Below are 143,528 nucleotides of genomic sequence, written 5' to 3'. Positions count from 1 at the left end.
TGGTTCAACCATGTACATCTTTCACATAACTTCCTCAGTTGGTGGGTGATCAGTAAAATTGCCCAAGCAAGAAAGAGCCCAAGACAAAAAAAGAAAGAAAAGAAAAATTGGGAACCCCAGCCTTCGAGAAAACAGCGCTGCTCTGTCTACCCTGAGTGCAACAGGGCAGCAGCTTCAGTGGAGGCCAGGCAGGGCCTCCAGAGGCAGAACCCGGGTGTCCCTCCACGAGTCCCCAGGGCGGCTGTGGTCAGCCCTGCCCCAGGCCTCCTGAGGTCACTCCGAGGGAACAAGTTCTGGCCTAATGTCCCCCGGCTGCTCCTCTCCTGGGAATGGAAGATAGCCTGCATCTGTCTGGTCATTACCGCTTTTTTAGGTAGCAAAACAACGTAAAGGTGTAAGTTTTTTAAGACTGTAAATGTTGGCATCTCCTCTGCAGGCTCCCCAGGCACAGTGGCCAGCCCTTTCGGGCCCCAGCCAGCTTTTTAGCTGGTTTCGCAGAGCCCAACCTTAGCTGAAATTCTGAGAGAACAGGACCTCCCTGTGGGTGGCAGAGCCCGGGTGCCAAGCCCACACCTCTGCCCTCCTTTCTTCCAGCTTTTCTTTTAGACCTGACGGCCTGGTAGGGAGCATCCCAGAGCATGAGGGCTCTGCCAGCAGAAGGCATTTGGATTTAATTCTCGTGAAGGGCCCGGGGGCCAGCGTCCCTGTGTCTGTGTAGGCCCCCAGGACTCTTGGAGGCCCGGTAGGCCCACCCAGCAGGGACACAAGCCCCAGAGAGTCCCCAGAGAGGCTGAGGTGTGAGGACCCCCGGAACTGCTGGACGGGAGGCAAGAGGAGACCTCACAGCCAGAAGAGGGGGGGCTGCCCCTGCCCGCCCTGCCCTGCCCTGCCCGACTCACCCAGCGAGATGCCACATCGGACTGAAATGTCATTAGAGTGTAATGCAAGCCAGGACGCGCGGAGACTCTTAATTGAAAATTCCATTTCCAGGCCCATCACAGCTCAAAGCGCCGATGCTATCAGAGATAGACACGGCCAGCACCCGCAGCGCAGCCCCACACAGCCCACCCGGCCAGCACCACCCCGCCACTACCCCCCACTTCGTGCTGCAGGGCCTGCGCTAGGCCAGGTCAGGGACATTTCTCGGGGGAGGCCCAGAGGGGCGTGTTGAGGAGGGGTCTTAGCTGAGACTGCCCTGAGTCTCCAACGCTCCCCCAGGTCACCTGCCTCCCAGTCTCTGCAGTCACGTGGGGCGCCTGAGCTGGGGAAACACGCACGGGGTGGGGGAACACGCTGAGCCAAGCCTGGCCCCTCCACACACATTCTCCTCCCCATGCATCCTCTCGGGTGGTTTATGGTTTTCAAATGTGCATTCTACAGGTGACAGAGCAGTGGCTCTGAAGCTCACACCTCCCCCACCCTGTCACCCAGCTGCTGTTTGAGTGCAGGAGAGTCCCTTTCAAAGCAGGCGTTCTTGTAACTGCTCTGATGCCGCCCAGGCTGCATCTTCTGTAGGGCACACTTCTTGGGGCAGAGTGGGGGCACCGCCTGCAATGGGCAGCTCCCCAGCCACCACGATTGATCCAGAAGACGCCAGAAGCAAGCGGGTCAACGCAAGGCTCCCTCACTCAAACAGGACTTTCGAAAGGACTGAGGCAGAAGCTGGGAGACGCTGCAGCAGTGGTCTGGGTTCCACCACCACCACCCGTGACGCCAAGGACTTGGCCCTCCTGCCTTCCTTTGCTGCTGTGGAACACTCCATCAGCCTTCCAACGGATGTGGGGACCTGGGAAGGTTGGGGAGGTAGTGTTTGTTCATTTGGTTGCCTCACTTAGCGTGGGTTTTCGTTGCTTGCAACCAAAGAACCTTAGATAATTAAATCTAAAGAGGTCTGAAAAGGTGTAGAGACAGGGCTTTGTCATTCCAGCTCCATCCCGTGACTTAGAACTTATCCTTGCATCTCCAATGCTCACCCCACTCAGGCTCCACCACTCAGACCTGTGGCCCTGGAGGTTCCTCTGCATAAGCACCCTCCCCACCCCAAGCCCCACCTTGCCACCAATCAGAGAAATTCTGCCCATCCTCCAAAGACTCCCTTCAACCACCTCAGCATACTGTGGTCCACCACAATACAGCAATCCAAAATAATAACCAAACCCAGCATGTGGCTTCGTACCGCTATTTCCCTGGCTAATAAGGCCTTTGATCACAGAAATCGCAGAGCCTCTTGTCACCGCACAACACAGATGGTCTAGCACAGGCTGGGAACAGAGCAGATGTACCGATTTGCTTGAGAAGGAGTCCTGGTGGAGACGGCTACGTCCTGACCAAGAACCTGTTTCACTTTACAGCTCCACTCCACAGCCCAGACTCCCGTGCATGGAGGCTTGCAACCAAAGATCTTTAGGTCCTTAAATTCTGTAGGGCTGTGCTCTAACCCGTGGAAAGTGAGCCAGCCCACAGCTCTTGAGAAGCAGGTGTGCCCACCCACACCTTCTTTCCCTTCCCTTTGGTTAGATGCAGACAACAAGGAGACCCCAGGTGATGGTAGGGGCCAAATTCTAAATCGTTGTGTGATGGAAAGTCTCCAGCAACTAAGAACACCTGCTTCAGACAATGACCTAAGTGAGAAATAGACTTCTGTTGTGTCTGAGTCCTTTGACATTTTGTGGTCCTTTTGTCAGAGCAGTTAGTACTACCCAACTTCTGCAGATGCTGATCGCAACAATGCAGGAGCTGGCGATGGGGTCTGTAGCAGAGATATTTGTGAAGACAGCCACAGTGGTTATGGGGCCGGGGTCATAGTAAGTGTGGCAGGAATGGTGGCAGGGATGGTGGTAGTGGTCACCTTAATAATGAGGTGGCCAGTATTGTTAATGACTGTGAGGTTAACTACAGTGATAATGACACCGCTGAAAAATACTTTCCCTGTTACCACAGAAATGCCAACCAGACCCAAAGCTAAAGAAAAGAATCACTAAGTTCTCCCTATTTAAAACAGGATTACCAACATTTCAGGGCAGGCACTCCCTCAGAGACCGGTAAGGGTTGGGAGAACAGGTCTCAGCCCTGTCCTGGTGGAGCACCCACCGGTCTGTGGAAACGGAGGGCTGGGAGGTGACAGGTTGCTCCTTCCTGGCTTCCCCGCCCAAAGCCAAGATTGGAAGGCAGTGGCGGGATGGCCTAGATGTCCTGAAACAAGGAAGGCTGCATCTCATTCTCCCATTGAACACCTGCCCTGGGATATGAGGTGGCCCTGCCGGGCCCTCCAGAGAGCTCATAGTCCCTCAGTGTGGGATTCTTGTGTGTCCCATAGAGAGCCAAGGTGTGGACATCTGCCAAACAGGGCATCTGTGTCCATTAGTGCAGTGACAGCCACTCAAGAGGGGACTGCAATAGCAGCTGGTTAAGTAAAAATTTAAACATGTGTGTCACCCTACTCCTTCCTCACTCTCAACATGGGGGTGGACAGGACTTCCAGAGGGGAGGGAAGGGGTGTAAGACTATGCCTCCTCCCCTTCGAGAAGTCACAAGCTGAGACTGCACTTGGGAGGAGGGAGGAGAGGATATTTCATTTGCATGAGAGCGGGGTTTTAAATCAGAGGGGTTTGCACCAACAGAAAAAAAAACACACATCACATTGTAATGAAAATTGTCCTTGATATTCTCAAGGGATGGGAAGGGGAGGATGTACAGAGCCCAGGTAAGGCACTTACAGGGGAAATGGAGCCTTTCGTTAAAGTAATGCCCCACCAATTTGAGAGTTAATAGACTGGTTACATCAAGAACAGGAATAATGATGGTGATTTCATTAATGTTTTTCACGAAATATACACTGTGAGGCTGCCAAGTTGCAGGCCATGAGCTGCTGGGAACAATGCTGGCAGTGGCCACCATGGTGGAAATGGCCATGGTTCTGGATGCTGGGGGCGGGGGCAGTCTCTGCTCCCTCAGCCCCTACAGCAGCCTGGGCCCCCTCCCACTGTCATCAGGAATGTTTGTTAGGATACTGGTGCTCACTGTAATTGAGACTCAATTTCACGAAGATTAAGCAAGATTGAAGTTTGTTTCTCACCCATGAAAACATCCAGGGAGTTGGGGCTGACGAGGCAGCTTCCCTCACCAGTGGCCCAGTTTCCATCTGCCATGCTTTGCTGTCCTCAACATGTGGCTTCATCTCAAGCACAGCCCCCCACCATCAGGCCACCTCCAGCCAGGCACCAGGACAAGGGAAGAACAAGATGCACTGCACTTCCCTTGATGGGCTTGGCCAGAAATTGCAGCTGTCATTTCCAGTCACATCCCATTGGCTGGAACTTTGTTGCGTGGCCATACCCACTACAAGGGAGACTTGGAATGTCCATGTCATCTTTAGCTGGGTGGCCATGTAACCAGCTAAAAAAAACTCCATCATTGTGTAAGGAGAAACGGATACTGGAGAATAACTAGCGGCCTTGGCCACATGGCGGCATCTCCATTCACCAAAGTAATCTTTTAAAAAATATTAAAATCTTTCTATTCTCTTTGAATAAAATCCAGTTCCCCGTGGTGGCCCATGAGGCCCTGAAAGACCTGACACCTGCCCTCGCTTAAACCCCACCTTGTACCTTGTTCTGCCTTACTCATGGTTTTCTAACCACACTGGTAGAGTCTTGAGAGCGCCATGACATCCAATTCCTTGCCATCCTGGGGACTTGGGACTTGCTGTCCTCTCGCAAAAATGCCCTCCCCCAAGTCTTCCTCATCTTGCAGGTTCAGATTGGCTTGATCCCCTTAAACAGGCCTTCCTGGACAGACCCCCAACCACCCATCCAGTTACTCTCTATTGAGTCACTTTATGTCTTTGTTTCTAGGGACTTATCGGCACCCGTAATATCTTGTTTATTTATTAGTTCTCTTACTGCACTTCTCCCCACTAAAATGTAAGCTCCATGAGGGCAAGACCCTCCTTGTCTGGTATATTCACTGTAGAGCCTCTGCACTTAGCCTAGGTAGGGTCTCATTTGCTAAATAACACTAAGGTGTTCCAAGACTGCCTCCTTCCTTTCCAAGGGGACCACGTGGCTTCATATTTATTCTCCATCACGTATAAAGAAAGTTAAGTCAGTAATTTGGCCCCAAGAAGATCCTCAAATCTACTTACCCAACTAGCTGCTTGATTGAGAATGTCTGGCCCACCCCATCAGGGTGGTGGGCCAGACATTCTCAATCAAGGCACCACACAGAGTGAAAGAGAAAAACTACACGTGGCTCATGATAGGTTTCCCAGCATGGAAGTCAGATCACCAGTAAGCATGGCCCAGTGACTGCCTCAAACTCTTCTCTTAGGGAGGAGTTCATAAAAAAGTAAGAGCACAAAGAGAGAAGGTCTGCTGTGAAGAGGTTTCAGAGCGCACTCCGTAAGGCTAGAGATTTGTGCAGATTAGAAAAGATGAAAACTAAGGCCAGAAATGAAGTAGGGAGGTACCTGCCCACAGAAAGCCGTTGGCTTTGGTTGCGGAAGTCAGAGCTGCCGGTCTCAGCCCCACCCTCAGTCACCACACGAACGAGGATAAGTCATGCCACCTTACTGGGCAGCCGCCTCTCCATCTGTTTAATAAGAAAGTTATGCTGGGCGCGGTGGCTCAAGCCTGTAATCCCAGCACTTTGGGAGGCCGAGACGGGCGGATCACGAGGTCAGGAGATCGAGATCATCCTGGCTAACACGGTGAAACCCCGTCTCTAATAAAAAAAAAAAAAGAAAAGAGAGTTACTACGTTATCTCTAGGGTCCCTTAAAGTCCTGGCAGTCCACGGGAAGAAAGGGTTTCCTTCGTTAGCACCAAAGCCCCCCAAGCTCTGCACTGAACGGGGTCCCCTCCAAGCGCCTCCTGTCTCCATCACTACATGGATCCTCTTCTAAACACACTGCTGTTTACTGCACCTCTGAGTCATCAAACATGGCAACGGAATCTGAAGAGGGTTCACTTGACAGTCCAGCAAGCTGGTGTCTGAAGCAGCTGGGAGTGGCTTTTTAACATCTGTGGATCCTTTGCCATAGGAAGGCAAACTTACTAGCACCCTGTCCCATGCAGCATGCTGGCAAGGGGCCACAAACTGCTGGCTCAATAGCGAGGAAGTTCCTAACAGGTTTGGAAATCTTTTATATCAACATCCTTTATGGGTGCTGAGTGAGCCTGGAGTAGCATCCTTTCTGTCTTAGGGGCTTAGGGGAAAACAAAACTCCAAACTATTTATAAGGATATCTTCCGGAAAAAAAAAAAAAGAGAGAGAGAGAAATTCCACCATGAGTGGGGGACAAAAATGTTGAGTATATATTTTACCCCCATCCCTAGACTAGATGCTTTGAGGAGTGAGGTCCAGGTTGGAGTGACAGCTTTAAGCTAATGCCTTCCCACCTCCTAAGTTCCAGGAAATGGTGGGACAGTGCAGGATGGGAAGGGACCTGGGAGGATGATGTGTAGGTCAGTTCGTTTTAGAACTGTAAAAAATGAACACATTTCTAGAAAAACATGACACAGAAAAATAGAAAATCTGAGCACCAGGTGCAGTGGCTCATGCCTGTAATCCCAGCACTTTGGGAGGCCAAGGCGGGCAGATCACCTGAGGTCAGGAGTTCGAGACCAGCCTGGCCAATATAGCAAAAACCCTGTGTCTACTGAAAATACAAAAATTAGCCAGACGTGGTTGTGGCCGCCTGTAATCCCAGCTGCTTGGGAGGCTGAGGCAGGAGAGCTGCCTGTAATCCCAGCTGCTCGAGAGGCGGAGGTTGCAGTGAGCTGAGATCACACCATTGCACTCCAGCCTGGGCAACATAGGGAAACTCTGCCTCAAAAAAGAAAAGAAAAAAAATGAAAATAGAAAATCTGAATAATTCTATAATGATTTAAAAAATTAAAACTATAAATTAAACAAAAAACTTCCCACAAGCAAAGCATCAGGCCAAGACGGCTAGCCCAGAAATCTGGAGCTAACATTTAAAGAAGAAATAAAACCAATATTACACACAGCCTTCCAGAGATACAAAAAAGGAAATGTCACCTTAACCACTGAGGCTAGTTTAACATGCAAAATCAACTGATATCATTCCCCACATTAATGGAATAAAGGAGAAAAACCATATGAGTATTTCAAGAGATGCTGAAATGATGCATGTAAATAAATTTCGAGGCCTGTTTATAATAAAACCCTCAGCAAACCTAGAATGAAAGGGAACTTCCTGAATCTGACAGAGTACAGTTTACATCACACTTAACAGTGACAAAATGATCATTTTCACCCTGCGGTCAGGAAGAACACAAAGATGGCCATTCTCACCGCTGCTGTTCAACATTATACTGGAGGTCTTAGCCAGGCAAAGAAAAAGAAGTCAAAGGCATAAAGTCAGGAAAGGAAGAAATAACACTCCTTATTTATAAGTGGCGTGAGTATATGTGCTGACAATACCAAGGGGAAGAAAAAACAATAGTTGAATTTTGCAGGAACACAGGACACATACTCGATAGTAAAAATATATTGTATTTCTATACACTAGCAACAGACACTTGAAATGAAATTGAAGAGATAACACCATTTACAATACCATCAAAAAATATCAAAGATAAAGGAAGTCATCCACGCTGTGCTGGAGTTAGCTCATGCCAGTTCATGAGAGCCAACTAAGCATACTTGTGTTGGTTTTCTATTGTAGCATAACACCATGTACTTTGTGGCTTAAAACAACACTAATTTATTGCACATTCTGTAGGTCTGAGTCCTGCGGGACATAGTTGACTTCTCTGCTCATGGTACCAAAGGCTGCCATCAAGGTGTTAGTTGAGTTCTCATCTGGAAGCATTGGAGAAAAATCCACTGTCAACCTCATTTTATTGTTGGCAGAAATCAGTTCCTTGCAGTGGTAGAACTGAAGTCTCCAATTCCTTGCAGGCCACATTCAGGAGGCCACTCTCAGCTCCTCAAGGATCCCTGCATTCCTCGTCACATGGCCCCTTCAGCAACAAAGAATTTCTTGCACATCAAATTCACCAGATCTTTTCCCTCATGTTCAGTGACCAGCCAGACAACACTCAGCTCTTAAAGAACTTATGTGGTGAGGTGGAAATCACCCAGGTCATTTTCCAATCTAAGGTCAAAGGTTCCACAGTCAGTAACATAATCATGGGAGCAAAATTCATCATCTTTGTCATTTTGGGGATTATGCAAGGTGCATAAACACCTTGAAGAGGTGTTTACCTCTCAAAGAAAAGGTTCATTTTGGGGAAGATTTCCCGATCTTGCTCAGCACAGTCTGAACCCCAAATATTTACATCTCTCCCAAATGCAAAAATACATTTACCTCTTTCAAGATTGGCAAGGGTCTCATCCGATTAAAGCATCAGTTCAAAGTCAAAATTCTCATATAAATCTCATCATATAAAATACCTAAATCAGGTGTGGATGAGCCTCTTAGGTGTAATCCATTAGGTATGGACTCTGGGGCACACTTTCTCTCCATCCATGGATCTGTGACATTAGAGATGGTTATCTGCCCAAAACACCCCTTTCATACAATTGTGGGACAGGTATAGGATAATAGCTATAAGCATTCTGGTTCTTAGGTCTGATGCCAAAAAGAGAAAAATGATAAACTGGATTTCACCAAAATCTAAAACTTTTGCCCTGTGAAAGATTCTGTTAGATTAAAATAAGGGAGAAAATATTTGCAAACCACATATCTGGCAAAGCACTAGTATCTAAACTACATAAAGAATTTTCAAAACTCAACAGCAAACCAAGAATCCAGTTAGAAAATGGACAAAGGTCATGAACAGATTTTTCGCCAAGCAGATACACGCATGGCAAACAAGCATCTGTAAAGATGTTCAACGTGCATTAACAAACACAAATTATGACTGCAGTGAGATACCACTACACACCTATCAGAACAGCTAAAATAAAAAATAGCCACAACACTCACTGCTGGCAAGGATGCAAAGAAACTGAATCACTCATGTATTGCATGTGAGAATGAAAAACGGGACAGCCACCCTAGAAAACAGTTCAGCAGTGTCTTAGGAAAAAAAAAAAAAAAAAAACACGTAACTACCATTCAACCCAGCAATTGCACTCTTGGATATTTACGTCAGAGAAATAAAAACTTACATTCACACGGAAACTTTGCACGAATATTCACAGTAGCTAGCCAACACCTGGAAACAACCCAGATGTTCTTCAAGTGGTGAATGATTAAACAAACTTCGGTGCCTCCATACCACGGAACACTATTCAGCAGTGAAAAGGACCAAACAACCTGTGCATGCAACTACTTGGACAGATGTTCATGGATTACGCCAAGTGAAAAGGGGCCTATCTCAAAGTGTTACACACTGCATGATTCCATTTATGTAATATTCTTGAAACAAAATTATAGAAATTGAGAACAGACCAGTGGTTGCCAGGGACCAAGGAAGAGCGAGCTGGATGTGGGTATAAAAAGGCAACATGCGATCGTTTTGCTAATGGAACTGCTACGCATCTTGGTAACCTACAGGCCACATTTGTCCAGCTTCCAAATTAACCCCCTGGAGAAGGTCTGATGATTCATGGCTTACATCCCATCCTGAGTAAAGAAACTTGAGTCCCTCAAATCTTAATCAGTTCCTCAAACTGATTAATACATAACCTACTAACATTGAAAAAGACACTCTTTTGTTTCTGAACCGGTTTTTTCAACTTTTATTTTAGAATCAGTGGGTAGATGTGCAGGTTTGTACATAGGTATATTGTGTGATACTGAGGTTTGAAGTGGAAATGAATCCATCACCCAATAGGTCGTTTCTCGCATTTCTTTTTTTTTTTTTTTCTTTTTTTAATATTTATTTATTTATTTATTTTGAGACAGAGTCTTGTTCTGTTGCCCAGACTGGAATGCAGTGGTACAATCTCGACTCACTGCAATCTTCGCCTCCCCGGTTCAAGCAATTCTGCCTCAGTCTCCCTAGTGCTGGGATTATAGGTGTGTGCTAATTTTTGTATATTTAGTAGAGACAAGGTTTTACCATGTTGGCCAGGCTGGTCTCAAACTCCTGACCTCAAGTGATCCACCCGCCTTGGCCTCCCGAAGTGCTGGGATTACAGGTGTGAGCCACCGCACCTGGCCGGTAGATTTTATCAACCCTTCCCTCCCTCCCCACTCTGGTATTCCCCGCTGTCTATTGTTCCCCTTTTTATGTCCATGTGAACCCAGTGTTTAGCTCCCACTTATAAGTGAGAACAGGAATCATAAATCATAAAGTTTGCTAAATGCCTTGCATGTAGAACTTTTTAGCTGGTGTGTTGTCATCTGTAGCCAAAGCCTGTAACTTCTGTATTGCACTCTCCAGTGAAAACGACAGCTCTAATAAGAGGTTCCTATCTTCTCCTAAGCTTTCCCATAGAAACGCTCTAACTTAGAACACACTCTGGAACACATTGAATTTTGTTGGTGTATCTGCCCAGGTCAGTCCTCACATTTGGCTTCCAATAAACTTTCATCAAATCAGTTTGGTCGACAACCTTGACTGTATTATGTCAATATTGGGTTGTGATATTTCATAAGAGATAACCATTGAGGGAAACTGGGTAAAGACACACGGAATCTCTTTGTAATATTTCTTGCATGTGAATTTTCAATAATATCTAAAGAAAAAGTTTAAATAGAAACATTGAGTTGGCATTGGAATTGGACAGTTGGTAGAGGCTGACAGAATTTTGAAAGACAAGATAGGAAAAAACCCTTGATCGCTCTGATCAAACTAGTAGAAACATGGACATTATAGACTTTGTTAGTAAGTGCTCAGAAGGTGTAAGGAGCATAATAAAGAAATCCTAAATTGCCTTAGAAAACGACTACATCTCTGTGAGTAGACGGTTAACAGAAATCTGGAATTTAAGAACACTTTTGGACAGAACTCAGAATTAAGTAGGGAGCATATTATTGGAGAAAGATATATCCTTGTTAAGTGGTGAAAGAAATCTTAACAAATTGTATCCCACAGTCCTGTGGAAAGCAGTACTTGTGAGAAACTTGCTTACATGGCCAAGGAAATTTCAAAGCAAAGTGCTGAAGGTACTCCCTGGTTCCTCCTTGCTGCTTGTAGTTAAATGAAAGAGGAGAGAGAAATTGAGGAGAACAGCTAACAAAAGGAACCAGAGCGGGATGGCTTTGAAAACTGTCACCTTCTCCAGATGGCAAAAGATGTTAAATGTCATAAATAGCGGCTGAAAATTTGCTTAGAGAAAACGCTGCATGTGTGACTGGACAACACTCTGCTGAAAGTCTGGAAAGGTTTAAGGAAAACAAAAAAAGGGGCAGAGTGTTCAGGCACAAACAATCCCAGGGCTTAAGGGTGTGAGTATTTTCTCATCAAAGTTGAGGGCTTCTAGGAAGCTAGAAGTTTCCTAGTTGAAGGCTTTCCAGCCTTCTAGGTTTGCTCCTCAGCCACTGAGAAAGAAGAAGTCAAAGATGGAGAAGGCAGTAACTCGAAATAACCTGGGAATGCAACTGTTGCTAATGGAAACAGAACATGCTGCAAACCCATGCTCCCTTCCACGAAGTAGGAAGGCTGCCTCCGAGGGTGGAGCCAGAAGCCACACAGGCCAATTCCCAGGCCGTGAAACCTGATCAAGGATCTCTGGCTACCATTTGCCTGGCTGGATTTCCAAACCGCTTTGGACTGCTGATCACTTTTTAACCTTCCATTTCTTCCTGTTTTGAACCAGAATACTTATAGTTATTACCCTATACCTGTTTCATGATTGTAGGATGAGAGTTTGGGGGCTGATAATTGTGTCTCTGGTGTCACAGGTCCAGAGATGGAGCAGAAGTGTGCCCAGGAGTTGCACCTAATGAATTACACCCAGAAGCCACATCCACACCTGATTTCAATTTTGTTTTTGTTTTTTTTTGTTTTGTTTTGTTTTTGAGACAAGGTCTTGCTCTGTCATTCAGGCTGGAATGCAGTGGTGCAACCACAGCTGCTGCAGCATTGACCTCCTAGGCTCCAGTGATCGGTTTCCCCAGTAGCTGGGACTACAAGCACACATGTACCTCCAAGCCCAGCTATTTTTTTTTTTTTTTATTCTTTGTAGACAAAATTTCCCTGTGTTGGTCAGACTGCTCTTGAGCTCCTGGACTCAAGTGATCCTCCTGCCTCAGCCTCCCAAGTAGTGGGGTCTACAGACATGCACTACCACATTCAGCTTATTTTTAAATTTTTTGTAGAGTGTGGGTCTTGCTATGTTGCCTAGGCAGGTCTCAAACTCCTGGCCTCAGGTGATCCTCCTGCCTCAGCCACACAAAATGCTTGGATTATAGGCATGAGCCACCATAGCCTGCGTGATTTAGATAGTTTACATGAAGAGATTTTGGATTTTTGGACTGATGGGATTTATATGAGATTTTGGACTTTGAATTCATGCTCTAGTGGAATGAGACCCTTGCTAACCTTGGAAGAAGGTGGATGCATCTTTGCATTTGGGAGGGATGTAAATATTTGGGGGCCAGAGGATGGACTGTGCTGGGCAGGATTGGAAATAATCCCCAAGATTAACCTCTCCCTATTTACACACCTTGCACATCCCCAGGAACTTAAAGATGACGAATGTTACTCCCGTGATTAGGTTACTGACTATGGTCCTTTTGCCTTAGATTGGGAGATGACCTGGGTGGACCTGATCTTGCCACACAAGCTTGTTAAAAGCAGAGTTTTCTCTGGCTGGTCACTGAACAGGAGTCAAAGCTCTGTGGTGATATCCCATTTCATTTCTGATATTGACAATCTTCTCTTTTTATCTTCATCGGGCTTGCTAAAGCTTTATTGTTTTATTAATATTTTTCTGCTGGGCGGTGGCTCACACTTGTAATCCCAGCATTTTGGGAGGCTGAGGTGGATCACTTGAGGCCAGTCAGGAATTTGAAACCAGCCTGGCCAAAATGGCAAAAACCTGTATCTACTAAAAATACAAAAAAGCCAGACGTGGTGGCAAACACCTGTAATCCCAGCTACTCAAGAAGCTGAGGCATGAGAACTGCTTGAACCTGGAAGGTGGAGGTTGCAGTGAGCTGAGATCACACCACTGCACTCCAGCCTGCATGACAGAGTGAGACTCTGTCTCAAAAAAAATGCATTTTTTTCCCCAAAGATCTAGCTTTTGTTTCATTGATTTTCTCTATTGATTTCCTGGGGGTTTTTCTGCCCTTATCTTTATTATTTTTTCTGCAAAGTTTACATTTATTTTGCTCTTCTTTTTCTAGTTTCTTGAGGTAGATATTTGAATTATTGATTTAAGACTGTTCCTCTATTCTTATGTAAACATTTAGTGCTATAAATTTTCCTCTCAGCTGTGTTCCACGTATTTTGATATGTTGTATTTTCATTTAAATATAGTTTTTGTATTTATTTCTGTGAAAATTATTCTTTGACTTATGTATTTTTTAGAGGAATGATTTTGATTTCCAAGTGTTTAGAGATTTTTCTGTTGTCTTTTTACTATCGATCTGTAATTTGATTCCATTATGGTCAAAAAACATAATCTGCATGATTTCAATTACTTTATATTGTTGAGGTTTGTTTTATGACCCAGGATATGGTCTACATTGGTGAATCTTCCATGGGTGCAAAAAAAAAAAAAAGAAAAGAAACATGGCCAGGAGCAGTGGCTCATGCCTATAATCCCAACACTTTGAGAGCCCGAGGCGGGCAGATCACTTGAAGTCAGGAGTTCAAGGGAGACCAGCCTAGCCAACATGGTGAAACTCCGTCTCTACTAAATATACAAAAGTTCGCCTGGTGTGGTGATGAGGCCCTATAGTCCCAGCTACTTGGGAGACTGAGGCAGGAGAGTCGCTTGAACCTGGGAGGCAGAGGTTGCGGTGAGCCGAGATTATGCCACTGCACTCTACCCTGGGCGACAGAGCTAGACTCTGTCTCAAAAGGAAAAAAAAAAAACAAAAAACACAGACCAACTGCAGTGGCCCACACCTATAATCCTAGCACTTTGGGAGGCTAAGGCAGGCAGATCACCCAAGGTCAGGAGTTCGAGACCAGCCTGGCCAACATAGCAAAACCCCGTCTCTACCAAAAATACAAAAATCAACCAGTGTGGTGGCACATGCCTGTAGTCCCAGCTACTCAGGAGGCTGAGACAGGAGAATCACTTGAACCCTGGAGGTGGAGGTTGCAGTGAGCTGAGATTATGCCACTGAACTCCAGCCTAAAGGACAAAGTGAGACTCTGTCCAAAAAAAAAAAAAGAAAAGAAAACCAGCAATATGCTCTCTGCTATTGAGAGTAAGTGGACAGTTCTGTAGGTGTCTGTCAGGTCTAGCTGGTTTATAGCATTCATTGTTCAAATCTTCTATTTCCTCCAGTTTTCTGATTCTATCTTCTGCCTTTTTTACTCTACTCTTGAGCCCATCCAGTGAGGTTTTTTTATGTCAGTTAGTGTATTTTTTAGTTCTATAATTTCCATTTTTCTCCTCCTTATAACTTCTTTTACATTGCTGAGATTTTCTACTTTTTCATTTGTTTCCAGAGAATTCACAGTTGTTTGTTGAAGCCTTTGTATGACGGCCACTGTAAAATCCATGCCAGATGATCCAACACCCGATCTCGCTCCGTGCTGTCACCTGTTGATTGCTTGTTCTCATTCCTGCTGTGGTTTTCTTGTTTCTTGATCTGGCGCATGGTTGTCCATTGTAATCTGGACATATGGGACATTATATTGTGAGAACTCTAGATTCTGCCTAGCTTTCCCCCTTTTAAGGGGCACAGTTGAGGCATAGCACAAGGGCTGGGGTACATATGGTCAGCTTTGTCTTAATTTAATTTAATTTAATTTAGGAGAGCTAAATAGTTAAACATGAGGCCAAAGTACACAAGAAAGCGGCAGCCTTTTATTGCAAATATGCACACACTCTCGGGGAGGTTCTCCGGTCCACAAGTAGGAGGGGCCAAAGAAGTCAGGCCGGGTCCTGCCGGCGGCAGACTTTTATGCATTGTTACGGGAAGGGGGAGGGCAGTGGGCGGGATAAGGGCGTGATAGGGGCGTCTCCGTGGGCGTGGCCGGGTAAGTTTGATGTCTTCGGAGTGACGTCACCTGGCGCATGCTCGGTTGTCCTCCACTTTCCCGGGCGCTGGAAAGTTGGTGATGAAGAACCCGGAAGCAATCGGGACTGTGCCATCTTGTTCACCTTCCTCCATTTTGTCCCTTCTCCCTCACCCAAACAAGCTTCACACTGAACTTACTCACAGCAGCCCTACAGAAGTAGGACCGTGACTCACACTGATCCTTGCGGGTGAGTGAGGTGGAAGTGTAGCTCCTCCGTGTCCATGAACAGTTTCCTGCAGCACCAACTTGTACAGGCTCATCGCTTCCAAGTGGGGGTGTGAGATCAGCTGCCTGTGGGACCCCACTGCCAGCACGGGAAAACAGAGAGGAAGGTGACTCACACTGCTTTGCCACTGCAAGTTGGAGTCAGGAGCCCAGGTGTGCCTGCTGAAACCAGGGAAGAGACAGGAAAGCTGAGCCCCAGCCAGCCCTGTTCCCCACCACCTTTTCCACCACCTTGGTGCCAGGTGAGGGTGGAAACTAATCCCATTCCCACTACCTTAGAAAGTTTTGTAGGGGAGGAGAAAACTCTCTCTCTGCTTTCTTGGGTTCAGCAGCTAAGGCGTGCAAATCAAACTGATTTTTAAAAATCAACAGAAGCAAAAGAAAGCAATTTATTTATGCTTGCAACACATACACGTGGGGGTGCAAAGTGTAAGTAACTCAACGAGATGGTTAGAATCTGGGGCTTAGGAAACCATCTTAACAAAGGGAAATAAATCTTCAGAGAAGTGACAAGAGGAAGGAAAAAGGATTTGGGTTTCTGGGGGCAGTGAAGGTAAATATCTGGGAGAAGCCAGGGCAGATAAGGATCATGTTAATGGGGATTGTTTGTGCAGACCCAACCCAGGTCACTGTCTGTCTCCATTGATAATGGTTGTTTTGTCCTTCTGGTATGGGAAAGGGGAGGGAGATACCATCACAAAGGGAAATTTATGCCCTGCCTTTAGGCAGAAATTGAGGGGGTGGAGGGTAGAGAGCTTTTCCTGCCTCTGCTGTTTCTCAATTGCCTTCAGCTCAAAATAATCTCTATGCCCTTCGGGGCAGCATATTCCAATGCCCTTCAGCTCCATTGCTGCTGGGTGGAGGGGGAGCTCAGCTTGCCCCTGGGCCGTCTTAACACCTCCCTGGCAGGGGAGCTGGAGCATCACTGGCTTCACCGGTCAGCACCACTGCAACGTGGAGGGTTGTTTTCACTGGTGTTTGGCTGGAGTAGGAAAGGTATTGCCAAGAAAATTTCTGTTCTTAGGCCACCCTTTCCCCAGCCCTTTGGGTAGGAGGTATCTCCTGGAGCCTGTTGGTCTCAGCCTGTTGGAGGCTCTGCAGTGCACTACAAGGATGTCAAGGATGTGTGGGAGGCAAGAGGGAAGCCAGGGCTCATCGCTGGGTCCATCCCGTGCCCTGAAGTCCCAAAGCCTGCCTTCTTCTTTCCACCTTTCTGAGACCTCTGTGGTCATTTGTTGTTTTATGTCCAAGGACTTTTAGTTGTAAGGGAGAGGACAAGGGAGAAACAGGGCTACTCCACCTTCCTGGAAACTGGGAGCTCCCTTCCACACACATGTTTGTTTGTTTGTTTTGAGACGGAGTCTCGCTCTGTTGCCCAGTCTGGAAAGCAGTGGCACGATCTCAGTTCAGTGCAAACTCCACCTACCCGATTCAAGCGATTCTCCTGCCTCAGCCTCCCAAGTAGCTGGGACTACAGGTGCGTGCCACCACACCCAGCTAATTTTTTGTATTTTTAGTAGTGACGGGGTTTCACCATGTTAGCCAGGATGATCTCGATCTCTTGACCTCTCCACACACTCATTTTACGCGCTTGTTACAGCAGTCCCACTCGCTCGGGACCAAAATCTGTATTAGTTTGCTATTGCTACATGCCAGTTATCACAAACTTGGTGGCTTCACACAGCAATGTACTACTACACAGTTTCTGCAGGTGAGAAGTCCAGGCATGGAATGGCTGGATTCTCTGCTTGGGTCTCACTGGAGCTTCTGTTCTCTCTGGGACTCAGGGTTACCTTCCACACTCACTGGTTGTTGGCCCCAGTCGCCTACTTGCTGTTGTGGGGCCGAGGTCCCCATGCGCTTGCTAGCTGTGGGCCAGGGACCACTCTCACTTCCTAAGGGCACTCTCCGGTCCCCGCCATGCGGCCCTTCCATCTCAGCAGCAAGGAACCTCCCCCAAGTCAAGTACTTCTCATGCTCGGAATCTCTCTTACTTCCTCTTCTGCAACCAGCCAGAGAAGAATTCCTGCTTCTAGGGGTTCATGTGATTTGGTGAGGCCCACTTGTAATATCCTTGTCTTAAGGCCAACTATGCCATATGTCAGCCTAATTGCAGGAGTAAAATCCATCGTCTTCCCAGCCCAGGACTCGTACAGGATGTGTACAGCAGGGGACAGGAAAGCTCGAGGGCCACGTTGGGGGTCCTGCACCTCTCTTCAACCACACGTTCACAGACATCACATCGTTAGCTTGAAATCAAGCACGTTGGGTCTTTTTCCACCAGAGAACTCAACAAATGCTAAAAGTTTGGGCTTCTTTCCCCAAGACAGGTCTACCAGCACACTAACTGAATAAATATAGTGGAATATATCAAGTCCTCCAACACTGAACACTGCAAAGCATTGTTAGGAAAAATAAAGATGGCCTAAATAAACAGACCAGCTGTACCAGGTCCATGGGTGGGGAGGACTCGATGTTGTTAAAAGATCAGTTCTCCACAAACGATCGACAGAGACAAGCCAGTCTCCACCAAAATCCCATCCATTATGTGCGTGTGCATATGTATAAATTGGTATGTGATTCAAAGCTTCATGTGGAAATGCAAAGACCTTTGATAGCTCTAACAATTTTGAAGTAGAAGAAAAAAGTGAAAGATATGCACTGTAAGATGTCAAGGCTTGCTCTAAAATTGCAGTAATAAAATCAGCGTAGTAGTAACATAAGGATAGAGATAGAGACCAGTGGAACAGAATTTTATAAATCCCAGAAACAGACCCACACATATACAGTCATTTCATGTATGACAAATGTGTGACTGCAACTCAGTGTGGGGAAGAGTGATCCTTTCAAGAAATGATGCTAGAGAAATTACATACTCAGATGGGAAAAAAATAAACCTTGACCCCTCTCCTACAAAAAAGAATTTGTGATAGATCATAAACTTTAACATCAAAGGTGAAATGCTAAAGTTCCTAGAGGAAAATTCAGGAGAATATCTTTATGAACTTAGGGTAAGCAAAGGTTTCTTAAATGGAACACACACGGTCAGACGCGGTGGTGGCTCACACCTGTAATCCCAACACTTTGAGAGGCCAAGGTGGGGGGATCACGAGGTCAGGAGTTCAAGACCAGCCTGATCAACATGTGAAACTCCATCTCTACTAAAAATACAAAACTCTGCCAGGTGTGGCAGGGCACACCTGTAATCCCAGCTACTCAGGAGGCTGAGGCAGGAGAATTGCTTGAACCCAGGAGGCAGAGGTTGCGGTGAGCCAAGATCCTGCCACTGCACTCCAGCCTGGACAACAGAGTGAGACTCCATCTCAAAAAATTAAAAAAATAAAAAAATAAATGGAACACACACACAAAAGGAAAATAAATTTAGACTTTACTAAAATTGAGAGCTTCTGTTCACCAAAGGCTTCATTAAAACAACGCAAAGATGTAAAAAAAAAAAAAAAAGAAAGGAAGGAAAACTTTTACCTCTACCCTTTTAGGGTTTTTCAGCTGAGTCTGAGAATTAAATTGACATAATACAGATCAACAGGAAAAAGCATACAAATTCACTTAATACAAGTCTTACATGGCACGGGAGCCTTCATCAGAAAGTAAAAACCCAAAGATGCAGTTAGAGGTGAGCGCTTACGTACTGAGTTAGACCAAGAGTAATAAGTTATGAAAATGTGACCAGGCAAAGGCTTGGGGAAAGGGAGTTAACTGGTGGAGAACTGGCTGAGAGGATGACGGTTAGTCTAGCAAGGTTTGTTTCTGCAGATTTCCCTGAGTCTCAACTTCCTGTCCCCAAAGATAAGACTGATGCTGTCCTTCTGGTGTCGGCAGAATGCCTTTCACAGGGGAACTTCATCTCCTGCTCTTCAGAGACAGAAGGAAGGTCAGAGTGATCTTGCACCTCCTGTTTTCAAGTGCCTTTAACTCAAAATAGTCACTATGCCAGAGTGTCATATTTTTATCTCCTTCAGAGATAAGCCACAGACTAGAAGTCATTTGCATTACATAAATCTAGCATGAGACTCATACCCAGAATATATAAAGAACTCCTACAAACTGATTAATTTTAAAAACAGTCAATCCCATGGGGAAAAAAATAGCAAAAGATTTATGCTTTATAAAAAAGGATATCTAGATGGCTAGTGAGTACCTGAAAAGGTGGCCAACATCATTATTCCTAAGAAAGATGAAAATGAAAACCGTCACAACATACCACTATATCCCCAGTCAAGGTGGAATTAAAGGAACTGACAATACCAAATTTTAGCAAAGACATGATGTAACTGAAACTCTTATATACTGCTGACAGGAATATCAATTAGGATAATCACATATGCCTTATGACCCGCAATTCCACTTCAGAGTTTGTTCACTAATGGTAATGTAAAAGACCCTTCAGGCCAGGCGTGGTGGCTCATGCCAGTAATCCCAGCACTTTGGGAGGCCAAGGCAGGCGGATTACCTAAGGTCAGGAGTTTGAGACCAGCATGGCCAACATGGCGAAACTCCGTCCCTACTAAAAATACAAAAATTAGCCGAGCATGGTGGTGGGTGCCTGTAATTCCAGCTACTCTGGAGGCTAAGGCAGGAGAATTGCTTGAACCCGGGAGGCAGAGTCTGCGGTGAGCTGATATCACACCACTTTACTCCAGTCTGGGCGACATAGTGAGACTCAAAAAAAAAAAAAAAAAAAAAAAGAAGAAGAAAAGGAAAAGAAAAAGAAAAAGAAAAAAGGCCCTTCATAGAAATTTTATTCATAAATGGGAGACAAGCCAATTATCCACTGGGACAGAGCAGGAACCCCTCTTAGATGTCTTCCAGGCCCCCGAAGCATGGAAATTAAAGAAAACTCTTGAGTCCCTGCCAGGGAAATTCCAGGCTCCCCTCTCCTGCTCATGTCTGGCTATCTGCCTGCTCTAACATGACCACCACCACCAGTCTTTGTTCTAAACTTCGTCCGGAGGAGCCTGGAAAGAATCATTCTCACAGACCAAACTTTAACATTCCTTTCTGCTGACCTCAAGTTTTAGACAAAGCCTCACTTCCTTAACCAATTGCAAATTAAAGAATCTAAGTCTCCGCTTCAAGATAGCTGGCCTTTGGGGCCAAACCAATGCATGGCCTCCATGTGTTGACTTATGACTTTGCCTGTAACCTATCTCTCCCTGCCTTTAAAAACCCTTACATACAAGCCTTCTGGAAGCTCAGGTCTTAAGCATTAGCTGCCCAACTCTCTTTGCTTGGCATCCTACAGTAAATACCTTTCTTTCTGTCACTGCAAATCTGTGTCAATGTTTGGCTTGCTGCACCAGGCAAGTGGACCCAAGTTCAGTTTAGTAACACCATCAACAGTAGATGAGGCCAGGTGCAGTGGCTCACACCTGTAACTTCAGCAATTTGGGAGGCAGAGGACCTCAAGTAGGCAGATGTTGAAGTTAGGAATTCGAGACCAGCCTGGCCAACATGGCGAAAGCCCATCTCTACTAAAAATGCAAAAAAAAATATTAACCAGGTGTGGTGGTGCATGCCTGTAATGCCAGGAGGGATTGTAAACTCAGGAGGCTGAGGCACAAGAATTGCTTGAACCCGGCAGGCAGAGGTTGCAGTAAGCCAAGATCGCACCACTGTGTGGCGGGCCAGGTCTCACTAACGCAGGCCTCCATAATAACTGTTTCAGTACTGAGTGGTTAAGTTAAATATTAAAAGGCAGTGCTCCGGGAACAGAAAACCAAGCACTGCATGTTCTCACTCATAAGTGGGAGTTGAACAATGAGAACACATGGACACAGGGAGGGGAACATCACACACTGGGGCCTGTCGCGGGGAGGGGGCCAAGGGGAGGGAGAGTGTTAGGACAAATACCTAATGCATGCAGGGCTTAAAACCTAGATGACAGGTTAATGGGTGCAGGAAACCACCATGGCACATGTATACCTATGTAATAAACACGCACATTCTGCACGTGTATCCTACAACTTACAGTATAATAAATAAAGCCAGTGCTCTTACACAAAGGCTGGGATGTAACAACAGCCCATTAAGAGTTTGCCTAGGCCTTTCCTGGGCCCTAAAGCATAACAAAATAATAAAGGAATTCTTAACAGAACCCATTTAGGATTAAACAAGTTTTAGTGGGGGTCTGAAGAAACTCCCCAGGCCTCCACAAACAAGCTTACTGAGGGTCTGAAGGAACTCCCCAAACCTCTGTGATTTAGCAGGAGACAAGATACGGGGAATCACCCCAGCACCTGGACCCATTCGGATGAAGTAAATTTACTGAGGCTCCAGAGGAAGGTCTTCAGGACTCAGACCTTAGTTGTAGATTAGAAGAAGTTAATCACTTATGGCTTTAGATGAATGCACACTTAACACGTAGACACAGAGCTTAAAAGGTATACAAGCTCTGGAAAACTGTAATTTTGAGTTGATCTGGTGATAATTTCCAGGCCTTCTCCCTGTAACCGGTTGCAGAAATAAAAGTTTTCTTCCTCCCCAGTTTATCTGCATCTCATTATTGGGTCGTGAGAAATAGCAGCCCAACCCTCAGTTTGGTCCGGGAACAAAATTTGGCGTGCCAGCCGGGAGAAACTAGGACAGTGCTGCATTCAGCAGGCCAGTGGCTTGCCATGAGACAGTCTTCAGGAGGATCCCAGCATCTGCACAAAATTGCACATCCCTTTCACTGCTGGGGAAGAACTGAGATCAGGAGCAGACACGCTCCAAGGGTGAGTTAATTGGATCTTATGCCAAGATCCTATTGTTTTCCTATCTGGGCTTGTTAAGCCATTTGTCTAGTACCACGAAGGGAAGCAATAGGGCTCGCTCACACACCTACCTTGCATTTTGGTTGAGACTGGGTTTGGAATTGGTTTTAAGTCTGTTTTGCCTGACTGCACTCCCCCTTGTCCAACACTTGTCTCCACTTGTGTATCTGTCTTATTCCTTTTGACACCATGTAAACTTGAAAATGGGATTTATTGGGTCCATTCCTGCTGAGAGACCTCTGGGAAGGAAAAATTTTTTTTAGGAGTTCAGTGGTTAAAAGTCAGCTTAATTAAAAGCTAACATCCAAGTTGTGTATATTAATGTGTGCCTGTTTGTATTTAAAAGGCCTTCATGTTTTTGTTTTTGTTTCTCTCCTAGGACCTTGTTGTTGTTGTTGTTGTTGCTATTGTTACAGCGTTTCACTCTGTCACCAAGGCTGGAATGATGCAGTGGTGTGATCTTGACTCACTGCAACCTCCGCCTCCCAGGTATAAGCGATTCTCTTGCCTCAGCCTCCCGAGCATCTGGGATTACAGGCGCCCACCACCACGCCCGGCTAATTTTTGTATTTTTAGCAGAGACAGCGTTTCACCACATTGCCCAGGGTGATCTCAAACTCCTGACATCAGGTGATCCACCCACCTTGGCCTCCCAAAGTGCTGGGATTACAGATATGAGACACCACACCCGGCCTAGGACCTTGTCTTTTTAAGCAAAAGTTTTTTCTTCTCGGTTGACTGAATTCTGTTTTCTTCATTAATAGTTATTACAACAGAAGCTACTCTGGAGTTTTTAAGAAAAGGTGTAATTTAGACACTTAGAAATGTCTTTGGAAAAAAAATTTAAGTGTGTTATAAAACCATCACATGGTCTAGCCTCATAATAATTCTCCCTTTTTGAAAACACAGGATTCAGTGTGGGCTCTGCCCAGAGCTCAAAGATCCAGTTAAAAGATAGGTAGTCAATATCCAAATAAACTTAGTCTCCTTATACAGTCCTATAATAAATTGCTATAATTTTAAGTTTGATCTGGCATTCATCTTTAATCTCCCTCTAGCGCCACCCCGGCTTTTTCTCTGTGTCACTTAAGAGTTGTTTCCTCTAATATGCAGATTTTGGGATATTTAGCTGACAACTGCCAGAGTAATAAAGTAGGTTATCAAGAGTTTGCAAGTCTAAGAGAGGAAAAAGGAGGTCTTATGAATGTATAAAAATGTATATAAAACTATACCTATAAAATGAATATAAAACTTCTATTGGTATGCCTAATACATCTACATATTTATGTCTTGTGTACACCATGTTTTACTGCTGAAAATATATAAAAGAGTTCTAATTAATTAGCTCAAAGAAAAATAAAAGCACTTAACTACTTTAACAGAAAAAAAGGAAAAACTGGTCAAAAGCTTTTTAAAGTTTATGTAACAAGTAAAACTTTAATAAATAAGCTAGCTTTAAAAATTATTGGTAAAGTAATATTAGAAATGTTGCCAGCATACATTTTTGTTTGCATTTATTGATCAAGCAATTTCATACTTATCTCTGCCAAATGCTATAAGGTGTCAAAATTTGGCATAGAGGCTACAAAACTATAACTCAGCCCCAAACAGAATGATCTTTGCTGGCATAATCTTTAATAAATGAAACGTTAATATTGGTTTAATGAAGATAGCTATATCTTGAATTATTTAGTACGATACCAGAACTTCTAATCTTGTGGCCTTAAGCAGTCGAGTCCACAGACATGAAGGAAGTTTGTTCTGGAGAAGGACTGTTATCATCTTTGTTTCAAAGCTCAATTATAAACTAAGTTAATGAACAAGAATAGCTTGGAGGTTAGAAGCAAGATGGAATCAGTTAGGTCAGATCATTTTCACTGTCTCAGTTACAATTTTGCAATGACAGTGTCATAATTTTAAATGATGACTATCGCAGTTTTCATAAATAATTAGATAAGTGTAATGGGGTAAATACTCATAAACAAACATCATAATTTAGAATCTAAAGTTAAATAACAAATATTTCATTATTTGGGTATTTTCCAATAAAAATATATTGTAGGAAAAGATTCTTTCTAAAAATTGTGTCCTTTTTCAAGGGTAAATAATTTTTGTCTAATTCAAAGTTTATTTAAAGGTTGTATATAAAATAAGCTGAAAGAAACCAGGAAATAAGAGAGATATAAATAAAGTTATAAAAAATAAAAGGAGATTAAAGATTATTGGCAAAATAAAAATATCTTCAAAAATGTAAACATTTGGTCTAAATTATGCAGGTCAAATATTAGGTTTGCTAAATGCTGTAGGTCATAAACTGCTTCTTTGACTTAAAAATTGTTCAATTTATTTTGGAGTGTTAAATTCTAGATAAGGCCTGGGGACATATGAAATTAGCCATGCCCCTAGCTATACAAAAGGTATTAAAGAAAAGATTTTATATAAAAAAAGATCTTGTATGGTAAATTCTCTTCCTAAAGTAAAATAACTGGTTGCTTAAAAAGAGGGATGTTTAGGACAAGTCAGAAAGTTGAGACATGTTATAGCTTGTCTGTGTAAGTTGTGAAAAAATTTATAAAAGGGAATTTATGTAAGAAATGTTGTACAATTTAAAAGTAATTAGGCTTCCTAACTGCTTTATGACTCTTAGCTGTACAACTTGCCTGCTTTACAGCTAGGTAAGGTCTGGGACACATGGAGTTAAATGATGGAGTAAGTCAGACCTTATCTGCACTTCTGTCTAGGTCCTAGGATCCACACCTAGTACATAATTAAAATCCCAAACTTATCAAGGTTTTCACCAAAAGTAAAGGTTGCTAAGAGTTAATGGTGTAACATGTATTTAAGACGATTGAAGAAACAGTTTTACATGTAAAGTGTGTAAGGAAAGTAAAATATAATAATTCTGGTAAAAAGATTATAAGAAGGCATTAGAATGTGAATCTTTGCCTAGATTAAAAGGCTAAAGGATTGTTTTAAGTTGGATAAAATAAAGATGAAGGTTTACGCAAGTTGTGGAAGGTTGATTGTAAAGGAAATTCCATGTCTAAATATATTGGCTAAAGTTAAAGTGGTATCATCCAGTTTTCCTGTAAATTAAGAAATAAAATAAAAGCTCAATGGGTTTCTCTTAGAGCACTAACATGCTCTTTAACAAAAATTGTAAAGGGTTATAAAAGATCTATAAAAATCTTACCTTATGATCAAACATTAAAATTGGGTAAATAGGTCTATAAGGTTTTATTAAGAATTGGGTTTAACATTAATAGTACACTAATGTAAAGGTGAAATTTGGCTTATTTGGTATAAAAATTATACAGGAAGCATTATCAAATATGAAATGGTGTTTCACTTTCTTTGGGTTATATTTGTATAAATATTTTATTGGTATGTGTTCCAAAGTTAAGGAAGACTCCTACAGTTCTAATATATCTTAGTGTAAGTTATCAGTAATAATTATAATTGTTATGTTAAATTATTGCATGCCACAGAGGTAACAGATATCCTTGTCAATTGTGTCTTTTAACTATGGCTACCCTAAAACTTTTTGTCATCCATAAACAATTGTTGTCTTGTTTTGGGCCTCTTTAGAAGATGGTTTTGTAATCAACTATAAAGCTCTAACAGGTGCTCTTGAATGCAGGTTTCTGATAACTGTGGAGATTGTAACATCAGAATAGAGGGAAAACATTCAGGATTCTTAAAGAGCTAAAATGTTCATTAATATCAAGCAGGAGAGGAATTAACTTCATGAATCGAACTAACAGGAAACTGGAGTGATCTTTTTGACATTTTGCTTAAAACATTGCTAATCCTTTGTTTTGCTTTTCAGAGTCAAGGAAACTTTTCTTTTGAGCTATTGACAGCTTTTAACAATTTAGTATACTCCCGTGAACAAAATTTGGAGCATATTTGTTTCTCTCTACCTGATTTCTCCAGAATTTGGAAACTATTTAACAGTATTCTTAATTTATGGCAATAATTATTTGCATAAATGCAATAAGGATCTGTTTTCTTTCGTAACAGGACACAATTGGACAAACTGGTTATTTTGCCAAGGCTTTGACTGGAATGGTATGCTTTCCTTTAAGGAATAAAACTTGACTTACAAAACGAATAAAGTCCTTGGAAAACTGCCCTCCTATCCTGTGTACACAGTCCCTGTACAGGGTTTCTAATTTGTGGTAAGTAAAGAATGCCACTTTCTGATAGGCCAGGAACCCCAAATTATCTTGGAACCTCAAGAGGAGAGGAATTCACCCAACTCATAGGTATTTGATGGTACAAATACATGGCTGGACTTGGCTTTAAAAAGATCTTATCTCAGGTTCCTTCTATGGAACAAAGTTCCAACAAAGCCAATTTTAAAAGTCTACATAACAAGTAATTATTCTTGCTGCACTTTGAGAGTGCTACTGGGAACAAATCGACCTCTCCCACTCCAGTGCTGCATCCGGTGCCCCATAACGATGACCCCTTCTCAGCAGGAAGTAGCCAGAAAGATTATGATGCCCCATCTACCTATGATTCTTATGATAAATAACTATACAAGCATGATAGAAATCATGCACAAATTGACAGTGGGGATTGTGTCAGGCCAGGCCTCACTAATGCAGGCCTCCATCACAACTGGTTCAGTAGTGACTGAGTGGTTAAGTTAAATATTAAAAGCCAGTGCCCTTATACGAAGGCTGGGATGTAATAAAAGCCCATCAAGAGTTTGCCTAGGCTTTTCCTGGGCCCTAAAGCATAATAAAATAATAAAAGGAATTCTTAACAGAACCCATTTAGGATTAAACAAGTTTTAGTGGGGGTCTGAAGAAACTCCCCAGGCCTCCACAAACAAGTTTATTGAGGGTCTGAAGGAACTCCCCAAACCTCTGTGATTTAGCTGGAGACAAGATACGGGTAATCACCCCAGCACCTGGACCCATTCGGATGAAGTAAATTTACTGAGGCTCCAGAGGAAGGTCTTCAGGACTCAGACCTTAGTTGTAGATTAAAAGAAGTTAGTGACTTATGTCTTTAGATGAATGCACACTTAACACGTAGACATACAGCTTAAAAGGTATATAAGCTCTGGAAAACTGTAATTTTTAGTTGGTCTGGCGATAATTTCCAGGCCTTCTCCCTGTAACTGGTTGAAGAAATATAAATTCTCTTCCTCCCCAGTTCATCTGCACCTTGTTATTGGGCCACAAGAAATAACAGCCCTACCCTCAGTTTGATCTGAGAACAACTGCACTCCAGCCTGGGCAACAGAGCAAATCTCTGTCTTAGAAAAAAAAAAAAAAAAAGGAAAAAAGAAACAGTAGATGGGATATATAATTTATGGTATATTCATACAATGGAATAACATAGCAATGAACAAAAATGAACTACACACACACAATAATATGGATAAATTGCTCAGTTATAACGATGAGCAAAAACAAACACAAAATAACATATACAGTAAATTCCATTTATTTGAAATTTAAGAAGAGGCAAACTAATCCTCCTACATATATCAAATACATTTTGGGGATAATTAGGGAAGTGTGGGTAAGTACTGGATATTTGACAATATTAGACATTTGTTCATTTTCTTAGGTGTGACAATGGTATTGTTATCACTCATATGAAATGATTAAGAGCAACATGTCATGATAGCTGCAACTACTTTTAAACTCTTGTAAGTGTGTGTGTGTGTTTGTGTGTACTTTTCCATTTTGGAAAAAAAAAATGAGAATGAACTACAGTTTTCTCATAAAGTGCAAGATAAATACTTTATTTTCAAATAAATTTTAATCAAAACATAGAGGAAAAGATTGATATATTTGCCTATATTAAGATTCAGAATTTGTTTAATCAAAAAAAGATCACTAAGAGTGAGAAGGGATAAGCCACAGAACAGGAGAAGACATTTCTGTTTCCTTTATAATAATTCATTAGGTTTTGTATTTAGATCTTTCATACACTTCCCTGTATGTGTTTATATTCCAGAATAGCGAATAAAAAGGTTAAAAAAGAAATTGGGCTATAAAGGACCAGGTGGATCTTACTTAGCTAGGAATGGCTCTAAGGAATGTTTTTATCATGCTTGTTAAATAGGTCATTTAGCTGCAAGGAATTTAACATTGTTGCCTGCAGAAGCCATTAAAAAGCAAACAAACAAACAATAAAACTAACAAGCAATGTTCTCCAAAGTGCTGGGGAAGAAGAGCCCAAAGGCTGAGAAGAGGTGGGGGCAGCAGCTGGAAAGCCCCTCCTGGAAAATATGAAACATCATGAAGCCAATTAATTTTCCCTGATTGGCATGAAAATTAATTTGCCTAGAATTATTCATGCTGGAGGGTTCTAATTATTCATTTCCATCAAGATGCAAATTGAGTTTTACACAGAGCGAACAAGAGGGACACCAGAGGGAAGTGATGGGGTGTGGTGGGCAGGCCTGGGCTGGCGGGGAACCTGGGATCCAGGTGGTCCTAAGACACAGGAATTCAGGAATACATCTTGAGTAGGGGTGCCTCGGGACCTGCTCGCCTTCTATCTGAAGTGGTCCTCCTCTGAGGAGAGTCACTGAGCCGCAGGAAAAGCAGCACAGATAGGCAGCTACTGTGTGCAAGCTGCATCACAGGATGCACCTGATGCCAGGAATGAGCAATGCCCAATGCTGGGAACTCAGAGACGCTCTCAGCTGGGGCTGGTGCCCATGCTGGGGAGAGTTACATAACAAAATAAGAGGATGTGTTCAGTGAGCATCCTTGCCTGCGATGGGTGTTCAGGATATGTTTGATGATTCACTGCTGCATTATTAATCCTTTGGCAGACCACTGAAAAAAGTCACCCACTGTACGAATGATAAAATTCATTAAGTTACACAAGAAATATTTGTTACCCACATACTAGCTGGGTCAAGCCTGTGTTAGGTACTAGGGATGCAGAGGGGAAAAGTTAGTCTTTGTATTCTCAGGGAGCTCACTGTGGGTCCTAAGACCACAACAGATCATTAGACTGGCTGAGATGTTTGTAAGGAGGGAGGGATGATGTGCAAGACCTCTGCCATTGAAAACCACAAAGCCTTGTTGAGGGAAAATGAAGAAGACCTAAATCAATAAAAATGCAGAGGACTCAGATAAACCATGGCACTTTTTTCAAAAGAAAAAGGTGAATTGACTTGCTCTACGGCTATCAAAGTATTATAAAATGATATATTACTCAAGGTTCTCCAGCAGAGCCAACAGAATGTGTCTATGCAGACAGAGAGGTTTATTATGGAAGCTTGGTAACTTCAAAATCTACAAAATCTAGAGCTGGCAGGCTGGATACTCAAGAAAGAGTTATGGTTGAGTCCAAAGGCAAGTTTGCTGACAGAATTCCTTCTTTCTTAGGGGAAGTCAGTCTTTGTTCTGTTAAGTCGTTTAACTGATTGGATGAGGCCCACTCACATTAGGAAAGGTCATTTGCATTACTCAAAGACCACCCATTTACGTGTTCATCTCATCTTTAAAAATGCGTTGACAGAAACATGCAGAAAAATAACCAAATATCTGAGCACCATGGCCCAGCCAAGTTGACATAAAATTAATCATCACAGATAACAATTAAGAAAGCATGGCATTGGCCAGGCACAGTGGCTCATGCCTGTAATCCCAGCATTTTGGGAGGCCAAGGCAGGAGGATCACTTGATGCCAGGAGTCCAAGACCCTCCTAGGCAATATAGAAAGATGCTGCCTATTTTAAAAAAAAAAAATTATGTAATTTTACACAGTCCAGTTCTGGAGGCCAAAAGTTTGAAATCAAGGTGACAGCAGGGCCATGCTCCCTCCAAACGCTCAAGGAAAGGATCCTTCCTCGCCTCTTCCAGCTGGTTGCCAGCAACCCTTCGCATTGCTTCGCAGGCAGTTGCGTCACTCCAATTCTGCCTCCAACATGATATGGCCTTCTTCCCTGAGTCTCTATATCCAAATTTCTGTCTTTTTATAAGGACACCAGCCATTGGATTAAGGCCCATGCTAATCCAGTATGACCTCATCTTAACATGACTCCACAGTCATCTGCAAGACTCCAGAGCCGTGTACTGCGTGTTTCAGTCAATAACAGGCTGCCCATACAACAGTGGCCTCATAAGATTACAATGGAGCTGAAAAACTCCTGTCACATAGTGACATCATACCCATTGTAAAGTCATAGCGAAACGCATTACTCATGTGTTTGAGGTGATGCTGGTGTAAATAAACCTGCCACACTGCAGGCCATAGAAAAGAATAGCACATACAATTATGTACAGTACATAATAATTGATAATAAATGACTGTGCTACTGGCCTGTAATCCCAGTACTTTGAGAGGCAGAAGCGGGAGGATCACCTGAGGTCAGGAGTTCGAGACCAGCCTGACCAACATGGTGAAACCTTGTCTCTACTAAAAATATGAAATTAGCCAGGCGCGGTGGCATGTGCCTGTAATCCCAGCTACATAGGAGGCTGAGGCAGGAGAATTGCTTGAACCCCAGAGGTGTAGGTTGCTGTGAGCTGAGATCACGCCATTGTACTCCAGCCTGGGCAACAAGAGCGAAACTCTGTCTCAAAAAAAAAAAAAAAAAAAGACTATGTTACTGGTTTATGTATTTACTATATGCAAATATAAAAATGCTAAATATTAAAAAAATTCAGGCATAAGTGTTATAAACATTCAAATTCAGATTCATATATACCAGATGTATATAAATATGACACAGGAGAAAAATAGCAAAATCTCAGTAAATGTATAAAAATCCTTTAATAAAATTCAACACTCATTATTTAAGAAAAAAATAATTTTTTCTTAAAAAAAAATCTTAGAAAGCTAGAAATAAAAAGAAACTTTTTAATATGGTAAAGTGCATCTATCAAAACCCTACAGCAGCAAATGTCCATCACAACACAAGACGACGAGCATCCCCCTCAAGAGCGCAGAGCAAGACGGACGCCTGCCAGCTCATCCGTGCTCTCAATGCCATCATCACTTCTGGTTAAATTTGTCCTGGAGCTCCTAGCTATGAAAACAGTGTAAGAAAAACAAGCGTAAGAATTAAGAAGGAAGTTTTAAAAAACCACTATTTGCAGATGATGTTTGCAGATGTCTCAGATCTCCGGAAATAATAGAGGCACTAATGAGTGAGCTCGGCAGGTTGCTGCTCACGCCCATCCAACAGCACCAGCCAATCAGAAGATTAAATTCTACAAGATACAGACTTTCTAATGACCACAAAACAAGCAGGTCCTGGGAGTAAAGGTAACAAAATAGGTGCAAGTCCTTTACAGATTAAAAACATTAACTTTATAAAACGAAAAATGAAGCTTAAATAAATGGAAAACTAAAAGACATTCGCGTGTGGGATGACTCAATATCATAAAGATGGCAATTCTCCTCCAAATCAGTCTATCAATTCTAGTTGGCAGTTCCAACTCAAATCCCAAATGATTATAGATGCAAGCTGTTATGTCATTCACTTAATTATCACATTGTCCCCCACTTCTTTTGCATTATGCAAGTTATAAGCTTTTGGCCTTTTTTCCTTTTCTTCCTCTGGTGCTAACTAAAGAAGTTCTCATATTCAGTCTTAGAATGATAGGCCCTTATAAAACGCTGGTGAAAGAAATCTCAACAAAATAAGAAGGAAGTTTTGCCCCTTTCCCTCCAGGTGCAGGAAAGTATCATTAATACCCTTACTTTTTCTTATTTGTAACAAAAGAATATTGAAAGATTCCTAAACTTCAGAAATTATCACTATGGCCTATGAAAATAACTTTTAACTCCTAAAATGTATGTAATTCTGATCAATTTTCTTCCTTAACAGTTTTCTTGCCCTTTAATAATATTTTAATTGATGTCCTTGTTTTCTAAAAGATATAAATATCTATAATTTTTTAATAGGGCAGATGACTATTTCTATTTTCCTTTTCTCTTGTCTGCATGGAATTTTTAAAAAATAAAATCTATAACTATGGAATGTCTCATCTATACAAAAAAATATGAAAGTTTTTCCTCAGTTAAATTAATAGAGTTAATCATGGAATTTGACAAACTAAACCCAACGTTCATATGGAAAAAACCAAGGAACAACATAGCCAAGCCAAGATTAAATGAGAAAGCTAAGGGATGGCCTCTGCCTATCATACATAAGAACGCCATAGGCCGGGCGCGGTGGCTCAAGCCTGTAATCCCAGCACTTTGGGAGGCCAAGGCGGGCGGATCACGAGGTCAGGAGATCGAGACCATCCTGGCTAACATGGTGAAACCCCGTCTCTACTAAAAATACAAAAAACTAGCCGGGCGTGGTGGCGGGCGCCTGTAGTCCCAGCTACTCGGAGGCTGAGGCAGGAGAATGGCCTGAACCTGGGAGGCGGAGCTTGCAGTGAGCCGAGATCGCCCCACCGCACTCCAGCCTGGGTGACACAGCGCGAGACTCCGTCTCAAAAAAAAAAAAAAAAAAAAAAAGAACGCCATAAGCCACACAAACTATGACAATGTCACCTCTACCCAGCGTTGACAGGCTAGAAGCAGACCTGGCTGTGTCTGCTCAGGCGCTCCATTCCCTGACCTCCCCTTTAAACAATATCTTCCTGCCTGGATTTTGCATCTTCTTACCTGGCTTTAATTTTGTCATGGCACATCAGCACCTTATATTAAGTACTTAGGCGGTCATGTAGTTTGTTTTACTATCTTTCCCACTGAACATAGGAGCAGTACCTGAGATTAAAAAGGGATATGTCCTAGACTGAACTGTGTCCCTGAAAATTCATATGCTGAAGTCCTAGCCCCAGTACCTCAGAATGTGCCTGCATTCAGAGACAGGTCTTTACAGTGATAATTAAGTTCAAATGAGGTCATGTGGGCGGGCCCTAATGCAAGATGACTGATGTCCTCAGAAGAAGAGGAGATTAGGACACAGACACACACAGAGGGACGGCCATGTGAGGACACAGGGAGAAGACAGCCACCTGCAGGCCAAGGAGAGAGATCTCCGGAGAAACCAAACTGCCAACACGTTGATCTCCGACTTCAGCTTCCGGGACTGTGAGAAAAAAAATTCCTGTTGTCTAAGCCACTCAGTCTGTGGTACATTGCTACGGCCACCCAGCAGAATACTATTGGACCTCTCATAATAATAAGAGAGTTAATTCATTAAGAAAATATAACAATCTTTAAAGTGTCTGTACCTAATAACGGAGCATCAAATAAATGACACAAAAACTGACAGAATAAGTGGAGAAATAGACAAATCCACAATCATAGTGACAATCATAGTGGTAAATTTTTTTTTTCTGAGACAGAATCTCACTCTGTTGCCCAGGATGGAGTGCAGTGGCATGATCTCAGCTCACTGCAACCTCTGCCTCCCGGGTTCAAGCCATTTCCAGCTAATTTTTGTATTTTTAGTAGAGACAAGATTTCACCATGTTGGCCAGGCTGGTCTCAAACTCCTGACCTCAAGTGATCCGCCACCTCGGCCTCCCAAAGTGCTGGGATTACAGTCGTGAGCCACTGCATCTGACCCACAGTTGTAAATTTTAACATTCCTCCCTCCATAATTGATTGAGCTACTCAACAAAGTATCAGTAAACACATAGATGATTTAAACAACACTTTAACCAACTTAACGCAGAGTTTCTCAACCTTGGCACCACTGGCACTTGGGGCTGGGAAATTTTTTGTTGTGGGGGCTGCCCTGTGCATGGTAGCATGTTTAGCAGCATCCTTGGCCTCTACTCACAAGAGGCCAGTAGCACCCTCCCCTCAGGTGTGACAAAAAAGTGTGACTAGACATTACCAAATGTTTCCTGGTGGAAGAAAATCACCCTTGGTTGAGAAGTAATGGCCTGTTTGACTTTATAGGACGCTAAAACCAATCCCCTGCCTTTTCAAGTGTATGTAGAACTTTCACCAAAACAGACAGTATGGCTCAAGAGATTCCAAAGATTGAAATCACACAAAATATCTTCTCTGACCAAAAAGGAATTTAATTTGAATACTTTTTGTAATTTTGGAAAATCTCTAAATAAATAGATTAAATATTATTAAAATACAAGATATCAATATTTGTAGAATACAGCTAAAGCTGTAATTATCCTAGAAAAAAAAAGGTTTAAAATTAATCACCTATGAGTTCACCTTTAAAAATTAAAAAAGAAGTGCAAATTAAACCCAAAATAAGTAGACAAAAGAAAATTGCAAATATAAAAGTGAAATCAATAGAAACAGAAAATAAGCAACCAACAGAGAAAATAAATGAAAACAAAAGTTGGTTCTTTGGAAAGGTTAAGAAAAACCAATACACTTCTAGCTGGACTAAGCAAGACAGAGAAGAGAAAACACAAAATACCAACATCAGGGAGGGAAGAGTAGACACCACTACAGATGCTATAGACATAATGGGATGGAGCAGGGACCCCTCCTCCCGGCCTGCTGGGCCTCCCCTCCCGCTCTGCCAAGCATGGAAATAAAGGAAAATCTTTAGTTTTTTCAAGGGAAATTCCAGACACCTAGCCGGCCTTGAGAAATAAAGAGCAATCCGATAAGCAAGAAGGTAATAGCTTAAAACAATAGCCAAGGAAGTTAGAGTCACAAGATGTTTGGTTCCTATGGAAACTAAAGAGAATATCTTAACATATGTCCCTGAGTTGTTTTTCAAAAACCCAGACCTCCACCAACTGAAAAATGCCATCCGCTGGAACTTAGACCTAACATGAGGGGGAACTGACTACCATTCTTTGTTTTGAATTTCTTCCTGAGAGGCCCGGAGAGGGTCACGTCCACAGGCCGGAGCTCAACATTCCTTTCTGTGGACTTCAAGTTTTAGACAAAGTTTTGCTTTCTTGACGAACTGAAAATAAGACAATCTCTAAATCTTTCTATGACTGGTAGGCCCCCACCCCCTGCCTTCAAGATATCCTACCTTTGTAGGCCAAACTTCCACGTATTGACTTACTCTTTTGCCTGTAACTTTTGCTCTCCTGAAATGTACCCCTGCCTTTAAAAGCCCTTGCTTGTAAGCCACCAGGGAGGTCGGGTCTTAAGTGTGAGCTGCCTAATTTTTCTTGCTTGCTGCCCTGCAAATAAACACCCTCCTTTCTCTCCCTGCAAAACCCTGTGTGGATGTTGGCCTTTAGTGAGCTGGGCAAGAAGACCTAGATTTGATTCAGTAATAATAGAAAGGATAATAAAGAAATACCATGACAAACTCCATGCCAATAATTTTAACAACTTAGATTAAATGGAGAAGTCCTTGAAAGACAGAAATCACCACATGACTGACCTAGAAGAAAAAGAAAATCTGAAAAGTCTTTCATCTGTCTATTTTTTAATGACATTACTTAAAACCTTCCCAAAAAGAAAACTCCAGGCCCAGATGGTTTTCCTGATGAATTCTATAAAATCTTACACAAACTATTTCAGCAAACAGAGGAGAGAGAAACACATTCCAACTCATTTCATAAAGCCACCACAACCCACCAAAATACTTTAAAAACCATGACCAAGTGGAGTTAATCCCAGGAATATGAATTTGGCTTCACATTCAAAAACTAATCACCACATCAATGCCATCAACATCCAAAATCTAATCAACACATTAACACAAAAGATGAGAAAGTCACACGATTATATCAATTGATGCAGAAAAACCATTTGACAAAATACAACCACTTGTGATTTTTTTTTTTAATTGGAGTAGAAATGAATGTCCTCAATCTGATAAAGGGCATCTACAAATATATATGGTTAACTTCCTACTTACTGGTGAAAAACTGAATGCTTTCCCCTAAGATCAAGAGCAAGGCAAGGGTGTCCACCTACCATTTCATTTCAGCACAGTAATGGAGATCCTTCCCAGCCCAACAGGCAGGGAAAAATTAGTAGAAGTCATAAAGACTGGAAAGAATTAAAACTGCCTTTTTCACAGAAGATATAACTGTGCACATGGAAAATCTCAAAAAGCCTACAAAAAACTATAAGGACTAATAACTAAATCTACCAAAGTTGCAGGATACAAGGTCAATTAAGAAAACTCTTTTATTTCCTTTTCCTGGAGGATTCATTCCTTGTTTAACAGCTTTAGGAGAGTATAATTACATATAATAAACTGCACACATTTAAATTATACAACTTGGTAAGTTTTGATATGTGTGTACGCCTATAAAACCGAAACTACGGTCAAGATTGTGAACATATCCATCACTTCCGAAAGTTTCCTCCTGCCCCTCTCTCCCATACTTCCCCTATCCTTGGACTACCACTGTCTGCCTGTCACTGTAGAGGTTTTATTTTCTAAAGATGTATATAAACGGAATCATGAAGTATGTACTTTTTTGTCTGACCTCTTTCACACAGCATATTTTGAGATTCACCCACATTGTAGCAGGTAAACAGTAGCTTTTTATTGCTAAGTAGCATTTTATTGCAGGGATATTCCCCAATATCCAGTCACCTCTTGAAGGACATTTGAGTTGTTTCCAGTTTGAAGTTATTATGAATAAAGCTATGACTATAAACATTTTGTATAAGTTTTTGAATCTGCATATTTAATTTTCTTTCCATACAGGAGCAAGAAGTAAATTGGAAAATAAAATTAAAAGTACAAGATCATTTACAATAGCATCCAAAAAAATAAATTACTTTTATTTCTATTTGAAAAACATTTTTAAATTTTTTTAAAGTCTCTCTTAATGATGTGAAGAACCTAGCTCTCAACTAACTGGAAAGCTAGATCACCCCTAGATCTCACGTCTGGAGCATCCCAGATGACTATTTATGGCACCTTTGGTATGGTAATGGCTGTAAATCAATAGTAATAATTTTCTCACCATAGGCACCATGTCTTATTTCCCATGACTTTGGAGTCATGATACATGGACCGAAAATAAGTATTTTCTGACTCATGGTTGTATTACATAAAGTTCTGGGTTAATCATAGTTAGCTTTGCATTTTTAAGAAAAAAAAAAGAGAGAAGAGAAGGACAAAGAGAAGGAAGGGGAAGGAGAAGGGGAAGAAAGAAATGATATATCACCGAGTATTACCTTTTGCAGAAAGCTGAAACTTACAAACCTGTAGTTCTAGAAAGCCTAAGGCACATCCTCGAACAATCTGAATAACAAATCCCAGGTTATTCTTCTTTGTTTCTAATATTTTTAACTATGGCAAAATTCGCATAATACAAAATGTATCATCTTAGCCATTTTGAAGTATACAGTTCAGTGGCTGCTTCCGCCCTTTGGCTACTGTCAGTAACGCTGCTATGAACATGGCTGTACAATGTCTCTTCAACACCGTGCTTTCAATTCTTTTGGGTATCTACCCAGAAGTGGAATTGCTGGATCACATAGCAACTCTACTATAGTTTTTAGTTTTTTGAGGAACTGCCATCCTGATTTCCATGACAGCTGCTCCATTTTACATTCCCACCAGCAATGCACAAGGGTTCCAATTTCTCCACATCTTCTCTAATACTTGTTATTTTCTGGTGAGATAATAGATGATTAGACAGACAGATAGATAGATAGATAGATAGATAGATAGACAGACAGACAGATAGATAATGAAGTAGCCATCCTACTGGGTGTGAGGTGATATCTTCTTGTGGTTTTAACTTGCATTTCCCTAACAATCAGTGATGTTTAGCATCTTTTCATGTGTTTATTGACCATTTGTGTATCTTCCTTGGAGAAATGTCTATTCAAGTCGGTCTTAGCTGCTGGGCTGCTGTAACAAAAATATCACAGACTGGGTGGCTTAAAAAACAAATATTTATTTCTCACAGTTCTGGGAAGTCCAAGACCACAGTGCCAGCAGATTCGGTTCTTTCATAACAAAATCCTTGGCCCATTTTTGAACTGGATTTTTTTGAGGTTGTTGTGAAGTTTTAAGAGTCCTCTAGATGTTCTAAATATTAATCCTTTATTAGATACATGATTTACAAATATTTTCTATCATTCTATGCATTGTCTTTTTAGTCTGTTGATTGTGTCTTTTGATGCACAAATTTTCAAAATTTTTATGAGATCCAATTTGTCTGTTTTTATTATTATTGCCTATGTCTTAGTGTTATATCCAAGAAATTATTGCTAAATCCAATTTCATTAAGCTTTTGCTGTATGTTTTCTCCTAAGAGTTTCATAGTTATAGCTCATATATTTAGCTCTTTGATCTATTTCGAGTTAACTTTTGTATATGGGGTTAGATAAGGGTCCAATTTCATTCTTTTGCGTGTGGATATCCAGTTTTCCCAGCACCATTTGTTGAAAAGGTTGTCCACTACCTATTAAATGGTTTTGGCACACTTGTAGAAACTAATTTGACCATTTATGCAAGGATTTATTCCTGACCTCTCTATTCTGCTTCATTGATCTATGCCGATCTCTATCCAGCACCACAGTTCTGGTTACTGTAGCTTTTAGTAAATTTTGAAATCAAGAAGTGTGAGTCCAATGTTCTGCTTCTTTTTCAAGATAGTTTTGGCTATTTGGTTTTTCTTGAGATTCCATATGAATTTCAGGATACATTTTGCTATTTCTGCAAAAAGTTTGTTGGGATTTTTATGGGGATTGCACTGAATTTGTAGATCACTTTGGGTAGTATTGACATCTTAACAATATTAAGTCTTCCAATCCACAAACATGGGATGCCTTTCTATTTATTTTTGTCTAATTTATTCCAGCAATATTTTGTAGTTTTCATTGTACAAGTCTTTCACATCCTTGGATAAGTTAATTCCTAAGTATTTTATACTTTTGATAATATTGTATATAGGATATTTTCTTAATTTCCTTTTCAGATTGTTCATTGTGAGTGTGCAGAAATGCAAATGATTTTTGCTTGTTGATTTTGTATCCTGCTACTTCGCTGAATTCACTTGTTAGTTCTCACAGTGTTTTGTGGAATTTTAGGGCTTTCTAGATATATGATCAGATCATCTGTGAACAGAGATCACTGTACTTCTTTCTTTCTGATTTGGAATGCCTTTTATGTCTTAGTCTTGCCTAATTGTTTAGCTAGCACTTCCAGTAATACATTGAAAAAAGTGGCAAAAGTGGGCATTCTTGCCTTGTTCCTTATCTTGGAAGAAGTTTTCAGGTTTTTACTACTGAGCATGGTGTTGCCTCAGTTTTCATACATGGTTTTTATTATGTTGAGATGGTTTCTTTCTATTCCTAGAGTGTTGCTTCTTTTTTTATAAGTGTTCATTTCTGTCAAATGCTGCTTCAGCATCAACTGAGATGACCATGTCATTTTTTTCCTTTGTTGCATTAATGTGATGTTTTATATTGATCAGTTTTCACAGGTTGAACCATCCTTACATTCCGGGTATGAATCACATTTGGTCATAGTGTATAATCCTTTTAATGTGCTGCTGAATTCAGTTTTCTAGTATTTTGCTAAGATTTTTACATCAGTGTTCATAGCTTTGTCTGGCTTTGGTACCTGGGCAATGTTGGCCTCACAAAATGAGTTAGAAAGTATTCCTTCCTCTTCAATTTGTTGCGAAAGTTTGAGAATAATAGACATTAGTTTATTAAATGCTGGGTAGAGTTAGCAGTAAAGCCATCAGATCCACAACTTTTATCAGGAGATTTTTGATTGCTGATTCAACCTTCTTACTAGTTACAGGTTTTTTCAGATTTTTTATTTCTTTGTAATTCAGCCTTGGTAGGTTTTATGTTTCTAGAAATTTGTTCATTCCATCTAGATTATCCAATTTGTTGGCATACAATTGTTCATAGTACTATCTTATAATCCTTTTTATTTCTGTAAAGTGGATAGTAGTGTTCCCACTTTCATTTCTGATTTTAGTAATTTGAGTCACCTCTCCTTTTTTCTCTCAGTCTTATAAGCTTATTTTTAAAGCATCATTTTACTTAAAAATAGTTCCGTCAGTGGGCAAGTGAGGGAGTTGGTGAATAACTCCTCTCTTCATGTCCCACTGTCCCCTGCCCTGAAAGCCAGTTTTCCTTAGAGATGCATTCAGGATGTTCCACACCAGTCCCCAAGTCCAGGTCATTGTCAGCCCCATCCTTTTCTTCCTAACTCTTTAAAAAGTTGTCCAAGTTCTCAACCAGTTTCCCCTGGGTAGGGGAGAAGCAAGCACTTGCAGTTGAGCACAGACTGGACAGCTGACAGGAGAAGCCAGCACTTGCCTCCTCCCCCTGCCTTCTCTGCACTGGGGCTGCCCTACCCACTCCTGCCTTGGCACTGCTAGGGCCCTGATCTTCTGGCTGGGTCAGCCTCTTGCTGCCATTTTCCCCTCTCCCTTCCAAGCATCAGTCTTCTGTGCCCCAGACTGTAGCAGTGCTCTGGGACTGACTAATCCAATGAAGTTATCCAGGCTAAGACCCTAATGAGCCATAACAGCTTAATGCACTCTGCCTTCCATAAAACACTTGAATCTTAATTCAGTCTTGAGTGCATTAAACCAAAGAAGAAAATAATCGAGTTTCATGTGCTGTGGCAGGTCAGTGGAAGGAGAAGTTTTAGGAGGTGGGAAAGACCTTCTCAGTCATGGCGCTGGCATTGGGAGACAGCTGACGCACTGCAAGTGTAACCGAGCAGCTCAGCCTCAAACCATGTTTTAAAACTTTTCCCTTTTCCCTTTCCTCCTCCCCTACCCCAGTCTCAAGATATACCTTTGAGACAAAGTGTATATGCCTTATCTTTCATCTTGAAATACAGCCTGGGAATGTGCTGTGAACCTCCACTCCCTTTCTTTTCCCATTGTATGCTCCTCTATCTTATGCGCATTTATTTACCTAGATGCTTGTTAAATGCACACCATACTCACTTATCTGGTCATATATTCCTGCAGAAGCTTCAGTGGCCAGATCCTGATATAGACCAGACACCCCTAGCCACGATGGCGCCAGCCCCTTCACCAGATAAAACAATAATTCAAGACCATAGAAGTGGATCATGCCAGCTGGCACCTCCTAGCCCCCGCCCCCCCGGCCCCCGCCTCTCATTCCAAACCCTCTCTTTAAAAACCACTGCATTCCCTCCACAAACTGAAGAGCGGACATTTTTTGAAAGAATTTCACTCACTCCTCCCCTTGCTAGCATAAATAATAAAACTCACTCTCTTTTTATCACACCTCACTCTTGTTACATTGGCTCCTTTTTACAAGCGGTGAGCAGCCAGACCCTTTTGCCAGTTACAGAAGTATTGGAAAAGCTAACCAATGTCAGCAGTTAGCAAGGTCGGGGTTGGGTAGTGGCAGGGAAGAGGGATGGTGGACTCAAACCTCCCTAGGTGGGAGCAGCCTAGGACATATTGCAAAAGACTTGTAAAATGGCCTCATCTACCTTTTCACCCTCCTCCAAGGATTTCAAAAGGGATTTCATCAACACGCATTTTGCCGGGCACGCTGACCCCATCTGGAAGTCATCAAAATCAGTTTTGACTTTTAGAGTGGCCAACCTTCCCAGGTTCCCAGGCCTTCTTTATTTTGGCACTGAAAGTCTCATTTCCAGGGAGACCCCCTCAGTCCCAGGCAAACTGGGATGATTGGTGACTCTGGATCTCAGAGCCATCTTTAGGTTGCTGTTCAACCCATCCCTGCCTTTCCAGAGGTCCGCCTGTCTCCCAGCTCCACCCTCATGCTCGTGGATGGGCCACAGTGGCTCTCCAGTGCTGGCTTTTGTTCAGCCCATTGGACCAAATATACCAAACATACAGTCCAGTATAACCTGAGCCACTCAGACTCTGATTCTCAGAAACTGACACTGGAATTCAGAGATGGCAACAACAATGGCAAGAAGGTGAAGAATAAGAAAAAGATTTGTGAACATCATCAGACTACTTACCACTGCCAGATTCTCTTTAAAATTACTGTCCTAATTTAATCATCACAAACCCCTGTGAGATAAGTGCTATTGTTCTCACCACTTGGTCAGAGAAGTTGTTAATAGGTAACATGTGCAAGGCTGTACAGCTAGTAAGTACTAGACTGGGGGTCAAAATTCAAGCAGCATGTTTCCCGAGTTCTTCTCACTGGTAAATATTAGTCTACCCAGCTTGACCGCTCTATTCTAGTTCTGCTAAACATGTCCTAGGAAGTGAATTGTATCTGGGCTGGGCAGCCATGTGTCCCCATGTGTGTGGAGGAGCAGAGAAGGCCAGTGTGTGCTTGTGGGACACAGAGTCAGATACAGAGAGAAAGAGAGATTGAGAGATATGCATACTGAGAAAGAAAGAGAGAGACTGAAAGACAGAGAGACTGAGAGACAGAGAGACTGAGAAAGATGGATAAGAGAGAAAGAGACAGGGAGAAACTAAGAGACAGCAACAGACAGAGACACAAAGAGACAGAGAAACAGAGTGGCAGAGAGACAGTAGCAGAGAGGTGGAGAAGCAAAGAGAGTGAAAGAGTTAGGAAGATGCCATCACAAATTAGCCAGGCGTGGTGGTGTGTGTCTGTGGTCCCAGCTACTCGGGAGGCTGAGGCAGAAGGATCGCTGCAGCTGGGAGGTTGAGGTTGCAGTGAGCCATGGTTGTACCACTGCACTCCAACCTGGACAACAGAGAAAGACCCCCTCCAAAAAAAGAACATGCCACCCCAAAATATGTTGCTACAGCATATTGACTGTTTTGAGTTAAAGGTGATACCACGGTGGCTCATGCCTGTAATTCAAGCACTTTGGGAGGCCAAGGTGGGCGAATCACGAGGTCAGGAGTTCAAAGCTAGCCTGACCAATATGGTGAAATTCCATCTCTACTAAAAATACAAAAATTAGCCAGGTGTAGTGGCACACGCCTGCAGTCCCAGCTACGCTGGAGGCTGAGGCAGGAGAATCGTTTGAACCTGGGAGGCAGAAGTTGCAGTGAGCCGAGATTGTGCCACTATACTCTAGCCCAGGTGACAAGAGCAAAACTCTGTCAAAAAAAAAAAAAAAAAAAAAGTGATACCAGGACAGCCGTAATGAAATAACAGGGAAAGTTCTTTTCTTACTGTTTTCTTTAGTCCCATTATCTATAGGCACAGCTACTTAAAGAAACCAAACGGCCAGGATGGTGCCAGAGCTTCTTCATCCCGGGCCAGATATTAAAGGAAGATAAGAACTCCTGAAAATCACACAAACAGGAACAGGTGACCCCTAGTTGCCTTCACATCATTGCCATATCATTATGGTAAAGTTTTACGATAAAATTTTCTTCTCTAAAACAATATCTCCACCATTGTGTGTACATGAGTTGTATGAAGATGCATATTTGAGAATTGCCCCTGCGTGTCTGGAGTCCCACCCTGCACATGCTGCCACTCCTCTGCCACCTCACATCCAGTCCTTAAAAACCCCACACCTTCTAGAAGGTGCACTGAGCACAAGTGCACACCTTCTCCATGCCCTGGCCAGAGAATAAAGCCTGATTGCCTTTTCTGATTGGAAGGTCTCTCTGTGTGATGGATACAACGTAGGGAAAGAACTCAGTTTACTGGTGCCAATGACACCTGAAAAATAGCAGATGCAAGAACATCACTCTGGCCTTCCTTCTGTTTCTTAAAAGCTTAAAATTCCTGTGTGAAAATGTCACAACATCATTCTTTTTTTTTTTTAGTGCACTTTTTTTAGAGAGACTGAGTCTCGCTCTGCCGCCCAGGCTGGGATGCAGTGGCCGGATCTCAGCTCACTGCAAGCTCCGCCTCTCAGGTTCACGCCATTCTCCTGCCTCAGCCTCCCGAGTAGCTGGGACTACAAGTGCCCACCACCGCGCCCGGCTAGTTTTTTGTATTTTTTAGTAGAGACAGGGTTTCCGATCTCCTGACCTCGTGATCCACCCGTCTCGGCCTCCCAAAGTGCTGGGATTACAGGCTTGAGCCACCGCGCCCGGCCCACAACATCATTCTTATCTTCAGGGATAGGAAATTGAGGCTGAGGGAAATCTGCAGGAACAAACCTTGCTAGACTAACCCTCATCCTCCCAGCCAGTTCTCCACCAATGATCTCCCCATCCCCCAAGCCTTTGCCTGGTCACATTTTCATAACTTACCACTCTCTGTCTAATTCCAGCATAAGCGCTCACCTCTAGCCGCGTCTTTGCATCTTCATTTTCTTATGAGGGCTTCTACGCCACATAAAATTCATATTGAATAAATTTGTATGTCTTTCTCCTGTGGATCTGTCTTACACCAAATTAATTCTCAGGCCCAGCTGAAAAACCCTAAAAGGGTAGAGGTTAAAATTTGCCTGCCCTACAAGAAAGATGGAGACAGAGAGAAACAGAGAGTTGCAGACAGAGACAAAGAAAGAGACAGAGACAGAGAAAAAAACAGAGAGGCAGAGGAAGGAGGAGTAACAGGGCCCCACAGCTGGGAGGACCTCTTGTCACCTGACCATGTCCAGCCTTGGTTCCAGGCAGGCCAAAGCTTGACCACACCTCTTGGTCATCACCTCTCCCAGCATCTCCTGCCAACAACACACACACACACATACACTCCACACACACACACACACACACATACACTGAGATCCATGGCAGCCTCATGGCCCCCTTGCTGTTCCCTCTGGGTCTCTGCCCTGCTGCTTTCTCTGTCTGGGAGCTCCTCCTCCAGATAACTTTCCAACCAGGCCCACCCTGATTACCGCATTGGATCTTGCACCCTCTTTTTCTTGGCAGTACTTAATCACTTTCTAGCATTTCATAATAGACGGACTCATTATGGTTACCACTGACTGTCTACCTCCCCTGCTAGAATTCAGGCTTCATGGGGAAGGCATCTGAACTTACTTTGCTCACAGACTTAACCCTGACACCTAGAACAGTTTCAGATGCACGATAGGCACACAGTAAATATTGGATGGATAGATGGATGTGTGGGTGAATGGATGGATGGATGGATGGATGGATGGATGGATGGATGGATGAATGGGTAGATGGATGACTTGATGAGTGGACGGATGGGTGGATGGATGGATGGATGAGTAAGTGAGTGGACAGATGGATAAGTGAGTGGATGGATGGATGGATGGATGGACGGATGGATGGACAGACGAATGGATGAATAGGTGAGTAGATGGATGTATAGGAGAGTAGATGGATGAATAAGTGAGTAGATGGATGGATGGATTGATGGTTAGATAAGTGAGTGGATGGATAGATGAGTGGATGGATGAATAGGTGAGTGGATGGATGGATAGGAGAGAGGATGGATAGATAGGTGAGTATATGGAGGGATGGATGGATGGATGGATGGATGGATGGATGGATGGATGGATGGAATGGATGGAGTGGCTTCTCTTCTTCTGGACATGGAAGGCATAGACACCAATATTGACACATGCTTCCAGCCTGAGGGTGGCTCCCAGCATGGATCGAAGAAAACAGAGCCAAGAGGCTCACACAGAATGGACATGGGAACTAGGAAACTGAGCCTAATACCCAGGCAAATCAATCCCCTGCTCCGGAAAAGCTGCTCAAGTTGGGATTTTGGCCACTGGCAGCTGAAACACCTTCTGTGACTAGGGGCTTAGGGAGTCACTTAAGAAGGCTTCAAGAAATCACTCTACAGAAGTACGAAATTAAAGTGGTAGGTTGGGCTCACCGTGGAGCCCCCACAGGCTGGTGACTTCCCCTGCTGGCCACAGTTCAGGCTCCCTCATGGGATTTATTGACTATCATCTGATGTCAACAGCAGCCCTGGTTAGCATCCTTCTCAGTTAACAATGAATGCAGGGAGCTAAAAGTAACTTCCACCCTTGCAGTTCAGGAAGCATCAGCCTTTAGAGGAGTTCACCTGGCCTGTGCAAGGTCACAGCTCCCTTACGTAGGAGGGCTTAGGAAGGTAAGCAGGTATGTGAGGGTGAAAACACATCCCAGCCCCCCACACCCTTCACAAGAGCCCTTGCTGAGGCTCCTGTCCTTTCATCCCATATCTGCAGGTGGTACTCCCTGATGAATGCCTCTAAACCCTGCAGCCGCCACACTGCCTCCATGCCTGCTCCAGCTCTGTCTCGCTACCAAATCCAGTTCCACAGGTCCCCAACCATCTGTGCTTTGAGGCTCAGCTACTCCACCAACCTGCAGGCCATCCACACTGGTCAGCTACATGCCAGTCTGATTCCCAGGTCTATCTCCCTCTGACCAGGGCTGTGCCCCTCCCAATATGTCCATCCCCTACTTTCTTGCTACCCAAATGCCAACCATTCTTCTCCTTTCTAGGCTCTCCTCATGCTCTGCTTCCTCCAGGAAGCCTTCTCTGATCACCAGCTCAGCCTGAATTACCTTTTCTCTGAGCACTTGCAGTGTTTGGGTCTCTCTGCCCATGTTTATGTCATTGGGTGCGAGTAAACCCTCCATTTACGCTCCCCAGATTGCTGACTGGTCTCACCTTGTGCTTGCAGAGATTTGCCTGCAAGGAATAGTGCTGTGATCGGCTTCATAACTGTGTGATCTTGGGTAACATCTTACTCAACATCTCTGAGTCTCAACTTAGTCATCAAGAAAAACGGAAATAACATGAACTTCTGGGGATGCTATGGAGATTAAATGAGAAAACATGTCAAATACCTAGCAGGGTTTCTAGAATCTCATAGGCAATCACCATGGTAAGGGGTTTCTTCCCTTTGTCACAAAAACCTACCATGTCCGAACATGTCCAAGCATGTTCACTAGACTGTGCTGATTCCTTAGACAAATCCTAAGATATTCTAGTGTCCACAAAACTGTCTCCCTTTACAGAAAGTGTAACTTTCAGAAATGTCAGTGGGGACATGAGTGCTGCCACCACCACGGCCCTCCATAAGAGACACTCTTCTCTGCCGAGGCTGAATCCGGCCTCAGAATCTCACCTAACACATTCCTCAAAGTAGCCACTACTGACTAATAAGAGTTGGCAAAAGAGAACAGAAGTGTTTGTCCTCGGTGGGTTAACACTTTCATCTGAAAAGCAGTTACTGCAGGCCTGGTGTGGGCCAGTCTGTGTGCCAGACCATGAACTATGGTGGAGACAAGAGGAAGGAGAGGGAAGACCTGTGATCCTGTCCACAGGTGCTCAGGTGTGGTAACAACCCAGGATGAGGAAGCTCCAAGTGCTGAGCGGGCACTCCAGGTCTCCGCCAGGTGGAGGAGGCTCTGAGACCTAAGGAATGAGCAGGAGCAGCTGTGAGTCTGTGCACCTTCCCCAAGTCCTTGATGCCTCCTGGGGCCCACCCCAAACAGTGGTGGATGCGACCTGGTAGAAGGCACCTTGCCTTTCAGGGAACAATCCTTGGAATTGTCCCCATTGTGCACAGTGGTGACCTCGAAGTCCTACCTTATATTGTTCTTGCCTCCTTTCCTGTTGCCTACTGCCCCGTTTCCTCTCTCCCACTTCCTTTGGGATCACCTCCCAAATAAAACCCCTCCACCCAAGTGGGCACAGCAGCACTGTGCTCCATGGCATGGCCGGAATGGTCTGGGACTCTCCTGTGCCTCCATGTGTGGGGGTCTGGGGGGAGGGATAAGAGTGAGTGGTCTGTGGGGTGGCCCCCGGGGACAAGGGGATTCTGGGTGAGGGGAGGTAAGCATGGGCTCCTCTGTGCCAACAAAGCGGTTCTGAAGACCCTCCAGGGCAGAGTGTTGGGTAGGGCCGCAAACATGACAGGGGCTGCCTGAGCCCCCTTCAGCACAGGGCGGGGCGGGACAACAGGGCTCCCCGGGAGCAGCCTTAGGGAACAGGCCTAGGTGGGAGGCAGAGGGAGCGGTACAAGGAAAGCAGGCCTCAGTGGAAACCACAGCAGCTGCTTGGTCCTGAGAACTCTGACCCCCCTACCCCAGAGGGCTCCAGAGGGAAAGGCCTGGGAGAAGAGACCCTAGAGACAGATGGAATTCGCTGCCAGCCTCAGCCCTGCGGACGTGCCCGCGCAGGGTTTAGTTGCTGAGGGCGCGCGGGTGCGGGTGCGAGAGGACAGCTCTGGTCTCTACCCCCAGAGGGGGCTACGGGTGTGTCTCCCCAGGCCCACGCTCCCCAACGGTAGGCTCCTTCTGGGCCGTGGCTCTCTAGATGCCCGGAGCCACAAGGGGCTTGGCAGGTGCTTCGGAAGGGGCCACGACCGGAGCGCCTGGAGACCACCACTGTCCACGTGCGCAAAGGGAGGCCCCAGTATCTTCACGCGTGGGCTGCAGCCTCTCCTCCCACGCGGCCCTGAACGAGTCCCGGGGACCCCACGTGGGCATCCAGCAGCGCTCCCTGCCTGGAAGAGGGGCCGTGCCCACCCTCCTCTCTGGCCCTCATCCTCAGGGTCAGCCTTCTCCCCTCCGTGGCCCCAGGGGAATTCCATCTGGGCCGCCTCTACCCCTGCACCTTGTAGCTTGCAATGGATGGGTCTTTCTTGGGCCCAGCCCTTTTGTGGAAGCACATCGTACCCTTGCGGGATGGCAGTTCCCACGGAGACTCAGCTCTACAGCGCCCTTGTGGCAGATTTAATCCCCCCAAAATGCCATGATAAACAAAACATCAAAATCCTAAGTGAAGACAGAATTGATATTACAGATTTTTCCTTTTCCCTCAGGTTGCAATATCACTGGCACTGATCCTGTCCTTATTTAAATTTTTGATATTTTGCTCACCATGGAAATTTCTCATTAACTGTTTTTTTCATGTCGCATTAAAATATTGACCACTGAGTATTTTTGGTGCCTTTAAAATGTTTGTCCCCAGGAGAGTGCCTCACTCAACTCACTCTATGCAGCCTGGTCACAGAGCCACGGTGGTGAATGGTTCACCCTCAGATGGAGGGGGGGTCCCACCAAGTCGTTTCCTGCTGTCCCACTGCAGGAGGCATGACAAACCGCCCTGCACCTGAAGTTATTAAGACAGAAGATGAGACCAGGGAGAGATACAAAGACAGGAAAAGAAACCGAGGAAAACTGAAGGACAAAGGCAGAAAGAAGTGGAGAGCAAACACCACATGTTCTCACTCATAGGTGGGAACTGAACAATGAGATCACTTGGACTCGGGGACTCGGGAAGGGGAACATCACACACCGGGGCCTATCACGGGGAGGGGGGAGGGGGGAGGGATTGCACTGGGAGTTATACCTGATGTAAATGACGAGTTGATGGGTGCTGACGAGTTGATGGGTGCAGCACGCCAACATGGCACAAGTATACATATGTAACAAACCTGCACGTTATGCACATGTACCCTAGAACTTAAAGTATAATAATAATAATAAATAAAAATTTAAAAATTTAAAAATTTAAAAAATTTTTAAAAAGAACTCTTTTAGAACTTGTGTAGCAGATTTTCTGGTTTCTACTGGAAGTTTCTTACCCCATCTCGCCCCCTTTCAAGGCTTCCCTTCAAATAACTAATATTTCTAATCTGCCAGACACAGTGGCAGTGTTATAGAACCAAACTGAGGGTCACTCTCTCTGCACAATAAAACCAGATACCCACACCAAGCTTTCTGCCATGGTAGAAAGGAGGGTGTTTACTGCGAAGAGATACCAGGCAGCTAACTGCTCAAGATCGGCCTCCCGGATGGCTCGCAGGCCAGGCTTTTTAAAGGCAGGGGTAAGTTTCAGGAAAACAGAAGCTACAGGCAAGATCCTAAACGAATACACAGAGGTTACACATTGGTGCCAGCTTAAAAGGATGGGACATCTTGAATGGGGACTCACAGGTCATGGGTGGATTCAAAGATCTGATTTGCAATTAGTTAAGTAAGAGAAGCTTTGTTTAAAAATTAGCAGGTCAGCAGCAATACCCAAAGGATTATAAATCATTCTACTGTAAAGACACGTGCTACTATAAAAACAAGGGGAACATCACACACACCTGGGCCTGTTGGGGGGTTGGGGGGCAAGTGGAGGGAGAGCATTAGGACAAATACCTAACGCATGTGCAGCTTAAAACCTAGATGATGGGTTGATGGGTGCAGCAAACCACCATGGCACATGTATACCTGTGTAACAAACCTGCACACTCTGCACATGTATCCCAGAACTTAAAGTAAATTTAAAAAACATTAAAAAAAACAAAAAAAAAACTAGAGAGTCAGTAGAAAAATGTTAACTTGCTAGGGAGAGTGACTTTCTCGAAGACCCTCATGAAGAAACTTAGAACAAAGGACAATAGTTGAACCGTAGTTTATTTCTCCCTCATCTGCAGTCTCTATGCCAACTGATCCATTCAGTGGGGGTCCTCAGGGGGTCCAAGATTCTGAAAGGCAACTCAGGGACATATGTTAAGACATTATCTTTAGTTTCTATGGGGAAAACAAACATCTCTGGAGCTTTAAGTCCCTTGGCTACTATTCTTAAGCTGCTATTGTTGTTTAACAAGTTACTCAGTTACCTCTGGGTCTACCTAGATGCCTGTAATTTCTCTTAAAGGAACTTTAGGATTTTCCTTATTTCCATGCCTGTGGGTTGGTAGGCCCCTAAAAGGGAGAGGGGGATTGTTCCATCTCAGCAGTACTAAAGTGTGTAATTTAGTAGCTCCTAAAAACCAATTCACTGTTCATCTTGGATTATCTGAGGAGTTGAAATAATCTCCGTGAGGACCAAAAGCACGTATTCCTTTACAAGCACATTTGACATCACCTTCGGGATGCATGGCAACCCTGCTCACCTCCACCCAGGTGATGACCTGTAAGCAAAGGCCAAGGTGTAGAGGAAGATGGTGCTCCCTACAGAGGAGGACTCTCCCTACAGAGGGTGACTTTCTGTGTCATTATGAAGTGCATACCCTGGCAGTCTCAAAACTGGCCCAGTTTGAACAGTAACCTGTGTGATCACCACACATGATGGCTGAATGAGTTATTTGAGCCCCAGAACAATCCCTTGGGGGCAGGCAGAACACGTAAGATTGTGTCTCTTTTATAGATGAAGAAACTGAGAGTCAGAGAGGTTCCAATCCTGCCCAAGGTTGTAGAACTACTAAATGGAAGAGCCAGGGTTTAAAGATTGATCTACCATGCCATGCAACTGCTATCCAGGTTCAAGGAACCATGGAAAGCCAGTAGGCTTCAAACCAGGTCACACTCTCGCCCAGGTCAACCCACACATCCACCCTAAGGCACCAACCGCACATACAGGCGGGAGCTTTGCAAACCAGAAAAGGGAGGTAACTGGCAGCTAAAGGAGCCAGCTCAGGTTGTCAAAACCCAGTGATATTAGTGGGGTCCCTCTGCTTTTCAGGTGGTAGATTTGTGATAAGAAACCAGAACAAACTTTCTCTTCTACTGAAGTCTGTGTCCCACAGGCTGGTGCTAAATAATCCCCTTTCTGGCCAAGTCCATTTTCCACTATTGAACTAGAGTCAGAGCAGAGAATGAGACAAGATAAGGCAGGAGAGGTGGGCAAGGATCAGATCACGTAAGGTTTTGGCCCTGTTAAGTATCCCAACAGCAATGGACAGCTGTGGAAGAAATGGTAAGTAGAGGGGTGATATATGAAGAGCCAAGTGTTTGGAAGATGGCAGGGGTAAAAATGGAACAAGAGTGTATGCATTCTGGCAGTAGAGGAGAAACTGACCAGATTTAGTTAAGATTGGCTCTGGGAGGGAAGAGAAGGAAGAAGGGGATCAGAATGCCTTAGGCAGCTGGGTGTGGTGGCTCACACCTGTAATCCCAGCACTTTGGGAGGCCGAGGCGAGCGGATCACCTGAGGTCAGGAGTTCAAGACCAGCTTGACCAACATGGAGCAACCCCATCTCTACTAAAAATACAAACATTAGCCAGGCGTGGTGGTGCATGCCTGTAATCCCAGCTGCTTAGGAGGCTGAGGCAGGAGAATCGCTTGAACCCGGGAGGAGGTGGCAGTGAGCCGAGATTGCGCCGTTGCACTCCAGCCTGGGTAACAAGAGCGGAACTCAATTTCAAATAAAAAAGAATGCCTTAGGCTTCTGCATGGAAAATGATACCTTTCATTTAAGGAGGCCTCAAGCCTTGCATTTTGTGTTGGATAGTGGGCCAGACTGGAGGCGCCTTTGCGAAATTCATGTTAGTTCCTGTGTAAGTAGCTGTATACTGAAGTTTAAAGCTCAGAGGAGGAGTCTGGGCTGGAGATGAAAAGAAATGGTGAGTCATCTGAATAAACATGGTCACTGCATTTTGAAACAGCTTCTAGGTGCAGGTTCATTCAAGGCTATGAGCTTCAGCAGAGGTTGGGAGCATTGAGGAGGATAAAGCTTGGCTCATTTCTTTGCACAAAATACAGCCGACCCAGGGAACTGCAATATTGCTTGGAAGTTAAAGGATTTACCCAACAAAATTATATCTTCGAATACTCTATTCCCTTCTCCGTGCTCAGACCAATTGGGTTCTTACAGTTGTACTGCCCACCACCTTACCCACCATCCCGGCTGTCTAGACCTGTTCACCCCTAGTTAATCTCCTCTTGGAAATTCCTCCAGTGGCTTTTGTTTTCAAAGGGCCTGCACAGTGAACCTGAGAGCCAAAGGAAGCTCTGGAGGTGTGACACACCCAGCATCTCTCTGCAATGGACACACCTCCATCAGTGGCTACTCAGGACCCAGCCTGAGGCTGCTGTGGGGTTGACAACACCAGTTCATTTAATCCTTACTGTCTCCTGGGAGACCAGGGTTATCGCCATCTGAGAGACAGGAAGTCCAGGAGCCCTTGTTTGTGACACAGTAGAATCCGGCGTCTATGAAGGGAGATGGCACGAGTGAGTCACCGGGGAAATGGGCCAGCACGGCCAGTCTGCAGTGAAATATAAAACGCTCAAATTTACATCTTCAGCCTTGGCTCTGCTTTCAAAAGGAATGTTTTTGCTCTCATTTTCAAAGGGAATTGTTTTAGAATTCTTTGCTGCAAAGCTTGTAAGCACTTTACCAAGGAATACAGGGCCCTTGTTACCCAAAGATGCTGGCACGAAAAAAATAGTCCACTAAAGGTAAATCTGTTTAAAGCAGGAACTGTAATCCATAGGCAACAGTGGGGAGAAAAGCTTATATTTAGACTTTATTTTGAAAAACAAAATTAAAAATTATGAATACATTTCATCTTATGTTCAATAAAACCTGGTTTATAATTATAATGATCCTTTACTTCTGTTTGAGGATCTTCCTTTTTATTATGAAAAACTTCAAGCAGAACAGAAAAGAGAATGAACCTAGATTTCATAGTTGTTAACATTTTTCTCCATTTACTTCTTTTGGCTAAAGTATTTTAAGGTAAATTACAGGTTATTATGACTTTTCAATATGAATCATTTCAAAAAAATGACATTTACCTACATAAACACAGAGCCATTATCACACATAAGAGAATCAACAAAAAAAAAATCCCTAATATCATCTAATACTCAAATCACATTTAAATTTCCGCCAGTTAGTCCCCAAAATGCCATATAGTTGGTTTGTTCAAACATAGAACCAATCAAGAACCACTCATTGCATGGAGTTGCTATGACTTGTAGGCAATTTTGTTTTTTTTAGATGGAGAGTCACGCTCTTGTTGCCCAGGCTGGAGTGCAGTGGCATGATCTCGGCTTACTGCAACCTCCGCCTCCCAGGTTCAAATGATTCTCCTGCCTCAGCCTTCCCAGTAGCTGGGATTACAGGCGTCTGCCACCATGCCCAGCTAATTTTTGTATTTTAATAGAGATGGGATTTCGCCATGTTGGCCGGGCTGGTCTTGAACTCCTGACCTCAGGTAATCCACCCGCCTTGGCCTCTCAAGGTGCTGAAATTACAGGCTTGAGCCACCACGCCCAGCCTAGGCCTTTTTAATATACATAATCAACTTCCCAACATGGTAGACGCTTCCCACATGCCACCGTCTAAAGTCATTGATAATCAATAAATAATAAATAAATAGCATTTAAAATGCAGCTCCTCAGACTCATAGCCACACTTCCAGTGCTTACTGGCAGCACTTATATGATAGAGTATTTCTGTAGCCACCGAAAATTTTACTGTACTGTGCTGATCTGGAACATTCCCCTGGCCCTAGGGGCTACTACGTAGGGTTCTACATAACATTGACCTGGTGAAGACATCAGGCCAGTTGTTATGTAGAATGCCCCACCTTCTGGATTTTGTCTGATTCTTTCTTCACGATGTCATTTAATTTGTTCCTCTACTCTGTATTTCCTTTCAACTCCAAGTTAGAGCTCATGAGTTGATTAACTTTAACTCTTAGAATGAACAGGGAGTCAAGATACGATTTTTTCTACAAAGTATGTGCAGACAGTATTGAGTGTGACCAAGTGTTCCTGGCTTCATGTTCAATTTGTCCAGTGCACTCATACCCTATCCCAGGTCTCATGGTTTTGATATTCAAATTGTTCTTTTTTTTTTTTTTAGTTGAGATAGAGTCTCACTCTGTCACCCAGGCTGGAGTGCAGTGGCATAATCTCGGCTCACTGCAACCTCCATCTCCCGGGTTCAAGCAATTCTCCCGCCTCACCCTCCTGAGTAGCTGAGACTACAGGCACACACCACCATACCAGGCTAATTTTTGTATTTTTAGTAGAGATAGGGTTTTGCCATGTTGGCCAGGCTGATCTCAAACTCCTAACCTCAAGTGATCCTCCCACCCCAGCCTCCCAAAGTGCTGGGATTACAGGCATAACCCACAGTACCTGGCCCAAATTTTTCCATTCCGATGTGCCTATTGCACAGAGGATTTCACCAAAGTCACATTTAACTGCTTCAGAAAACTTTGCACCTTCTACAAGACCCTAATTTGGGCTGGGCACAGTGGCTCACACCTGTAATCCCAGCACTTCGGGAGGCTGAGGCAGGTGGATCACTAGGTCAGGAGATCGAGACCATCCTGGCTAACATGGTAAAACCCCGTCTCTACTAATAATAATTGCGGGAGAATGGCATGAATCCGGGAGGCGGAGTGAGCCAAGATAGCGCCACTGCACTCCAGCTGGGGTGACAGAGTGAGACTCAAAAAAAAAAAAAAAAAAAGACCCTAATTTGGCTCGGCAGTATATTTGCACCATGTGAGATTATCAGCGCACTGGTGGCCAGGGAACACTCCACACAGCAGTGAGGGGCTTGAGAGGGCCTGGGGTCATACATGAAGAGCCCGAAGGGGGCATTCTCATCTGATGGCAACTGCGGTTGCCTCCTGCACGCTTGTAACTGTGGGCTCTCAGAATTTTTTTAAATGCCTCATTTAAGAACTTCTGATTAAAAAAAAAAAAAAAAAGTTAAATTTTAAAAAATAAACTGTGGGAGGATTTTTTTATTATTTACTTGAGTTATTCATTTTAAAAATTATTTAAATGACTCAAATGGTAAGAAAAATAGTCTCGATAAAGTTTAAAACAGTACACAGGACTGACTGATTAAATAAACTATCCTTCAGCCACACAATGGAATATGGAGCAGCTGTAATTAGGAATGAGAAGTGTCTCTGTATACTGATACGGGGAAAAATAAATAAAGGAAAGAAGCAAACAGAGTAATATAATATGGTAATTTTTAGGCAAGTGATGGGGAAGTAGATGACAGAGAGGTAGCTAGATGGTAGAGCATTAGTCAGCTGGGACTACCACAACAAAACACCATACACTGGGTGACTTAAACAATAGGAATTTATTTCTCACAGTCCAGGAAGCTGAAAGTCCAAGATCAAGCCGCCGGTGGATTCTCTCCCTGGCTTGCAGACAGCTGCCTTCTCACTGTGCTGTCGCAGGTGAAGAGAGAGAGTAAGCAGGCTCTCTGGTTTCTCTTCTTATAAGGACACTAATCCCAACATGAGGGGCCCACCCTCATGACCTCATCTAACCCCAATCACCTCCTGAAGGCCCCACCTCCTAATACCATCACACTGGGGCTTAGCACTCCAACATATGAATTTTGGGGAAATACAGTTTTTGGGGAAATTCAGTTCACAGTGGATAGATAGATACTAATTGATATTATCAAAAGGAACCATGGGCAGATAAACCCCAAACCAAACTGTTTTAATGGTTATCTATTGGGAGGAAAAAGAAACAGGGTGAACGGGAAGTTATAGAAGCAAGATTTCTGTGACTGTAACTGGATAAATAGAGAGTTTGGGAGGACTATAAATGTTTTATGTGATTTTTAAAAATTAAAGTAAACAAATGAATGAGCATATAAAGTGACTGGCGTAACCACATAAAGGAAACAATTACTTAAAGTGGCTTTAAAACACAGCGTTTTGACTATACATTCCAAGTGAGAGATCTGCTACGGACAATAAAAAAAGGAAAAGAAAAAAGGAAAGAAATCATAAACAGCATTCAGTAGCCATATATTAGTATTGACATTTTTATTAAATTACTATGTTTCCATCATTAGGAACCATAATTTTCAGCATAAAAATGACACAGTATAAAATCGAGGAAGTTTAAGTAAAAATCTTGTAATCTTAAAAGTGAATTGGAAATTGCAGTGTGAACTCACATTGTGTTTTACTCTTTAAAAAATACGTGTTTTCTAGTTCCGTCCACTGAAAAGACCCAGAAGCAATGAAAACCCAGTAACAATGAGCACGCTTACACGGCTGAACTCTCTAGATAACACTTAACAATGAAATTGGCTGATTCTAAATCTAGGGCAAAAAATGTACAAAATGAGACTGGATACAAGTCTCTTATTGTACCAGAAAGTGACGGAGAAATCAAAGACTAATGAGGTCACGTTAAAGTGATACAGGACGGCACGGGGCCCGCCTGCAGCAGCTGGTCAGTAATGAAGGGATTAATCGATGACGGCAAGACTCGTGGGGAGGAGGGAGTGGGGACTGCAGGGAGGGTCCCAATAAAAGCAGGGTGGGCCTCAATGAGCACAACATGGAGCGTGCGATTTAAATCCCAGAGCTTGTGGGCAGAGCCCTGTGTGGAGAGACAGGAGTGAGGATGCCAGTACCTAGTTATCCCCCAACGTCCCACGCTCTCCCAGGAGGAGGCGGCAGGAAGCGCAGTCTACAGTGGGACAGCAGCAGGAGCTGGAGACAGGCTCTGGGAAGAGCAGGTAAAAGCCCACGAGGAGCGGGGACCCTGACTGGCAGAGTCAACTTGCAGGAGCATCAAGTGTAGGTGTGGTTCAAGAACCGGGGCCGCTTGCTCTGCGGTAGCAACGTCAAATAACCGCAGTGACGACCAGGGCAGCCAAGCCAGCAACCGGGACCCCGGGATGCTCGTGGCCCATGATCCGACGCCCTGCCTTTGCGGGTCCTGTACTTCCGCGGGGTCCGGGGTTGTGCAGCCCCTCCCCAACCAGCCCTTGGGAATCTTCGCAGCAGCAGAACCCGCTGCCTCCAGCTCCGACCAGACCTGCAGAGGGAGAGAGTCCCTGCACAGGGCGGCCAGCAGGGCTACCCAGCTGCCCCAGGGCCTCGGGACCCCTGGGCCTGGGACCCACGCCAGCCCCTGCCTCATTCGGTGACCTCCCACCCCAAGACCCTTTCAGGGACCCTGTCTCTAATCCACGACACGGGAGACAGGGGCGGGCCTTTTGCATGGGAAGAGCTCCCCCAGCAGGACGTTTGTTGAATCTGGAGGGAGTCGCCCTGCAGATACCCTGCGGAAGCCGGAGGGGACCCAGGTGCGCCCCACTGGCGAGCTGCGCCCGCAGGTGCCGGCAGCGGTGTCCGGGCCATCCTCACGGCAGTGACTCCTCCGCAGGGCCAACGCACCCCATTTTTTGGCCACCCTGCCGGTGGCGGGCGCCGCTGCGAAGGTCCCCGCCTCGCCATCCGGGTCCTGCGTGAGCATCCTTATTGGTGCTCGGGACTGGGCGTGCATTGCTGCTAGAGGCGCGCGAAGGTTTAGCGTGGGTGGACGCTGCCCGGGGCTTGAGTGGATTTTAGAGGTCTTGAGTGGCTCACTCTCCAATCCGCGCGTTCTTGAGAGAGCGTGGTCAGCGTACTTGCTTACTTTCAGGATTGCGAGATGCCTTTAACCCTTGCTGATCAGCTGACGCTGCAGCTTCCTGTGGCTTCATGCTCATTTCCCGGAAGATAGCACTGATAGGGTATTGGAAATCCTTATGTAAAGTTTCTGTGCACTGTTTTTGCCCCTTTTCTTGATTTGTTTGAGCTGATTCTTCTATTCTCTTGACAATTAATGTGTTGCAATTTTCACATCTATGTTGCTTTTTCATTAGTAGCATTTCTCAATTCTTTGATTTCTTGAACTTCATGTTGTCCATTTCAGTATGTCTTAAATTATCTGTGACGGTGGACCACTTTTGGTTTGTCCGTTTGTTTTATTTCAATCAATGGCGCACTGAAATGCTCAAACATTAAATTGTTGAAAAAAAATTAATGGCAATTAATGGCATTCGCAATCTAAGTCCACCCTCCCCTGCATTTTTTTTTTTTTTTTTTTTTTTTTTTTTTTTTTTTTTTTTTTTTTTTACAGAGTCACTCTGTCGTCCAGGCTGGAGAGCAGTGGCACAATATCAGTTCACTGCAACCTCTGCCTCCTGGGTTCAAGTGATCCGCCTGCCTCAGCCTCTGGAGTAGCTGGGACTACAGGCGCGGCACCACCATGCCCGGTTAACTTTTGTATTTTTAGTAGAGACGGGGTTTCACCATGTTGGCCAGGCTAGTCTCGAACTCCTGGCCTCAAGTGATCCGCCTGCCTCAGTCTCCCAAAGTGCTGGGATGACAGCCATGAGCCACTGCCCCCAGGCTAAGCCTCATTTTTTTAATCAGTAGATTAAGCAGACATAAAATATATTGAGGCAGGCAGGCAGGCAAGTAGGAAGGGAAGGAAAACACACTGTCAAATTGACATAAAAGTTTCTAAAAGTTGAGTTTTCGATGCATTTACTTGCCCAGTCATGAACTGAAAACAGAGTGTGCAGATGGCCCTGGTCTCAGGTCTCTCAATACTACTTTTAAAATACCTCAATTTATCTTATTTTCCCCCTCTAGAGTTAATGCTAGTTTTTATCTTTCTTGTTTAAGAAATATTTCACTATTAAAAGATAGCAAAAACACAGAATATCAAAGATATTAAAAGATACCAAAGATATTCTGCTTTTTCTCTAAAATCTTTAGCTTTACCTTCCATATTAAAGCCTTTAATACATCTAGAAGAGATTATGACATGAGTTGGGATTCCAGTTTTTTCCCATGGGTTTCTAATTGTCAATTTATTGAGAAGCTTCTAATTTACAAGATCATAAACCAGAGGTCTCTTAATGTGCGGGTCTGTATCAAAAGCCTATATTTTGAGTCAATCATCTATATTTCTATGCTCAAAAACATGCTGCTTAATTACTATAGCTTTAAAATAGACCTTGATGTGTCATGATTCAATTCTCCCACCTTATTCTTTTAAAATGTGGCTCGGCTTGGCCCTCTGCATTTCCATATACATTTTTGAATGCATATATGTAAACACACACACAGACATACACATACTACACACAGACACACACACACACAAGTCAATTTGAAAGGGCTCCCACTGCCCTAAGATGGGATCATTTGAGCACCAAAAAGTCAAGTGATTGAAATGGAATGAAGCATAACAAATATATAAAACTCCCTGAGTTATAATAGCATTTCTAAAACTCTTTGGTCATCCCTGGAATTTGTTAGGACATTAACACATTACTCTGAAAATTGGTGAAGTGACAAAAATCAAGCATTCATTCTGTCCTCCTCTTCAAAATTATATTTTAGAGGGGCCAGAGTTGATAAGGTAAAACTTTTTTTAAGAGACAGAGTCTCACTATGTTGCCCAGGCTGCCCCAGGACTCCTGGGCTCAAGGGATCCTCCCACCTCAACCTCCCAAGTAGCTGGGACTACAGGCACACACCACCACACCCAATCAATTAGGTAAATTTGATGAAGAAGTTTGCAATGGCGGGACAGGTGGACCCACACTTGAACCTCCTGATCAATCTTATCATCACTAAAAGTAGAACAAATATGATGAGTCTCACTGATGGGACCCACCAGAAAGTGGCAGCGCCACCTATGAAGGATTCTTGCCTTAAAAAGTGAACCTAAATCTAATCAAGTCTCTGGATCTAATCACCAATTTATAGGAAATATGAGGGACAGCAGAATAGGTATTAAAAGCCCTCTAGGCTGCAATCAGCAAAATCCAGGATAAGGGCCATTCTACAGATCCAGTGAACCAGTTTCTCTAGTGAACCAGTGGCATCTGCAAATAATAAAGAATAAAGCAAAAAGAACAAAGGATATTTAAGATATACCAAGCAATGTATGGGTCTTGTTTGTATCTTGATTGAGACAAAATAACTCTGAAAGATCTTTTTGAGAATTTGAACACTAATTGTGTTCTAGATGATATTAAGAAACTAATTTAATGTTAATAGCTGTGATAATGTGTGGTGGTCTTGTTTTTAAAATGCTCTAGTTAATTAAAGATATATACTGTGGTATTTACAAGCAAAATGGCATACTGTCTGGGATTTACTTGAAAAGATTCCAGTTTAAAAAGAAAATAATGTGAGAGAAGAGGTAGCTCAAGTAAAGATGACAGAATGTTTATAATTATTGAAATTGGGAAATATGTACATGAGGTTCTTCATTACATTATCCTCTTTTGTGCATGTTTTAAATGTCCCATATTAAAAGTCTTTTATTTTTTTTAAATTTTAAAAATCTGTAATTTCTTTTTTTTTTTATTTTACTTTAAGTTCTGGGAAACATGTGCAGAACGCGCAGGTTTGTTACATAGGTATACATGTGCCATGGTGGTTTGCTGCACCCATCAACCCGTCATCTAGGTTTTAAGTCCCACATGCATTAGGTATTTGTCCAAATGCTATCCCTCCCCTTGCTTCCCACCCCCTGACAGGCCCCAGTGTGTGATGTTCCTCTGCCTGTGTCCATGTGTTCTCATTGTTCAAATCCCATTTATGAGTGAGAACATGCAGTGTTTGGTTTTCTGTTCCCGTGTTAGTTTCCTGAGAATGATGTCTTCCAGCTTCATCCATGTCCCGGCAAAGGACATGAACTCATCCTTTTTTATGGCTGCATAGTATTTCATGGTATATATATGCCATATTTTCTTTATCTAGTCTGTCATTGATGGGCATTCGGGTTGGTTCCAAGGCTTTGCTATTGTGAATAGTTGTGCAATAAACATACATGTGCATGTGTCTTTATAGTAGAATGAAAATCTATCATTTCAAAAGGCAAATAAGATACTAGGACAAATATTTGTATTTTATGTGATAATCACAGGTTAATATACATTCTAGATAGGGAGTTCTTATGAAAATATTAAGATACAAGTCAACACTCTAAGAGAAAGATGGGTTAAGAACCTGAAAAAACAATTTATCAAATTACAAATCAGTAATAAACTTAAAAAAATTAAAGAGAGTCACTAATTATTAAAGGAATCAAATTAAAGAAGTGACAAAATACTATTTTTAGATCATTGCAGTGCAATGAGAAATAAGCACTCACACATTGCTGGCTGGCTTCTTCACTTTCTGTAAGCTTTTTGATGGATAATTTGGCAGCGTGTATCAAAAACCTTTAAAAAGATGTACTCTGGGCTCCTTGGAGAGATGGCTAGATCTAGAACTGAGGCAAGAAATATGTTTCCTGGAGCATCTTCTAGTGCCAGAAAGTAAAAAAGTACAAATATGATATATATATGATATTGATACATAATATGTGTGTATATGTGTATATACCTCCCACAATATCCCACAGTGATGGGGGCCTGGCACAGGACAAAAGAGCCAATTGAAAGAGTTCATTGTGAAAACTGGAACAATTTAAGCAACAAAATAGCACAGATTTATAACTAAGAGTATAAGATCAATAACCCTGGGTCCATTCTGATATAAATGAACAATTGAATACATAAATAAATGAGAGATAACAGAGAAACATCACACAGACACATTCCAAAACGTTTTCGTAATACCTCTCCCTCAAGAAGACGGGACGTAAGTTCCCACCCCATCAGCGTGGGTGTGCGTAGTGACTTCCTTCCAGAGAGCACAGGGTGGAAAGGGGTAGAGAGGGAAAAACTGAACACTATCTCAACCAGGTGACCAAGGTCAACACCAACAGTAAAAAGCCATGTTGACACTATGCACCCTTGATAGGAGGGAAGAAGATGTCACTTTGCCTCAGTGGTCTTCAATCCCAGAACACAAAACCCCAATCTAACCGTGAGAAAAAACACCAAACAAATCCCACTTGAGGAACATTCTATAAAATGACCTGACCCTTCAACACTGTCAAGGTCATCAAAAGCAAGGACTGTCTGAGAATCTGTCACGGCCCAGAGAAGCTAAGGAAAAGTGATGACTAAGCGTAGTGTGGGATCCTGGATGGGGTCCTGGGACAGAAAAAGGGCATTAGGGAAAAACTAAGGAAATCTGAATAAAGTATGGATTTCAGCTAATGATAACGTATCAAGGCCCAGCGCAGTGGCTCACGCCTGTAATTCCAGCACTTTGGGAGGCCAAGGCAGGCGAATTGCTTGGGCCCAGGAGTTCGAGACTGGCCTGGACAATATGGTGAAACCCCATGTCTATAAAAAATATAAAAATTAGCCAGACATGGTGACACAGGCCTGTAGTCCCAGCTACTCAGGAGGCTGAGGTGGGAGAACCACTTGAGCCAAGGAGGCAGAGATTGCAGTGAGCCAAGATCGCACCACTGCCTTCCAGCCTGGGCAACAGAGCGAGACCTGGTGTCAAATAAATAAATAAATAACGTATCCGTATAGGCTCATTAATTGTAACAAATGAATCCTACTAATATAAGATGTAAAGAAGAGAAGAAACTGGATGCAGGTTATATGGGACTGCTCCCATACCATCTTCATACTTTTCCTACAGATCTAAAAGTGTTCTAAAATAAAATGGTTACATTTTTTAAATGCATGCCCTTTGTTCCAGCAATTCCATTTTGGAAAATTTGTCCTGAGGAAATAAGTAAAGACGTAAACAGAGAATAAGTTACAGATGTGACGTTTGTAATAGTTAAAACTGGAAACAGCGCGAGAGTGGACAACAGGAGATGTGAGATCCACACAGCGCATAGGGGATGATCAGTCTGAAGAGAAGGGTTTCAGACGTGCAATTAAATGATATTCACCATGCTTAATTTTAACTGCAAACTAGCAGGTAAGTATTAATCCATATTTTAAAATATATAGTAAAATATAGATAAATAGACCGCAAAGAACGCAGAGGACGTATTAACCAAGGCTGTCTTCACTTGGGGCATTTTCTGGTTTTCCTGGAAGGAGCAAGCTGAAATTTACAGGAAGGAAATAGACGAGCCGACTTGAGTGAGTGTGGTCACAGCTCACATTGCTTCTCACTGGCCAGCGGTGGAGCTTGATGGTCACTGCCTGTGCTGTTTTGGTTGTTGAGAACTTTTAAAATCACTTCTGCAGGAAGAAAAAAAGCATATTCATTTTAAAAAATCATTATAGTATTTAATTCTGTGCCAACTCCCCCGACATGTTCAAGATTACATTTTATTGGTGAACATTCCAGGCAACCTCACAGAAAAACTGGGGAAATAGAAAAACCAAGTATACATTCCCACAGGAAGCCGCAAGCCTGCGTCCTCAGGCGATGTCCCCCTCCACTATCATCCCTCTCTGCCCCCCCTCTCACCAACACTTTTAGTCTCTTTCCCCAGGAAGAAAGAGGTCAACTCAGAGGAGCCAGGGATTCGGTCCACTCTGGACAACACACCAGAGCCATGGCACCTGCCTGTCCGAAAAAACTTGTTAAGCAGCTTCCACTGCTTCCTAGTTACTGGCCTCTGCTCGGTGACCGATGCACTTCTAACATCCTTGTCCCAGGAAAAAGACTTTGCAATGGAGAAGAAAGATGGCAGGGATCCTTTCCACGGAATTTCGGCTGTTGTCTAGTGGACCTTCCAGGAATTGTCTGATTCTATGTGGCTGCACAACTATGACTGTTTAGTTGGGCCAATTGGCAGCACTGTAGGGATGGAAACTAACTCGTGGAGGGCTGAGGGTGATACAGATGTTTTCTGTCTATGGTAACGCAAAAGGTGTTCACAGCAATGCAAATGGGTTTTATCCAATGGTGAAGATAAATATTTGAACGGGCTCTCTTGTTAATTACTAGTTAAACAAAATATTTGACATGTATTCATTCTGTATTTATAACGGAGTCATGATTCTACCGTTTCGGAAATGACCCTCTAGCAGTTTTATTGGTCCCGTGAGATACACAGTGGATTCACCGGCCAGAGCCGGATGAGCTGCACAGCTGCCAAAGGGCACTTCCGATGCCACCAGAGCCTCAGCTTTGTCCTCCCTCACTTCCCAGGGTGACTTCCAAGCAGCCACAGAACTTCTATTTTACTCACTCTCTGTTTCGCTAGTTTTATTTTTCTAATCTTTACAGAATGTGTGTTTGTGGTTTTATTTCTGGTTTATTCCTGACTGTAAGTTATCCCCTATTCCTGACTCAGCGATTGAGAATTTGGTTTTGGGTCTGACCCTTTAGTCATCTCTGTAGATGGATGACATAGATCTAGTTCCTTTCTAGTGAGAGACAACAGGAAACCCAGTTTGTTGGTCCTTTCTTGTTTGTTTGTTTTGAGCTCCAGTCAGTTAGAAATTTAGTGCCCGCTGCAAAGCGCAGCTCTTTGAGAATTGGGATTGGTAAGAAGGTGTGTTGCTTACTTCTGGCCTTTGGCTGAAGTTGCAGGGCCAAAGCCAAAATCTCTCCGTGTGCCTGTGATCTGGGATCCATGTGTCTGCAAGTCTGCAACTGACAAAAGCCTTGATCCCTCGATATGTGAGTGTGAAATAAATGAATGAATTCGTTATGTCTCTTAAATCAGAGGAGCTCTGTTCTTATTAGTTTACGGGAAAAGAGGTATTTATATATCATATACATCTCATATTTCTAGCTTCTAGTACTTTCAACGTGTGAGGCTTTTTAAAATATCCTTCATACAGAAACTGCTACCTTATATACATTTTATAAATCCACGTTCCTGTAACTAAGGTAAATCCGTGGCAAGTGAAACTAGCTTAATAATTTTGGTTTTTAAAATACAGATAGGTCTTGTCTTTGATTTACGTGTTAAGTATAATTCAATTGTGTATTTGGTCGAATCTCTCATGAAGAGAATAATCTGGTCTTCTTAAATAGTTTATCAAAAAGATAACATTAGTCTAATACAATGTCACTATTATGAAAACTGAATATTGGTATTACTCTAAATTGAATCACTATTTAGACACACCTGTTACCTCAACCTATGTTTTGTAGTATAATTTCTCCAATTAAATAAATTTCCAAGATCTTCAGGTAACTTAGAACCTGGAATCCTTAGATAACTCAGAACCTGACACTGAATAGAGTTAATAGATAATCATCAGATACCTAGGTAAACTAAGTAAGATATAACACTAAAGCATGGATTGCTAAGCATAGTTTTAGGCTTATCCACTTTGGCTTCTTATTTGTATATTCTACAGAAAGCCTGGATCTTTTGAGTTGTGTTGACGGACGTATTCATGTTTGCCACTTGAAGGAGTAACCGTGTGGATGTGGAAGCGCATGGCTGTGTGCTCCTGCGCTCTGCTCACCTGCAGAAATGCTTGCGTAGGGCAGCTCTCAATATTCTGCCACCTCCTCAGCTTTTTCTGTGAAATAGAAGTTGGTTACTTTGGATGAAAATTATCTTTCATATAGGTGGTTGATACACGAAGCAATAGTGACAAAGAAATAAAGCTCTCTGTGTGCTTTTGTTTTGTCACGCAGTAAAAAGTGATTTTGTTCCAGAATATGAATGAACACAGTGAATGAAGGTCTAAAGAAGTGAATTTTATTTGCCTTGGTTTCTCATACCTGAGTCTGAAAAGAGACATGAAGTATCTTAGATCTTAGCAAAGGTTCCTCACTTTTGATGGGCTTGCCGCCTTAGCTTACTGGTCACTGCCTTCATCTACAGCAAGGGTCCCCGATCCCCAGGCTATGGTCTGGCAACAGTCCATGGCTTGTTAGGAACCGGGCCACATAGCTGGAGGTAAGCGGTGGTTACAGCCATTCCCTGTCACTCACAGTACTGCCTGAGCTCTGCCTTCTGTCACGGTGGCATTAAATTCTCTTAGGAGCATGAACTTTATTGTGAACTCAACTCACAAGCGAGGGATCAAGTCGCAATGCTCCTTATGAGCATCTAATGCCTGATGACGTGTCACCGTCTCCGTGACCCCTAGATGGGACCATCTAGTGGCAGGAAAACAAGCTCAGGCCTCCACTGATTCTATATTACGGTGAGTTGCATAATTATTTCATTATATGTTACAATGTAATAATAATAGAAATAAAGTGTACAATAAATGTAATGTGCCTGAATCATCCAGAAACCATCCCCCCACACTGGTCCGTGGAAAAATTGTCTTCCATGAAACCAGTTCCTGGTGCCAAAAAGGCTGGGGACCGCTGACCTGCAGCACGAAGGCTATTCTTCACCTTCCTTGTGGTCTGCCTGACAGCAATAGTGTGTGTCTTGCCAGAAAAATTTATGTGCTTTACGCTGATTTTATTCAGTCCTTGAGTATTTAAAAACAAAACAAATACAAAAACTCACTTGTGAAAGAGATGATTGTTTAAACCCATGTCACCTTCTGTTTACTTTTACATTTGTTTGCATTACTAAAAGAGTAAGCAAGAATTAATTCTTGAGCACCCATGATACGCTCTGAGTCAAGTGCCTACATCTTCTCTGACAACTCTTTTGATTTTTCCTCCCAGAGATCAGATCCTAAAGATAGAAAGAGTAAAAGAAAACTTTTTATCTTGAACTAAAATATTCTTCAAAACTTCTCAGAGGGCCCCTGGAAATTCACAGAGGTTTGTACTTTCACCTTATGAAGCAAGAGCCAGAGAAGCCAGAAGTAATTATCTTTGTTATTCTTTCATCAGCATCCGAAGAGATGCTCAGCCTCCCTAGGTTAAGTTTGTATCAGTAAACTGTCATTAGTATAAATATTTCAGACACTGCACACTTTGTAGGAAGGCCCTGAAGGTGTGCCAGTGCCCTCGTCACCATCCATTGTATGCTTTACCTTTAGTGAGACACTGATCAAAACGCTCATGAAATACTTATTTCCCCATAGAGAATCTTACTTTCCTGCGGTTTTGTTTTATTGGTTGCTGTAATAAATTAACCAACAGTCGACTACCAGTAGTTTTGTATTTACTCTGATGTGCACCTGGGACTCTGCTGTAAGCCACTGGCGAGTGGCTGCATCTTCCACGAGGGGCAGCCTTGGAGGCTCAAAAGGACATGTGGGGGCTCTGAGCTGAGAACGCTACAGTGAATCGCCTCGCGGGGACAGGCTCCTGAGCGGACCTCACTTAGGCTGCCTTCAGATCATCCATCAGATGGAGTCATGACTTCTAGGCCTCTAGGCTCAGAGCAGGGGCTCCCTAAAAGTTCTCTCTTGACTGGGATCCAGATAACAGGAATTATTACTTAGGGTTGAATGAGGCAATTTTGTTGTGGTCATTCTTTGGAATATTGCGGATGTTGCTTTGGTATTCTTTCATTTCTAGATCTGTGAGGAAGCTCCTTCTCTTCCTTCTTAACCTACAATTTAATAGACTTTGCATTTGTCAATTGAGAAGAATCATTTTTTAAATAGTTTCTTATTTTCACTAACCCTCCAGAATTCAAAAAATGACTTAGTCTTAACTTTTCATGGAAATACAGTTATTTTCATAAATTCAATGGAGAACTTTTCTTCTTTTGCTGGGATAAAATAGCATTACGCAATAAGGGTTATTTTGGGGTTGTCATACTTGGAAGTGATTCTCATTTAATCAGGTGGGATAAGCCACTTTATATACAGAATTAATGCCACAAAGCTATTGCAGGAGAACACGCCAGGTCCTTGAGTCCCAGCCTCACAGGTGGTAGGGAAGGCGGTTTCCTGCACTCCAGGAGCATCAACCGATGTAGGGAACTTTGAGAAAAGAGGAAGTCATCCAAAGTTACAGGTACATAAATGAAATCTGGTGGAGACAGTTCCTTGAACTCGGTTTCCTAGCAGAAAAAAAGAGGCTTTTATAAATCCCAGCTAAGATTTTCTATGCAGACAGACAGAAGTGAATTCCAGGGCCATGGCAGTTTCTCAATGCTGCACAACACTCTAGATTTGAAAGCTATGGGCCAAGTGCGGTGGCTTATGCCTATAATCCCAACACTTTGGGAGGCCGAGGCGGGCAGATCACTTGAAGTCAGGAGTTCAAGACCAGCCTGGCCAACATGGTGAAACCCCATCTCTACTAAAAGTACAAAAATTGGCTGGGCATGGTGGCGCACGCCTGTAATCCCAGCTACTCAGGTGGCTGAGGCAGGAGAATCACTTGAACCCGGGAGGCAGAGGTTGCAGTAAGCCGAGATCACACCATTGCACTCCAGCCTGGGTGACAGAGCGAGACTGTATCTAAAAACATAAGAAAGCCAACCCAAGGAGTTCTGGAAAGTCTAGAACATTCTCACCGCACCTATGTGAATAGGCCAAACTGAGACCCACTGTCTTGTGATCGAGAATCATTTTTGGAGACTGCTGTGATCCTGGGGCAGGGAGACAAAGATTGTTCAGTTGTGATAGGCTTTAAATGAGCAAAAAACTCAGTGTCCCTTTGATGGATTCTGGGCGCTGGCTAGGGACCCTCAGGGCTTGTCTGATTCCGTGGCGACACATGCCTTCAATTGTCTGGGCAGGGCTGCTCTGCAGTTCTGCAGAACAGCATCAGCTTGTGTGGGGTTGCTGAAGACGCCGAAGTTTCCTGTTCCTAGCTTCCTAGCTATGCACATAACTCTGGGCCAAAGCAACGCATGTACATCTTGTCCAGTACAGAATATAAAACTCTGTGAATCCAGTTCTGATTTAAACTGCCTGTAACATCTTACTGCTTCCTCGTTAATTAGTTAAATAAAATGTGTAGCTTTTCTCTTTGTATGAGATGTGTGCGTCTATATAAGGATATATATATGTACAATTTTTTTTTAAGACACAGTCTCACTCTGTCAGCCAGGCTGGAGTATAGTGGCACAATCTCGGCTCACTGCAACCTCCCCCTCCCGGGTTCCAGTGATTCTTGTGCCTCAGTCTCCCAAGTAGCTGGGACTACAGATGCACACCACCGCGCCCAGCTAATTTTTGTATTTTTAGTAAAGATGGGGTTTTGCCATGTAGGCCAGGCTGGTCTCAAACTCCTGGCCTCCAGTGATCCAGCCACCTCAGCCTCCCAGAGTGCTGGGATGACAGGTGTGAGCCACTGTGCCCTGCCGAATGAATTTACCTTTTTTGAAAATTGTCCTGTAATACTTCTTACTTCACACAACAACCCTGTGAGTTAAGTATTGTGGCCACCATCTTATAGGAAGAAAAACTGCAGCCCAAAGCAATGTCTCACCGTAAAGGCAAGATGCTTCCGGCTGGAGAGCCCAGCTCTTGACAACTCAACATCTGCCTCCAAGCTCCTGGACGCAACCCAAATATCTGCCTTTCCATCAGCTCTGTGCCCTTGCATCTTCTGGGATCATCCTCTTCTTTGCTCCCAAATAAAACCGCTCAAGGTACCTTCCTATATATTGTGAGGACTTCAAATCCTGCCCCTCTCCCTCCTAGGACCTTTTCCAAGCAGGGCTGGGGAAGGTGGCATTTCTCCCTTTGCTGGGTCCAACCTTCTCCTCTCCTGTAGCAATTCTCCTCTTGGCTCTGGGTCAGACCTAGCACGGAACTCAGCCAGCTCCTGGAGCCCTTCGAAGGAACACAGACACACTCAGGGGATAGGGTTAAAGGTGGGCTGTTCAGCCTAGCACAGAACTAGAAGTAACTTACAACTGAGTAGGAGCTGTGGCTGTCCTACAGACTCACCCGCTGTTTGCTGCCTGAGACATTTCTCGAAGCTTGGCCCATCTTCAGCCCTGGCGAAAGGCCATCTCCTCGGGCCCCTCTCTCCCTCCACACTCTACCCCTCTTGCTCTTCCTACCCCACCCCTTTTTGGGGGTCCTCCACCCACCTCCCTCATCTGTCCCCGACAGGCAGCGCAAAATTGTCATTCCTTTTTCAGACAGAACAAATCACCTCTTTGGTTTCTTCCACCCAGCCCATGGGGAGGGTGGATTTGCTTTCAGAACCGATCATGCTCTCTAAGGTCATTTTTTCCCAACCAATGACCTTGTGACTTCATCAGAGGAATGTTTTGCTTCTTTCTACTCCAATCCATTCCAACTTCAACCTGTAGGCAACTTTTCGAACAGAAATTTTCTTATTATTACACAAACATCAAATTCCTTGACAGAAGACCTTACCCCATTAGCATGGAATGTGTCTGAACAACACTGCCGCTCGCCTGAAGATGTATCCCGGCGAGGAAATTCGGGAATTCGCTGCACAGCCACAGCCTTTGTTAGAATAAGGACGCACACACGGCACACTGCCTAGATGCTTGTGCATTTGTGTGGGTGCTTTCTGTTGGCTCAAAAAACTATGGACACACATCTTAAAATGTGAGATCCCTGCTGTGGGCCCTCATGGTCTCTCATAAAATGCTTGTGAACAAAACAGAGAAAGATTAGCAGATTGCAGGACATCAAGAAGACATTAGATTAGCTGGGTGTGGTGGTGTGCACCTGTAGTCCCAGCCACTTAGGAGGCTGAGTAGGGAAGATCACATGAGCCCTGGAGGTTGAGGCTTCAGTGAGCTATGACCACACCACTGTACTCCAGCCCAAGCAACAGAGCAAGACCTTATCTGAAATTTAAAAAAAAAAAAAAGGATAAAAGTTGAAAAAATCAACATTCTGAAAGAGAATATCTAAGATCGTGAAGGGCAAGAGTCCATGGTGGTGTGCCCCAGGGCTCTGCTGGTGGAGTTTAATGATTTTATTACGGTGCATCATGTTCATCCAAACTCCTCCCTTAAAGATGGGGAAGCTGGGCTGAGTGCGGTGGCTCATGCCTGTAATCCCAGAGCTTTGGGAGGCGGAGGCAGGCAGATTACTCGAGGTCAGGAGTTCTAGACCAGCGTGGCCAACATGGTGAGACCCCATCTCTACTAAAAATACAAAAATTAGCCGGGCATAGTGTCATGTGCCTGCGATCCTAGCTACTCGGAAGGCTGAGGCAGGAGAATCGCTTGAACCCAGGAGGCAGAGGTTGCAGCGAGCTTGGATCGCACCACTGCACTCCAGCCGGGGCAACAGAGTGAGACTCCCTCTCAAAAAAAAAAAAAAAAGAGGCCAGGCACAGTGGCTCACGCCTATAATCCCAGCACTCTGGGAGGCCAAGGTGGGCAGATCACAAGGTTAGGAGTTCAAGACCAGTCTGGCCAATATGGTGAAACCCCATCTATACTAAAAATACAAAAATTAGCCAGGCGTGGTGGTGGGCACCTATAGTCCCACCTACGCGGGAGGCTGAGACAGGAGAATTGCATGAACCAGGGAGGCAGAGCTTGCAGTGAGCCGAGATTGTGCCACTGCACTCCAGCCTGGGAGACAGAGCAAAGCTCCATCTCAAAAAAAAAAAAAAAAAAAAAAAAAAAAGGATGGAGAAGCTGGGTTTGTGGTCTGCAAGTAGGCTCCTGGAGGTTATATAGTGGGTTTGCCTGTCCCTCCATCTGTCCACCCACCTGGGCTCAGTCTGGATGACAGGCTTGGACCACATTAGGATGCAGACTGCCATGGCCGACTCAGAGCGTGCAGAGAGCCAACAATGCCCAACTGCCGGGTGAACTCTAACCAGGTGAAATGTGACCAAGAGAAACACCAGCGCCTGCTCCTGAGATTTTAAAAGCTTTAGTCCACACAGGCAAAAATGAAAAAGATTGCTGGGTTGGGGCGAGGGGATTATGACTCATTTTCTCTGGTTATTAGTGAACAGTGCCCTGTGGCTTCTGCAGTGAGCAGCAGGTGGCCACGTGGCTGGGATCTGAGCAGAGCAAGGCTGAGCATGTCATCCACACGCTGAGCCTGGACCCTGTCCTGGGCCACAGAGCTGCACAGGAGGCAGTGTCCAGGCGGGGTCAGAGAAGTGGGCAGCTCAACTGCAGGTACACACAGTGCGACCAGTGCCACAACTGACAGGCGGACAAACCGGTGCACCTGGAGGAGGCAGGCCCCTCTTGGGCTGGGCCCGTGCACCCTGGAAGGGAGGGGGATTCAGCTGGGAGGGGGAGGGCACTTCCAAGATGCAGGACCACAGCATGGCAGAGGAAAGACAGACACTGGGAAGCAGGCCCGCAGCTCATCCGGGTCACCAGGACAGGCCATTCAGATGGGGGGTGGTGGAAGGTGGGACTGGAGAGCTGGTCAGGGGCCAGAGCTGGTTATGGGATCTGGGCTTGCATGAGCAATGGAGACTATTGGAGGGTTGAAACACGGGGCGATGAGGCCAGAAAGGAGGTTCAGGAAAACCACCCCAACAGCCACAGTGCCCTCCAGAGACTGGCCAAGAGGAAGACGCCACAGAGGCTGCAGGCCTGACCAGGCCTGAACTAGGAGAGGCCAGTGCGGAGGGAGAAACCAAGGCAGAACTCTCTGAGAGACCAAATCTGAGGACTCTGGCAGGACACAGCAGCAATCAGGGAGGCTTCGAGCCACAAAACCCCCACAGATGTGATGCCTTTATTTGTTTCACACAGAAACAAGCCAGACGGAGAACAATGGGGTTGGACTGCACACTCTCTGCAAAGCCATCCCCCACCTTCTCGCCCTGCCATCCTCAGTGAGTGGCTCTTCACCCTCCTGAGTGTGGCCTCAGGGTGCTACGATGGCTGCTGCACCTCCAGCTCTCATTCCAGGCAGAAGGAAGCAAAGGCCTTTTTCTTTTCTTTTTTTTCCTTTTATTTTTGGCGGGGGGGCGGCGGGGCAGGACGGAGTCTCGCTCTGTCTCCCAGGCTGGAGTGCGGTGGTGCGATCTCGGCTCACTGCAACCTCCACCTCCCAGGTTCAAGTGATTCTCCTGCCTCAGCCTCCCAAGTAGCTGAGATTACAGGTGCGCACCACCATGCCCAGCTAATTTTTGTATTTTTAGTGGAGATGGGGTTTCGCCATGTTGGCCAGGCTGGTTTTGAACTCCTGGCCTCAAGTGCTCTGCCTGCCTCGGTCTCCCAAAGTGCTGGGATTACAGGCGTGAGCCACTGCACCTGGCCCAAAGGCCTTTTTCTTAGCAAGGCTTTGATGTTTTCTTTGCAAAGGGATGCCCTCTCCCAACTTGTTGGCCAGGACTATGTCATAAGGCCACCCACAGCTGCAAGGAAGGCTGGGAAAAGGACTGACTTTAGTGGACTGCATTGGTACCCTGAACAAAAGCAGAATTCAGCTGGGCAGGCGGAGGGGATGAGTATTGGGTGTGCAGCTAGCAGCATCTGCTCCAGGAGGAGGGTGTGGAATGAGTCCAAGGACGGCCCACACTTGACACGTCAGCTTAGGGGCACTTCAAGTTCCAGGTGTCCACGGGCATGAGGGAAGATGGACAGCTGGATACCTGGAGGTGAGAACACTGCCCTGAACCACAGATTCGGGTCCTCAGTTCCTAATGAAGGATGGCCCCAGGAGCTTCCAAGCCATCTGTGACTCTGCTCCATGGAAAGTGCATGTCCTCTTGACCTGGCAACTTGCAAGTAGCTGGAGATGCACCAGCTTTTGGGAGACAAAAGCCTCCCGCCTTAGCTCTGAATGGCATCTGTGTACCAACCTTGGCCCACCGCCAGCCTATGCTTTCCTTCAAGGAAGAGTGGTGCCCCCTCTCCGGCCACCCCCTGCAGGTCACACAGGGCAGGGACCTGAGATAAACACCCCGGGCTGATTGACAGGGGCCTTTAAGTCTCTACCCAGCCTGGGATTCGAAGCCTCTCTGTGACAAGCCTGGAGGGCCCTCTGCCCCTGTGGACTGGCCCTGGCTGTCTAGGAAAAGAGGAGCATGCCTTTGCCCTTCTCCCTCCAGCGGGCGGCTGATCCTCGGTGTCATCGAGGGCTGTCAGGAAAGCAGCTTCCTCACCCGTTGTTAATTATCCTTTTTAATTGCGTTAAGAAGGGCCTCTCCTCAGTGATTTGCTCTTCTGCATAACCAGGGTGAGGAGTACCGGTGGCAGCAGCCCGCCTGTGTTCCCTGGCTGCCCATGGCGGCCCCTCTGTGGACCCCCAGGGCCTGAGAGCAGGTGGGCAAGGCCACTTGTCCTGAGTCTCCCAGCCTTCTCGGCCCATCCACCACAGCTGCTTCTTGAGGAGGGAGCTGTTCCTAAGGATGGCACTGAGCAGCTCCGTGGCAGTGCCTGTGAAACCTCCTGCTTCCCTCCTCTTTTTTTTTTTTTTTTTTTTTTTTTTTTTGAGACGGAGTCTCGCTCTGTTGCTCAGGCTGGAGTGCAATGACAGGATGTCAGCTCACTGCAACCTCTGCCTCCCTAGTTCAAGAGACTCTCGGCTCCTGAGTAGCTGGGATTACAGGAGCCTGCCACCATGCCCAGCTAATTTTTGTATTTTTAGTAGAGACAGGATTTCAGCATGTTGGTGAGGCTGGTCCAAATGCCTGACCTCAGGTGATCCACCACCTCGGCCTCCCGAAGCCGAAGTGCTAGGATTACAGCCTTCCCTCCTCCTTTTTTTTTTTTTTTTTTTTTTGAGATGGAGTCTCGTTCTGTTACCCAGGCTGGAGTGCAGTGGCTTGATCTCGTCTCATTGCAACCTCTGCCTCCCAGGTTCAAGCAATACTCCTGCCTCAGCCTCCCGAGTAGCTGGGATTACAGGCGTGCACTACCACACCCTGCTAATTTTTGAGGATTTTTTGGGTTTTTTTTTTTTTTTTTTTAAGTAGAGACAGGATTTCACCATGTTAGCCAGGCTAGTCTGGAACTCCTGACCTCAGGTGATCCGCCCACCTCAGCCTCAGAAAGTGCTGGGATTACAGGGATGAGCCACCGCGCCTGGCCGGCTTCCTGGCTTCCTTCCTCTTAACTGTGTTGGTCACCAGCCGCCCCGGCCCTCCTTCCGCCTGCTCTGCAAGGTCTCCCAGCACCTTCGCCTCTTCCCGGCCTCTCTCTGCCCTGAGCTCCAGGCCTTCCCAGCTCAACCAACCTGGTGTCCACTTGCCTGTTCAACCGGCTGCCTCTGCCCAAGGCGGCCTCCCAGGTGCCAGCGCCTCAACCGGGGCACCTACCCTGTGCGAAGCCGGGTGGCGGCTCCACTTCTGTCCCAGGAACCTCAGATGCACCACCCAGAGGCACCGCTGTGGCCACTGCTGCTCTGCCTCCCCCAGGCTGTGCACGTCTCAGGGGTAGGAACCACATTTTATTATTTTATTTTCTCTCTTTCAACTTTTCTTTTAGAATCGGGGGCACGTGCAGGTTTGTTACCCAGGTGTATTGCGTGATGCTGAGATACGGGGTATGGTTGATCCCATCGCCCAAGTCATGAGTGTTGAACCCAATGGGGAGCTTTTCAGCCCTGCCGCCTCCCTCTCTCTCATCTAGCAGTCCTGAGTCCACTGAGCAATGCGTTTTTTTTGTTTTGTTTTGTTTTGTTTTGTTTTGTTTTTTGAGGCGGAGTCTGGCTCTGTCGCCCAGGCTGGAGTGCAGTGGCGCGATCTCGGCTCACTGCAAGCTCCGCCTCCCGGGTTCCCGCCATTCTCCTGCCTCAGCCTCCCAAGTAGCTGGGACTACAGGCGCCGCCACCACGCCCGGCTAATTTTTTTGTATTTTTAGTAGAGACGGGGTTTCATTGTGTTAGCCAGGATGGTCTCGATCTCCTGACCTCGTGATCCACCCGTCTCGGCCTCCCAAAGTGCTGGGATTACAGGCTTGAGCCACCACGCCCGGCGAGCAATGCGTTTTAATCTTCTCTGTAACTCAGTGCCTGCCTGGGAAACAGCCAGTGAATGGATACAGGAGTGACTGAATGACCATTCGGGACACTGGAGCTGCAGATGCAGCACATTCCCAGCGCGCAAGCCTCCGAACAGCCCAGCCCAGGAGGCGTTCATCCATCTACCCTGTCTCCAGCGGAGGAGCTTCTGAGACCAGGAGCAGGGGGCCGTCGGGTGAGCATTCCCCTGGCACACGAAGGAGCAAAGCTGCCCGGCTGCACTCTGCCCTCACACTGCCCCAGGCCAGCCATAGCCTGGATAAAGCAAGGGCCTCAGAAACGTCCCACGTGCACTCGCCCGTTCACACTCACCCATTCTCATGCACACTCGCCATTCACTCAGCCATTCACACGTGCACACATTCGCACATACACTTGTGCACACATTCACACTCACAGCCATTCACATACGTTTACACACAGACGCACACTCGCACTCATTGACCCATTCACACTCACATTTACACTCACCGTTTCACACGTATTCACACTCACACATTCACACCTATTCACACGCACACACACACATTCACCTCACCACACACATTCACACATTCTCTGACCCATTTACACATTCACACCCACACCTTCACACACACACATTCATACACCCACACCTTCACACTAACACATTCACACATTCACACTCATTCACACATTTACACTCACACCACACCTTTGCACTCACACATCCACACACATTCACACTCATACATCCACACACATTCATACTTGCACATTCACACCTACTCTCATGCACACACGCACACACATTCACACCATTCACATGCACATTCACACTCATATTCTCTGACCCAGTCACACATTCACACCCACACCTTCACACTCACACATCCACATACATTCACACATTCTCTGGCCCATTCACACATTCACACCCACACCTTCACACTCATACATCCACACACATTTGCACTCACATATTCACACGCACGTTCACTATTCTCATGCACACACTCATTCACCTCACTATTCACACATGTTCACTCACACCAACACCTTCACACTCACACATTCACACACATTCACACTCACACCTTCACACTCACATATCACACACTTTCACACTCACACATTCACATGCACATTCACACCTATTCTCATGAACACACACACACATTCACCTCACTATTCACACACGTTCACACTCACACATTCACACACATTCACACACCCACACCTTCACATTCACATCCACACACATTCACACTCATTCACACATTCACACTCACACCCACACCTTCGCACTCACATTCACACACATTCACACTCACACCTCCACACAATTCATATTTGCACATTCACATGCACATTCACACCCACTCTCATGCACACACACTTGCACACACATTCACACCATTCACATGCACATTCACACTCACATTCTCTGACCCATTCACACATTCACACCCATACCTTCACACTCACACATTCACACACATTCACATTCACCCACACCTTCACACACACTTTCACACACGTTCACACTCACATTCACACACATTCACACTCGCACCCACTTTCACACTCACATTCACACACTTTCATACATCCACACACATTCACACTCACATCCACACTCACATTCACACATTCACACTCACACCCACACCTTCACTCACACATGCACATAGTCACACACCCACACCTTCACACTCACATTTGCACACATTCACACACATTCACACTCACACCCATACCTTCACACTCACACATTCACACACATTCACATGCACATTCACACCTATTCTCATGCATACACTCTCGCACACACATTCACGCTCACCATGCACACTCATTCTCTGACCCATTCACACACCTTCACACTCACACATTCACACGTTTACTCACATACACACATTCACACACACATTCACATTTGCCCATTCACACATTCACAGACATTTACACACATATATTCACACATTTATACTCATATACACACACACATTCACCCATTCACACATTTACACTCACATTCACACTCATTCACAGTTACACATTTACATTTATAGTCACACATTCACACATTCACACTCATCCACACACATTTACATTCACATTCTCACACACACACACACACACACGTTCACACATCTCCTCGCAGTTCCCATACAGGCAAGCTCCCTAGTCTCCAGGCCCTTTCTGGAAGCCACCATGGAGTGCACATTCCCAGATCTGAGCTCCTAGAACCTATCTATCTCCCCTTCTCCTCAGAAGCCTCACCCCAATTTTCATTCAGTGTTCACCCGTCCCACACCCAGTTCAGCCCACCTCCAGCTCCAGACCCTGTTTGTCTTGAGCCAATCTACAAGTGCCACCCCAGGCCACAGCAACTGGCTCAGGATTCAATGATGCGAAAAAATAATAATTTCCGGGGTGCTTCTCAGAAGGAAGTATGCAGCCATCAAACTCGGAACTACTCAGCCCCAAGATGAAGCTGCTGCCCAGAGGCCAAGGGGGCCAAGAGCATCTCAGAGGGCCTGAGCCGCAGCCACTCAGCACCCAGCACGCCAGGCACAGCAGCTGAGCAGAGGCACCCAGTGTTTGGCCACCCCTCATGACATCCCTGTATGCAGCCTGGTGTTGGGGTGACTGAGGCCAGGGGTATAGGTACTTAAATTTCCAGAGGCAGGGCCAAGGGTCTTCAGGCCAACAAAACTGAGAGAAGCAATACCAACACGATTACCATATCCAATCAAGGACAAGGGCCGAGAGGCCGGGCCAGCAGCAAGGCCAGTGTTGGGGCCGCGGTGGAAGACCGGGGAACTGGCAGGAGGGCGGGGAGCAGGGTTGCTGCCTGCGCCAGTACGGATGCTTCTGAGAGACTCTGACAGCGGAGCTGGTGCGGGGCCTAAGGCCTCGGGGCCATTTGCACTGATAAGGTGTGTGTGGGATCATTTTAGCTTCCAAGTTCCATGACTCAAAATCCTGCTCCTGCCAGCAAACGAGTTTGTAACACAAGGTAATAAATAAGTAAAGTGATTTTCTAAAGATTTCCATGGGGTTTCAAAAGTGGCCACACCTTCCAGGAAGCCTCCACGCAGGGCCCGGCCTCCCTCAGACACCCCACAGCCCCCACACGAGGGGCGGCCTTCCTAGACCTCACTCTCCAGTCCTGGCTCCAAACCCCACTGTCGCACCCGCCACGCGCTGGCTCCGGGAGGCTGGTGGGGAGCCACACAGAGGGCTGCCCGCGGTGGAACTCTTCCCAGGCTCACGCTCGGCCCTCCCAGGGTGTGGGGTCTGCAAGGCCTCAGACGAGTCCCAGAAGCCACAGCCCTGGCCTGCCTGCTCTGAGAGTCAGGAGCCCTGCCCAGGGTCTGGGCCTCCGTGGCCACCTGTCAGCCCAAATCAAGCCAGACTGCCAAGCCCTCCGGGACATTACATGTCCAGCTGCCAGGCACGGAGAGCAGCCCGCACCTCTCCCGGCCTCCACCATGGCTCACCTTCACTCCGCCTGCTGCTATTTCCTCCACCCCATCCTGGCCTGGGCCTTCTGCTCTGCCCGGCCCTTCAGCTCACTGGCCTGTTTGTTCATGCTGCCTGGCTCTGAATGTCCCTTGCACTGCCATGAACCTAGTGACACCCCAGCTCCCAGACACACATCTCAGTTCAGACTTTGGGCCACTGCCCCTCCCCAGCAGCGTGGGAACCTCACACCTGGCCTCCCTCCCTCTGAAGCCACAGGCTCCCCATCCCTGATCCTGGCCCTGCTCCTCTGGCAAGAAGCTCCCTGCAGGCACTGACCGTGTGGTACAGAGCAGGGCTGCTCCTTACCCCAGTGGCGAGGGCTGGGGGTAAAGCTGAAAGCTGCCATGGGACACTTCTTGGAATCTTATATTGTCATAAAACCTAATCTAAATGCTTTCTCCCGGAGAATGTGTTTTAGATGAAGTTTGTTTTTATTTTGTTTTGTTTTTTAATTTTCAGGTTGAAATAAAAGCAACGACTCCCCGTGATGGCCCTGTGGCTGCACACCTCACAAAGCCCAGGGCATGTGCACCCAAGCTCAGAAGTGGGCTGGGCTCCAAGCCGGCTCCACCCACAATGAGCCGTGGACCTTGGGCAGGGAAATGAGGCTGCCAGGGAAGAAGCGACGAAGGAGGGAGTGAAGGCAGGCAGGAAAGGTGGGAGCTCTCCAAGCAGGGGCAACCAGAAAGGGACTCTGTCCCAGCTGCTGCGACTTCCACTGCTCCTGGAAGCCATGGATGGCAAAGCCAACACTATCTGCCCCCCACAGGACCAGGCAGGGCCACAGCAATGACAATCCTGCCACCTAAAGCAAAGCCCAGGGGCTTCACCCTGGAATAAAGCTCGGACTGTGACAGTTACCTCACTCACTGGCTGTAACTAGTACTAAAGGGAGCCACGAGCTCCTTCCACCTGGGAGTGCAGGCTGCTCCCTGGGCCCATGGGCACAGCCCCCGCAGCTCCTGGGAAGCTGGTGCTCCACTGCTGTTTGTCGCGGCTGCTCAGACCTGTCGGAGTCTGCCGATGGAACTGAAGCGCCCAGGGCGGGGTCGGCAGGGGTCATGAGACGAGGCACAAGCCAGGCCAGTATGCCTGCCCCCGACCCAGGCCCTTCAGGTCCCACCAGACACAAGCATTGCCCTTGGTCTGGGGTCAAGTGCTCAGACCCACAGCCCTGTGCCACCACTCACCTGCCAGTAACTGGAATTCCGTGGGCCTTGGCTTCCTCATCTGTGAAAGGGAGTCCTGGTATCTGACCCACAGGTTCTCACGCGTTTATTAGAAATAAGGTCACCTGGCGCGGTGGCTCACACTTGTAATCCCAGCACTTTGGGAGGTCGAGGCAGGTGGATCACCTGAGATCAGGAGTTCGAGACCAGCCTGGCCAACATGGTGAAACCCCATCTCTACTAAAAATACAAAATTAGCCCAGTGTGGTGGCGCACACCTATAATCCCAGCTACTCAGGAGGCTGAGGCAGGAGAATTGCTTGAACCTAAGAGTGAAAGGTTGCAGTGAGCCGATCTCGCCATTGCACTCCAGCCTGGGTGACAAGAGCAAAACTCTGTCCCAAAACAATAAAATAAAAAAGGTCACTTAGGACAGCATTCAACGGACTTCTCGGGCACAGATGGCTCACCAAAGCCCCTCACCCAAGCCCGCAGTCCCTGACCTCCAGCTGACCACTCCTAAAAATCCCAGGGGCCAGGGGCTGAAGCCCTGGGGTGCACCAGCCCAGAGCAGCGGGCCTTGGGGAGCAGACCATCTCGGTAAGAAAGCCACAGATAATATGGCTCCATCCACACTCATGGACAAGAAGAGGGAGAACAAATACACAAGCGTTTTCTGAGTGTTTTTATCGTTTTTTTTGGTTTCATTTTGTTTTGAACACTAAGATTTATTTTCAAACAGCACACAGACCATCTGCGGGGCAGGGCCAGGCTACGCTGGTGTCTGGGCCCCACCCACAGCAGCTGCCAGGAAAAGAGGACCCTTGCCCGGGTGGCACGGCCAAAGCTTCAGGCAAGCATGGTGGCTCGGCAGCCCCCAGCCCCGCCCTGCGGCCAGGCACACATGCGGGCACGGGCAGGGGCGCCAGGAACTGAACTAGGGGACACAGCAGCTTCAGGAACACTGGTGAATTCCGCCGGACTCGCCGGGACGCGGCTCTTTGGAAAACGACCTAATCTTTGGGAGAACGCCCCTCTGCCTGGGGGTCTCCTCTTGATTTCCCTTTGCTCTTCAAAAGATTAAAAACAAAAACAAAACAGAAAAAAAGAACCACACATTTTTCGGGAGGAGGTGTTCTTCACACGCCCAGAGGCTGCCTGGGCCCCGCCGTCACGGGACCCTCTCGGTGAAGTTCTCGGGGAAGACCCCGCGGCACTTCTCCAGCTCCTTGTGCTGGTTCCAGTCGCTCTCCTTCACGCCCATGAGCCAGCCTTCATCCTGAGGGGCAGAGCACCGGGTCGCACAGGCATGAGCAAGGGGCTCCAACCCACAGGGCACGCATCCCACTCCAACCTACTGGGAAGACGGCCCCTCCTCCTGCTGTTCTTGGCCCCTTAGCCTGCCAAGCCCACCTCCTCCAGGCAGCACTCCCCGATGCTGCTGGCTGAGGCTCCTGCCCACAGGCACCACAGGAGCTGGCCTGTCGTCTGCAGGTGGCTGGTTTTGGTGAGTCCCACTGCTCTCTGGTCTGACTGTCTAAATAACTCCTTCAATACCGGTCAAGAGGCTCCCCACTCCTGGGTGCACACAGAGCACATCAGCCCTTCCAAGCTTCCAGGCTTCTCAAACCACCCCAGAGTGTTTTGGGAGTGACAAGTTACAAGTTCTAGAGGGACTCAGGGCCACCCCACCAGTCCCTCCAATTTCGACTTGCCCTTTGCTTCAATCCTGACCCCCGCAGGGCTTCTCCAGGCCCCAGGCGGGTGACGGGGGGCTGCGTGGCCATCCCCTCCTGACAGTGGCTGGTCCGAGGCTGTCCCTGCAGCTGGGCTGGGCCTGGGGCCTACCTGGGTCTTTGTTATTTCCCTCTGTCATTGTCAACCTCGTCACAGACCTTACTCGTGCCCTATCTGAGCCCCTTCCCGCACCCCAGGGCAACTCCCACTGTGGGCTCTGGTAGGAGTCTGCTTGAAATCCTACCCAGCCAGGGCTGGCCCACTGGGAGGTCCGTGAAGATCTGGGGGCGTAGAAGAAAGAGCCGAATCAGTGCCAGGCCCAGGAGGTCCTCATCTCTCCGGCCTCCTGCCCCAGACCTCAGTAAGTACCCGGTACCCCTGCATCCCAGCCCAGGACTCCCAGTAGGGTTGGCCTCATCCAAGACCCAGCCAGACCCACTATCACCCTCAGCCGCTCTGATAACCCATTCATACAGGTGCATTGACGGCTAAACATGTTCTCTAGAAGCAGGAAGAGGCAGGCCAGGCCCTCTGTGCGCAGCCCGAGGTGCTCAGGGGCTGAGCCATGGAGGGAGCCGGATGCCCACCTGCACCACCGACCCCCCCCATAAGCAAAGCTGGCGCTACACAGCAGGGAGGCTCCTGCCAAGAGTCCACGGCCCCCTGGGCGGGGCAACTGACCCAGATCCAGGAGGGTTCCAGACCCAGAAGGGACACACTTAGCACCCGCCCAGGCTCAGCAGGAGCCCTCACTTCCAGGAGATTAACACGAAGCCACAGCAGGAAGAGAAGGGTCTGGAAGGCATCTTGGGTGAGCCTCAGCTGGGGACACAGCTGGGAGACTCATGGCCCTGCGTGGACAGGGCAGGCCCGCCTTGAGGGGCGGCATACGGGGCTTCATGAGCCCAACCAGTGCTCCAGCCACCGCGGGGTGGGCACCTTGTGGGCGTGGCAGGAGGAGTCAAGCATCCTGCCTCGGGCACGCCGCCAGGAGAGAAGGCGAGAGACAGAGGCAGAGCTGAGAGCGCCTGAGCAAAGCGGGACGTGGGGAGAAGAAAGCAAAGGGTACAGGAAGAAGGGGGGTATGGTGACAGGGAGAGAGAGAGGCCTAACAGGAGAGGGGCGGAGGAAAGGGAGAGGAGAGGAAAAGGCCAGACGTGGAGGGCGGGGAGGAGCAGTCAGCGCGGGAGGCCTGGTGCTCGCGAGCCTCTGCTGCCCCCTGCTGGCCTGTCCCTGCCGCGGCGGTGCCAGCCGAAGCCAGGTTGCCTGCGGTGCCCCTGAGCTCTGGCGGCCCCACCCAGCCCTCACCTGCTCTTCAGGGTTTTGGAAGGGGATCACCAGCACCACGTCACCAGCCTTGAGCTGCAGCTCGTCTGTGTCGGTGGCCGTGTAGTCGTGCTGGGCCTGTACCTGCGGAGGATGCGGACGTCGAGTCAGACCTTCCGTCCCACCTCCAGCCCTGCATAGAGCAAGGGCCTCGCGTATGGGAGGTGCGGGTGGCGATGTGGAGACCAGGAGTGCTCAAAAGCAGCAGGACGGGATGGGGCTCAGATGCCACCTCGCCAGCTGGGAGTGACCTAGTAGCGCCCGCACGACTTTGGGCAAACCACAGAGCCTCCTGAGGCTCAGGGTCTTCATCTGCCCACCAGGGCACTGAGAGACTGCAGTAGTCAGAGGCTCCGGGCTCACCTTGAACATGAAACCCGGGGGCAGGTCCAGGCGCCCGGCCCCACTGCCGCCCTCCACGGTGCCATTCACAGTTGCTGGGAAGGTCTCCACCACGACAGCAGGAAGAGAGCTCTGGTGGCAGAGGTACGGGTCAGCTGGGCAGGGAGGTGGTCCAGGGACAGCCAGGGCCACCGAGAAGAGGGGCGGGGAGGGGAGAAAGGTGTCTGTGCCTGGTGCCAGACCAGCCCGCCTCCAGCTTCCTCAACAGGAGCCAGGCCTGGACCAGCACCAGCAGGGGCCACAGGGGAGCCCCAGGCAGGCAGGCGGGCGGCGGGGAGGAAAAGGCAGGGATTCGTCCCTGCTGTCTTACGGAGGCTGCTTCACTTGCCGCCGTCTCCCCTGGCTCCTGGGCTCCAGCCGCAGGTTGGGTCCCACCCGCCACCTCCGAGGCCTCTGCTGGCTGCAACATAAATGCCGGCTTGGGGTCAGACACACGACAGGACACAATCAGGACACAGGAAACAGGCCACAGGAGGGCAGCACCCAAGTGAGAGGGCTGGGGGCATCGCCTGGCTGGCAGCAGGGTCTAGAGCCGCCCAGTGTCTCGAAGAATCCAGGGAGCCCCTGCTGGACAGGTCAGGCCCGGGGCCCGGGAAGCAGCTGAAGAGTAGGTGCTGGCAGGCCCAGGGATGTGAGTGGCATGCTGTGAAGAAGCCCAGTGCAAGCCCCGGAGTGCCACCCCCAACCCCGCCTCACAGGCCCTGCCCTCTCGGCACCAAGACCTCACCCAACCACAGCCACCGCCCGCCCACCCTGCTTGGCCTGGCAGGTGGCAGGAGCTTTCTGAACCTATAGATGGTCCATGGCAGGGGACAGCAGCACACATCTGTCCCAGCCTGAGCACAACCAAGCACTGCCTGTGCGGTGCAGCCTGTGTGCAGCCCAAACCCAAGAAGGGTGTGGCACAGCACGGGCACCATGGCAGGCCCTGCAGGGGCCCCAGAGCTGGGCTGACCTGGGCCAACACTCAGACTTGGCCACTTCTGAGTGCTGGAACCAAGTGACTCAACCCTTCTAGTCCCCCATCTCCTCATCTGTCAAAGGAGGAAGTGTCTGGCTGGCAAGGTGACGATGGAGATTAAACGAGAAGATTCTGGAAAGTGCCTGGCATAAACCAGTAAGTGCTCTAAACGCTCCTCCTCCTACTCTGGGAGGCCTGAGCTGGGAGGCTGCACTGGGAGGCTGGTCTGGGAGGCCTGAGCTGGGAGGCCGCACTGGGAGGCTGTGCTGGGAGGCTGGGCTGGGGTGGGCAAGCAGTAGGGGCTGATGTGCCCAGCCGTGCTCACTCACCCCTGGCAGCCTTGGTGACAAGCCCATGCTGGGGCAGCCTAGCTCAGGACACTGTCCTCACACTCACATCCATGGTGGCCTGGTCCCTCCTGCAACCCTTCCTCGGGGCTCTCCTTCCATGCTGCAGCCCCAGAGACTGGGGACAAGCCAGACAGGGGCTGGAGGTGGGCACTTACTTGGGCAGGCCCCGGCTCGGCCGTCTGGCTGGGCCAGGACACAGCAAAGGTGCCCTCGGCAGCGCTGGGCTCCCCGGAAGGCAGGCTGCCGGCTGGACTCTCTGTGGGCTGGTAACAGGCCACGAGGAGAGAACAGGGAGGGGGTGGGGAGGCCGGGGTGGAAGGACAATGGGCAGGATCACAAGACAAGAGAAGATGTCACCAGCGGCTGGGGTTGGTGGGGCAGGGTGGGTACCAGCAGAGTCCGGCCGGCCACCCGCCTCCCACGTCCTCTCTCCTGTAACTGCCAAAGGGACAGGCAGTGTGTCTGCTGCCCAAGCTCAGCACCTACCAAAACCCACTTGTCAAAATGGTCCTACAGCCCACACCAGGCCGGCTTTTTCTGGCTTCCTCCACAGGGAGATCCTGCCGTGGAGCCTCCAGAGCTCCCAGGAGCCTGGGCTGCCAGCGGGTGCCCCAAGAGCACCTGCACACCCGCCTGCCCCTCCCAGCGTCTCTGCCTTTATCAGGGGGTCTCAGGGACAGAGCCCAGGAGATCCTGTTGGAATTCTGGCTCTACCATGACCAGTTCTTGGGCAAGTACCGAGCCCTCCCTGAGCCTCTGTGTCCTGAGCTATCAGGTGACAGCGACACGGGTCCTGTGTGAGCTGGCCTTGCACCTGCCTGCAGGCCCTGCTCTCAGAAGGCACCCAGCCACACCCTGTCTTCCATGACGCTCTCAAACCATCCATTCCTCCCCTCTCCCCCTCCTCCCAAATAGCTCCCCACTGCCAAACAGCTCAGAGGGCAAGACCCTTCCACCCGAGGCCCTCCTGCCCCACACCCTGAGGACGCTCGTCCATCCTGGGTCACCGGCCCGCTTCTGTCCGGAGGCAAACACTCACAGGCTATGAAAATGACACCAGATTTCAGGGGACCCCTGTCTCAAGCTAAACTGAGGATCCCCTTTTCCAAGGGCCTGCCAGAGGGAGCAGCAGCAGAATGGCTGGAGATGGACGGCCTCACCAGCTCCCTGTGCTTGAGCACATGCCTGTGTGTGCTGCGTGTGGGGTGTGTGTGGGGTGCGTGCACCTGTGAACAGGCTAGGAGGAGGCCAAGGCATGTGGGCCCGGACGCATACGAAGAGTGGCTCCCACAGGGGCTGGACACAGAGCAGAGGCACAGCTTACCTCCCAGAGATCCCACGGAATTGACTGAGCGCAGCAGTGAGGGCGAGAAGGACAGTTAGCACAGAGGTTAGAGACAGGGTGGTAAGCAGTCCCCAGGGACCCTACCCCCGCTCGCCCCAGGCCCTCCAGCCCAGCAGGTGCAGGAGTGGCTCAGAGCCAGTTAGACTCCAAGGTTTGCAGGTGACTGAGCTCCTGACACCTCCCAGGGAGCTTCAAGACCCCAGGCCAGGATGCAAGATGAGCACAGAGATGCCGGGTGGTGCTCAGTGACCTCCTACTGAGAGTTGTCCCAGCTGATAAGGGGCTGCTCCCCGCCCTACGACCAGCAGGTGATGAGGGCCGAAGGCTGGGGTGCCAGGGGAAGGGCAGTGACCCAGGCCTAGATGGGGTCACATGGCCAATGGGCAACATGAGCCCAGGGTTGGGCACCTGGAGGCTGGTGGGCCCATGGGCAATGGTGGGCACAACCAACCTGACCGGAGGGCGTGGGTGCCTTCACGGGGCTCGTCACGGGCGGGAGGGGGTCAAAGTCCAGGTCCAGCAGACTGGCCTGCTCCGAGAAAGGCCCTGGGGCCTCAAACTTGGCAGCAGCAGCAGAGGAGGAAGCAGTTAGTGTTAAGCTGGGAGCCCTCACCCCAGGCAGACACTGCAGGCGCAGGCACACGCATAGACACAGACACACACACACACACACACACACACACACACACACGCGACACACATGCACAGAGCAAGCGCACGTACATGCACACACGCTGGCACACAGCCCAGGCACCAGTCCATCCACCTCACACCCAGGAACACTGCCCAAAGCCATGCGCCCCTGCACAGGCTCCCGCCCATACCAGGAGGACCCCAGTGCCCGCCTCAAACTCCCAGTCATAGGCCTACCCGTGGCCACCACCCCACAGGGCCAGCGCCAGGCCCCAGCTCTCTCCCGCCTCCATCCACAGGCTGATGCCCCCCACCCCCCGCCCGCCCCGTGCCTGCACCTCCGCTCCACTCCCCACCCAAGAGTAGCTGATTCTGCTACTCCCCAGTGGCAAGAGTGGCACCAGGCCACAGCCACCCTCAGTGCTCCCGACTGGGAAAATTCCAAAGGCAGAGACTTCCCACTGGCTTTTCCTCAACCCCAGACAGGCCGGTCACTCTCTGGCAACACCACCACCGGCCAGCTCCAGGGACGGAGGAAAGGGTGGACCCAGCCCACAAAGCCCAAGAGGCCAAGCTTCAAAGTGGGGGTCTTCAACATGCAGGGGCTTCACAACCACCTGGGGCACCTGGGTTAAAACTGCAGGCCCTTGACCCCTCCCCAGCAGCCACCCCCCAAGATCCCCTTCCAGTGAGCCCAGGAATAGGCATGTGACAGGCATGGCCCCAGGGATGGGACACAGTGGCCCTGGCCACACTGTGACAAGCCTCCCCATAAGCTGGGCCAGACTAGCATGGGAGGAAGGGGCTTCCTTAGAGCCCCCGGCACGGGCAGGAACAATGACTCCAGTGAGCCCTGGGCAGTGCCCATGCCCACGCCCATGCCCATGCCCAGGGCACAAGCTGCCTTCTGAGGAGCAGGGAGTGGCTCGGCTCCGGCCTCCATCTTGTACCTGGGGCTTCCCTTTGGGGGCCAGGGATAACTTTGCCCAGGTTTAAAAGGAGAGGGATGTGGCCGGGTGCTCCCCTCCAGGGCCCTCAGGCAGTGCTGGAAAAGCCCCAGCCCCACAGCCCAGGCCAACGGCTTCCCGGCTCCACACACTCTTCACAGGCACTGGGCACGGACGGGGCACCCTTCCACGCAGCCTCCACCATGAAGGACGTGAGACCTGGGGCTGTGGGTCGGGCTCCGCAGAGGCACCTCCACAGCTGAGCTGAGGGCCCGTTGGGAGAGACCCAAGGTCCTCAGTCCTAAGAACACCCAGCTGTCCCGCAGCTCAGGGGACAAGGCGTGGAGCAGTCCACATGGCCAAGCCGAGGTGTCAGAAAGCCCAGGCCAAATGGACTCACTTCCTGGAACCAGGGGCCCCAGGCCCTGCCCTGGGCCCATCCCATCAGCTGACTTCCGTTTAGGTCCAGCCCTGTCTGGGGAAGCCAGGGTGGGGAGGTCACTGCTCTGCCCCATAACCGGCCGTCTCTGAAGAAAGAGCTGTGAGGACGCCTGTGCACAGCTCCTAGGTGCCTCCAACCAGTGGGCAGCCAGCGTCTCTCACCAGTGGCCCCCACCCTGCCCCAGCGACACCCTTCCCTCCTATCTCAGAGAAGTCAGCCAACCCAGGCAGCCATACCCATCGTGTGCCGAGGGGAGGGTCACCCGCCAGAGAGCTCACCATCCCTTCGCTGTCCTGCCCTGGCAGGTGGCACCTCGCCATGCAGGCCCGGGACTGTCCCTCCATGCAGGGACACAGGCTATTCACCACCCCACAGCCAGGAAGCCCGTGGGCACCAGCGTCATGGACAAGGGCACGCTCACCCCTGCCCCATGCCCCACCCAAAGGTCACGGCTCCCCCACCCCAGACCAGGAAAACCAGTTGCCTGGAGATGGCACACGCAGTGGCCAGGGAGGCAGGTATGGTATAGAGGGACAGGCGCACTCAGAACCTGGGTGCAGGCGGTCTCTGGGCCACCTCCTGGCCTGGCACACCTTGTTCTGGCGTGGGCCCACGGCACAGGCCCTAGGTTCCTTTCCTTGCCTGTTAAATGGGGGCATGATGCATAATGGGGGCATAATGGGGGCATAATGGGGTATAGGAAGTGGCTGGCACCATTCCCCGCTCAGTATTTGCCAGTGTCTATGCCATCCCATCTCCCTCACCTGCACACACACTGGGCATCCCCAGGGTGGAGGCACGCTCGAGCCAGGGAGGTCCTCAGCCCTGACCCCACACTGCTCTTCCTACATCGCCCTCTGCCACCATCCCACAGAGAGGGGCTCCCAAGCCTGCCAGGTCCCTGACACCTGCGTCACTCACCCAGACACCTGCAGCCTTGGATCTAAAGCTCCTTAGTTCTAGCCCTAGTCTTTGCATAGGAGCTTGAGGCCCACCATCCCCAACCCTTTCTAGCAGCGACCACTGTTCGCAGTTCCCAGCAGCCACTCCCCACACTCACAACCTCCAACCTATCCCCCCTAGGCGTCTGAGCTGTGTGAAGGGGTTTGCTGGAGGCCACCACAGCCTGGACTGGACAGCCTCCCCTACAGGCGAGGCTCCCCATGTGGGAAGGGCCCTGGCTCACCCACAGGAGGGAGGCCAAGGCCTGGATGGCTGGCCTTGAGGAGGCAGTCAGCTCTGGGGGAGTGCAGGGAAGGCCGGCCACCCCTGGGCAAATCTGACAACACATCAGCCCACTCCAGCACTGGCGAGTGGCGCTTCCAGCAAGACACTCCCGCCAGGCCCCCACCAGGAAGGACGTGAGACCTGGGGCAGTGGGCCAGGCTCCCCAGAGGCACCTCCACAGCTGAGCTGAGGGTCCACTGGGAGAGACCCAGGACCCTCTGGGTGGCTCCTTGCTGAGCCAAGGACCCGTCAGGAGAGACCCAAGCCACCCTGGGTGGCTCCCTGCTGCATCTGGGCATTCCACACCTCTCAGGGAGTGTGCACGCAGCAGCTGTGCTCTGAAGCCTGGCCGCTGCCCCCGCCCTCAAGTGACTGACAGCAGCTGTGGGACCTGAAGTCCAGGTGCTTCAGCCATTCCAGGGCCTTCCAACTCTCCCTGCATGTGGAAGCCTTCCCTGACACCACAGGTCCTCCACACTCCCCGATCCCCTCTGCCAAGTACCCACTGCACTGCAAGGGCACTGCTGACGTGACTGCTGTGCCGGGAGGGGTGGGCACCTTTCCCCGCTGTGGCCCTGCATCCAGCCTTAGTACATGCTCAGAGATGGGTGCTGATGATGGAGGAGGATGGACAGAGGGAAGGAAGGGTGAGAGAGGGAAACTGACAGTCTCTCTGGCCAGATTCTTGGCTCTTGAGACAGAAGCATAGAGGATGAAGGCCATGCACGCCCTGAGAGGGCAGGAAGAGAGGAGAGCTGGGCCGCGGCGGCCGCGGCTGACCTGGGAGGGGGTGGTCACGCTGATCTCAGGGACAAACGTGTCCTCAAACAGGCTGAGGATCTGCTCCTGCTTGACCTCCTTGGACGGGGTGTGTTTGGGAGGCGGAGGGACTGGTGGGCCTTTCCGGAGCTGTGGGTCGGCGGCGGGTGAGGGGCCGCGCGGGAAGGCACAGCAGAGCACGGGGTTTGGGGGAGACAGACAGAGACAAAGACACGGTTAGTCACACCCCAGGCCACAGCCCCACCCAGACCACTGAGCAGGGCGCAGCAAATGAAGATTCACTGCCCTCCCAGCCCCCCAACACAGACACCAAGACCGCAGGCCACCCCCGAGAGGGACACTGAGGCAGGAGGTCCAGAAACGCTGTGTGGAGAGAGAAGAGACAGGTGAGGGGAGAGGAGAGAGGGAGAGCAAAGAAGAGGGAGAGAGGCCCCGGGCTGCCCGCTGGCCAACTGTGGGAGGGTCTGGCTTCCACCCGCCTGGCGAGAAGACTGGGGAAGGAAACAATCGCTGAGAGACAGCCGGGCCCCAGGCTCGCTCTGCCCACCTTGCCCTTCCCGCAGGCACCTCCCTCTACCTCCCAGGGCATAGGGCTGCCCACAGGGAGCCCAGCTCAGACGAGTGTGTCCCAGAGGAAGCCAGCGTGGCACCAGGATGGGGCAGAGGCCACACCCCTGCCCACCAGGTGGGGCACCTCGGGCAGGTCACGCACCCACGAGGCTGGGCTTCCTCATGTGTCGGGTGATGACAGCGTCTGCTTCACAGGGGGTTTGTGGGGACTCAGTGAATGAAAACACAGAAGGCACTGGCACCATGTCCAGGTCAGGGGAAGTGCTGTTCGGTGCAGGCTCCCACCACGTCCTTAGCCCTGCTATCCTAGTCAGCAGCAGGGCAGGGTGGCGGCGGAAAACTGGGAGCTGCAGGAGGCCCGGCTATGAGAACACTGCCACCTGGTCGGCCAGCGCCTAGGGCCCTGCAGACACCTGGAGAGCCCGCTGGGGGCAGGTGGGGTGGAGACAGGGACAGTCCAGAAGCCCAGGACCTGCCCCCTTAGCCACCCCACACTCTCCACTGAGCCCTTCCTCTCTCTGTCCCTTTAAAGGCCCTGCGTGGCCACCTGGCTGGGCTCCTCCCTCAGGCCCCTTTAAGACAGAGAGGCCAGGAAGAGGGACAAGCAGCCCACTCCGGAGATCTGGATGCTCTGTGAGCTGAGCGCCCAGAGCCTCTGCTAGGGAGGAAAAGAAGATGGAGAAAGAGTCAAGCAGCCAAAAGACCAGGGAGAGGGAAGGGGAGGGCGCTGCAGTAGGGGTGGGCCCTGGGGAGGGGCGAGCAGTCACAGATGCCTCCCGGAAGCACGCCAGGCTGGATGAGGGGAAGGAGACCCAGGTCCAGGCCCAACGCCCACTGGGCAAAGCATCGGGTCCATAGCTGCCCAGGCCAGAAAGGGGACAGAGGAGTGGGAGGATGGGGGACAACAGCAAAGCCAGAGGAGAAGGAGGGAGGGCAGCGGACCTGCCACCAAGACATCACTCCTACCTGAGATGGGGACTTGGGGAGGGTGGCTCCGGGCGTGGCCCCGCCGGCTGGCTCTGGCTCGTGGTTGACTCTGATCTCGGGGGTGGCGGCAGGGGAGCCATCTGGAGGTGAAGGGCTCTTGTTCCCTTTTGCAGGCGCGTTGTCACTGTGGGGGCAGGACAAGAAAGGGAGCCCAGTGTTGGGGGACTGAGGCACAGGAGACAGAGGGGCAAATGTATTGACATCTGTGTGAAGAGGTGTGTGCATATGGAGGTGTGAAGCCGTGTGTGTGTGTGTGTGTGTGTGTGTGAGAGAGAGAGAGAGACAGAGAGCGGGAGGGTGGGGGGAGCCAAGGGACCTGGGCTTGGGGGGCTGGAAGTGGGGAGCCTGCCTCAGAGACAGGAACAGCCCAAGGCGGGACTCCAGGCTGGAGGTCTACGGTCCCCAGGAGTGCAGGCAGGCACCTTGGAACCATCTGTCGCAGAGGCCAGACCAACACCACCACAGGCTCTATGGGGTCCACCAGGGCCCATGCTGACAGCCCAAGATCCACAGCAGGAGGAAGCCAGATATCCTAGAGGCACAGTGAGTCTCCCACACCACAGGCAGCAGCCCCTCTGTTCTGCGGGCCGCTCCCCAGCCTGCTGCCCCCAGGCCTCCTCGCTGCCCTCCCTGCCTGTCCATCACAGAACCCTGGTACATGTCTCCAGACCTTGGCTCTCCTGTCCTCTAGGCCGTTGGAGGCCAAAAGCAGGGCCTGGACAAACTAAGAGAGGCATCCTCATCACAGAGGAGTGGGCAGCTGGCGATGGAGGGGACAGGTCCTGAGCCATGGCATTCAGTGCCAGAACGCGATGGGGAGGTGGTGTGATGCTGTGCACCCCGCAAAGGGACGAGGGTGCAGGGAGAAAATTCTCTACCAGAACCTGCATAGAGAGGCCTAGAAAGGCGCTGCCCAATATGATTGCCACTAGCCACCAAACCTGAGTTTGGCAATGCAAACTCAAATCAGTGAAATTTACGTGTAATTTAAATGAAAAATTCCGCTGCCCAGTCACACTGGCCAGTTTCAAGTGCTCGACAGCCCCATGGGGTAACTGGCATCTGTGCCGGACAGTGCAGATCTAGAAGCATCCAGCAGGAACCAGTGACCAAGTCACCTGAGGGCAAAGCGTGGAACAGCCTAAGAGATGTCGCTGATACCATCTTTCCTTTTGGAATCTGTGTTTTATGGGAATGTATTCTCCTTAAAGAATATATATAAGTATATAGTATATATAAGTGTGCGTGTGTGTATATATATAAGTATATAGTATATATAAGTGTGTGTGTGTATATATATAAGTATATAGTATATATAAGTGTGCGTGTGTGTATATATATATAAGTATATAGTATATATAAGTGTGTGTGTATATATATAAGTATATAGTATATATAAGTGTGTGTGTATATATATAAGTATATAGTATATATAAGTGTGCGTGTGTGTATATATAAGTATATAGTATATATAAGTGTGCGTGTGTGTGTATATATATATAAGTATATAGTATATATAAGTGTGCGTGTGTGTATATATATAAGTGTGCGTGTGTGTATATATATATAAGTATATAGTATATATAAGTGTGCGTGTGTGTATATATATATAAGTATATAGTATACACACAGAATTTTTTGAAAAACAACCCCACCGTGCCGCAGTGTTACCTCCCTGACCCTCCCCAGGTCTCCTTCCCAGCCGCGTCCGCCATTGGTAAGTGCGCTGGTGGCCCGGGCACACCCAGGGCTAGACAAGTGAGGGGCGCCCAGAGGAACGTGCTAAATCCAGCCAGCTGCTCAGAGGCCTGCCCGCCCCGCACCGCCTCCGCCTTCCCACCCAACACACACACACACACACACACACACACGCCAGCCCTGCCGGGCAGCACTGCACACAGAGCCAGGTTACGGGTTAGTGGCGTCTGGGAGCGGGCCGCAAGGCGCATGCACAGGGCCGGCCAGGGCGCGGACCTCTGCGCCCCTCAGCAGCACTCACTGCCGGTACCTGTTCTTCTTTCTGCGCAGCCGCGAAAACAGTTTACTTTTCTTTCTGTGGGGACGGACGGGAGGTGGAGGCCTTCATTCTGGAGAAAGGCCAGGGACAGAACTGGCCCATCCCCTTCCCTCTTTGCCAACCCCTCTGCTCAGAGGACAAAGGGGCAAAAGCCTCTCCTAAGTGCCAGAGGCCTTGCAGAGGGCCTGGGCCTGCTATCCCAGGGTGCCCGGGCAGGCCCCTGCTGTGGCCAGGTGCCCGGGGTGATGCTAACAGGGCCTGGTGAGGGGCAGGAGGCTCGGGGCAGGGGAGAGTTACCCTGCCTGTGGTCTCAGTCCCCAGGAGCTCCAGGTGTGCCCAGAGTGCCAGAAAAGGCCCCCAGGCCAGCACAGAGTGCACAAGAGGCCACTCAGCTGGAAGGGAGGCTCCTGGGCCTCCACTGTCCCTCTCTCTTCCCTCCACCTCCTTCCTGAGGGGAGCCATGGTTCTGGCCAGGACGGCCACGCTTACCCCTTGCTGACCCATCCCAGTGTTCCCACCTGTGCCTACAGGCCAGGCAGCTGCCCCTCCCTGCCCGACCTTGGATTCACATTTTGGCCTTTATTCTACAACCCCCCCACACCCCCCTACTGCCACAATGCCTCCCTCCTCACCTCCCCACTCCCAGCCTCAGGTCACCACGGCCCCTCTCTCAGCCACAACTATTTTATGTTCAGGGAAGGAAGGGGCAATCACCACCACCCAATACCCTCATCATCCCAGGCAATACCCCAGGAAGCAGACAGTCGCCCCGTTTTACAGAGTTCCCCGGTGCTCTCTGCACCCTGCTGTGATGTGCATGTGTGTATGCACACACTCACACCTGTCGCACACAGTCCCCCTCACACACACACATGCAGACACGGCCAGAAGGGAGGGGAAGTCCCAGGCTTGCTGCTTTCTCTGATCCACAGCCAGGAGAGCAAGGCGTTTCCCTCCTCCCCCATGGTTCCCCCTCAGGAAACAGAGATCTCCTTGCAGCTGCACTTCCCAGGCTGAGGACAGGAAGAGGACGCCCGTGCAGGTGAGCAGAATGCTGCCATCCAGGCACATGAGCTTTTCCAGAAGCAGGAGAGAGAAGGGCGGTGCTACCTCCCTCCTCCGAGAGGACTGCACATCCCAGAGTCATTCAGTCCTGTTCACACCCCCCAGTCCCCAAAGCTGAGCAGGCTGCCCACCCCAGCCCCAAATGCTCCTGCTCCACAATGACGGGGTCCGCCGGCTCAGGGACCTGTGGACTCCCCAGAGTGCTCCTTCCTCAACGAACACAGCCAGAGGGACAGGGACATTCGAGACAGAGACCTGCCCTCACCTGCTTCCCTGAGCACAGAGAGGCCGAGACAGGAAGGTCCCTAGACCTCCAAGGCCAAACTCACAGGGGACCAGGGAGGGCACCAACAGGGTCACAGGAAGGAGCCCTGCCCCTGCCGTGCACACAGTCACGTGTGTCAGGGCTTTCCCCGCACGCACCTGGGCTGGGCCTTGACCGTGAAGGTGTTGCTCCCATGCTGCTTCTCCAGGCTGACCAGCACGTCGTTGAGGTTCTGGTTGAGCTGTGGGAGAGACAGTGAGGAGGTGGGGGGCTTCCAGGGCCACCAAACAGCCCCACCTTCCCCAAACACCTCTGCTTCTGCCCACCACCCCCGGCCCCTGGCCAGGAACAAGCTCCTCTTTCCCCATCTGTGAGAGCAAGGAACCAGCACACCAAACCTAGAAAAACCAAGGGGCAACAAAACGGGGCCAGTGGGCTACATCACTAATGCCTGTTGTCTCTGGAAGCTATCTTTTCCCCTCCTACTTATAGGGATATCCTAAAATGCCACACAGAGCATGAACTATTTTTACACTTTTCTCTTAAAAATTGTTTTGGCGGACTGTTGATCTTAATTGTTAAGGTCATTTTGCCAAGATGCTTTCAGACCACACTGCAACTGCTGGATATTTCACTGAAAGCACAGGCACGAGAGAAGGTTTATTCCTCACACGTGGTGATTCTCGTTACTGAGAATATTCCTCTCTTTGATTTGGCCACTAGGGAGCTCAGAGCCGAATTTTCATCCTATTTATAAACAACTACGCCCTGTGGCATATATTTTTACAGACTAATTTTATATAAATGTTCCTTCTCTAAAACACCTCTCTCTGTTTTTTAAACTTTTCATAAGTTGTCTCAAATCTTCGAAGGGAAAGGGGAAAAGGTAAGAAGGAAAGAGAAAGTCTAAAAGGCAAGAAACCATACTCAGGGGTGTGAGTCAGGAGAGGCCCCAAGCTGCTTTTCCTCCTCCGACCCTGGGCCTGGAATCCACCATCATCATTTCATCCCTCTGGGCCCGAGACTGGGCCCGAGACACAAAGTCAGACCCACCACTGGGGGCGGAGGTGCCAGCCCTGGGTCTCTCCAACTGCCAGATAGGTTAAAATGAAAATAACACAACAGAGAAAGGTAGGCTAATCAGTCCAGACCCTGTCGCACAGTGGATTCATGCAGACGAAACAGGCCTATTTAAATGTCTCAAAAACATGGGAATAAAATTAAAATGGAGAAAATGCTGGTAATTTTTTTTCCTACAAACTGAGAAACTGCCACCATTGTCTAACACTGCACTCCCTGGGCCAAGGTTGCTACAGAACACATTCCCAGTTTGAGAGGGCCTGGTCTACATTCTCGGGTGGTCTGCCCGGGCCTGGTCTACATTCTCGGGTGGTCTGCCCGGGCCTGGTCTACATTCTCGGGTGGTCTGCCCAGGCCAGGACCCAGAAAACGCTCACAGCCTCCCGGCATGCCCTGCTGTGCTCTCTCGGCCCAGGCACTCCTGAAGGGGGCTGTTCCACGGGGCATGGAGGGAGCGCTGTGGTCACCAGTGTGTGCTGAACCTGGCAGGGAAGGAGGAGCTCAGGCCGCCCCTCCCACAACTCTGACTCTGACCCTTGGCCAGGGTGGAGCGTGGCCCCTCAGAGGAGTCCCCAGGGCCTACCTTGCTCATCTCCTTGTGGAAGTTTTCCTCTAGGCCCGCGATGCTCTGGAACGTGTTGACGTAGAAACCTACGCGGCTACAGAAGGGCAGAAGGATGGGGGCCAGGTGAACAGGCGGGTCAAGACAGCAACTCAGAAACACACTCACCCACGAGCAACCACACATGCGCATCAGAGACAGAAACTCGAGAGTGCCCAGGCACCGCAGCACACAGGCTGGGCACCGCGCCGGGCCTCACCTGTTCCACAGGGAGGGCAGCTCCTCCTGCAGATCCACATTCATCTCCTCAAACACCTTCTGGGCTTTGATGAGCTCCTCCTCGGCCTGGAGAGCAGTACGGGTCATTCCCCTTTGCTGGGTGTCTGTCCCAGCCAGCCCAGCCCCGTGGCCAATCCACCCACCTCCTGCCCACGCCTCCTGGCCAGTGCGCCAGGACCAGGGCTCTGGGCAAGACAGAGGCTGGACTGGATGCGGACACTCACGCTGGCGACCTCCCCCTGCAGCCCTCTGGGACCCTGAGGCCGTCTGAGAAAGGGAGGGCTGAGCAGCCAATGCCAAAGAGAGGCCCAGGTGGCCGGGAGGGCAGTGAGCGGTGAGGAGGGCACAAGAGGGGCCAGTCCGGGGCTTGGTGAGCTGGACACAGGACATGCACAGAGGCAGACCCCAGACCCAGCCAAGTGGGGACCCCGCCCACTTCCACATGAACCCCCTCAGGCTGGGCGCCAGCCCTGCCGCTGCCTTCTGGCTCTCAAGGCAGCATCTGTCGCTGTGCCCCACTGCCCCTGCCCCTGAGTGCTCCCTCCCCGTTTCTGAGGGCCAGCTCCTGGCAGCCTCAGCCACCATCCTTCACTTCACCTCCTGGGGACAGTCCTTCCGACAAAGCCCTCTGTCTCCTGGGACCGGTCTCCACCAGAGGGAGACCAGAGGCAGCCACTCAGGCACCTCTAGGAACGTCAGGGGGACCCTAGAGGAGGGTGCAGGGCCAGGGAGGAGGCGGCCAGGCAGCTGGGCAGTGCCTGGTCCTACTCCTGGCCCACACCTTCCCCAGGGCAGGCCCTGCGCCCTCCAGGCCGCTCACACCCACCAGGCGGTGGCGCTCAGGCCCCATCGCACGGCCACAGAGTGCTGGGGAAGGGACTGCAGGCAGCAGGTGAGTCACAGACCCCACCTGGTGCCCAGCCCACCCGCCCGCCTGGGGAAGGGGCTCTGCTGGCTCACTGCAGGAGGACAATGCCGGGGAGAGTGACTCAGAGATTCGGGGTGTGAGTCACAGCCCGGGAACGTGTCAGGCCCCACCTAGGGAAACCCCGCCAGCAGCCTCACGTTCTCAGGCCCCGGCTGGGGCCCGGGCTGGGCTGCCTTATGGCAACGGCAGCCAGATGGCCGGAAGGCCACTTAACCACAAAGCACACGATTGCCCCAAGCCCAGCCAGCCTGGGTCCCATCCAGTCTCAGGCAGCAGGACTAGCCCAGGTCAGCCCCTAGCCCCAGGGACTTGGGTTGGGACTGGAGGAGGGGCCACCACGGCTTCTGACAAGTGACCTCCGGCTACTCGCTAGAGTGAGTGTGGGCTCCTTGCCTGACTTTTTAGAATCTAATAAAAATGTAAAGGCAGATTTGGGGGGCGGGGAGAATGTCTATTCAAACATGCATGCCTCTCTTAGATCCAGGGGCCCTGGGCAACCCACACCAGGCCGGGGTGAGGAATACTGTCCCTCCTGCCTCTCCAGGCTGTGGCTGGGCCATCTCTGCCCTACTCCTCTGGGCATCCCAGGACCTGGAAGGGGGGCTGCCAACCACGGTTCTATGGAACTCATAAAATAAGTGACTCCTAGGGGTACTGTTGTGAGCCGAGCACCATCACACATACTCCCCGCCCTCAACGGCCAAGAGTGGGTCTAAAGTCCCACGTTCCACATGAACCTGCCTGAACCGCCCGGCTTCTCTACCCACTAGGACCTCTCCATCCTCTCCATGAGGATGCAGCCACCACCCCCACAACTGCCCAGATGGCAACGGTGGGGACAGCAGTGAAGACAGCACTGCAGCTTGTCTAGGGGGCACATCTGCCCCCAGCCATGCCCTCACAGCGCAGCAACGCTACAGAAAGCCAGAGCCCGGACAGTGCCGCTTGAGTTCCTGAAGTCAGGACCTGTGTCTTGTATTCCCTCTGGTTGGCGTTCCTCATATTCTGGCTCTTTCGGAAGCATGTGGAAGGGGCAGGGAGTAAGGTGAGGGCTGTCTGCCATGTCTGCCGTGAGGAGAGAGTGCCCCCACCCCGGCTCCACTGAAGCTAACAACGGAGGAGAGCAGAGTCACGTGGGCCCGGGGTCCCGAGGACAGCATTCAAGACGCTAGGGCAGGTGTGGAGAGCAAATCAGAACTGGTCCCGGGTCCTCATGGAGCCGGCCAGCTCCCCTGGTACAGCCTAGAGAGGATGCACTGTCTCCCCAAAGTCAAGTCCCCCAGCAGGGCAGCCCCGGAGTCCCAGCTGTCCCATCTCACTGCCAGCCAGCTGCCCACAGGTCAGTCCAAAGGCTCTCCAGCCTCCAGCCAGGTATGAGTGAGGTGGAGACAAGGAGGATGTGCTCAAATAAAGATGGGACCCAATTGAGACAGCCAGTTTGGCCAAACTGTGAAACATTCACAGCCCAGCACCCAAAGATGTGATCGCCTGCCTCACCCTCTTGCTGCTCCCCCAGGGTGGGCGTGGGGGCAGGCCCTCCCTCCAGAGTCCCAACCACACCTGTCCCAGGAGCCCAAAAGCACTGGGCAGGCCCCATAGCCTCCTAAGGAGTTCTCCCATCCACAAAAATATGTTTCACCTGTTTCAGGGAAAATTATTCAGAAACCCCAGCCCTCAGTCAGTAGTCCCATTTCCCTTCTAGCCCAAGTGCTAAACTGACTGGCAGGGCACACCCACTCCAGCCCCTGGTTCCTCCTCCACCTCCAGAGGCAGATGAAGTCTCAGGCCTATTGAAGGCCCCTAGGCATCACCCCCAGCCCCTGGCTCTCCATGGGCACCCTGATCTCAGGATGAGGCTGTCAGCACTCAGTGCCTCCAAAGTCAGCGCTGGCCTAAAAGAAATCAGGCAGCAGATCAGGTGAGAAATTGGACAGCCAGGCCAGGAGCAGCGGCTTATGTCTGTAATCCCAGCACTTTGGGAGGCCGAGGCAGGTGGATCGCTCAGCCCCAGGAGTTCAAGACCAGCCTGGACAACATAATGAGGCACAGTCTCTACAAAAAACGTAAAGATTAGCCAGGCATGGTGATGTGTGCCTGTGGTCCCAGCTACTCGGGAGACTAAGGCAGGAGGATTGCTTGAGTTGGGGAAATCAAGGCTGTAGTAAGTTGCACCACTGCATTCCAGCCAGGGGAACAGAGTGAGATCCGTTCAAAAAAAGAAAAAGAAATTGGACAGCAAGCCATGCCAAGCCCACCCAGAGCGCTCCATGTCGTAGGCACTCCAGGAAAATGATGAAATCAACAGGCAGCTTGGAAAAAATGGGGCAGCTGCCCAGAGAGAAACCCAACCTCCTGGGCCGGGCCCCTGTCGCTGGCCCCTTGGGAATGTGAAGAAGTGTGAGGGCCGCATCCAGGCTGTGACTACGCTGACCCGAAATGTGCCTCAGTTTCACTGGAGAGAAAACCACGTGACCCACCTCTCATAGGGCACTGCATCCAGAGGTCCCTGGCCACACTGTGACCCATTCAGAGGACAAGGGGCTGAGAAGACCATAGCTCTATGGCCAGGATGGTGAGATGGCCCAGGAGTTTTGTAAAAAGAGCCTCCTCCAGGAAGTCCCCCAGGAACACTGGGGTGCTGGTCACTTGCCCTCCATGAATCCCCAAAGGCCGAGGACCCATGCTTCCCCTCCAGGTCTCAGCATCTCAGCCAGACTGGAGGGTCCTCCCAGTAACTCCTGCAGAGTCACCACGGGGACCGCAAGTCCCAGGAAAAGGATGCAGGGGCTTCAGTCAGGAGAACCCCAACCCTGCCCCTAACCGTTGGCTCTGGGGCCCCGGGAGGAAGCTGTGATGTGCCTCTCTGGGCAGCTTTGTCTGCTCAGTAAATTCAAGATGATCTCGGAGTTGTCACGAGGCTTAAAGGACAGGTATGGCAGTACAGGGGCCTGAAGATGTCGCCTCCCTCCCCAAAGGAGCCCTCACAGAGGACCAATGGCTCAAAGGCATTCCTGGACCACTAGGATTTCAGAGGAGTCTCCAGGAACGACCACAGACGCAGACACGGAGTGGGCACACCTATGCCCCCACCCAGGTCACCCAGAGCCCCTCAGCCAGTTCTTTGACCCCTACATTTGACTTCAGGTCTCCTCTGAAGCAGGAGCTCTCCCAGGGAAGGCCTTTGAAAAACCCTGCCCCGGCCGGGCTCAGACACCAGCCCTGCATTCCGCCGCAGGGCAAGAGGACAGGACGACAGACCGGAAGGCGCCAGCACGTGCAAGGTTAGAAGCCAGTGTCACCTGATTTCGGAGCAGGTTAGTTTGAGCTACGAGATGAGCCTGCAGTTTGCCTTGGCACCACTGGGGGGCGGCTTTCTCAAGCAGCGAGACAGGCTGGGGTGGGGAGGTCAAGGCAAAGGAAGGTGGAGAGACCAGGGAGGTAGGGAGAGAGAAACAGAGACACACAGATTAAATGCACGTCCACACGCCCCACGCGCGGGGGCCGCCCCAAGCAGATATGGGCCCTTGAGGCAGACAGAATTAGGGGGAGCCCGAGGGGGCAAGGAGAGGGGGTGAACTCCAACTGCAGAGGCAAAAGGTGCTTGTGGTTAGCAGCACAGGGGCCAGCAAGCAAGGCCCTGCCCGGAGGAGGGGGCCGCCCCAGCCCCGCATCACAGGATGAGTGGGGCCAGTTCTGCACCTACTGGCTCACTCCAGCTAGGGACAGGTCGCCTGGGATCGTGTGACGAATTCCACCCGGCTCGCCAGGCAGGGCGGCGCCGCTCCAGGGAAACCCAAGAGGCCCATTCTCAGGCTGGCTGGTGGCCTGGATCAGGGCTGAGGGGCCGGGGTGGCACAGGGGTGGGGGCAGGAATGGGCCTACAGTGGACCTCACCCAGGCACCCACAGGGGCCTCTTACTCACCAGCCTGGGCCCAGCAGCGTCCCCACCCCCAGCTCGTCACCTGGGGCCAGGCAGGAGGAAGGCTCCACCCTTGGGGTCCTAGACACCCACCCTCTCTCAGCTTCCTGCAGACGCGGCCCCGACCGGCCTCCAGCTCTTACCTTGGCGATTTTGGCTTCATCCTTCTTTTTGGCAGTTTGAAGGGACTCGTAGTGGTGCCGGGCACTGTCGTAGTCCACCAGCTTGCGCCCCCGTTTGGCGATGCGTGACTAGGGCAGACAGAGGAGGGTGCTGAGCGGGGCCTGGCACCCCTGCTGAGGCTTCAGGTCTAGTGGACCCTGGATGGACCCGCAGGGCGGGCAGGAGACCCCAGCTCCACAGGAACCCTCGAGCCCCTGTTGCTGGAACCCTCCTGGTGACAGAGCTCGCCCCCTCCCGGCAGCCCAGTCCCACTGTGTGAAACCAGTTCCTTGCACTGAGCCCATGTGTCCGTGTCCACCAGCTGGTGACGTGTCAGCCAAGTCTTTTCCTTGGCCTGGCCCCTGGCTTCTCATCTCCAGAGCCACCAACAATCAGACTCGGGAAGCTTGAGGCATCTGCACTGGGGGCCCCTGAGGCCAGCATGAGCATGACACCCCCATCCTGCCCACCAAGGGGATCTCGTCCAACCCAATGGTCAACCCAGGCTTCCATGTGCACATCACCAGGGACCACTCACCTCGGTGGAGACCAGAGACACTGCCAGCTCCTAGCACTCACCCAGGCCCAGCAGAGACAGCAGGCTTTGTGAATGCACACAACCACACAAACACACCCACACATGTAGACCCAGACAACAGGTGACATGCACACATACCCTTCCAAGCACACATGGTATAAACACAGGGGACCTGCAGGCACACACACGCCTAGGCCCTACTCACCCTTCTACACCTTCCACAATCATAGAGCCAGGCACTCCACAGCAACACACACACACACACACACACGCACACATACACACACACGTGCCGTGAGGCCTCCTCCCATAGCCTGAGACCCAAAGGGACAGGAAGGTCCCAGCAAGTGGGCCTCTCACCTTGATGTCAGGGAACTGGCCCAGGTACGTGTCCATGGTCAGCAGCGCCTGGTCCACCAGCTTCTGGTGGTAATCCATCCACAGCAGGTCGTTGTTCTGAGACAGGCAAGAGCACGACAGTGCCACCAGGGGTGCTGGGCCACACCCGCCCCAGTGCTCTCCTCGCAGGGACCAGCCCCAGCCCCATCTCTTCACAGCTCGGTGGCTTCTCAGAACCTCAGTTTCCCCATCTGTAAGATGGGGTAAAAGTTCCTGCCCTATTGGGGTGACTGTGAGGATCAGATACACTGAGGACTGGGGTCAGCCAGGGAGGTCTTGTGAGTCGTGAGCCATAACACACAAATAAGGACAACCATGACCCACCATCTGCCCCATCTTGGCGTGAGGGCGAGTCAGGAGAAAGGCCCTTGGAGAGGGAGGGCCGCTTGCCCCAGGGCACACAGCACACGAACGCCTGAGAACCAGAGAGGCTTGTCCCAGAGGGCACGGCAGAGTGGGACAGGAGCTGAGACCAGAGGGCCCTCTGAGAAGGGCAGGGACACCTGTCCCATGCTCACCTCTGCGATCTTGTTTGCCTCATCCCTACCAGGCCAGTCAGGCTCATACACCTCCTGCAGACACTCATTCAGCTTCTTGGAAGCCTCGTGCATGGCTGTGGGACAGAAAGGAAGTATGTGGGCCTCTCACTGATAGCCCTTGTCCCACCCTCCCCAGCTCTGTACCCACCAGCTGTACATGGGCCAGGTGTGCCCTGCCTGCCTCCTACCTTTGACAGAGGCCAGGTAGGTCCGGAGATCCTTCTGCAGCCGGGTGCCCTCAGTCTGCAAAGAGAAGGTCAAGGCTGAGGTCAGGCACACCCAGTCCCTGACCCCTCTCCTTCCTACCATCCTCACACGAATGAACCAGGCTGCTCTCCTGACAGCAGCCACTGATCAGCTGACCTCCCAACAGGACAGCAGCTACAGTCACCACTCCTGCCTCAGGAGCCCTGTGTCCACAGGCACCCTTGCCCATGTTTGTGGGCACCTGCCCTCTTCCAGATGCCATTCTCAGCCTGGGAAGGAAGGCAGGAAGACAAAGACCCCCCGCTCCGGGATGACATGCTGGGGTTACGGCTGAATGACACACACACAGCACAGCAGCAGTATGCAGCAGCACCAGCACTCACAGACCTGCCCTCAGACAGCTGCAGACAAGTAAGCAACGAGCACAGGAGTATGGACAAGGCAGGTGTGGTGACCGCCAGGCCCCCTGCTGCACAAGCTCAGGTGGTGCCCAAGGACAGAGAGCTCCCACTGCCTCATACTAGGACAAGAGGGCCTGGTGCGAGCCTGTGCAGGGACAGAAGACCTGAGGAAGAGATGGCATCAGAGCAGGGCGGCAGAATGCAGGGGACATGGCCAGGACTCACTGGCCCAGCTGAGAGCAGGGACATAGGATGTAGAGGGAAAAGGCTGAGGGGGCAGCGGGCTGGGTGGTGAAGCTCCCTGAGCTGGGAGAGTAGCCTCCAGGGGCTTCCTGAGACAGCAAGACCAGCGGAGAGGGTAGAAGCATGGGCCAGGCCTCAAGTCCCTCTGGGACATCAACACCAGAGCCAGGAAAGCTAAGTGGAGAACGCCAGGTTCCAGGAGGGGTGAACAACAGGTGATGCCAGCCCTGAGGTCTGAGACCATGCTTAGTGAGCTGTGGAAGCGTCTAGAAGCCATGTGCAAAGAGTGGGCTGCACACGGGCTTTGAGGCCATGCAGACCCAGCTGTGTCCTGTACTAGCCACGCAGCCCTAAGTAAGCTAGTGAGCCCCTCTGAACCTCATTCTCCTCATCTTTCAATGGAAGGTGAATGATCCCTGCCTGGCACTCCTCAGATCCAGTGAGACAGGCCAGGCTCTGGACCTTGAAGGAAGGCCCAGCTCTCCTCGCAGGGAGATGGGCTTCATGCTAAGGACAGGAACGCGAGGCAGAGAGCGACAGTGGCTGAGGCTGACCTTCATAGTGGAAGGGCACCCCCCAGCCTCCTCTGCCTGCTGCCAGCCCAAGCCTCAGGGACACCCATGTTCTGGACACCTCCTGCCGTGGAGGAGGGGCAGCTAGCCATGGTCCCAGGAGACCCAGCATGCCTGCAGAGCGCCAGTCTGGCCAGCTGCACGCTTGCTCGAGAGCCGGAAGGTGGGCCCCATCCGTTCAGGTCAATCTCCAGGCGAAGGCCAGCAGGGACCCGGCCACCTCCACAGGCTCACCCCCAGCACCCTCAAACCCTCTTCTGTCTCCCCACTGCAGGTCTTTCCCTGTCCTTAGCTGGGGCCGCTCTTCCTGCCCTGGTGCCTTGGGGACCAGCACCTTCCAGGTGGTCTTCTCAACACCACTGCCTCACCTGGCAGCAAAGAAGCGGACAGAGGGTCGGCGACCGGCCCAGTCACACAGAGACTGGGAGAGCCCACGAGACCCTCCGAGCCTGGGCACGCAGCCCGCAGCGTGTTTTGTGGGTAATGGGTAGTGACGCGGCCCTGAGAACCCGCAGATCTGCCTACTATGATGAATGCTTCTGTGTGATAGTAGAGACATCCACGGGGAGAGCTTCAGAGCAGCACATAGGATATATAATTTAAAGAGAGGACATGTGAAAAAAAAAAAAAAATCTCTACAATTCCTTTAATCCCCCGTAGAGTAGGGTGTAAAACACTGGCTAATCATCATCTTTACGAACATCCCAGTTCAAGGCCCGCTGATGTGAGACGGAATGAAGAAACAGAAGAGCTCTCCACGGACACGGAGACCTCCCTGGAATTCCATTCGGGGGTCGGATGGAGACCCTGTGGGGCCGAGGAATGAAGAAGGGTCCACCTCACTCCTGACACAGCCACCCTAAGTCTTCACAATTAAAGGCTTTGTTGGTTGAGACGAGGATTAGTGTGTTCATGACGGGATGCTATTGTGTCCCCTGATGTCACCAAATCTTCCAGATCCAGCTTCTCTCCCTGCCAAGCTTCCACCATCCCAGCCACACCTCTCAGGCCTCCCCTCACCCACCCCCCGGCAGCAGGAGTCCCCATGGGGTGGGTCACTGTGCTCCCCCGGCCTTGGCCTTCAGGCCGTACCAGGGCTCCTTGTGTTTCCCAAACAACGCTGGGCTGTAGCGCTGGCACGTGGCACGCAGATGTGCGAGGGGCCAGCTGGAGCGCTGCCTCCCTGTGCCCACTGCAGCTGGCTTCCTAAGCTCCTCCTCAGTCCCCAGGGTGGACACAGCCCTCCCCGGACGGAGGCCCAGACAGCTGCCCCCTGCAGAGCAGCGCCCAGGCCAGTACAGAGCAGTGGTGTTTGCTTCCAAACCGGCTCCCTCAGCCCCTAAACAGGGATCTGAGAAAGAGTTCTCTGGAGGTCCCAGAGTTCACAGAGCCCAGCTAGGGGAAGATAAGATTTGGGAGCCACTGCCCACCTTGGCCCGTGTCCCAGCTACAGGACTTGGGGGAGTCAGGAAGGGCCTGGAGCAGCTCCAGTGCGGCTGGGCTCAGCCAGCATCCGCAAGCCCTCTCCGGGCCTCCCTGGAGATCAGTCCCCACGGGTGGCCTGAGCACCCAAGTCCCTGTGTTCCCAGCGGGTCTAGGGGCAGGGACGGCCCTCCTACATGGACCCCTCTGGCTCCAGCTCTGACTCTCACCCCTCGGCCATCAATTCAGGGGATGACCTTCACGCAATAGCCAGGGATGCCCATTTTGAGCAAAACCTTGGGGAGGCCCTGGGGACAAGAAGGAATCAGACTTGCCCCACCTCAGTGACAGACAAATAGCAATGACAGCCCTGCGGCCTGGAGAGCTACAGACGGCCCCTAGGAAGAAGAGCTGGGATGCCCTGGAGACCCAGGCTGGCTTCCAGAAGGGTCTGTGCTGGTTGTGCGGTGCTCTGGGGGAGGGGAAAGCAGGCCCCATGGGCTCTCAGAGCAGCGGAAGAAGGCAGGGGTGCTCCTGTGACCAGCGCCCGGTGGGCCCAGGAGGGGCTGTGCACCTGGGTCCTTGTGAGAGCAGGTGACAGCAGGGTGACCTACACCCTCACCTAGGGCCCCCCACCACCGTAGGAAGTGGTGGGAGTTCTGCTTCTTTAAAGACTGAATCACCTGCCATCTTTGTCCCTCCTAGCGCTGGGCCCACTAGGCTTGGGGTTCACAGAATAAGGGGCAAAAAAAAGCTCTGCCTCCAGTCTTCCCACGCCCCATTCTCTCTCTCCTTTCCCAGGGCCCCCAAGCCCACTGCAGCCTCCTGAACTCACTCCCCCAACAACAGTGACCTTCGCCCCATTCCTGCCTGGTCCCCACCCCCACCCCCACACCCTGCCATCCCCACACACCAATCAAATCCAGAACCGGCTGACTGCCTTAGCCCCAGCCTTGAACACGACCTTAAAACCCCCACCCCAACTGCCAGCCCTGGCCCCTGAAAAGCCAGTCGCCCCACCAAACCCAAGCCCGAGGGCAGACAGAGGCCCATCTCAGGACTGCTCCACACCCACAGCCCAGCAGCCACCTGGCAGCCTGAAGCACTGGCTATCTTTAGCCCTGGCCTCTCTGTCTAACCCCTTTGTCCAAGGAGCAGTGAGTGACCGCTTGCCCAGAGTCAGAGGCCCAGAGAGGGTGACTCTGAGGGAGAGTGGACACAGCACCACTGTGGTTTCAGCCCTGGGGCCAGGCCATACAGAGCCTCAGCTCCCAACTGTGCTTCCCTCACTGTCAAAGCTCAGCCTGTTTTTTGTTTGTTTGTTTGTTTTGAGACCGGAGGCTCGCTCTGTAGCCTAGGCTGGAGTCCAGTGGCACGATTTCGGCCCACTGCAACCTCTGCCTCCCAGGCTCAAGAGATTCTTCTGCCCCAGCCTCCTGAGTAGCTAGGACTACAGGTGCATGCCACCACGCCTGGCTAATTTTGTATTTTTAGTAGAGGCACCATATTGGCCAGGCTGGTCTCGAACTCCTGACCTCATGATCTGCCCGCCTCGGCCTCCCAAAATGCTGGGATTACAGGCATGAGCCACAGTGCCCGGCCAGCTCAGCCTGTTCTAAGGGGCCCCCACCAACTCCACCCCTAACCTGTCTCCCCAGCCTAGCCAGCTGCCCTCAGGACAAGGGATCAGCTCCAGAGAGGAAACTCCAGAGTGAGCCAAAGGCCGCAGAGCTACACACCAGCTACATAGCCTTGGAAGCTGTGCGTGACCTCTCTGAAACTCAAGCGCCTCATCTGCAAAATGAGGAGAATACCAGCCCCCATTTCAAGGATTGCAAAGATGTCTGTCAAACACAGCAGTTCCTGGCCCACGGCCACAGCGACTCCTAAAGGGCCTTCAGAGCAACCCACAACCCGATGAAGCCAGCTGAGTAGGGACATGCCACGGGACTTCCCAGAGACGGAATCAGAACCTAAGACCATGTTTCTTGTTCAAGCCTCTATTTTGCAGGTGAGGAAACTGAGGCCCAAGGGGCCCTGGGAAGGAATTGTCCGGGGTCACAGAGGCAGTAGATATCCCTGCCACAGGGTCTACCTGGGCCTTGAAACTCCTCCCATAACTGGCCTAAAGGACAAGCAGCCAAGGTGGCTCCCCAGTTCCTGTCCAGGGAAGCCTGTCAGGCTGAGCCCCTCTGGCAAGCCAAGGCCGACTTGGCCCTGGGGCCTCTCCCCACTGCTCCCAGCCCTCTCCCAGAATGCTCCCAGCCCTCCCAGCTGCTCCTGGTCCTCTCCCAGAATGCTCCCNCTCCCAGAATGCTCCCAGCCCTCCCAGCTGCTCCTGGTCCTCTCCCAGAATGCTCCCCAGCCCTCCCAGCTGCTCCTGGCCCTCTCCCAGAATGCTCCTGGCCCTCCCAGCTGCTCCCCGGCCCTCTCCCCAATGCTCCCAGCCCTCCCAGCTGCTCCTGGTCCTCTCCCAGAATGCTCCCCAGCTGTCTCCCAGAATGCTCCTGGCCCTCCCAGCTGCTCCCCCGCCCTCTCCCAGAATGCTCCCAGCACTCCCAGTTGCTCCTGGTCCTGTCCCAGAATGCTCCCAGCTCTCCCAGCTGCTCCCCAGCCCTCTCCCAAATGCTCCCGGCCCTCTCCCAGCTGCTTCCGGCCCTCTCCCGGCTGCTCCCAGCCCTCCCAGCTACTCCCGGCCATCTCCCAGAATGCTCCCAGTCCTCTCCCAGAATGCTCCCTGGCCCTCTCCCAGAATGCTCCCAGTCCTCTCCCAGAATGCTCCCTGGCCCTCTCCCAGAATGCTCCCAGTCCTCTCCCAGAATGCTCCCAGGCCCTCCCAGAATGCTCCCAGGCCCTCCCAGCTGCTCCCCAGCCCTCCCAGCTGCTCTCAGCCCTCTCTCAGAATGCTCCCGGGCCAATTGGAGATGGCTGTGGACGCCTCCCAACAGCCCAGCCTTGAGCCTGCCACAGAGCCAGGCACACACCATGCTCAGCAGATGCCCAAATCAAATCCAGCCAGCTCTGCCCCCACGCTAACTGCTGCAGATGCCATTCTCCTGGCAAGAAGCTTCTACAGCTCCCACTTGCCCCTGACATGCAAAGTTTCCCCGAGTCTGGCCACAATCTATTGCCTGCTCCTATCCCACCCTCCCCCTCCCCCAACTACCCTTACTATGCCTCCTACCAAGGACCTAAAGCGTACATACCCCAACCCTCTTCTTTCCCAGCATGCATTGCCAGGGCTGCCTCCTCCAGGAAGTCTTACATGATCTTGTCAGCCCAACTGATTATCCTCCTCCAAGCTCTCGTACTCCACAAATTCAGCTTGTGCCATTTTCCACCTGGCAGCCGAATTTTCACAAACTCCCTAAGGCCAAGGGCCACCCACACTCACCAGCTGCTTGTTGAAATTCTGGACACACTGCTCAAACTGCTCATCCTTGGTCTCATCTGCCTTTCCTAGCTTCTGGAGAACCTGCCGAAGCCAAGAGAGAAGGGGAGAGTGTTACCTTGGAAAGGAGAGTAGCCAAACCAAGAGTGCTCAGTCACCAACAGCACAGACGGGGTCTGGGAAGCCTCCAGCCACCATTACCCAGCCCAGGGTCCCCACCCAGGGCTGCAATTCCCCAGGGCACGGCTGGGTCCACCAGGTCTTCAGGCCTCCCCACCCTCTACCCAGGGCTCGACAATAGGCCAAAAATGGAGCTCAGGACAGGCTTCACGTAGTGACCACAGCCAGGAGGAGGGAGGCTTCAAAGACAGCAGGAAGGATCGGGCACCCTCCTTGCTGATCTCACACTGTACCCCTGGGTGCTCCGCCCCCACCCTGGCAGCTGAACAGTGAGCCAAGCAGGGGAGGGGCCAAGCAGGGGCAGCCTCACTTCTCTGCATGACTCTATTCCCTGGGTCCAAGGCCCATGAATGCCACAGGCAACAGCAGAGCAGGCCCTGAACCGGCAGGAGCCATCCCGGAACAAGGAGGGCAGCGAGGGGTGGCCAGGAACTGCCAGGGGGCCACGCAGAGTCTGCTTCCAATCTGACTGGGTTTTTAGATGTGACCTGCCCCAGGCACTCTGCTCTGCACACCCCACACACAAGGGCACACACATGAGCTCACAGCCACTAGCTCTGCTCCCAATCAAGAGTCTCAGAGGTGGACCTTCCACAGCCCCCCATGATGAGTGGCAGCCGTCCTCCTCCCTCAGCTGTGTCGGGAGGGGGAGGGGGAGGTGAAGGAGGTGAAGGATGGGTGGGCAAGGGCAGAGAAGGGGAACGGAGCGCGCTGGCCCAGGACCCCGAGAGCATCTGCTGACCACCACGCTCTCCCAGACTTCCCTCTGTGCGCCCTGCTCCTCCAACCCCAGAGCTCCACATGACGGAGAGAGAGGTGGGAGCAGGGAGACAAAATACAGAGGCAAAGAGCGGTGAGGGGGGCATGGTAGGAAAGTGCAGGAGAAGAAAAAGACAAAGAGCTGAGGCACAGAAAAGGGATGAGGAGTGCCAGATGTGTTTGCAGGAGAGCAGACAGGAAGACCAGGATGGCGGCAGGACACACCCGTTCGCGGCCCAGGAGGCATCTCCGTCATGGCAGCAGAAAGGCCAACACTGACGTCTCGGCAGAGGCCTCTCCCAGGCAGTGGGCAAGGCCTCACAAGAACGAGAAGGAAACGGGGGTAGGGGGTGTGAGTGGAAAGCGAAGGGAGAAAAAGGTGGGCCCAGGAGCAGAGGGGAGCCCCAGGAGCAAGAGGCCAGCCCAGCAGCTGCCGAGGCCAGCAGGCCGGCAGACATACCCTCCCTTCCAAGACCCAGAGCCAGCCCATGCTGCCAGGAACATCAGCTTTGCCTGCCCAGGGCCCAGGCCAGGGTCCCGGACCAAGGGATGCCTGGTACCAGGACAGAGCCAGGACCCTTCCCACCCTGCTGACCCTTTCAAGGGCTATACTGCCCGCTGCACTTCCCCCGCCCAGTCCAGGAGCCTTGGCAAGGCCAGCTGCTCTTGGCCATCTCTCACCAAGCACCTGCTCTGCGCCTGGCCTTGGGCACCTTGGCTGGTGGAGCAGAGAGGAATGAGATGTGGGTCTCTGTCTTGACATGAGGGAACACTTAAGGCTGTGGGACCCTGGGGTGGAGATCTCATCTAGCCTGGGCAGTCAGTGGGACTTCCTGGAGTGGGTGGCAGCTCAGACAGAGGGGAGAGGTTGCAACAAAGGAAAGGAGACCACAGAGATGGAGCATCTTACTGGGGAGTTTTGAATTGCTCAAGGTGACCAAAGGTCACAGAGGATGGTGTGGGAAGGTGAGAGTGGCAGCAGGGGGCAGGTGGGCACCGGGAGGCAGCCACCGATGATGCTGTTCTACAGTGGTCAGGACACAGCCCATCGGGCAAGTGCAGCCGGATGCCAAGGGCTAACACTGGGATGAGAGAAAAAACAGAACAAAACCCACATGAGCAAGAAAATGGACACTGCGCAACTCACAGGCGCCCACTGCCGCCCCTCCCTGGCAGCCACATCCAGAAGGGACCGTCCAGAAAGCGGGCTGAGCTGGGGCGGTGCCTCGCCCAGCTCAGCACAGAGCTTGGGTGGGCGACTCAGCCCCTCTGCTCAGGTGCCCGCCCCACAGCACCCCCCATCGAAAGACAGGACTAGACCACCGGATGGAAAAGAACTCCCAGAAGTCTACCAGAGCCACCAGAGAGAGCCAGAAGCTCCCAGAAACAGGGCAGGGGCTGGCCAGCTCCCAAGGCAGGAGCACCAGGCAGGACACCCCTCCACGCCCTGCTGTCCCTCTCCCCAGGAAGACAGACACTCAGCCAGCAAACGTCCCCGGTCTACTCCTCCCACACTGGCCCCCAGGGCTCCCAAGGTGTGCAGAGACAGACACACTCTCGACCCAGTTCCCAAACACTGCTGTGTGCTCTGCACCGACAGCCGGAGAACCGGGGAGATTCTCCAGCCCAGGTGAGACTCCAGCCATCAGTGAGAAGACCCCTGGGAAAAGGGACAGCTACTCTCTGAGCCTCAATCTACAAAATGAAGTGAACACTGGCACCCTCATCAAGGATTACAAAGATCATGTCTATGAAGTGCAGAGCAGTACCTGGCCCATGATATTCAAGAAATGGCAAATTCTTGAAAGGCCTGCAGAGCAGCCTTCACACAGCTGGGGGACAGGCCTGACTGACACCACCAGCCCTCACACCGGGTCCAGGCTGATGGCATCCCAAGATGCGAGACAGAAGTCACAGATGCACACGCTCTACCTGCACGTGGCAAACTCCTATGCATCCTTCAAAACCTTACTTCGGTGACATCAGTGTGAACTGTCCCTGATCTCTCCTTCCCTCCAAACACTCTGTACCACTCAGAGCCTGGGACCCTCCTCACTGCTATGTGATGTGCCTGTGCACCTCGCTCCCTTACCCTGAAGGAAGAGCTTGAGGTCAGGGACAGTCTTCCAGTCATCTCTGTGTCCCTGACACCCACACAGGGCTAAGCACAGGACAGCCACAAGGCTGCTGCTCATCTGAGCTGTGGGCTTTGAGGGCAGAGACACGACCCTAAACAAAACACCCTGCGTCTCAGTCTCAGGCTCCTCCCAGGCAAAATGGAAGGGTAATGTACAGAAAGCCCTCAGCCCTGAGGGCTGGAGGGCGTGACAGCGTGACAGCACAGAAGCCTGAGGCTGAGCCGGTCTCCCCACTCTGCAGGACCTCAGGCTGCTGAACCTCTCGGTGCTCCAGTGCCCCTACCTTGGAAATGGGAGGAACAACAAGGCCGCAGCATGGCCGAGGCCCAGGGAAGACTGATGGGCGAGGTTGGCCTTGACCACATGCCATCCTCACTGCACATACCCCCATTTCATCCATGAGGGATGTGGCCTGGGGTCCCCATCCTCAAGGAGCTCCTAGTGTGGCTACCACAGGGAAAAACAAGCTGGGCACCCCCTGCCCTAGAACAGGAGCTGGGACAAGGCCATGAGGCTTGGGACACAGATCTCCCACCCCATCCGTTCCACACATGATTAGTGGGGCCTCCCCTGTGCTGAGCTCACAGGCAGACCACTGAGGGACACAGGGGACTCCAGGTGTCCAGGTGGGGCTGGCCCAGCAGCGACTCAGGAAAGCTGGGCAGCACAGTTGTGCTGGGTTTTGAAGGATGAGCAGGAGTTGGGTGAGGAGGAGGGCCTGGCGGCACAGGCCAGGATTTACACTCTGTCCAGGGTTACTGGGGGAGGGCACCTTAGTCAGTTCCACCTGCACTCATCACACACTTATCAGGCACACTCGCTCTGGGATAAACAAAGGGGAGCCTTTGATAACTTGGCAGAGGACGGGACACACAGAGGCCCAGGAAGCAGAGGCAGTCACAGAGCCAACAGCCCCAGGAGCCTTATCAGTGCCACACCCAGTCACCTCCTACCAAAGCTTCCTCTCACCACGTCCTCAACCCAAGGTCAGATGTGAGTGGAGCTAAAGTGCCTTGGAGGGGACATCCCAGGGCAGGGCGGGGGCAGGTGGCAGGAATGACAAAGTGTGGCCCCGTGGCCAGCTCCAGAACCTCCTCCTGCAAACATCCACAGGGTTCAGCCTCGCTGAGCCTCGGCTGTGGAAGGCAACCAGCCCAAGGCTCCTCCCTAGAAAGGCTGGGAGGTTCACTGAGTTGGCGCCGTGCCTCTGGCGCCAGGGCCCACAGGGGCTCAGTGGGAGCGTCCCGTGGGCGGGGGCCCCTCCCCAGCCATCCGCCAGGGCCTTTTTCATGGCCCAGTGAGAGGGCAGAAGGCCCTGGCATCAGCCACTGCCTGTGGGTACAGGGAGTCCTGCCACCCTCCAACAGCCCCCGCGTGGCAGGCAAGGCCCTGACCCACAGCATGAGTCATGGGGCACAGTCAGTGCACGGCCACCGAACCCAGAGGGAGGAAGGGCGCCCAGGCCTGTCTTGCTTGAGCCAGGAGCAGCTCACCACGTACAGCACCCACCCACCATGCACGCACTTCAAGTCACCAGGGCCACCTCCTCAGAAGGGAATTGTCCTCATCTCCATGTGACAGATGGCAGGTGAGCACAAACAAATCAGGACACAGCCTGACACCATCCAGGCAGGAGGGGCCGGGAGTTCCAGCCGCCACAGTGAGGAGGGCCGGGTCTTCGGGCTCACCCGGCTGGGCCCCAGCAGCCCCTCCTGGGGTCTCTGATCCCTCCGTCGGCCCCAGAGACCAGTGGGACCCCGGCACTTGTGGGACGCACACCCACAGTCTGAATGGCATAGCCCAGGGCAGGGATAAGCACTTCCCTGGGCCGTGAGAAGGACCAGCCCAGGGGCCCAGGAGGAAAGCCCAGGGGAGGAGGGGTGAGGGCCACATTCTCAGCCACTCTGGTCCTGGCCAGGGCCAGGCAGAAAGCTAGGGGCTCCTCCACCAGCCAGCGGCACCCCTTGTCCCTGCTGCGGCTGGAGGCATCTCAGTGGCTGCAGAGTTCCCAACACCCCACCCCAGCCACACACATGGAAGGGGGCCCTCATCCAGCAAATCTCCCTCCCAGGCACCCACCCCCCAGCTGCTGAGACCCCAGAAAATGCATAAGGCCCTCACCTTCCGCATCATCTCCTCCCCACTCGCCTGCACAGGAAGGGCGGGCTGAGTAGTGAGCCCCGTCTCGCCCCTTCCTCCCAGCAGAGCCTGCGGTTAGGGGCCACAGGGACAGGATGCACACCCTGCCGCCCTGGCGTTCTCACATCGAGGCTCCCTAGGCAGGCAGACACAGACAGAGGACGGGAGGGCGGGCAGGGGGAAGGCCACTGTCAGACACCCGGCCAGGCTTTCCCTGGGCCCAGTCCCAAGGGAGACACCCCAAGAGGCGAAAGGGAGGGCCCCTAGAACAGGACAAAGGCGATACTTCCCCCGACCCCCGCCCCCCACCTCTGGGTCCAGGCTCGCTCCCTGACTCCCGGCGGCTGTCCCTCTGTCAATCTCTCCTCGCCCCTCCTCCTCACCCTCTCCCACACACAGCTCGGGTCAGCCAAGCTGGGTGTGGTCTTGGGGGTCTGGGCTGGTCTTGGGGGTCTTTCTGCCCTGGTGCTCCAGGGGCCCCTGCAGGGGATACAGAGGGCAGGACGGCCAGCTGAAGGCTTCCCTGGTCACAAGCTCTGAGGTCTTGCAGGGACTCAGCTGGAGATGCCAGGGACATCGCAGGCCAAGTCTGCACCGAGACCAGGGTTGGTATGGGCAGGCCATGGTGGGCACCCAGGCAGGGGAAGGGATACAAGGCCCTCCACCTCCCCTCTCCTGCCCCGAGAGGCTGCCTGCTGTCTGGCATATCAGGCTGGGGTGGCAGTGGTGAAAGGGGTACAAGGGGAGTATTAAACTCCCAGGGGCAGAGGGAGCCAGTCTGAGGACAGTCCTGCAGACCCCATAGTCACCTAGTTCCCCAGCACATAACCCTCCTCCAAGCCCATCTCTCAAATGCGGGCTGCCCCTGCATCCAGACACACAGGACCCTGTCTCCTTGCTCTGCTCACACCTCCCCATCCCCACTCTGACAGTGGAGCCGCCTAAGCCTGCTCCACACCTCCAGTTGGAGGGTCTCGGTGGCCTCCAACAATCTAGGCCTCCATGCAGGAGGCCGCAGCAGCCCCAGCGAGAGAGCAGAGGGAGGAAAAGAGGTTCTCAGCCCACCACTCACCTCCACATCTCATGTGAACCTCCCACCTCCTTATTTGCAAAGTATAAACTTCAAAGAATGTGGAGAGGATACTATAGGGACTATCATCTACCCTTCGCCCAGATTCGCCAATCAACTGTTACCACTTGGTCACATTCATTTGCTTCTTTCTCTCTTTCCTTTTCATTTTTATTTTATTTTATTTTATTATTATTATTTTTTTTTTTTGCTTTTCTCTTTTCTTGCTATGTTGCCCACGCTAGAGTACGTGGCTCAATCACGACTCACAGCAGCCTAGACTTCCTGGGTTTAAACGATCCACCCATCTCAGCGTCCCAAGTACCTGGGACTACAGGCCACTGCACCTAGCTAGTATTTTTAGTTTTTGTAGAGATAGGACCTCACTATGTTGCCCAGGCTAGTCTCGAACTCCTAGCCTCAAGTGATCCTCCCACCTCAGCCCCCGCAAAGTGCTGGGATTGCAGATACGAGCCACCGCGCCCAGTCACTTTTCTCTCTATATAAACAGTTCCTGCATTTGTCTATTTGCCCAGCCAACAGAAGGTAAGCAGCAGAACGGTCACTGGGATGACCTTCCCTCCAGAATACTTCACCCCTAAATACTCCAACAGGTTTCCTAAAAACAAGAACACGCTCTGAAATGCCCATGATACCATGAACATCCCCAGTACGTCCAATATGTATTTTAAAATACCATCTAACACACGGTCCACATTCAAATATCCTTGGGTGTCCCCCAAATGCTCTTTGTGTCTGGGTCTAGGATCCAACTGCGGCTCACATATTGCTTCTGATGATCGGGTCTCTTGTTCCTTGAGTCCACAATATTCCCCGTACGCCTATTTATCAATGTTATCCTTTTTTATTTTTTTCTTTCGCGATACTGGTATCTTTTTAAGAGTGCAAACCAATCGCCTAGAGGATGCCCCACACTCTGGGTCCACCTGATTGTTTCCTTGTGAGGAAGTTCAGGTTAAACGCTGCTTTGGCGAGAGTCCTGCAGGGGGAGGCTGAGCCTTCCGACCACACTACAGCTGTATTAAGCTCCACCGCTGGGCCTGAGTCGTGTTGGCCAGGTCTCTTGGAAAGAAAGGTCACTTTTCTCTTAGTCATCTGCAGGGCAATCACGGTCACTGTGGCAAGGCAAAAAGTTGTTGAACTTTTTGCACACTGCCTTTACTATCCATCATTCTTTGCTGTTCAGTGTGAGGTCTGTGGGCAGCTGCATCACAGTCTTCCGAGAGCCTGGGGGAGAGGAAAAACTGCAGACCTGCTGAACCAGAGTGTCCCCTTTAACACGTCCCTCTGGCGCACCGTATGCGCAGTGAAGTCTGAGAAGCACTGCAATATTATCTTGGCTGGAACCTGCTGTTACCCAATCTCCTCCACGTGACCCGGCATTCCACAAAGACGAGCTTCCCCTAGTCTTGCCTTTGCGAGGAAGGCGGTGAGGATATCGTGAGTCCTTCGTTGTGTGTTCATTATTCATTCTGATGCTCATACGTCCCAAGTGCAACCAGTGGGAGGTTTCGGACACGTCCTCATTCGTCTGCGGGTGCTTCCTTACTTTCTGGCACTAGCAGATGCTCCAGGCTCAGCCTGTACTGTCCCTGCCCCAGCCCTGGAATCAGCCATTACTCCAAGGAGCCCCGATTTCCTTTAGTGGAGAGGCGTGCTCATCGCTCTTAGGCATTTCACCTTTCCATCGTGCTCAGAGCCGCAGATTATTACCCCCACTTTAGAGATAAGAAAGGAAAGGCTGAGGCACTAAAGGATTTGGCTCTGCAGCTAAGCAGCAGCAGAGATCAGATTCTGTGGCTTGTGGTGGCGGCGAACAAGCATTATCACTCAGGTTTGTCTGCTTCAAGAAGTGGGAAAGGAGACAGACCCATGGCGTAGCAGCTGCCCTCTGAGTCCACCGCAGTGTTCCTTCGGAGGCCACACTGCCTGTGGGCTGTGGCACCTGCCCCAGGCTGGTGATTGCACAAGGGGCAGTTTCCTGGTCTCAGCCAGCCCAGGGAAACTCTCTTCCTCCTCAGAACCCAGTGAAGTCACATGTACAGAGGTGTCGGCAGCTCTGCCACTTCAGAGCAGCAGTGCTTAACCCAGAAGCTAGCACTCTCCTGGTGACGATTGAGGCCTTGTTCTCCCCACCCGCCCCCCGTCCATCCCCTACCAGAGCTGCTGCTGCACCCTCAGGCTGGGAGGGGAGGGCACCCAGACCTGCAGCCAAGGACAGAGGGGCTAGAATGAGGGTCTCAGACTCCCTGGGAAAGCTACGGGCAGCTGGGCCCCTTGCAGCAGCCCCAGCTGTGGCTGCAAAGGGGAGAAGTGGCCCAGGTTCCTGCTGAGGAGCAGAGCCCAGGGGCACTGGGAAGTGAGTCCCAGGAACACACAGCACACTTCTGAGTGGCTAGCCACCCTTCAGGTTATGCCTTCCAACTTCTCAAAGGCACGACTTTGTAGATAAGTGCATTCCATCAGGAAGCCAGAATGCTCCCCGGCCCTCAGAGCCCCACACAGCAGAGCGAGCTCGGCCGTGTACACGCAGCAGGCGCCCCAGCGTGAGATGACGCCCACACACGCTCACGCACACCCTCCCTGGCACAGCCACCTGTTCGCGGCCCTCCAGTCGCTCCTAGGCACAGTAGGAAGGTGGGGGAACCACGAGGAAGCCACGGAGACAAGCAAGAGGCAGAGGGAGGCCGGGGAGAGCCCATAATGAGGAAGGAGCCGGAAAGAAAACCAGAGATGGGGAAACCCAGAGCGAGCCCAGGGCAGCAAGACGCACCCCCACCAGGAAGGGCCCAGCACCTCTGGGGGAATGGGGTCCTCCCCCTCAGCTCACACTCTCAGGGCTGCTCCGAAAGGGGGACCTGAGCCAGGCCTCAGCCCCCTTCCCTGGCTCCTCTGTGCCCCCGTACCTGGGGCCTCCACGTCCCCCGGGCTGGATATGAGGTGGTGGCAGGAGGGGCTGGCTTTGGGGACAGGCATCTGTCAACTTGCCTTCCCTTCAGGGAGATGCTGCCAGCTCGGTTCTCACTCCAGAGAGGACCCCTTCCCCATTCCTTCCCTACGGAGCCCAGTTCAGGGCCCCACATGTGCCCCTCCAGGTAAGCTCCACAAAGCTCGCAGCGCGAAGCGTGACCACCAGGTAATCTCTCCTCCAAGGATTCACCTTGGGGCGCCCACCACCCTTGAACCCCCTCCCTATTGGGCTCATATCCCTAGGCCACCCTGAGGTGGCGACTCTTGGTCCCATTTTATAGATGAAGAAACTGAGGGTCAGGGCGGTCACTCGGCTAATGAACAGTAGAGCCAGGATGCCACACCTGATCAATTCCAAAGCCCAGACTCAACTTTTGACTCCCAAACTGGGGCACACAGACCCTGGGGGGAGCAGGTGGTGTGTCTGGAGCTTGCTGAAGAAGATTCACACTCCATCTTGCTTTGATCCAAAGATCGAATTGGTAAAGAAAACACTTTTGTGATGTAACAAACATAGACAGTTTGTGGATTAGAATGCAAAGCTGACAAAGATTTTCGCTATGAAATACAAAACCGGGAGGACATTCCTCCCAGGAAGGCCTGGCCTTGCCCCAACGTGTTGATCCATCTTTTTTTTTTAGACAGAGTCTTGCTCTGTTGCCCAGGCTGGAGTGCAGTCGTGCAATCTCAGCTCACCACAACCTCCACCTCCCGGATTCAAGCGATTCTCCTGCCTCGGCCTCCAGAGTAGCTGGGACTACAGGTGCACGTCACCACGCCTGGCTAGTTTTTGTATTTTTAGTAGAGATGGGGGTGTCACCGTGCTGGCCAGGCTGGTTTCGAACTCCTGACCTCGTGATCCGCCCACCTCGACCTCCCAAAGTGCTGGGATTACAGGCATGAGCCACGGCGCCCAGCCAGTGATCCATCTTTTTCACAAGTCCCTGACCCCCAGGAAGCCCCTGGCCTCGCCCCCACGTGGCGATCCAGCTTTTTGACAAGCCCCCATGCTCCGTCCCCTGACACCCGTCCACAAAGACCCATAACGCTTTTCCGTGGTGACCTGCTGAGAACGGCTGACTGAGGAAGCTGCCTGGCCTCTCTCGGGAGGCTGTCACTCTAAAATCATCATCTCCTTCCTCTTTTTGGTGATTTTCCCTTTCCTTTGTGAAATACTGGTGAGAGCAAAAAGTGGTGCTGGGTGTTCTCTTTTACATCCTTAACTGACAATAAAAACTTGACCAATTACGTCAGCCCTACGACAATGCCTTGCTGATCAAAAACGAAAACCCAGAGAGCCCTCCCAGCCCGGCTGGCCCCTGGAAGTCCTTTCTGCATGGGAGCCGGCAGCCTGGGCCTGCCCTGAGAAAGATGGGGAGGGGAGGGGAAGTGGCAGGGCCTCCTCCTCCACACGCATCTCTGCAGCTGGAAGCGAAGGCTCTCGCCCCAGAGGAGTGTCCAGTTGACTCCAGGCCAGGAAGGCCCCCTCCCCGTCCTCTCTCTCATCCCTCTCAGGGTGCCTGAAATTCCAGCTGGTTCTGTAGATAAGCCTGTGGCCTGCAGCCTGGATGGTGCCACGTGGGCCCCAGAGGAAGCCAGGGTGGGCTGTGGTGGCCTGGGGAGCCCAGAGCAGAGCACACAGCACGAGTGGAGGCAGCAGGGGCCAGAGTCAGGTCGGGAGGGGGCTGGGGTGAGCACACTCAGAGTGACCAGTGGGGCTGGACCAGCCAAGGGCAGTGCAGGACGGATGGCAGAGCAGGAGCCGCTCATCCAAAGACCACGTGTGCTCAAAATCTCACCAGGGGAGGCAGGCGTTTCACAGTGAGGAAACCGAGACTCCCATGTCAGTAAGCAATGAGCTAGAATCCACACACAGCCCACCGGTCCCAAGCCCATGGCTTTTATCAGCCACCCACCACCTTCCACTCAGGAGGGCTGGAGGACCCCCTGAATCATGACTGGCTCCCCTCCCCTCGGGACCATCCGCCAAGCTGAGTCCATTCTTAGCCATCAACAGAACCAGGTGTCCACCAGCAAATACAGGAGTTTCTAGAAGGGTTAGGCCCACCCAGACCACCATCGAGCACCCAGGCCTCCCCCTCCAGCTTCTTCCCCACCCAGCCACCAGCCCCTCCACTGTGAGGAGTCCCACCCCGGAGCTGGGACGTGGCCTCTCGGCTGTGGAGGCTGGTGGCTGCGGTGGTCACACTGTGGGTGAGCTGGCCAGACGCAGGAGGGATCTTCTGACAACTCAGTTCCTTGAGAGCAGGACAGGCGCAGAACCAGGGCCTCCCCTGCCAACTCCCACCCAAAGACGAAGGCGGCTTCCCCTTCTGCACTCTGACCTCACAACAGGCATTTGGAGACTCAGCAACGTGCCCTGGTGGCCGTGTGCCTGGCCCTGCTCTATGGGGAGCCAAGCAAGGTCTGTGCCCTGGAGGAGCCAACGCTCTAGGAGGGAGGCAATGTTGAAAGGTGCTGTGAGCCTCCCAACAAAAATGCAGCAGGCGGGTGTGTGTGGTGGTTCCCGTCTGTAATCCCAGCACTTTGGGAGGCTGAAGGGGGCAGATCGCCTAAGGTCAGGAGTTCCAGATCAGCCTGGGCAACATAGTGAGATCCCACCCCTACCAAAAATAGTTTTTAATTAGCTGAGTGTGATGGTGTGCATCTATAGTCCTAGCTACTGGGGAGGCTAGGGCAGGAGGATGGCTTGAGTTCAGGAGTTCAAAAAATGCAGTGATCCAGGACCACACCACTGCACTCCAGCCGGGATGACAGAGCAAGACCCTATCTCTTAAAAAAAAAAAAAAAAAGGCAGCAGAGCACTGAAGGGCTGGGGGTGAGGGGAGAGGGCGGCTGCTGTTAGGAAGGAACTCGGGGAAGTGACACCTGAGCAGAGACCTGAGGAAGGAGCGCGACATCAGGCCAGAAAGGAAGAAGGAAGAAGGTAGAGCTCACCGGGCCGAGGACGCGGTGAGTGCAAAGGCCCTGAGATGGACGGTGGGGACACCACAGGACAGCAAAGCCGGCGTGGCTGAGAGTGGCAGGGGGCAGGGAGGACCAGGAGGCCCTGAAGCACCAGGTGCCAGGCTTCATGCTGAGCCCCTGGGCATGATTCCATAGCCTCATGGTGGATCCCTCCATAACCTCATGAAGGAAATACTATTATATGCTCACTTTGCAGGTAAGGAAGCTGAGGCACAGCCTTAATGACTCCCCAGGGCCACACAGCCAAACCCAGGATCCCAACCCCAGGCCTGGGTCCAGCGGTGAGGAGCTTTAACCGCTGCATATGTGGCCTCAGCTGCCAGGACTATGGAGGCCCCTGGAAGACTCTGGCCCTTAAAACCCAGCATGGAACGTGGAACCCTGGAAAGCTCTGAGCCAAGCCTTGATTTTGCAGCCTGCAAAGCTCCAGGCTGCCACATGTGCAGATTTCAGGAGCACAGTGGGCAGGGCGCCTGTTCAGAAGCTGACTGCACTGACCCAGGTGGGACGCAAGGACACTCTGTCACCTGAGCTATGAGAGGGAAGGGGGTCATCACCCCAGATGGGGACATGTGTTGGGGTAACAGTGAGTTTACAGTGCCCAGAGATGTCCAGGAGGAAGGTGGGTACACAATGGCCGGGAACGCTGGGGTGAACTGGACATACCCCACTGTCAGGTTTCTATCATGCCCCGGCCCCACCCACCTGCCCCTCAATCCCTCCCACTGCCCACTCTGGATGACCAGCTCAAGGCGTTTAGTCTGGGCAGCTGGCCAGGGACCCCTTCTGGTAGGAGACGCTGCTGGGGCAAGAGGTGCAGGGAGCAGGCCCGGGCTGTGCAGCCCCGGGCAGGTAAGCTCAACTCCCTGACCTACTGGGTCTCATCACTTGGTCACAGCCAAGAACTCCCTCAAGGGTGTTTAAGGGTGAAGTATGATCAGGTACGAGGGCCCAGCAGAGCCACTGGCACTGGATTCTCCCCATTCCCCCCAACCCAGGGCTGAAAATTCCTGCCGTCTTCCCACCCTAGCCCCCAATGCCCTACTCCCCCCACCCCCAGCCCACACTAGCCTTCCCCACACCTGCCGCCCGGTGCACCTGCTCCTGCGGCTCACAGTCCACTGCAGCATGGCCAGTTCCTTGGAACAGCACATACCAACCACCCACCTTCCTCTCTCCAGTCAAGCTCCCCTCTGCAGTCTCCTTGCCTGCAGCTCTCTAGGGACCCTGCGAGCCACCCCATTACCCTGGGCCCCTTCGGGAAAAGGGTAAACCAATAAAAGGCCCTATGGAAATCAACCAAACAGCTGAAGATCGTGGCCATCCCAGCAACGCCAGCCTGGTGCAACCCGCTGTGTGGCCACATGAGGAGCCCTGACGGGCCTTGCCACTACTCCACATCCCAGTGCCACCCCCGCAGGCCGGCAGCAAGGGCATGGCCGCGGGGTGTCAGTGACACAGGGCGACCCTCCACCGCTTCAGCTGTACTGGGTGGGGCTCGCTGAGGACAGCCTGTCTCCACAGGCACGCACCCCACCCTTGGCCCCAGCCCTCCGCCCACCTGTCCCTCCACACAAGTGTGGGTGCTATTCTCAGCCCGGCTCCAGGACGCTGGCCATAAACACAGGGTGGAATCTGCTTCTCCAGCCCACCCGCCTCCCACCCTCATCACCTGCTTCCTGAGCTCAGGCGGGGAACAGCCTGTGCTGGGGAGGAGCAGAGTACCAGCCCAGCCCCAGCCAGGACACAGCTGTGGGTGGGGGGCAGTGACAGCTCCCAGCAACCAGGGCAGGGGAGGGGGAAGGTCTGGCCAGCACCCACCCACCTTGGGGCCAAGTGAAGGTCTGAGCTGGGTGGGAGGGCAACCGACCATGGGTCACCACACACCCCCATAGTCTTCATTAGGAAACTCTGCCTCCCTAGCAATGCCAGACTATGCCGGCCCTTCACATCACCTCCTCCAGGCAGCCTTCCCCGACTCCACTCCAGGAACAGGGGCTGACTTACTCCTCTGGATGCCTTCAGGTTCTTACATGTCTGTTCCTGTCTGAGAAGCTCAACCTAAACATGCAACCAGGCTATTCATTCCTTAATCAAAGTCCTCAGTTGCTACATCTATGACACTGGAACTAGTAAATGGCGCCTACAGGAGATATGTGTTTATCTCAAACACATCATAGGTATTACTTCAAACAGTACTGTTGTCAGTTCTGCTATTCAAAGGAGTGAATGCCCAGAGTCAGCTTTAGATAGCGCCCACCCAGAAGTGCCCACTGAGGCGCCAACAGGCACCCCATGCAACATAGTACTGAGGAGGGCTGCCCTCACCCCAGCCCCAGGGCACTCTCAGGCATTCCTCTGCTCAGGGCTGTTCTAGGGGCTTCCCTGCCTCAGCCTAGCCTGTCCAGCACGCCCTGCCGCTTCACACAAGTGTGGGTGCTGTTCTCAGCCACAGGGGTTCCCCCTCTTTGCAGATGCAAAAACAAAAGCCAAGGCTGCCAGGCTCTGAGTCCCAGAGAAGAGGAGGATGGACCTACTTCGGGTCCAAGGCTGTTTCCACTGTATTTGCCCCCAGAAGTAGGAAGCCAAGGCTGGAGGAAAGTTGGGAAGGAACCAGAAGGGGACGAGGTGTTTGATGAACAGGTAATCAGATCAGGAATAAGGGCTGGCTGACCGGGCGTGGTGGTTCATGGCTACCTATAATCCCAGCACTTTGGGAGGCCAAGGTAGGAGGACTGATTGAGGCCAGGAGTTCAAGACCAACCTGGGCAACATAAGGAAACCCCATTTCTACAAAAAACAATTTTTTTTTTAAATTAGCCAGGTGTGGTGGCATGCACCTGTGGTCCCAGATACCTAGGAGGCTGAAGCAGGAGAATCGTTTGAGCCTAGAAGTTGGAGGCTGCAGCAAGCTATGATTGTGCCATTACACTCAGCCTGGGTGACAGAGCAAGATCCCGTCTCAGAAAAACAACAAAAGAATAGGGGCTGGTGGGTGGGGGGAATGGAACGGGGAGCCAGAGGGAACAAGAACATGTGGAGGGAGTCACGTGGCTACCCCTGCCCTACCCCATGGCCCCTGCCTTTAGCCCTGCCCCTAGCCTTGCCCCTTCCCCAGGCTCTTGGTCCAGCTCTCCGCCTGGCCCCTACCCCCATGCCACCCTCCACCACACCCCTGCCTCCACCCCTACCCCCCGTCCCTGCCCCTGCCCCTGCCCCAGGCCCTGGCAGATGGAATGAACATTCAGGGGAGCAGAGAGGCTCCGGGCTTCCTCCCCCAACCCTGCCCATCCTGTGCTGTATGGTAAGAAGGAGCGGAATGAGATAAATGTGAAGGGCTAGAGGGACATGGATGTGGGGGACAAAGACACTGTGCCCTCCCCACCCGATGCAGGACATCAGCACACAGTGGGACAGAAGTGGACATGGCCCAGCCCCACCCTAATGGGCTGTGTGACTTCAGCAGGTGCCAACCCTCTCTGGGCATAATCCAGGTCCCACTGACCTTAGAGGAAGGTAACAGGAGCAACGGGGCCCAGAGGGGCTGACAGCTGCTCAGCGGGCCGCCCCGTGTGGGAGGCAGCGCTGCTCACTGAAGGCCTGAACACCTGCCCGCAGTTCCTGGCACCACCAGGCTCAGCGCTGAGGCCGGCCACCAGCTCAGGGCCATGCTGCAGGGGGCAGCAAGGGCCTCCCACTGACCCGCAGCCCGGGCAGGTCACCACCCTTCCAGATGATGTGCCCTGCAGTCTCAGTCATCGTCTAGAAAGGTCCCCAGAGTGTGCCCAGGTCCCCTCACTAACACATCCAGGCCTCCTCCAACACAGTGCAGTGCGCTTGGGAAGGGGAGGCAGGGACCCCAAGCAGGAGAGAGGACAGAGGTCCCAGAAGCCACAGCCCACGCCTGCACTCCCTGTGCCCGCAGGGAAGAGGAGCTCCTCCCGCACTGTCCCCTCCTCCCCAGGGCGTTCTCCACCAACAGCAGCACAGTTCAACAGTAAGGGGCTGAGCAGACAGACAGAGGGGCCACTCCCTCTAAATAAAAAAGAAAAGAGACCCCAGGAGGGAGCCAAAGGAGTGGGGCACAGCCTGGGGGCTGCCCACAGATGCGAGGTCAGCCCCCGGCCAACCCCACGCTAGGGCTGTCCACAGAGAGAGGGGTCAGGGCGGGAGGGCTAAAGGGGAAGTGGGGGGTTACAGTATTACCTGGGGCCTGGCCCCCACAAGGCCCTGTCGGGGCTCAGAACACAGCACCCCATAGTGTGGTGCTGTGGCTGGCCACAGACTCTGAACAGAGGGCACGCGAAAGGCCTCAGAGGCAAGCTCTCCGTGACCTTCTCCCGCCCTTCTGTCTCTCTCCCCTCCTTTTCCCTGCCCAGGTGAGTCATCAAAACTGGCATTTTTCTTTCCCAAGGTGAAGCATAAAGACCAAAACCCCTTTTCCCCAAAGCCAGCCATGAAACCCAGAAAGTTCGCTCTCTCCCACTCCCTTCACCCCTGAAGACCCTCATTCCACAGGGGTCCCGCACTCCATGTGGGAGAAAGGCACACAACACAGAGAGGCTGGAAAGAAGCCGAGCCGACAGGCCTTGCCGGGTTCCCCTCGGACTGTCATCATGAGGTCACACCCTTTGTCCCATCACATGTCTACACGGCTGTCCATTCCTCACCAACTCATGCCTGAAAACCGACAGTTCTCTCTGGGTCCTTGATCTTCACTGTTGAAGGCTCCCGTGTCATGTAAAATGTTGATTAAGGAAATGTGATGCTTTTCACTTGGAAACCTGTCTTTCGTTCTAGTGGTGTCAGCTGTAGCCCTTATGATGGGTGAAAAAGATATTACACATTTCCGCCCCTGCCGCTCTCTCTAAACAATCCCCTCCCCTTCCTTCCTTCCCAAGGCCTCAAGCCCTACCATCTGGATCCTGAGCTAGGCCTGGACTCCCTGGACTCCAGTGCTGGGGGGCCCAGGCCTAGCCTCAGATGGGACGGCCCTAGAGGATACACACGGAGGGCATGGGTGCAGCTGGACACCCCCCACTGGCCTCAGGCTCTGCTCCCCACCCTGGAGCAGGGCTAGTCCACGAGCCGGCACCCCGACCTTCAGGGTCCTCGTGTGTGAAATGGAAACACCTGTTCTCCGTTTAATCCTCATGACAACCCTCCCACGCAGGACATTATCCCACCTCACAAAAGAGGACACTGAAACTTGGAAGGGGAGTAACTTGTCCAAGGTCAAAGCACTTAGGAAGAGCAGAGCTGGGATTTGAACCCGTGGCTCTGAGACTTGAAAGTCATATTCTTTCCACCTTGCTGCATTGTGTAAGGTGCTTTGCACAGCCTTATACAAAGGCTTTTATCCTCCGAAGCCTCACACGCCAATTTACTTGGCACTGTGTGCCTACTGTGTGCCAGAAGCCAGGAACACAGGCACAATGGGTCCAGCCTCCCCCTTCAGGATTGAGTCCAGCAGGCAGGGCTGTTAGTCCATTTTATGGAAGTCAAAAGGAGATGAGTAGGGAGAGCAGGAGCAGGAACCTGGGCACTCCCACTGCCTGCTAGCCAGGAGGCCAGTGCAACCTGGGAGCTCCAGGTCCCTCTCTCCCTGCATGGCTCAGGCACACAGTCTGAGTACTGGAACGGCGCTGAGCCGACTGCAGACTGTGGGGGAGGCCTCCTTAGTCTCTCGCAGCGCAGCGGGCAGGGTGACCCGCAAGTGCAGTGGCACAAAGCCGGACGCTGGCATCAGGTTCCGTCCTTGCTGTGAGCAGGGCTCCCACAGTGCTGACTCAGCTCCCCCGGCCCAGCCCTGCAGCCCACACCCATTCCTCAGGGAGGCTTCTGAAGTCGGCCCCAGGCCAGACCAGCCCAGGATCAACAGACCCTGCCCACCCGGCTGGTGTTGCCCCCAATGCCCTCAGGAAAGGACCCCCTCAGATGGGGCCTCCTCCAGGCCCATGGTTCACCAGACCAGGAGGACAGGGTGGGCGGGTCAACTTGGGGAAGGTGGTGACATTCTAGCTCAGCCAGGCTGCCTTCCAGGACAGGCTGCTTCACCGAGTCCTTGCAGGGAGAGGGGGACACAAATAAATAAACTCCTGGCTTGGTTCATATTTCAGAAAAAGAACAATATTTGGGTCCTGTCCCAGGTTCAGCAAATGCATCCAATTAATTGTGGATTCTGTTTCTCAGTTTAGAACAAGAGTCAGCTCATTCCTCGTCCTGGGGTCCCCTCCCAAGCCACTAACATCCCCCAGGATCCCTGCAACTCTTTCTTGTTGGGCGTCTCAGGAGCACAGTCAGGCCAGCTTCATTCAAATCTGATCCTCCCAGGTCCCAGGATTACTGCAGGAACCCAGGTCCCCTGCACCACGCTTCCCTGGCGGGGTCACTGGTAGATCCCGGAAGTGTGGAAATCCCAAAGTGAGGGGCCCGGCTCTGTGGGTTCACCTTCCCTCTGGTGTGCCAGCCTCCTGGAGTTACCCAGGAGCCCCACTCCACCCCCAAGCATATGCCAGGTGTTCCCCAACAAAGGCAGCCCCCGCACTGACTTGCATTTGAAGACAACGAAGACATCTGCACCTTAACAGTCCCTTCCAAGCTCCTCTTACCACCTCCTTCCCACTCCCTGGACTCGGGGATGGGGGTGGCAGCGCCTGGGAACGGCCAACTTGGAGCCAAGTCTGAGGCCCGGGAGGGAAGGAATCCCAGAGTACTGCGCCCACTCCCCACTCTCCAGCCTCTGTTCTCACCTGCCAGACGGGGCCGTAGTTTGGTCCCACCTACCTCACAGGGCACAGAAAGAAACAAATGGAAAGCGGCGGGTGTGATGGTTCCTAGTAAATTACATAATGCAACAGAGGTGCAATGGCTCTGCCCCCCGAACCTTCCAGACCCAGCCGGACCCAGCAGGAACGCAGCTGCTGCCATTCTCACTTACAGGAGTCGGGAGTTCACCTTGTTTTGCTGAGAGAGGAGTCTCCCACGTCCCGGTTCCCAGGTGGGTACACTGAGGCTCAGTGGCCCACCTGGAGCCTGTGGTCTTCCGCTACACAGCAGGTTCCTCCAGTGAGTGAGTGAGTGAATGGATAAATGATGGCAGACCCTCACCTCCACCCCAGCTCTGTGCCCCTCATCTGGCCCCTTCCAACCTCGGTCCCACCTGCAATCTTTTGCCCTCTCCTCCCCATTCCATCAGGCTCTAGTCAAAGGACAGCTTACTTCTGTCCCGGAGAGGTGAGACCATCCGCTCTCGATTTAGCTTTTTCAGCCTCTGCAGGTGGTGGGGAGAGAATGGCGGGGAAGCTCACGGAAGTTCACTTTCAAGACACCTGTCCTAAGCACAGACAACAAGCTCAAAACACAAAAGCCAGAACGACACCTGTGGGCTGTCATGAGATGCTCCCTGGGAAAGAGCGTTTGCATCACCCATCAGGGAGGGCAGAGCTGTGTGCTTCCCCCACACCCAGACCCTCCACCAAGCCGTGGGCAAGTGACTTGCCCAGCGCCACACAGCAGGGGAGCGGACCCAAGGGGATGAATTCCTTCCTCCCTCCATCCTAACTTTCCTCTTCCCCTTTCTCTCATTCAGCGTCTCCCCTCCCTTTGCTCATCTGCCCATGGTCCCAGGCAGAGTCCAGCTCCGAGCTCCATCCACCTCATCACCTGCATCTGGCCCCTGACACGTAATTAGACAGCTCAGGCCACTTCAGGTCAGAGAAAAAAGGGGAGCTGCCACGGGCCAGAGGGATAGGAGGCCAAAGACCCCAGGCCTCTCTGTGCCAGGAGGGCCCCAGCTTGCCCTGGACTCAGTCATCTTGGCCGCAGCCCCAGGGAGACGGCGAGCTGAGCAAAGGTCCAAAGAAAGTAGCAGCAGCTGTTGGAAAAAAGGGCTGGGCTGGCAAAGGCTCTCCTGGCGCCCACTCCTGCCAGCCCTGCGGTTCCAACAAAGCTTCTCCAGCCACGGGCCTGGTGGAAACCCCTCGCTGCCAGTCACTGCCCCCATCTCCATCCACACAACAGAGACAGCAGCGTCATTCACGTTACTGCGCCCACTCCCCACTCGGGGGTCTATCCTGGAGCCAGGGCTCCCCACAGCTGGCAGGACCACTTCCCTAAGGCCCCTTCCCAGCTCTGACCCAGCTCTGGAAGCAAAAGGACCCCCATGGCCATCCCAGTCAATGGCCTGGCCACACAGGGCCGTGCATACAGGGGTGCCCTAAAAAGGGTAAGCGGATCCACTGAGGGACCTCCCAGCCGTCAGCCCTCCTGGTGTCACCCTGGGCTGTGCAGCAGGTAGAGAAGCAGATACGCACGAGACAGGGCAGGTACAGGATGTTTTCTACCTGCCCTTCCAGCGACAGATGTCACCTGGCCCCTGTGTCCCCAGCCCTAACAGGGGTGGACTCCAGGCCCAAGCCCTGCCCCAGACCCTAGGCACGGCTGGATTCTAATCTGGCCCAGGCCACTCCTTCTGGAGACTCCAGGCTCATCCCCTCACCCACAACCCAGGACAATTAAGACACAGTCCCTTGCTGAGGCCAGACTAGGAGATAGAAGAACAGTTCAGGCAACACGTGAGGAGGGAAGCTGAAGAGCCCAGGGCAGAGGCTGCCTCTCCCAGGGGCCCCAGACTATGGCCCAGGCCCAGCCTCTGCCCATCTTCTCAGACTCAGGCCCTGAATGGGCTGTTCCCACTGCCATCCGACAAGCACTGTTCCCACTGCCATCCGAGCATCTCTCCCCACCTTACCACCTGCCTCCTTTGCCCTCCGAACTTGGCTCAGTTCCACCTCCTCCGAGGAGCCTTCCCTGACTGCCAAGGCCTGATGGAAAGCCCCTCAGGCTCCAGTGCCCTCCCCAACCCACAGTCCCGGGATGGGTGCTGTGTGCAAGGCTGGGAGCTCCTGAGAGCAGGGACCCACAGTGGGCAGGCCACAGACAACAGAATGACGAAGGGTATAAATCCGAAGCCATCGCAGCCTCTACCCCAGTGATCTGAGGCTCCTCGGGGGACTTCATTCAGAGTAAGAAGTTGACCCACAAAACAACGACCATATTTCAGGAGCCAGCAGGGATGCCTCAGGGTCTCTGAGGATGGGGAGGCCTGCAGGGAATGGAAGGCCTGAGCTCCATGGACCCCGGTAGTGATAAATCCTTCCCCCGCCCCCATCCCAGGCCTGTGGCGGTTGCTGCAGCCGCCCACTCACTCCTCGTAACAATCCAGGCTCGGCACCCAACACTGCGGCCCTCACACTGCAGAGGGGAGATGTCTGCAGGTTGGAGGCAGCAGTAAGGGCTGGGCATAGTATGGGGTCATAAATGCCCTCTCCCAGGGGCACCACAGGACAGTCCTCAGTGCCCCAAGGCCACTGTGCCCCTGGGCTCCCAGGCCCAACCGCCCCACCCCCACGCCCCATGCTGTTCCTGTGACCCCAATCCCACCCCACCTGCTGTTGCACTTGGGATCTGGGTCATGACTGGGGCTGAAGGTGCAGGCCCAGGAAGCAGACGGAAGAGGCTTTGCAAAAAGCCAGCAAAATGTATCCAAGGGCAGCAGCTCTCACAGTGACGTCTGGGTCCAGCAAATCACACTGAACTGCCAGTCAGCACTGCCCAGTGCTGCTGTCACCTGAAAGCTTTCTCTTATAGGACAGCCCCCTGCAGAGGACCGAGGCCAAGCCCTATTTGGCATCTGGCCTAAAATCAGGCAGGACTCCTCGGCTGGGCCCGGGCCAATCACAAGAACCCCATTCCTGGGCACCAAGTGCTACAGCCACTGGCTCGGGTTAGGCCCCACCATAGCCCTGAGCAGCTGACCACGGCTGCTTTACCACAGGAGAGTGTGATGAGAAGCATCCTGGGTCCCTCCGGGGCGGGGTGGGATCTGCATCCACTAGCCTAGCCCCAACCTAAATCCTGCAGACACAGCATCCCTGCCCCTCCCACCCCGCACCCTCAAACCCAGGGAGCCTCCAGGACCTCTGCCAGCCATCCGTGCTGTCTCCCCACTGCCTGAAGAATCCATGCAGCCACACGTGCAACAAGTATGCACCTACTGAGAGCCAAGTTGAGGGGATGAGATGCCTTGGTGACCACAGGAGCCAGAAACACATGGGCCTGCCTGGGTCAGGAAGCAAAGCAAAGTGCCCAGAGCATGGGATTCCCCCCAGCAAATCTTTCCAGGGTGTGTGTGTGTGTGTGTGGTGGGGGGCAGGGTCAGCAGCATGGTTCTTTCCTCTCCAGGAACATTAAAAAACAACAAGTATGACCATCATCTCATTAAAGAAATACTGTAGCAATAACAGAAACAAAATTAGAGGGATGTAAGCTTTATTTTTACTTACTTATTTATTTATTTTTTGAGACAGAGTCTCACTCTGTCGCCAGGCTAGAGTGCAGCGGCGGGCGCAGTCTCGGCTCACTGCAACCTCCGCCTCCCAGGTTCAAGCAATTCTCCTGTCTCAGCCTCCCAAGTAGCTGGGATTACAGGCAAGCACGCCACTACACCCAGCTAATTTTTGTATTTTTAGTAGAGACGGGGGTTCACCATGTTGGCCAGGATGGTCTCGATCTGTTGACCTCGTGATCCGCCCACCTTAACCTCCAAAAGTGCTGGGATTATAGGCACAAGCCACCACATCCGGCCTTTTTTTTTTTTTTTTTTTTTTTTTTTGAGACTGAGGTCTCGCTCTGTTACACAGGTTGGAGTGCAACAGCACGATCTCGGCTCATTGCAACCTCTGCCTCGTGGGTTCAAGCGATTCTACTGCCTCAGTCTCCTGAGTAGCTGGGATAACAAGCGCCGCCACCACGCCTTGCTAATTTTTGTTTTGTATTTTTAGTAGAGACGGGATTTCACCATGGTGGCCAGCGCTGGTCTAGAACTGCTGACCTCAGGGGATCCACCTGTCTTGGCCTCCCAAAGTGCTGGGATTACAGACATGAGCCACCGTGCCCAGCCAAGGGTGTTCTTTTAGACTGGAATAAACTGGAGACAGCTTTTACTACATGGGAAAAAGCACACGGCGCAGGGTCCCGTCTGTCCTCATTTGCGTGCATGAACCCCCATCTCTGGACTTGTACCTAGAAACCCCAGGTGTTCCCATCACCCCAGAGTCTACCACACACTCCAAAGTGTAAGCCTAGACCCCAGGTGGAGCTGGGGGGCTGCAGGGGCCCCAAATCTTGTTAAACAGGGGATGGTCTTGGGGACCAAAGTCCGTCACAATGACGCCCCTTCACCATTAGGGCTTTACGCAGGGAGCTCGCTGGATGCCTCCATCTCATTTGCTTGTCTCCAAGGCCTTGCCCCAGGCCAGACTCCGCTACTGATCCTACTGACCACAAGGGAGGAGGAAGCCCCGACGGCCCATTGGAGAGTCACACAACCACTCCAGCCTCAGTTTCTTCCCGTGTGGATGGGACGGACAACACTCTCACCCGTCCAAAGTGATGATGGCATGCAGCCGGCATGCAGGAAACAATGCCATTATGTTTAAGTTAATATTTGACAAAAGCTTCCCTGGAGCAGGAAGAGCCTGCCCTTCTCTCCTCGGCTCCCCAACCCTGACCCCTGTCAGCCCTTGGCAGGTCCACAATCCTGCGGCCTCTTTAGGAGGTGGCGGCCTCTCAGAAGCCCGAGTGCTGGCCTCTCCCACAGCACAAACACAGCCGTAGGCCGAGTCCCTCCAGCGGTCTCCGCAGGAGCAGAACCTGGAGCCCTACCTTCCATTTCACTTTCACCACAGTCCCAGTGACGGAGATCATGACCCCTGTTTCAGATGAGGAAACTGGGATTCCAAGAATTCAGTGAGACTTGCCCAAGGGTAGGAATGTGCGGGGAAAGACTCAAACTCAGCTGTCTAGAGCCAGCGTGCTTTCTACCGCACCCACAGTTGCCGCCTGGCATGAGAATCTTCCAAGTGGCCCTCCGCAGCAAACGCCATCTTTGACGCCCTCCTCCTGTCCTTGAGCAGCCCCTCCTGCCTCTCCCATCCTCCATCCTGGGCAGGAGCCCCTGCCCACCTGCCCTGCACAAACACCCAGCGAGGTTGCACATCCGCACTCTTAATCCTAAAAGGAGGCTTGCCAAAGAGGCAGCTTTAGGAAAACACAACAAACCAAGGTGGCATCCCACAGGAAGCCATCCTCCCGTGGGTGCCCCTCACCTGAGACGGGAGCTGCCCACCTGCCTCTCTCCACCCAATCTTCCTGCTGTGTGAGCGCCCACAGTCACGTCCACACCTGAATCCTCAGCCCAGCACAGGCTTCCCACACGGGACACATGTAGAAAGTCCTGAGAGCAGGTGAGTCCCTGCCTCACCGCCCCTCTACGCACCTGCCACCATACTTGGTGGTTTCTTCACCATCTCCCCTGGTGAGAATGTCAGCTCCAGGAGGACAGGGGCTTGGTTCTGTTGACCCCTGGGTCCCCACTCCCTAGAACAGTGCCCAGTATATGGTGGTGCTCAATATTTGTTGCATGAATAAAGGAATGAATACACAAACTTCATCATATGCCAATGGTGAAAAGTTAAGCCCAGAGACAGGAAAAAGAACTTACAGTTTATGGTGGGAGTAGTCAAGATTCACTCTAATGCTCTCTGATTCCCAAGTCCAAACCCTCCACCCCCGTACACACCACCCACACACACGCGTGCACGTACACACTCACTGCCCCGGGTCTGTGAGCATCATAAGCCTGATCAGCTCCAGGCTCAGGAGGGATTAGCTGTCTATAGAGGCCTGTAATGGACACTCCGGGAACAGGGGCTGGGAAGTGGGGCCATGCGGGGAGAGGGCGCCTCATGCGGACTCAAGGTGCTGCTCTGCCACACAGCTGGCATTCAACAAGCACTTGCTATGCCCCAAGCACCTGCCTAGGGCTTTACTTTCCACAACACATGTGTGAAGAGGAACCATTCTTATCCCCTATTTGATACACGAAGAAACAGGGCTCAGGAAGGGTCCGCAGCACGTCAGGGAAGCCGAGAGCCCGTGCACGCTCTGCTGTTCCTTATAGAGATATGAGGACAGAGGGCCTATCTCCAAGGGTAGGACTCAGGGGTTCTGGAACCTCAGGGACAGTCACACAGTTTGTCAGGGACCAGCTGGGCCGGACGCTGAGTTCAGGGGCAAGGACCTGGTCAGAGGCCAGTGAGAAGGGAGCTCCGATGTGGTGATCTTGAAGAAGGGGCGGAGAGTTCAAACCTCAACTTCTCCGAGAATCCTTGGGATCCATAGATCTTCCTGGCCTTCACAACTTCATGAAATCTGGAGGGAATCTACCACCCAGGCACCCCTTCTCTTCAGAGAGCTGGCATCCTCAATGCCCTCACCCCTTTCTCCACACCTTGGACCATGCCTGCGCCTCCTGGAATGCCTTCTCCTTCCCCATGCCCCATGCAGCATACCGAGCTCCCTTCTCTGTCTTCCTGGACAAGTAGCCTGTGTCCGACTTGGTCCCTGCATGAGCCAGAAGGCTGTACTCAGGCCATCCACGGCCCCTGGGGGATTGGGGAAGTCTAGAAGCCATGCTTCCAACCTCCTATGCCCAAACGCCTTTACCGAATACCCAAGAGCCCCCACATACCCTGGCCCACCCACAGAAGATGCCCAGCTCAGAAGCCTTCCCTGCAGGGTGAGATGAACCATCTACGTAAGTAACGCGGGTCCAGGGGAAGCTGAGACTGGAGAGATGCAGGAAGGGCCTGAGCAAGTTCAGAGGGAAGAGGCCTGGAGCAGGGAGGTACAGGCAGAGACAGAGACAAAGACAGGACAGCAGCTGGCAGGGAAGAACCTCAGACATTCAAGGACAGAAGGACAGAGATGGGCCCCAAGATGGACAGAGATGGGAATGTGGGTAGAGGGGGGCAGCTTTGTGCTAGGGCCTGGGAAGGGGGCGGGACCCCTGCAAAGTCAGTGGCCAAGGTGGGGAGACCAGGGCTTCTGGGTGGGCTCCCAGTGCCGTCACTGGGGGCCTGGGTGACTTGGGCAGGTGGCTGGGCCTGCCTGTGTCCCCACTGTCCTTTCTGTTACAGGGACCATGCACCCACTCTCAGGTGTAGCATTGCTGCTTCTAAGGTTGCTGCAAAGATAAGGCTTGGTGTACAGGCCTGGCTCCTCCGGAGGAGGCTAAGGTGGCTACTGCATGAGGAGACCTTAACCACGCAGCTGAGCATAGTGCAATCCGTGGCCATGCATCAAGGCTGTAGGAATCGCCACCACTGCACCTTCCTTTAGTGAGCCTCTTCTCATCTTGTCAGCGCTGTGCTGTGCACTGACAACCCTGGGCCCTCCCTCCTCCCAGCTGGCCCTCCCCACTGTCCAGCCTGCACCCCTCCAGCAAGCTCAGGGCCTGCAGGGAGGGAGGGACAGCATGCACACTCCCACCCTGCCAGAGCCTTCCTCCTGTGCTCACTGTTAGCCCAGCGCGGCCAGAGCAAGGCCCAGCTCCGTCAGGCCCACTCCATGAGGACTCCCAAGCCATGCGCCTTCAGGGGCCAGCAGGCCAGATCCCCACCCCCTCGGCTGTCCTTCTCCACAGCCGCCCCATCCCCCGAGGGGCCCAGCCTGCCAATCTCTAATCCTCACCGTCATCTGACCCAGGCTCCACCCTACATTGGCTTTGCCTAGCCACCCTTCTGAGGCCCAAAAATGGACACAATCATTTATAGAGGGTTCGACAAGCCAAACGCAATGGGAAGATGACCTCACGGTGCCCACAGGCTCGAGATCCCAGCACACACAGTGCACCCCAGGCATTCCGGGGGCAGTGGCTGGGGGGCCAGGAGCCATGGTGCCATGCTGGCAGGTCCGGGCAACCCTTCCAATTTATTCTCATGCCCTCCTCACACCAAGGCCACAGGCCATGGGACCTTCAAGAAAAAGCTCCAGGCAGGCCCAGGACGAGGCACGGGGCCTGTGTCCAGGCAGGATTTGATGAATGAGTGACGGCAGAGAACAAACAACACAAATCAATCCACCATCAGCCTTCGTCAGGCCCAAATCCCTTGTTCAAAAACGTTCACTAAGCACCGACTGGGGCCAGTTAACATCCTCAATGCACACACCTGGACGTGTGCCCTGCCCTGCCCTCAGGGAGCAGCCAGACCAGCGGTGGAGGCAAGAGGGTCAACAGGTAACAACAGTCAAAAAAGAGCTGGCTTGGGGACCCTAGGGCCCAGGGTACAAGAGTGCAGGCTGCCCTTGACCACACTGTCACCCTCACAGTCTGGATGTTTGGGCTGGAAGTGGATGCGGGAAGGCTGGGGGAGAAGGGTGGATGAAAGATACGGGGCCTTCTTCCTACACCGGGACGCCAGGACTCGCCCAGCCTCCCAGCACAGCTCCTGCCATCCTTGCTCAGGAAACGCCTTCCTGTGGCCACAGGGAAACGAACTGCCCCATGACCCACTGATTCCACTAAGGCAAGGTAGGTGTAGTGGTGGGGCTGCCTGTAAGAGACTAGGATTCCAGTTGCACTGTCAGTGGGAGTTAGATGCCGCACTGATCACCACCCGAAGACACTGAGGATGACCCTCCCGCGACGGCACAGACTCTCCAGGAAGGCACACAGCAGAGGCTGCTGTGGGTTGAGCAGGGCCTGCATCCCAAAGAGAGGCGAAAGCTACTTTCAGAGACCTGGCCGGGATGCCTGTCGTGATGGTCACGCTGCCTTGGTTTCTGATGGGGGGGAGGGTCCCTAACTAGTCTCCAGCAGGCAGAGAGCAGCTGGAACACTAAACAACTCCAGTCTCAGGAAGCCCGGTATGGGCAAGGTCAGCTGTTGGCCAAGACCAGCATGCACAGCTGACCAACTGTCAGCCAACTGCCCGTGGCCACAGAACAGGGCTCAAGTGAGAGAGATGGTGGCTCAGGGGCTCAGTGATACATCACCACCTCCCTGGAGGAGACACAGCCCATGCCTACTGCCCTGAGAATGACATCAAAGATGCCGCTGCAGAGAAAAGACAACCAGGGCAAAGGGGACACACCAAGAGCCTCGGGGAGCCAGGAAGGAGTGGGACACCAGTGGGATGGGGGCAGGGAACGCATCTCAGCTAACCAAGCTTCCCATTCATCGCCCTGGCCCTTTAGGGAAGGAAGCAGGCTCTGGCCCAGGGCTGCCTGCTCCAGGCACCCAGATGGATTACCCAGTCATGGCAGCGGGGAGCAGGGGTGGCTGCATCTGTGCTGCCACGGCCAACCCCCCCACCCCACAACCTGAAGTCTTCCCAGCCACCAGCCAGCTATTCCTGGGGCTTTAATCCCTCCTCCTCCTCCTCCTCCTCCTCCTCCTCCTCCTCCTGCTCCCCTGGGGTGGGGGGTGGGGGAGCTGGGTCTGGGCAAATCTGGAGCTTAGCTGAGGGCCCTTCCTTCAATGAACACCCACCCACCTCCTTAGCCAGGAAACACAGGGATGAGCAGTAGGACTCTGAGGGAGGTATAGGGAAGCTCTAGGCGCCCCCCTCTCCCCCGTCCCCCAGCAATCACGTGGTTGCATCCTTAGGGAGCCCGCGGGTCTCAGAAGCAAAAGTCATTGTTTATAAACAGCCACCAGGCCTGGCAGGGGAAGGCCGGCCTGTCCCTGCGCCTCCACCCGGCGGCAGCGGTCGCGCGGCGGGTGGGAGAGGTGGCAGGCCTGGCCGCGGGGCACTGGGGGGCCACCCTGGCAGAAACCCAGATTCTGCAATCTCAGATTTCGGAGTCGGAGTCGGCAGGGGAAGTGGCGTCAGCAGCTGGCGTGATCCAATTCAATAAACCAGAGGTGGCTTACGATAGACAGCTGACCGGGTGCCGACCCCCACCTCTCAATCCCTGCATTTCCTGCACGCTCTGGGCACCCTGGGAGGCCCCGGCTCCATCCCCCACTCCAGCTCTCCGCGAGGAGGGGTCGGGTTTCCTGTGGCGCCTTCCACGCCCCTCCTCTAGGCCAGCTCCCCACCCGGCGGTGGGCTCCCAAAGCCAGTGCCCCCACCCGCTCCCCGGCCGCCGGAAACGCTAAGCCCCTGCTGGGGCGAGGGCACCTCCTTGCGGGGTGCACAGCCCCGGGCTCCCGGTGGGGCCAGGCTGGGCGGGAGCTTCCAGGCCGCAGGCACCTCTCGGGAAAGGAAACCCCATCCCTCCTTCGGCCCGCGGAGAACGAAAGTGGAGAAGCAGTGGGAAAGAGGGAACTGCGGGTGCCGGTTCGAGAAGCAGCCTTGGGAGTCCGGGGGAACAGTGGCCCCGCGGGTGGAGAGACATACTCCCTCTCGCCCCAGCGCCGGCCCCGCCTGGGTTGCCTGCATGGGCCTGGAGGGCGGGGGGTCACCACCTGGCCTCCCAGCCTCCCGGCCCTTGGCCTCCAAAGCGGGTTAGCCTGGAGCGCGCGCCTGAGAAAATCCTGGAGCAGGGCCGGTCACTGCTGTGCAGCCGAGCCACGAAGGTGCAAAGCGAGGCCCTGTCCTGCCCTGGCCGGGTGTGGGGAGACAGGACGCAAACCGAAGAGGGCACCCAGAGCGCCGGGAGACGCAACCTGGGGACCCCAAAGCCCCTCGAAAGCGCTCCTCTGGAGGTGACAGCGTCAGATCCCCGCGGAGGACCAGGCCCCAGGGTCAGAGGGTAGGGGGACAGGTGGCCGGGACTGTGCGGCGGCTGGGACTCCGCGGCGGCTGGGGATCCGGCTCTCTCACCTTCTCCTGCGCGCGGGTGAGCTTCTTCTGCACATTGCTGGCGATCTTTCCCGCCGTCACCCCTTTACTGCCCATCTCTGCCATCGCGGCGCAGGCCTCGCCCGGTGGCAGGGGCCGATCTCGCGCGGGGAGATCTTGCGCGCCGCGCTCCCAGCCCCCAGCCCCGGCCGCGCGTCCAGACCAGCTGCCGCTCCACGCCGCGCACCCGACAGCGGAGCCAACTGACGGAGGCGGAGCGTGCGCCGGGCCGGCGAGCGAGCCAGCGAGCGACGCGGGGACAGAAGGAGGGAGAGGGGAGGGGCCGGGCCTCGGGCCGCGGTCGGCGCCCCCCGCCCGCCCCCTCCGGACAAGAAGCTGCCTTTTTAAAGGGCCACTCCGGGCGCCGGCACCGCCAGGTCCGCGAGGAGGGAGGGGCGCGCGCGGCGCTGGGGCTGCGGCGAGCGGGACTCCCCTGACGCTCCAGCGACACCGCCCCGGGGCGGGGACTAATCCGCGGGCCTGGCGTCTCGGTCTTCCCCGCAAGCAGTAACCTCCTGCAACCCAGGAAAGGAGACTAGGTGGAGGAGAGGAGTGCTTTCGAAATCAAAGAGAAAGTGCGGCCAAGGAGGTGCGGCCCTGAACAGAGGAGCCGCGGCTGCGAGGAGAGCGCGCCCGGGGCCCCCTCCCTTTCCACGGGCTCACCGCCCGCCGGGTGCTCGACGCTCCGCCTCCTCCCGGCCTTAGCCGCTCGGGTTTTCGCCCGGATCCCCTAGGCGCCTCCGGGACATCTCCACGTCTTTGCCTCCGGCGCCTAGCCCAGTACCAACCGGTGCTCGGTCTTCCCGTTCGCTAACAATTTATTATAATAACAACCACCTAGCATTACTGAGCGCTTACTGTGTACTAAGGGGCTTGACAGGCGTTGTTTCATTCGGTCTCCGTGGCCTTAGAGGTAGGTGCTATTACTGTTCCCACTTTACAACTAAGGCGCCGGGATCAGGGAACGAGATCTCTGCCTCTACCACCCAGTTGTTCCACCACTACCCGCCGAGTCGTCTCCTACGCCCAGCAGGAAGGAATGATTAATGATCATTGTTCCTGGGGAAGATAAGGTTATTGCTAGCCAGCTTTGCCAGTAGACCAGTGACACTTGTTTTAAGTTAATAAATACGTGTTGAGTCTGCTGATACCCACCTCCCATTCAGCCCTAAAACATGTCAGGGGCTACAGCACTTCGCTGCCCCTGGAAATTTCTCAGGAACTGTTGGTTGAGTTGAGCAGAGAGACTGGTCCCGCTGAAGAGGCCTAGACGTGCCTGGTGCACACACAGCAGCCAGGGCTAGGGCCTGCAGGACCCCCAGCGATCAGAGGAGCAGAGCTGGCCAGGGTCGGAGGTCCCTGAGCGGCTTCCTGGAGGAACAGGAAGGGCTCTTGCAGACCAAAAACCAAGCACTTTGTACAAATGGAAAACCGAGTCCCAGGAATGAGAGGTTCAGCCTGGGTTCACACAGGCCATTCCCTCTTTCCTGGAAGGCCCTCCTGCTCTTTCTCTGGCTACTCGGGGTTCTTCCACCACAGCTCAGTGCTGCCCCATGACCCAGTATGTTCATCTGTCCTCCTCTGGGCCTATTATCATGATATCCCTCGGTATCCCCCAGGGGACTGGTTCCAGCACATCCGTGGATGCTAAAATCCAGGGATGCTCAAGTCCCTCATATGAATTGACACAGTATCTGTATATAGCCTACAGAAATCCTCCAAAATACCTTAAATTGTCTCTAGATTCTTGTAGTGGCTAATACAATTTAAATGTTATGTAAATAGTTGTTAACGCTTTTTTGTTTGCTTGTTTGCTTGTTTGTTTGTTTTGAGATGGAGTCTCTCTCTGTCGCCAGGCTGGAGTGCAGTGGTTCGATCTGGGCTCCCTGCAACCTCCGCCTCCCGGGTTCAAGTGATTCTCCTGCCTCAGCCTTCCAAGTAGCTGGAACTACAGGCAGGCGCCACCACGCTCAGCTAATTTTTGTCTTTTTAGTAGAGACGGGGTTTCATCATGTTGGCCAAGATGGTCTCCATCTCCTGATCTCGTGATCCACCAACCTCGGCCTCCCAAAGTGTTGGGATTACAAGCGTGAGCCACCGTGCCCGGTCTTGTTTTTTATTTATGTTATTTTATTGTTGTATTCTTACTTTTTATTGTATTTTTCCAAATATTTTCAATCCACAGTGGGTTGGATCCATGGATGCCCGAACCACAGGTATAGAGGGCTGACTGTATTCCTATTCCGCAGGAAGACAGACTGAGGCGCCGCTGATGTAGGTCACACAGACAGCAAATGATAAGCAGAGATTCTGCATCAAGACTTCCTGAGCCAAAACCCTCAAAAGCACCAAGCGCTGCATGAGTGAAAAGCATCTGTCAAAATTATTATAAACTCATGCCCGATTCGTGAGTCACAAAAGCAAAACCTACACAGTCTGGGCTTCTAAAGCAGCTTCCTCCTAAAAGCTCAACATGCTTTCAGCTCATGATCTCCTTCCTCCTCATTTTCTGTTGGTCGTTTTTCTAACCATTCTCTAAAAGCGATTTCTTCCAACACTCCTCTGAGGAAAGGAGGAAATGAGCAAAATTAAATTGTGTTACAGTCAGCCCCCAGGGAACAGCGGGAGCTTCTGCTTCACTGGACTCTGGTGTTTCAAAATATCGCTTGACAGAAACATTGGAAGCAACGGAAGTGTTCATCAGTGGGATGGGGTCAGCTGTGACAGCACAGCCACAGGAGGGGCCATTAGGGAATCATTTAAAACAACCGTTACCGAGACTATGTAGCAACAAGAAAATAATGCTTAGGGCATAATTATGAAGGAAAGGAAAAGATAGGAAATTGTACTTGCAACGACATTAAAATAAATTAAAATACATTAAAAGCTCATGATCAATGTCTTGAAAGAACAATGCGTAAAGGAAGTAGATGTGTTACGGTCCAGGCATTAAGGCTGACTTCTTTCCCCCTTAATTTCCTAAATATTCTATAATATGACATAATGCCTTGCCTGTAATCCCAGCACTTTGGAAGGCCAAGGCAGGCGGATCACTTGAGGTTGGGAGTTTGAGACCAGCCTAACCAACACGGAGAAACCCCATCTCTACTAAAAATACAAAATTAGCCAGGCGTTGTGGCGCATGCCTGTAATCCCAGCTACTTGGAAGGCTGAGGCAGGAGAATCGCTTGAACCCGGGAGGCGGAGGTTGCAGTGAGCCAAGATCGTGCCATCACACTCCAGCCTGGGCAACAAAAGCAAAACTCTGTCTCAAAAAAAAAAAAAAATCACAGCTCT

General features: G+C 51.1%; 1 protein-coding gene across 16 annotated transcripts; it reads right to left on the bottom strand.

Annotated features, from left to right (window-relative positions):
• Nucleotides 1–81,248: 81,248 nt before the first annotated feature.
• On the bottom strand, nt 81,249–140,736 carry BIN1 (bridging integrator 1). 16 transcript variants are annotated; one of them, XM_025404322.1, is made up of 19 exons: nt 140,214–140,736; nt 110,278–110,358; nt 104,227–104,281; nt 104,018–104,112; nt 103,461–103,556; nt 102,544–102,651; nt 101,780–101,872; nt 97,533–97,618; nt 97,295–97,370; nt 95,790–95,872; nt 92,264–92,408; nt 90,728–90,856; nt 87,150–87,257; nt 86,678–86,701; nt 85,509–85,616; nt 84,353–84,442; nt 84,004–84,114; nt 83,623–83,724; nt 81,249–81,856 (listed from the first exon to the last, which is right to left on the bottom strand). In XM_025404322.1, exons 1-19 carry the CDS (start codon nt 140,295–140,297, stop codon nt 81,749–81,751), a joined length of 1,782 nt encoding a protein of 593 aa, XP_025260107.1. In that variant the 5' UTR covers nt 140,298–140,736; the 3' UTR covers nt 81,249–81,748. The 16 variants fall into 16 exon arrangements, with proteins under 16 accessions (XP_025260107.1, XP_025260108.1, XP_025260110.1 ...); XM_025404323.1 differs by lacking the exon at nt 140,214–140,736 and adding an exon at nt 117,257–118,428; XM_025404325.1 differs by lacking the exon at nt 90,728–90,856.
• Nucleotides 140,737–143,528: the final 2,792 nt, after the last annotated feature.

Source organism: Theropithecus gelada, chromosome 12 (genome assembly GCF_003255815.1).
Source record: "Theropithecus gelada isolate Dixy chromosome 12, Tgel_1.0, whole genome shotgun sequence".
Taxonomy (NCBI): domain Eukaryota; kingdom Metazoa; phylum Chordata; class Mammalia; order Primates; family Cercopithecidae; genus Theropithecus; species Theropithecus gelada.
The sequence above is the reverse complement of the archived record's forward strand: the minus strand, read 5'-3'. Positions and strand labels throughout refer to the sequence as shown.

Bases quoted from the DNA above. Each gene is read 5' to 3' on its own strand.
- BIN1 (XM_025404322.1), bottom strand. From the start codon at position 140,297: ATGGCAGAGATGGGCAGTAAAGGGGTGACGGCGGGAAAGATCGCCAGC. The intron at 110,359-140,213 runs GTGAGAGAGCCG...TGGCTTCGGCAG, and splicing joins TCACCCGCGCGCAGGAGAAG to GTTCTCCAGAAGCTAGGAAA. The intron at 87,258-90,727 runs GTCAGCCGCGGC...GCTGCTGCCAAG, and splicing joins GCGTGACCACCCCCTCCCAG to TTTGAGGCCCCAGGGCCTTT.